Below are 144,179 nucleotides of genomic sequence, written 5' to 3'. Positions count from 1 at the left end.
ATGAAAAAAGGGTAGCACAGTAGCACAGTTGCTTTACAGCTCCAGAGTTCCAGGTTCGATTCCCGGCTTGGGTCACTGTCAGAGTGTGCGCTTTCTCCCCATGTCTGCGTGGGTTTCCTCCGGGTGCTCCGGTTTCATCCCACAGTCCAAAGATGTGCAGGTTAGGTGGATTAGCTATGCTAAATTGCCCTTCGTGTCCAAAAAGGTTTGGTGATGTTGCTGGGTTAGGTTGGAAATTTGGGCTTAAATGGGGTGTTCTTTGCAAGGGCCGGTGCAGGCTCAATGGGCCGAATGGCCTCCTGCCCTGAAATTCTACGATTCTATGAATAAACGTGCCGTGAACAAACAATAATTTGGTCATCGTAAATCTCCCGACCAGACGTAGGGAGTTAGCCCACAAATTTTCATTTATATCAGAGATTCAGAACCCCGATGTTAATTTGCAGCTGACAACAAACAGGCGGGGTGAGTGAAGAAGCAGCCAGCAACCACAGACAGAGTTGAATAAAACGTGTTTGAACAAAACAATGGACGATGAAATTTAACTGAATCTAGTGTAACGTTTGGGACGAAGGAGGAAGAGAAATATACATGGCACAGGTTTGTGTCCAAATAGCCTTGCATGGAAATAAAAGCCAATTTGAGATTTTTGTAGAATTGAGGCTCAATATGTTTGTTCACTGTACAACAATCAAATGACAAAACAAATATTACACTGAAATATGTCTCCAAAGCTGAATTGAATTGAATTCCATATGACCACGGTCTGATTTGAACTCATGTCCAAGACCTTCATGTTAGTACAGATAATGGATGGAAAATGTTCAAGTATGAGAAGTCGTTCAAGGAGCATGAGTTAAGGGGCGAAATTCTCCAGTATCGGCGGGATGTCCGCCGACCGGCACCAAAAACGGCGCTAATCAGTCGCATCTTGGGGGGCCGAGCCCTAACCTTGAGGGGCTAGGCCCGTGCTGGACTGATTTCCGCCCCGCCAGCTGGCGGAAAAGGCCTTTGGTGCCCCACCAGCTGGCGCGGAAATGACATCCCGGGCGGCGCATGCGCGGGAGCGTTAGCGGCCGCTCACGACATCCCTGCGCATGCGTTGTGGAGGGAGTCTCTTCCGCCTCCGCTATGGTGGAGACCGTGGCGAAGGCGGAAGGAAAAGAGTGCCCCCACGGCACAGGCCTGCCCGCGGATCGGTGGGCCCCGATCGCGGGCCAGGCCACCGTGGGGGCACCCCCCGGGGCCAGATTGCCCCAGGAGCCCGGAGCCCGCCTGTGCCGCCTTGTCCCGCCGGTAAGAGAGGTGGTTTAATCCACGCCGGCGGGACAGGCATTCTAGCAGCGGGACTTCAGCTCATCCGGGCCGGAGAATCGCGGGAGGGGGCCCGCCAACCGCCGCGGCGCGATTCCCACCCCCGCCGAATCTCCGGTGCCGGAGAATTCGGCAACCGGCGGGGGCGGGATTCACGCCAGCCCCCGGCGATTCTCCGACCCGGCGGGGGGGTCGGAGAATCTCACCCAAGGATTTTCAAAGAGAGTGGCTTAACACTTCGGATTGCCCAGCTTCTCCCTGAAACTCATTATAAATCAAAGAACAAAGAACAAAGGCAACATTCTGGTAAATCTCTTCTGCACCCTCTCTAAAGCCTCCGCATCCTTCTGGTAGAATTGAACGCTATACTCCAAGTGTGGCCAAACTAAGGTTCAATACAGCTGCAACATGACTTGCCAATTCTTATACTCAAACTTGCCAATTCTTATACTCAAAGAGTATCACTGCTGTGTATTTAAACTTTGGTTGATTCTTCTTTCTATTTATTGAGATGTTAGTTTGGAATAAAACACGTTTCTTATTTGACCACCCATTGTTCACACCAGTGGCTTCTTGAACTTGTGTTGTACGGGTCAGCTGCTGATCAATCGCTTGGCATCAGCCTTGAGCCTGTTGCAGCACTCTCATCTCTGATTCATATAGTTCAAGTTCCACTGAGATTTGCGCACATAATGTTGACACCTTACTGTCACCCTGAGGAAGTGCTGCACTTGGAGGGGCTGACTTTTAGATTGAGGCTTTATCTTCCCCCTCAGGCAAAAGACCCCATGCCACTATTCGCTGAAGATCATGGGATTTCCCCTGGTATCCTGGCCTATATTTATTCCTCAGCCAATATTAATCAAATAATGCATTTTGGAAGGTCTAATAGAGGTAGGGTATATACAGTGAATGGTAGAACCCTCAAGAATATTGACAGTCAGTGAGAACGAGGTGTACAGGTCCATAGGTCACTGAAAGGGGCAGCACATGTGAAGTAGGTTGTCAAGAAGGCATACGGCATGCTTGCCTTCATTGGCCGGGGCATTGAGTATAAAAATTGGCAAGTCATGTTGCAGCTGTATAGAACCTTAGTTAGGCCACACTTGGAGTATAGTGTTCAATTCTGGTCGCCACACTACCAGAAGGATGTGGAGGCCTTAGAGAGGGTGCAGAAGAGATTTACCAGGATGTTGCCTGGTATGGAGGGCATTAGCTATGATGAGAGGTTGAATAAACTCGATTTGTTCTCACCGGAACGACGGAGGTTGAGGGGTGACCTGATAGAGGTCTACAAAATTATGAGGGGCATAGACAGAGTGGGTAGTCAGAGACGTTTCCCCAGGGTAGAGAGGTCAATTACTAGGGGGCATTGATTTAAGGTGTGAGGGGCAAGGTTTAGAGGAGATGTATGAGGCAAGTTTTTTACACCGAGGGTAGTGGGTGCCTGGAACTCGCTACCGGAGGAGGTGGTGGAAGCAGGGACAATAGTGACATTTAAGGGGCATCTTGACAAATACATGAATAGGATGGGAATAGAGGGATACGGACCCAGGAAGTGTAGAAGCTTTTAGGACAGCATGGTCGGCACGGGCTTGGAGGGCCGAAGGGCCTGTTCCTCTGCTGTACTTTTCTTTGTTCTTTATTCTAAATGATCTGGCCAGTATCTTACTGCAACTTTGTTGGAAACGTGCTGTGTGTAAATTGTTACTACATTTCAGATTTACCCAAGCCTCTGCTTTGCCAAGCAATGTGCCTTCAGGCAAGTAAGTAGAAATGTTAGGATAATTATTATTTGTACTTCCTGCATTTCAGCTCTTTGAATAAAATTAATAATGTATCGTGGCAATTTAAGGTGAACCAGGTCAGTTTGTACTCGCTCACTTGAACTGTGTTGACTGCGGGGAAATTTATTGCAAGTGATGCTTGTTAGTCTCAGGGACTAGTCGTGAAGGCTGAGTTTGAACACAGGTTCGACATGGCATATGTTTTTGACTGGAAACAAAACCACTGAGCGAGTCAAACCTAGATCTTTACTAGGTACCACAAATTCTAACTTGCGAATTACTTCCAAAATGGTTGCTTAAAGCCTGGAGTAAAATGTGCGCTTGGAAACAGGGAGAAACACCGTTTGCAACATGGGAGGAGTGTGCAAGACACGTTTTGGATAGTTTCGCGTGAGTTTCCCTATAGGTGGTCTTCAACTGGTGGAGAGGTGGGAGCAGTGGGTAACTCTTGCAGGGAGGTAGCATGGGATTGATGGACCGAATGGCCTCCTTCCGTGCTGTGACCATTCTATTATTCATTCATCTCCCAATAGCTTGCTGCATACGACTCCACAGCTGATGGCTGCCCCTCTGATAGTTACAGCCATATCAATGAAAGCCCACAGCGATCTCTTCATAGAGACATCACAGCCAGAAACTGTCCTTTTGATGTTCACCAGTGTAATCTTCCAGCAGGGCTGCAGAGATGCTGATTCTCTCCTCCCTATCCCAGTGGCTCCAGGCCTATTGTCGCTGTGGGTGAGACAAGCCAACTCAATGCCTGACTGGAAATCAAACCTCCCTGGTGTCTATTTCCCAACCATTAAATTAAAACACTGTGTTAGGGGATCAGCAAATTTCTTCCCCCAGCTAAAATAATTTTGATTGCTTTGTGCCAAAATTATGGGATATGTTTTAAAACTGTCTGCGAAATCTAATTTTGTTTCATGGGAGGTGGCATCATTTTTGGATCCACCCAAACGTTCTGTTTCTCATTACGAATCTAGCCATAATGTCATTCCCCCCCCCCCCCCCCGCCCCACCACCATCCATGTGATTATTCATGTCAGGCTACGGCCTATAAAATATTTAAACGTTTAGGCCTCAGGCCTAATTTCTTACTGTCCTTCACAAACTCCAGCAGAGGAAATAATTAACCTTCTTCCAGGTTCAGCTGTCATTTTAATACCTGCTCAAAAAACCTGCAGGCAGCTCGCACTTCGAGAGTGAGAACCCCAATCGTTACTTATTTAATTTTTGTTTTCCTCGTGGTGACTGCTCGCAGAGCCAAGTGGCACTGAACTGTGAATGTTGAGCAAATCAACATGGCCTTCCAAGAATTTGTTCTGCAGATAAGGCAGCCTGGCATGTGACAGGCATAATGAAAATAAACCCACGATAAGCGTGTGTGTTGCCCAAATAGAAATTGATATTACAAAAGTTCAAGAAAGAATTTTAATCTGCTACTACAGCATTCACTGCTGTTAAATGAAACACTTCAGAAAGGTTTTGTAAACACCTTCACCTGAATGGTTCCAGAGCAACTGGATTTTTGCTGCAAAGTGAGATCGGAGACGATGGTGTTGTTTGGCTCGCAGATTGGGGGCAATTCGGTAGAGTTATACAAGATTATTGGCAGGATTCTCCGTTTCTGAGACCCTGGGCGGGATTCTCCGTTCCCCGACGGCGATTCCGTAATTGGCGATCAGACGGCGAATCCCTTTTGACGCCGACTTCAGGGGCGCCGCCTGTTTGATGCAGGTTTCATATGCTCCGCCCCCTCTGAAATGGCGTCATCGTGGCGCGTGGCGCACACCTTTGGGACGGCCTCGGCACGTCACCTGAAGGCCCTCCCCTGATGCTCGCCCCCGATGGGCTGGGTTCACGACCGCGCGGTTCACTCATGGTCTAGGCCGTGCGGAAACCCGGCGTGGAGGCTGCGGACTGTGTCCAGCGTCGCCACAGTTGGGTGGGAGCCATGCTGCTGGCCGGGGGTGCTTCCGCAAGGGCTGGGGGGACCGGTGGGGGGTGGCCAGGGGGTGGCTGGGGGGCACTATCTGGCAGGTCGGGTCCGCGCACCGTCGGCGCCATGGTTTACGGCACGGCTGCTGCAGGTCGACGCCATGCGCATGCACCCATGGACCTGGCCATTCTCCAGCCATGGCGCAGCTGCTAACCCCTGCTACATGGCACAGCTGCTAACCCCTGCTACATGGCACAGCTGCTAACCCCTGCTACATGGCACAGCTGCTAACCCCTGCTACATGGCACAGCTGCTAACCCCTGCTACATGGCACAGCTGCTAACCCCTGCTACATGACACAGCTGCTAACCCCTGCTACATGGCACAGCTGCTAACCCCTGCTACATGGCGCAGCTGCTAACCCCTGCTACATTGCACAGCTGCTAACCCCTGCTACATGGCGCAGCTGCTAACCCCTGCTACATGGCACAGCTGCTAACCCCTGCTACATGGCACAGCTGCTAACCCCTGCTACATGGCACAGCTGCTAACCCCTGCTACATGGCACAGCTGCTAACCCCTGCTACATGGCACAGCTGCTAACCCCTGCTACATGACACAGCTGCTAACCCCTGCTACATGGCACAGCTGCTAACCCCTGCTACATGGCGCAGCTGCTAACCCCTGCTACATTGCACAGCTGCTAACCCCTGCTACATGGCACAGCTGCTAACCCCTGCTACATGACACAGCTGCTAACCCCTGCTACATGGCACAGCTGCTAAACCCTGCTACATGGCGCAGCTGCTAACCCCTGCTACATGGCACAGCTGCTAACCCCTGCTACATGGCACAGCTGCTAACCCCTGCTACATGGCACAGCTGCTAACCCCTGCTACATGGCACAGCTGCTAACCCCTGCTACATGGCACAGCTGCTAACCCCTGCTACATGGCACAGCTGCTAACCCCTGCTACATGGCATAGCTGCTAACCCCTGCTACATGGCACAGCTGCTAACCCCTGCTACATGGCACGGCTGCTAACCCCTGCTACGTGACACAGCTGCTAACCCCTGCTACGTGGCACAGCTGCTAACCCCTGCTACATGGCGCAGCTGCTAACCCCTGCTACATGGCACAGCTGCTAACCCCTGCTACATGGCGCAGCTGCTAACCCCTGCTACATGGCCCGGCTGCTAACCCCTGCTACATGGCACAGCTGCTAACCCCTGCTACATGGCACAGCTGCTAACCCCTGCTACATGGCACAGCTGCTAACCCCTGCTACATGGCACAGCTGCTAACCCCTGCTACATGGCACAGCTGCTAACCCCTGCTACATGGCACAGCTGCTAACCCCTGCTACATGGCACAGCTGCTAACCCCTGCTACGTGGCACAGCTGCTAACCCCTGCTACATGGCACGGCTGCTAACCCCTGCTACGTGACACAGCTGCTAACCCCTGCTACGTGGCACAGCTGCTAACCCCTGCTACATGGCGCAGCTGCTAACCCCTGCTACATGGCACAGCTGCTAACCCCTGCTACATGGCACAGCTGCTAACCCCTGCTACATGGCACAGCTGCTAACCCCTGCTACATGGCACAGCTGCTAATCCCTGCTACATGGCGCAGCTGCTAACCCCTGCTACATTGCACAGCTGCTAATCCCTGCTACATGGCACAGCTGCTAACCCCTGCTACATGGCGCAGCTGCTAACCCCTGCTACATGGCACAGCTGCTAACCCCTGCTACATGGCACAGCTGCTAACCCCTGCTACATGGCACAGCTGCTAACCCCTGCTACATGGCACAGCTGCTAACCCCTGCTACATGGCGCAGCTGCTAACCCCTGCTACATGGCACAGCTGCTAACCCCTGCTACATGGCACAGCTGCTAATCCCTGCTACATGGCACAGCTGCTAACCCCTGCTAAATGGCACAGCTGCTAACCCCTGCTACATGGCGCAGCTGCTAACCCCTGCTACATGGCACAGCTGCTAACCCCAGCTACATGGCACAGCTGCTAACCCCTGCTACATGGCACAGCTGCTAACCCCAGCTACATGGCACAGCTGCTAACCCCTGCTACATGGCACAGCTGCTAACCCCTGCTACATGGCACAGCTGCTAACCCCTGCTACATGGCACAGCTGCTAATCCCTGCTACATGGCACAGCTGCTAACCCCTGCTACATGGCACAGCTGCTAACCCCTGCTACATGGCACAGCTGCTAACCCCTGCTACATGGCACAGCTGCTAATCCCTGCTACATGGCACAGCTGCTAACCCCAGCTACATGGCACAGCTGCTAACCCCTGCTACATGGCACAGCTGCTAACCCCAGCTACATGGCACAGCTGCTAACCCCTGCTACATGGCACAGCTGCTAACCCCTGCTACATGGCACAGCTGCTAACCCCTGCTACATGGCACAGCTGCTAATCCCTGCTACATGGCACAGCTGCTAACCCCTGCTACATGGCACAGCTGCTAACCCCTGCTACATGGCACAGCTGCTAACCCCTGCTACATGGCACAGCTGCTAATCCCTGCTACATGGCACAGCTGCTAACCCTTAACTGGTCGCAGCATTGGCGCCGCTGATTTTTTTTCACATAAAACGCCACAGATCCTCTGCACATAGTCTCAGAAACGGAGAATCCCTCCCTAAGTGGTGACGCCAACACAGAATTCGAGTGGCGCGATTCACCCAGCCACGCTCCGGGCCGGAGAATCGCTGCAACTGCGCACGCCGCCCCGACGCTGGTGCGCGATTCTCCAAGGTGCGGAGAATCGGCACCATTTGCGCCGGCGCGTTTGGTGCGCCGCCGGTCGCGGGCCGCTGTACGCGGCAGGGCCACCAATTCTCCGGCCAGGGTGGGCCGAGCGGCCACGCGAAAAAAGCAGAGTCCTGCCGGCGCCGTCCACACCTGGTCGCTGCCGGCGGGAACTCTGCCCGAAGGGTCGGGGGGCTCCGTCTCCGGGGGGCCTCCGATGGGATCTGGCCCGCAATCGGGGCCCACCGATCGGCGGGCTGGCCTCTCCGTCCCCCCCCCGGGCCTACTTTGTTGCGTGTCCGGCCCCAGAACCCCCGCGCCACGTTGCATCGGGGCAGGAGCGTTCAATAGGCCACCGCGCATGCGCGGGTTGGCGCGTCGCCACTGCCCATGAGCGGGTTGGTGCCGCCCCCAGTGCGTGGCAGGAAGTAAGGGTGGAGTGGTGTGAACCGATCCAGCACGTTCTGGCCCCCCCGTGGGGGACAGAATCGCTAGTGCCCGCGCCCGTTTCGCACCTTCGTGAAACGCGACGGCATTCATGACGCCGCGGACAGTCTGACCCGCGATTGTAGAATCGCGCCCGAGGTCTTTCGCGACAGCAAAACTAGCGCCGTACCTGGGCCGTTTCAGCGACTGTTAATAGGCTCGCACCGGCACCACGTGGAAGACAATCAATTCCAATGGAAAACGGTGCAGGATTCGCCGGGTCCATGATTGACACTTGGGAGGCTGACAAGCTGCAGCCGCATTTACACATTACAATCCACACACACACTCATCCCAGCCAACAAGATGGCACTGGTTGTGCAGTAGTGCGCGCATACAGCTGATGGGTTAGCTGGGGTCAGAGGGCACCCAGGGTGGTGGCCTGGGGAGACATCTCTATGATCCGTGGCTCTCAGTTCACAATGCGCTGTCAGCGGCGTGTGCAGCTGCATGGTCGCCTTGCCGGCTGCGGCAATGACCTTGCGTGCCCGTCCACCCTGACCCCACCTCCTCGCCACCCCCTACTTCCCCCAGCCCTGGCAGGAGCCACCGGCCAGTGGCACGACTGTCAGCAAACTATGGTAATGATGGACACTTTCCGTACCCCCTCTCTCTCCCTCAGCAGCCACCAATTTTGGTTTCACACTTTTTATAAGCACAAGTGGGCAACACGGTAGCACAGTGGTTAGCACTGTTGCTTCACAGCACCAGGGTCCCAGGTTCGATTCCCATCTTGGGTCACTGTCTGTGCAGAGTCTGCACGCTCTCCCTGTGTCTGCGTGGGTTTCCTCTGGGTGCTCCGGTTTCCTCCCCCAAGTCCCAAAAGACGTGCTATTTGGGAATTTGGACATTCTGAATTCTCCCTCATGTGTACCCGAACAAGCGCCGGAATGTGGCGACTAGGGGCTTTTCACAGGAACATCATTGCGGCGTTAATGTAAGTCTACTTGTGACAACAATTATTAAATAACTGCACCGTCAGGGTCTCGACCCATCGGAGGCGGAGCATTGCGGAAGCCCCAGAGAATATCGGGTCAGGCCCGTTAATGATACGCAAACGCAAATGGTGTCCACTGTACATGCATTCAGGTCCGAATTGACGTCACTGTCGAGGTGACGGAGAATCGCGATTTGGTGGCAAATCGGCGGCCACTGCGATTTTGACATCGGAACCTATTCTCCACCCAATCGCATTTCGCGATTTTGCCTTCAGCAAACGGGGAATCCCGCCCTATAGATTTTGAAAAGGAAGACAAGGAAAAGCTTTTCCCATGAGCTGATGGTACAAGAACCACGGAACTCAGATTTTGGACAAGAAATGTAGGGGAGACAAGGGGTGAGTGAGAATTTTTTGCACAGTGATTGGCAATGATCTGGAACTTGTCTGCAAGGCTGGTGGAAGCGGAGGTGATAAATGATTTTCAAGGAAAATTGGATGTGGACTCGAGGGAGGTACATTGACTGGGCCGTAAGGATAGATGACTGGATTTCTGAGACCCATTCAAGGGGCTGAATGGATTTCTTCAGTGCTATAATGATTCAAAGTGAATAATTTTTGTTCAGATTATTAATACCTTAATGTGTGGAGTGAAAACAAAGTTACATGCTCATTTTATGTCTATGCGTTAGAAGCATTGCTACAGTAACGGGTTTTTTTGGCTTGCCCCCAAAATGTAAGTTGCAATTAAGATAACTGCTGACAGAGTGGAAGCTATTGCACTCCCTTTGTCTTCTTTCCCCTGTCCACCTCAGGCACTCCTGTTCACTGGAACATTTCTTACTTTTCCAAATAAAGAATTTCCTTTCTGCCTTTCTTGAAAGTGCAGAGACCCTTCTCCGCAATCGGCGCGATGTCCGCCGACCGACGCCACAAACGGCGCGAATCGGTCCGGCATCGCGCCGCCCCAAAGGTGCGGAATCCTCTGCATCTTGAGGGGCCGGGGGTTAGGCCCGCGCCGGACTGATTTCCGCCCCGTCCGCTGGCGGGAAAGGCCTTTGGTGCCCCGCCAGTTGGCGCGAAACTGACTTTGCCGTGCGGCACATGCGCGGGAGCGTCAGCGGCCGCTCACGGCATCCCTGCGCATGCGCAGTGGAGACCATAGTGGAGAACGTGGCGAAGGCGGAAGGAAAAGAGTGCCCCCACGGCACAGGCCCGCCCGCGGATCGGTGGGCCCCGATCGCGGGCCAGGCCACCGTGGGGGCACCCCCCAGGGCCAGGTCACCCCGCGCCGCCCCCAGGACCACAGAGCCCGCCCGTGCCGCCTTGTCCCGCCGGTAAGAGAAGTGGTTTGATTCTCGCCGGCGGGACAGGCGTTCCAGCAGCGGCACTTCGGCCCATCGTTGGCTGGAGAATCGCCGGGGGGCCCCGCCAACTGGCGGGGCGCGATTCCCACCCCGGCGTATATCCGGTGCCGGAGAAATTGGCAACCGGCGGGGCGGGATTCACGCCAGCCCCCGGCGATTCTCCGCCCCCCCCGCATGCGCGGGGATGCCGTCAGCGGCTGCTGATGCTCCCGCGCATGCGCCGCACGGCAAAGTCAGTTTCGCGCCAGCTGGCGGGCGGAAATCAGTCTGGTGCGGGGCTAGCCCCTCAAGGTAAAGGCTCGACCCCTGCCGGGTAGGAGAATCGCCGGGGGGCGGCGTGAATCCTGCCCCGCCGGGTCGGAGAATCGCCGGGGGGCGGCGTGAATCCTGCCCCGCCGGGTCGGAGAATCACCAGGGGGCGGCGTGAATCCTGCCCCGCCAGGTCGGAGAATCACCAGGGGGCGGCGTGAATCCTGCCCCGCCAGGTCGGAGAATCGCCAGGGGGCGGCGTGAATCCTGACCCGCCAGGTCGGAGAATCGCCGGGGAGCGGCGGGAATCCTGCCCCGCCGGGTCGGAGAATCGCTGGGGTGCGGAGTGAATCCTGCCCCGCCGGGTCGGAGAATCGCCGGGGGGCGGCGTGAATCCTGCCCCGCCGGGTCGGAGAATCGCCGGGGGGCGGCGTGAATCCTGCCCCGCCGGGTCGGAGAATCGCCGGGGGGCAGCGTGAATCCTGCCCCGTCGGGTCGGAGAATCGCCGGGGGGGCGGCGTGAATCCTGCCCCGCCGGGTCGGAGAATCGCCGGGGGGGCGGCGTGAATCCTGCCCCGCCGGGTCGGAGAATCGCCGGGGGGCGGCGTGAATCCTGCCCCGCCGGGTCGGAGAATCACCAGGGGGCGGCGTGAATCCTGCCCCGCCGGGTCGGAGAATCGCGGGGGGGGGGGGGGGGGCGGCGTGAATCCTGCCCCGCCGGGTCGGAGAATCGCCGGGGGGCGGCGTGAAACCCGCCCCGCCAGGTCGGAGAATCGCCGGGGGGGCGGCGTGAATCCTGCCCCGCCAGGTCGGAGAATCGCCGGGGGGGCGGCGTGAATCCTGCCCCGCCGGGTCGGAGAATCGCCGGGGGGGGGCGGCGTGAATCCTGCCCCACCGGGTCGGAGAATCGCCGGGGAGCGGCGTGAATCCTGCCCCGCCGGGTCGGAGAATCGCCGGGGGGGGGGGGCGGAGTGAATCCTGCCCGCCGGGTCGGAGAATCGCCGGGGGTGGGGGGCGGAGTGAATCCTGCCCCGCCAGGTCGGAGAATCGCCGGGGAGCGGCGTGAATCCTGCCCGCCGGGTCGGAGAATCGCCGGGGGGGGGGGCGGCGTGAAACCCGCCCCGCCAGGTCGGAGAATCGCCGGGGGTGGGGCGGCGTGAATCCTGCCCCGCCAGGTCGGAGAATCACCGGGGGGGGCGGCGTGAATCCTGCCCCGCCGGGTCGGAGAATCACCGGGGGGGGCGGCGTGAAACCCGCCCCGCCGGGTCGGAGAATCGCCGGGGGGGGACGGCGTGAATCCTGCCCCGCCGGGTCGGAGAATCGCCGGGGGGGGACGGCGTGAATCCTGCCCCGCCGGGTCGGAGAATCACCGGGGGGGGCGGCGTGAATCCTGCCCCGCCGGGTCGGAGAATCACCGGGGGGCGGCGTGAATCCCGCCCCGCCGGGTCGGAGAATCACCGGGGGGCGGAATGAATCCTGCCCCAACGGGTCAGCAAATCGTCGGGGGGCGGCGTGAATCCCGCCCTGCCGGGTCGGAGAATCGCCGGGGGGCGGTGTGAATCCTGCCCCGCCGGGTCGGAGAATCGCCGGGGGGCGGTGTGAATCCTGCCCCGCCGGGTCGGAGAATCGCCGGGGGGCGGTGTGAATCCTGCCCCGCCGGGTCGGAGAATCGCCGGGGGGCGGTGTGAATCCTGCCCCGCCGGGTCGGAGAATCACCGGGGGGCGGAATGAATCCTGCCCCAACGGGTCAGCAAATCGTCGGGGGGCGGCGTGAATCCCGCCCTGCCGGGTAAGAGAATCGCCGGGGGGCGGCGTGAATCCTGCCCCAACGGGTCAGCAAATCGTCGGGGGGCAGCGTGAATCCTGCCCGCCGGGTCGGAGAATCGTCGGGGGGCAGCGTGAATCCTGCCCCGCCGGGTCGGAGAATCGCCGGGGGTGGGGCGGCGTGAATCCAGCAAAGGAGATCAAAATTTTGACCGATGCCAGCCAATCCGGCATTGGGGCAGTGCTCCTTCAACGTGATGAGGCCTCATCATGGGCCCCCGTTGCATATGCGTCACATGCCATGACCCCCACGGAGCAGCGCTACGCGCAGATAGCAAAGGGCCTTCTGACCGGCGTGGTTAAATTTCACGATTATGTCTACGGACTTCCTCAATTCACCGTCGAGACCGACCATCACCCGCTGGTCAATGTAATACAGAAAGACTTGAACGATATGACGCCTCGCCTCCAGCGTATTCTTCTCAAGCTCCGGCAATACGACTTCCAGCTGGTATACACCCCAGGCAAGGACCTCATCATTGCTGACGCTCTCTCCAGGGCAGTCAACACTCCATGTGACCCAGCGGGATATGTCTGCCAGGTTGATGCCCATGTGGCATTCGCGGCCTCCAATCTACTTGCCACGGATGAACGCCTCGCCCAAATTCACCGCGAGATGGCGGCTGACCCTTTGCTACACCGTGTCATGCGCCACCTAACAGACGGGTGGCTCAAGGGCCAATGCCCTCAGTTCTATAATGTCAGAGATGATCTGGCAGTAGTAGACGGGGTTCTTCTAAAACTGGACCGCATTGTCATCCCGCATAGCATGCACCAGCTTGTCCTGGAACAACTACATGAGGGCCACCTTGGCGTGGAAAAGTGCCGCCGCAAGGCCCGAGAGGCAGAGTACTGGCCCAGCATTAATGAGGACATAGCCAACACAGTGCTCAACTGCCCCACTTGCCAGCGCTTCCAGCCGGCCCAACCACGTGAGACCCTGCAGCCCCATGAGTTGGTCACGTCACCATGGACCAAGGTGGGCATCGACCTGTTCCACGCGCTGGGTAGAGACTATGTCCTGATCGTGGACTACTTTTCGAATTACCCGGAGGTGATACGGTTGCACAACATCACCTCGTCTGCAATCATTTGTGCATGTAAAGAAACCTTTGCTCGACACGGCATCCCACTCACGATTATGTCGGACAATGGCCCCTGCTTCGCCAGCCAAGAATGGTCCAACTTTGCCAGGTGGTACAATTTTGCCCAGTTGCTTATGGGTTGTACCCTGAGGATGACGGTGCCGTCCATTCATGTCCCAGACCTCGACCACGTTCCGGGCCTTCGCCGGATGCAGCTGTCTCGTGCACAGCACAAGGCGGCTCATGACTCCCGTGCAGCTGATCTCCCTGCTCTGGCTCCGGATGACAACGTCCGCGTCCGTCTTCCGGATGGGGGCTGGTCTGCAACCGCTGTTGTCCTTCGGCAGGTGGCCCCCGCTCGTTCCTGGTTCGTCTACTGGATGGCTCCATTCTGCACCGCAATCGATGTGCCCTTCGTCTCGTTTCACGCTCACCCCGTGATCCCCCACTGTCGCCTCGCCCTCCTGCTGACCCTGCCACGGACTATGCAGAGCTCCTGTCACTCTGCATCTCCCTGACTCTGACGCTGTCCAGCCCGCTCCTGAACTGGCGGCTCTCGACCCACCCTTGAGGCGGTCAACCAGAATTTGTCGCCCACCTCAGAGACTTAATTTATGAGCTTTGCGGACTTATAGACTCTCTGAATTGTTTTGTTGCTTTGTTTGATCGTTTCCCTGGTTTGTATATAGTGTTGATCTCGTTATTCTTGTTGCATACTGCTTCTCTGCACCAGGCACCTTCCCTGTAAATAGCTTAGTTCTCATGCACGTAGTCCTGTAAATATGTCTTCGCACCCCACACGTGGTTAGGAACATTCTCACCATACATTATTTATTGCCACACACATACATTCTTTTATAAAAGGGGGGATGTCATAATATACACCAGTATATCATGGTGCAGATACACACACACTGATGGACACACAGCAAGACCAATCAACACACACAACACCGCAGCCAATCACCAGTTAGAGCACACGCACTATAAAGACAGGGAGAATCCAGCTGCTGGCGACAGCGGCCGCCAAGGAACGCGTGGCTGAGGGACCGGAGAATCTAGCCCAAATTTCATTGGAGGTGGTTCAGAGAAGCTTCACTAGGATGATCCCAGGTATGGAGGGATTGTCTTATGAGCGAAGGTTAAACAGGCAGATTTATAAAAAAAAAAAAAAATCCTATCTGTTTCAATGAGATTCCAATGAGTAGAGACCCCACCTGTTTAACCTTCGCTCAGAGGTCCAAATACAACACATCTCTACTCATTGGAATTTCATTGAAACATATAGGATTCTTTTTCTTAATATAAATTTAGAGTACCCAATTCTTTTTTTCCAATTAAGGGGCAATTTAGCATGCCCAATCCACCTCCCCTGCACATCTTTTGGTTTGTGGGGGCGAAACCCACGCAAACACGGGGAGAATGTGCAAATTCCACACGGACAGTGACCCAGAGCCAGGATCGAACGTGGGACCTCGGCCCTGTGAGACTGCAGGGCTAACTCACTGCGCCACCTTGCTGCCCTCTAGGATTCTTTTTTTAAAAAAATATTTTTTATTCTCCTTTTTCGCATTTTCTCCCAAATGTACACCCACCAACAATAAACAATAATCAGTAACAAATATGTCAATCCCCATATCAATAACAATGATCCCATCCTCCCACCAAACCCCAAACATTAGCCCGCATGTTCACACAAACAAATGACAAAATGGAATTAGGGATCACCCATATTCGCCATTAACACACACATCCCCCCTCCCCCAACCCTCCCACCCACCCGCCCCAACTAATGTTCTATGTTATCCAGTTCTTGAAAGTGCATAATGAATAATGCCATGAATTGTAGAACCCCTCCATCCTTCCCCTCAGTTCAAACTTAACCTTCTCAAGAGTCACGAATTCCAACAGGTCCCCCCGCCACGCCAGGGCACAGGGTGGAGAGGTCGCTCTCCAACCCATCAGGATCCGCTTTCGGGCGATCAACGAGGCGAAGGCTTCAACATCTGCCTCCGCACCCGTTTCCAACCCTGGCTGGTCCGACACCCCGAATATGGCCTCCTGGGGGCGCGGGTCCAGTTTCACGTGCACCACTTTAGAAATTACCCTAAAAACCTCCTTCCAGTAATCCTGTAGCTTTGGACAGGACCAAAACATATGAACGTGATTAGCAGCCCCCCCCCCGCACTGTTCACACGCATCTTCTACTCTTTCAAATAATCGGCTCATCCTCGCCCTCGTGAGGTGTGCTCTGTATCCCACCTTCAGCTGTATCAGCCCCAACCTCGTGCACGAGGTGGAGGCATTCACTCTCCGGAGCACCTCACACCAGAACCCCTCCTCCATATCCTCTCCCAACTCTTCCTCCCACTTTGCTTTGATCCCTTCCAGTGGTGCCTTGTCCTCTTCCAAAATAGTTCCATAAACCGCTGACACTACCCCCTTCTCCAGTCTCCCTGTCGTCAGCACCTCCTCCAGCAATGTGAAGGCCGGCTCCACCGGGAAGCTCTGTATCTCCTTTCTGGCAATATCTTGAACCTGCATGTATCTAAACATTTCCCTCTGCTCCAGCCCATACTTCGCTTCCAGCTCCTTCAGACCTGCAAACCGACCCCACACAAACAAATCTTTTAGTGTCTTAATCCTCTTCTCCTCCCATTTCAGAAAATTTCCATCCCACTTCCTGGGCTCAAATCTGTGGTTCCCCAGAATCGGCGTTTCCCTTGACCCTGCCCCCAACCCGAAGTGTTGGCGAAACTGCCTCCAAATTCTCAATGAAGCTATTATTACTAGACTCCCTGAGTATTTCCCCGGGGCTATCGGGAGCGGTGCTGTTGCTAGTACGTTCAATCCCGACCCCCTGCACAAATTCTTCTCCATCCTGACCCACTGGGAATCAGCCCCTCTTACCCAGCTCCGCACCTTCTCCACATTCGCCGCCCAGTAGTAGTACATCAGGTTCGGAAGACCCAAACCCCTGCCTGCCTTCCCCTCTGTATCAGCACCTTTCTAACTCTGGCCACCTTCCCTCCCCATATGAACAAAGTAATCCTTCCCTCAATCTCTCTGAAAAAAGCCTTTGGCAGGAAAATCGGCAGGCATTGAAAAATAAACAGAAATTGCCGCAACACGTTCATTTTAACTGCCTGTACCTGACCCGCCAGTGACAAAGGGAGACCATCCCACCTTGGCAGATCAGCTTTCACTCTCCCCACCAAACTAGAAATGTTGTTCCTCTGTTTAAGAAGGGTAGCAAGGATAATCCCGGGAACTACAGGCCGGTGAGCCTTACTTCAGTGGTAGGGAAATTACTGGAGAGAATTCTTCGAGACAGGATCTACTCCCATTTGGAAGCAAATGGACGTATTAGTGAGAGGCAGCACGGTTTTGTGAAGGGAAGGTCGTGTCTCACTAACTTGATCGAGTTTTTCGAGGAGGTCACTAAGATGATTGATGCAGGTAGGGCAGTGGATGTTGTCTATATGGACTTCAGTAAGGCCTTTGACAAGGTCCCTCATGGTAGACTAGTGCAAAAGGTGAAGTCACACGGGATCAGGGGTGAGCTGGCAAGGTGGATACAGAACTGGCTAGGTCATAGAAGGCAGAGAGTAGCAATGGAAGGATGCTTTTCTAATTGGAGGGCTGTGACCAGTGGTGTTCCACAGGGATCAGTGCTGGGACCTTTGCTCTTTGTAGTATATATAAATGATTTGGAGGAAAATGTAACTGGTCTGATTAGTAAGTTTGCAGACGACACAAAGGTTGGTGGAATTGCAGATAGCGATGAGGACTGTCGGAGGATAAGCAGGATTTAGATTGTTTGGAGACTTGGGCGGAGAGATGGCAGATGGAGTTTAATCCGGACAAATGTGAGGTAATGCATTTTGGAAGGTCTAATGCAGATAGGGAATATACAGTGAATGGTAGAACCCTCAAGAGTATTGAAAGTCAAAGAGATCTAGGAGTACAGGTCCACAGGCCATTGAAAGGGGCAACACAGGTGGAGAAGGTAGTCAAGAAGGCATACGGCATGCTTGCCTTCATTGGCCGAGGCATTGAGTATAAGAATTGGCAAGTCATGTTGCAGCTGTATAGAATCTTAGTTAGGCCACACTTGGAGTATAGTGTTCAATTCTGGTCGCCACACTACCAGAAGGATGTGGAGGCTTTAGAGAGGGTGCAGAAGAGATTTACCAGAATGTTGCCTGGTATGGAGGGCATTAGCTATGAGGAGCGGTTGAATAAACTCGGTTTGTTCTCACTGGAACGAAGGAGGTTGAGGGGCGACCTGATAGAGGTATACAAAATTACGAGGGGCATAGACAGAGTGGATAGTCAGAGGCTTTTCCTCAGGGTAGAGGGGTCAATTACTAGGGGGCATAGGTTTAAGGTGAGAGGGGCAAGGTTTAGAGTAGATGTACGAAGCAAGTTTTTTACGCAGAGGGTAGTGGGTGCCTGGAACTCGCTACCGGAGGAGGTGGTGGAAGCAGGGACGATAGTGACATTTAAGGGGCATCTTGACAAATACATGAATAGGATGGGAATAGAGGGATACGGACCCAGGAAGTGTAGAAGATTGTAGTTTAGTCAGGCAGCATGGTCGGCAAGGGCTTGGAGGGCCAAAGGGCCTGTTCCTGCGCTGTACATTTCTTTGTTCTTTGTACCTGCGGAGCCCCCCCCCACTCCCGGGCAACCTGCACCCCCAGGTACCTAAAGTGAGTCTCTCCCCTACGGAATGGAAGCCCCCACCCCCCCCCCACCCCTGCCCCCACCCCCGGCCGAGCCACCACAAAATACTCACTCTTGTCTAGATTTAGTTTGTACCCCGAGAAAGACTCAAATATTCGAAGCAGCTCCAATATTCCCCCTATCGACACACTCGGTTCCGACACGTATAACAGCAAGTCAGTGACATATAAGGACACCCTATGCTCTATACCCCCCGCACTATTCCTTTCCATACCCCCGATTTTCTTAATGCGATGGCCAACGGCTCAATCGCGAGTGCAAACAGCAGGGGCGACAGAGGACATCCCAGCCTAGTCCCACGGTGGAGAGAAAAGTATCTCGAGCTGATGTTGTTTGTGCGGACACTCGCCCTCGGCTCCTTATATAGTAGCTTTACCCAGTTCACAAATCTTGGTCCAATCCCAAACCGCTCCAGAACTGCCATCAAGTACCCCCATTCTACCCGGCCAAACGCCTTCTCAGCGTCCAATGCCACAACCACCTCTGTTTCCTTTCTCTCTGTCGGTGCCACAACGATGTTCAATACCGTTCTAATGTTTGAAAAGAGCTGCCTCCCTCTCATTAACCCCGTCTGATCTTCACCTATCACCTTCGGGAGGCACTCCTCCAGCCTATCCGCCTGTGCCTTCGCCAACACTTTTACGTCCACATTCAGAAGCGATATGGGCCTATACGACCCACGCACCATCGGATCCTTATCTTTTTTTAGCAACAGGGAAATCGATGCCTGCCCCAAAGTTTGTGGCAACACCCCCTTCCCTATCGCCTCTTCAAACATCCCCACCATCAGAGGTGCCAGCCCATCCTTGAATTTTGTATAATATTCCACCGGAAACCCATCCGGCCCTGCCACCTACCCGACTGCATTGCAATGGTCCTTTTTTTAAATAAATTGAGAGTACCCAATTCATTTTTTTCAAATTAAGGGGCAACTTAGCGTGGCCGATCTACCTACCCTGCACATCTTTTTGGGTTGTGGGGGTGAGATCCATGCAGACACGGGGTGAATGTGCAAACTCCACATTGACAGTGACCCGGGGCCGGGATCGAACCCAGGACCTCAGCGCACGAGGCAGGGGTGCTAACCACTGCGCCACCATGCCGTAATGGTCCTTTCTTATCCTATTTCTTCATTTTCTTCAGATTCCTCTTGTCCTTAACTGTGCTGCCAAAATAAATGATATTGTTTATTCCATGTTTTTATATTTACATTCTTCAAATCACCTCTCAAAGTTCTCATTTCAAGGGACTGTATCCGACTTTTCCCTGTCTTCCCTGGTAACTCAGACTGTCACAATTGTCTCAGAAATACTGAGACATGTTCTGGAGACATGGCGTCATCCAAAGAGCATATAAAATTCTCTAATATGAGTGAATAGAGTAGATACACTTCAGTGGAAGCACATGAGGGGAAAATGAATAGAAGGTTATGCTGAAAGGGATGAGGAAGGATGTGGAGCATTAATACTGGCATGGCTCAGTTAGGCTGAATAGCCTGTTTTTGTTTCAATTTCGCTTCCAATTTCCACCCTTCCATCACTTTCACATGGTCCATATCTGGCGCTTTGTTCCCCTTCTTTGGACCTGTCTATCTCCATTTCTGGGGATAGACTGTCCACTAGTATCCATTACAAGCCCACCAACTCCCAGAGCTACCTCGACTACAGCCCTTCACACCCCACATCATATAAGGACTCCATCCCATTCTCCCAGTTCCTGTGCCTGTCCCAATAATGCCATTTTCCAAAACTGTGCTGCTGCTTCATGTGCACCTCCTTCAATGCGGCCTATTGCATGCGTGCTCCCAATGCGGTCTACTCTATATTGGGGAGACTAAATGCAGACTGGGTGACCGCTTTGCAGAACACATTTGGTCCGTCTGCAAGCAGGACCCAGACCTTCCTGTCGCTGCCATTTCAACTCACCTTCTTGTTTTCATGTCCACACGTCTGGTCCTTGGCCTGCTGCAATGTTCCAGTGAAGCCCAACGCAAACTGGAGGAACAGCACCTCATCTTCCGATTAGGCACCTTACAGCCTTCCGGACTTAACATTGAATTCAACAACTTCAGACTGTGAACTCCCTCCTCCACCTTCGGCCAATTTTTATTTCTATTTATTTTTGTTTTGTTCCATTGATTCTATTTTGCGTCCCCCTTTCCATCTTTCTTCCCTTCACCACTGTCTCCCCCACCATCACCACTGAATTCAAATTTCACCATCTGCAGTGGTGGGATTCGAACCCTATGATGCACGATCAATTGCACAAAGACTAAAGTTGGGTCCAACTGTGGCTTTATTACAGTCAGATGCGTGGCCTCCTGCTGCAGCTGGCGAAATGGCAGGGCACTGGAGGTCATGCATATTTATGCAGTTCCTAGTGGGCGGAGCCAGCCGGCAGGGGCTACCGGCGAACCTGTAGTGCAGGTCCTACCTTACACCCCCTAATACAGTGGTTCACCACCCTGGTCCCCAGAGATTTACCCTGGGCCTCTGGATCACTATTCCAGTGACAATACCACTACACCACTGTCTCTCCCTGTCCTGCTCTTACTGCTCCACCCACTCCCACTGCAGTATAAATCTCATCCTATTTCCAGTTCTCTCTAGCTCTGATGAAGAATCGTCCAGACTCTAACATTAGCGCCGTTCTCTCGCCACAGATGCTGTCAGGCCTGCTGAGATTTTCTAGCATTTTCTGTTTTTGTTTCAGATTTCAGCATCTGTCCTAATTTGCTTTTGGCTTGTTTTTGTGATTTAAATTCTGTGCAGTTGCCACGGCGAACTTCGGAGACCACGTGACTTCCTTGTCCGAGATTTCGGCAAATCCCGAAGGCCACATTACTCCCCGGCCAATGGAATTAGCGTGCGCGCAGATCTAGCTGGAGAGCGGGCCTTGAAAACCCGCGGTCAAAGACCGAACAATAGGAGGGTAGGAGTGGTTGTTTTTGCTACGTTATGTTTTTTACACTGGCCACTTGTAAATTGTTTTCTGCCTCTAAATAAATAGTTGTTTTTACGCACGGGTTACCCAGATTTTTCATTATTACAGCAATGCAGAGTGGTTGAGAGGTATGAATGGAGGGAGGAAAGGAAATCGTGGGGTTATAGGAATAAGAACATCAATTTTTGTAACAGCTTGCCCTGGAACATTATGGTAGAAATCCAGGCACAGATTCTTTGAAGTTCTTTCTTGCTGAGAAATGACAGACGAAGAATCTAGGAAGTGAGGGGATACTAATTAATAAATGGGGAGGAGAGCATGAAAAATACGTTGAACAAAATCATCTGACTCCTTTTACATTCAAGTAGATGGGAAGCTGTAGAACGACATTAACTGGACGATGTCATTCTACTGAATCACACCTTTTGATTAGTACATTTTAAGCCTAACCACAGGGGATCTTTCTACACAGGATTAATGCAGCTTCAAGGCGCTGTTTGTATGTTTATGGTACGGGTGACTATAGATGGTTAACCCAGATGGGTGGTCAATACTTACTGCCAGTCTCTGTAAAGATAATCATTAAATATGGGAATCCTCTCTCTATTCAGGCAGGCTAACAGCTGAGGTAAATATTGTAGCGCTTAATGCAGAATACCATGGTCACATGGTGATGTCCATTAACTTAAATATAACCTTTCTTGGACCTCCTCTCCAGCCAAAAAATATATATGAAATAGAGGGCTGTTCACAGAAAGGGCTAACTCGCACAGTAACTAACTCGTTACTCCATACATGTTCCAATTAACATACCCTAAGTTACATTAAAATTATTATTGCACTGTAGGAAGTGCCTTCCCTGTGTGCTCGACTCTGTGTCTGTGTCACAAACCTTCACTTCTTATCAGAAGTGTGACCTTTCTATCCTGAGTGGAAGACTGGTTGGAACCAGTTTTCTCTGCTTTGACCTTTATTTATGGTTATTAAAAGAAGGAAGTGCTGGAAGGGGTTCCTGGAAAACCTGTCTTTCATTTCGTTTTACAGGCAGTTGTGGACATATTTACCAGTACGGCTGCTGCTCTTATATATAATGATTGCAATAGAATTAAGTTTGCATTCTTGAAATGGGCCCCACACTATGAATGGCACCCACGATCTCTTGCATTATAGCTTGTATTTTCATACATTTCTGCAGTATTTTCCCTTCCAAAAACAAAATTGTTGATTCTGGGACAGATGGATAGATATTTGACATTTTTATGTGAGGGGTAGGTGGATTGGCCACGTTAAAAAGGAAAAAAACTATTGGGTACTTTAAATTTATTTTTTCAAAAAGACTCGTCATGTGGGTTAGGGGGCGATAGCAAGTACATAAGGGAGAAAGGAATAGAAGGATATGCTGATAGGGTGAGGCGTAGTGGACCTGTAGGAGTTGGCTGGTGTGGAGCAGAAACATTAACCTGTACCGTGGGCCAAATGGTCTGTTTCCGCTCTCTGAATTCTGTGTAAATCGGCAACTACTCCTCATTTTGGCGATGCTGACCTGGCCAGGTTTCTCATCGCTATGGATGCGAGACAGGATGTCCTCTTCCCCCGAGCGGGTCGGAGGACCAGCAGCAGGGTCAGCAATATTGTTTGGGAGGCAGTGGCAGCGGCTGTCAGTGCAGGCAGCATGACCAGGAGGAACACCCTGCAATGTAGAAAGACGACCAACAATCTCCACCGAGTTGCAAGGGTAAGTTACCACCTCTCTCGTGGCATTAGTTCCGCCTGCCATCCATCAAATTCCTAACCCCACCACCACACAAGTTACTGGCTGACACGTCGCACCCTCCCCACATGCGATCTTCGTGCTTGTTCCTCAGAACCCCCAGGCACCCGCCAGCACAACCCCCTCATGCCCAGCTGCCCTGATCCATCAAGCACATGGCTCACAAAGCCCTCTCTTTGTCCCCGCAGGAGAAGATAGCCCATAATAAGTGGGAAAGATCCCAGATGAGGGGCGGAGAACCAGAGATCCGTGTTCTCGTGCCCTATGAGGAACAGGCCCCAGAGATCGCGGGATTGACCGAGGAGAGAGCAGTCGCCGACAGCAAGGTTGGCCTGTGCCACAGAGGTGACGATGCACTGCCCCTTCACCCAGATGATCTGTCTGCAGCTCCAGTCCCTCCAGAGGACATCCGTCAAGGGCATCAAAGACCACAAGGCGCAGGGTCGGAGTTCATCACCTGTAGCTAGGTGGAATGGAAATGTCCAATGTTGATTATTAAAACATGTTACACCTGATACATGTGAAGCCTCTGTCACGTTAATCTTCATAGCGGGCCTGCCTCACCCCCATCCCTTGTTTCCCTCCGCTCCCTCCACTCCCTCGTTGCCACTCCCCGCGCACAGTAGTCTAAGATCAAATGCCCCAATGCAGACCCCGTTCAGAGGATGGATATTCATAGATTCATAGAATTTACAGTGCAGAAGGAGGCCATTCGGCCCATCGCGTCTGCACCGGCTCTTGGAAAGAGCAACCTACCCAAGGTCCACACCTCCACCCTATCCCCATATCCCAGCAACCACACCCAACACTATGGGCAATTCTGGACACTAAGGGCAATTTAGCATGGTCAATCCACCTAACCTGCACATCTTTGGACTGTGGGAGGAAACCGGAGCACCCGGAGGAAACCCACGCACACACGGGGAGGATGTGCAGACTCCGCACAGACAGTGACCCAAGCCGGAATCGAACCTGGGACCCTGGAGCTGTGAAGCAATTGTGCTATCCACAATGCTACCGTGCTGCCCTATGAGCCCGGTGTCAGCAGAAAGGCTTTGGTATAAACTGAGAGCACCAGAGCTAAGCACCAGAGCTAACCACACAGTGGGTGATCATCACTTCCTGCCTGTATATTGACCCGCTGACAGTACCGACACTGTCCCATCACCTTGAAGAGGTTAACAGCCTCTGGGAGGGTCGAACAGGGTGGTTGGGGGAGGAAAGGTGGGAGGGTCGGGGAAGGGGGGGGGGAGGAAGGAGGAGAATGGGGGTAAGGAGTGAAATGAGGGTTGGGAGGGGATGGGCTGGCAGACACAGTCTTGACCTATGAGAAGTAGGCTACCCTGGTCCTCCGGTAGGCAAGACCCTTGCTGCTACCTGTCCTCCACCCTCCAGCTGCACCTGCGGCTCTTGCCCGGGACCGCCCACAATCCCCTCCTGGTCCAGCTCCTCCCCCTCCTCAGACAAGGCCGCATATCTCTTCTCCTCCTCTTCTGCCTGTGAATGACACTTGCTTTCAGCCTTCTGGGCAGTCCAGTACGTTGCCTATATTACAGGCCTCAACCCAGTCACGATATTAACCAAGCGCACCCCCACCCAACTGTTGTTCGACGGCAAACTAAAGGATGGTTCAGTTAGCCAGATCCGAGCAGCTTGCTGGGCACTCTTATTACAAGGCAGGGATATTCCTGTGAAACGTCCCAAGACCCACACGTTCTTAGCAGACAATTTACAATACGCAGGGACCCCACACAAATGCCAGATAATTGCAGATAATTACATCCATACACCCCACAGGACCCTTTGTTCCCAAATCATTGCAACCACGTGTAAACGGTGAGACACAAAGTTCCCAAGACACAGGGGACACAGTAACGATCTATGTAGATGGCTCCTCCACTGTTGAGGATGGAGTAAGAATCACAGGATGCGGGATTTACATGGAGGACTCACAGGGAAGCCCACTAGAAGAGGGCCACTTACCTCTTACTTAAATACTTAAAATTACCCGGCCACTTGGGTTCGCAGGCCACCGAACTGGCAGCCATAGCTGATGTAATTGACCACCCAGACTCCTTTCCAACACCTGCGGACATACACTCCGACAGCTTGTATGTCTGCAACAGTCTAACAGAATTCCTTCCCCTATGGGAATCTCGAGGTTTTGTATCCGCCGACGGAAAGGCCCAACCACCCGCCCCTCTCCTGAAACATATTCTTAAGAAAGCCACCGACCGCAAATACGGCATCATTAAAGTAAAGAGCCATCACCACACCTCCCCCCCCCCCCCCCCCCCCCCCCCCGGGAATCGCAAGGCCGACCGACGCCTTAGCTAAAGCTGGATCACGCTCTGGTCACTTCTGGCAACCCCCCCCCCCCCGAGTGTGAACAGATACATCCAATCCAGGTCTCCCAAACCAATATTGAGGATTTATCTCAGGCACAGAAAGCAGACGACTCCCTTAAACAGATACTGAACGGCACAACCCCAGCCCCCTATGATAAATGGAAGGACACACTCACAATACAGGACGGAATAGTGTTAAAGGACAGAATTATGTGGTCCCCACCCAAGACAGAAACCAGTTAATCTACCAATTCCATGACGGACACAGACATCAGGGAATAGACACAACCATTGCCCATTTAAGACCCTTGTGCTGGTGGCCCGAATTAAAAATGATGTCACACATTATGTTGAGAATTACCTCATTTGCGCCCAGAACAATCCAGAACATTATGCAAAGAAGGGGCAATTAAGACACACCCGACCTGTAGAAGGCCTCTGGACAAATCTGTAAATTGATCACATTGGTGTCCCCCCCCCCTGCAGAAATGGTTTCAAGTACGTGCCAGTCGTCATAGACACATTTACAAAATGGGTCGAAGCATTCCCCACACGTTCAAACACGGCAAAGGCCACTGCAAAAATTTTGACCCAACAGATCTTTACGCGCTGGGGTCTTCCACGCAGCATTGGGTCAGATCAAGGTTCCCACTTCACCGGCACAGTAATGCAAAATGTTATGACCATTTTCGGTATCAAATAAAAATTCCACATAGCCTACCACCCCCAGTCCAGCGGCACAGTAGAGCGCACGAACCGCACTTTAAAAACGACCATTCGGAAGATGGTCCAGCAGAACAATTCCACTTGGGACATGGTACTACCCTTTCCTCTCATGATTATCAGGAACACAGTTTCCAGTTCCACAGGTTTCACCCCCCACACCCTTATGACAGGAAGACCCATGAAAGGCATTGAATATTTATTAGGGCTCGATTTGGCAAATCCCGCAGTAACCGCCTCGCCCACGAAAAAGCAGTCCAACAAGTCACAGAGAACATTAAAGCGGCGCAACTAGCTGCTGCTGTCTGACTAGGCGCTAGAAAAAAGCAGAGTTAAGCCAGCTTTGACAAAAAAGGTTCACCCCATAGAATATACAGTCGGCCAGCAAGTTATGATCTCGTTGTACAACCCCAGCTCCTTCCTCGCTCCTAAATTCGCAGGCCCCTACTCCATCTCTGACAAAGCCCCTCTGTGTATTGGTAAGACTGGTTGGTTTCACATCAACCAACTCAAACTCTACGGGATCACAACGTAGCCACGCCCACCACTTAGCCTTGGTAATGGGAGAGGATGACGCTCTGCCCACTGACGATTGAGCCCGATGCCCGCTCCAACTCTCCCCCCCTCAGGCCGACACTCTCCCCTCGACTCCGCCCATATTCACAGGTTTCAACCTCGAACTTGACTCTGATGAGAGCCTCCCGGATTTGACTACCATCCCTAGCGACCTCCCCACCATCGGCTACCCTCACCCCAGGAACAACGCCTTGGATTTTCTCAACCCCTTGTATGACCGTTTCCGCCCAACGACTCTTCCTACGCCCGCTCCCAACAACGTTGCTTCCACTCCCAGTACACCAGTTCCCGGCTACACACCACCACACGACAACCTCGATACTCCCTTTTGGCACCGTGACAATTCCTACAGGTTGGTAAGACATGATGAATCAGACCACCCACAGGTCTACGCGGCTACCGCCCGAAATCTGCAGACACAAGTCTGGCAACCAGGAGAAGGTGATGATTTAAGTGATGAACCTCTTCTGGGAAATGATTTAACGGAACTGATGCACGCAAATATTTGAGGTGTCCAGATGATGAGAAACGGACACTGTCTAAGAATGATGGTGTCCAAATTTCTGATGGAGCCTGCCCGCCTTCTTGTTTTAACCTCCTCTTCTCTCTAACACATGGTTTTAATCTATGTCGGCCCGACACTCAGTAATTACTCCTGTGATTCAACCATCAGACACGGTCTACTGACCAATGGCAGTTGAAGGCACTACAATATGACTACAAATTCTTCCTGTTCATCCTGGTCACCCAGGTAGGGAGTCATGGCACTAATCCCCACGGTACCTGAGGGCCCCAAAATTAACTGGTCAATCACGCTCGGGTAGTGGAGTAACGGCACTAATCCCCGCCCTACCCGGGGATCCCACCCATTCTTGTCCCGCAGTGGCCCACACGCACCCTACAAAGTGTTTACCACACCCTTTGCTGCTTTGGGCAGGTCTTGAACCTTCCTTTCCGCTCCAACTCTAAACCCTTGTTTCTTCCACTATTCTGTCCAACCCCTTCGGGTCACATCCAAATGCTATTAACACTTAAAACCCAATGGTTGATGATCACTGTTGCTACATCTGAGCCCCTGGGACGAAACTCTATAAAACTGGCCGCCCTGAAATTCGGATGGTTAAACAAAGCCTCAACCTCCTTGGTTGCTAGTAAAGATGGATAATGGTCGAAGAAAGCATCCGCCCACTCCTCGCATTGACCACACAAGCTGTGAGACACTTGAATACTTGAATTGAGACACTTGGATTAGTACCTCTCCAAATTATTTTTTTTTAAAACAAAATGGGGGAGTCACACGTGGTGACAATCATAAAGGGAAATTGGAACTAAGAGAGAGAAACTAACACACACAGATATTAACCAACGATACTGACATGATACTGTGCTTGATTCCCTAGGGTTACATGGAAACTAGACACTGCAGGACGAACCCAGCCCCCATGATTGCCGTCAGGATAGTTGCCGCACTTACCGGACTCCGAGCACAAGATACCCAAGACTTTCCACAGCCCGGCGGTCTGTAGTACCGTCCCCCAGATGTAGGGGAATGTGAGAGTGGTACCCTATGGGTGCGCAAGAACAGAAGCATCATATTTGGGTGCAATAACCAACGGACAATTTAAAGCCCAATGGGTCCACATCAGAATGTTACATTAGCACAACCGGAACAGAAGATTGGTGGGAACTTACTAATGAAGGGTGCCCCGAAATTGGATGTTTAAATAAAATTGCAGGGAACACAATAGAGACCGAAACCCTTACCTGGTGGGAAGGCATTGCAAAATGGAACCCACTCTCAAACATAACAGAGACCCTCCTCCTGCAGTAATCTAGAGTGTAGTCCTCACATTCAAACTCCGTAAATGGAAGGCAAAAGCCTCCTGGCCCCCCAAATACACAATTCGAGCCCCCCTATTTGGAATCCAATAGAACTCTACTAAGAATGTACAACTTACAAAACTGTGATAACCGCTGCTAAATGGGCCTTTTATACCTCTGTACAGATGAAATGTGATAAGACGAAAGAATGTGGTGCTGCTGTTTACGTTTTGTAGATTTTGTGTTATTGATAAGTTGAAAATGAATGAAAATCGCTTATTGTCACAAGTAGGCTTCAAATGAAGTTACTGTGAAAAGTACTTAGTCGCCACATTCCGGCGCCTGTTCAGGGAGGCTGGTACGGGAATTGAACGGTGTTGCTGGCCTGCCTTGGTCTGCTTCCAAAGCCAGCGATTTAGCCCTGTGCTAAACCAGTCTCTAGGCAAGTTCTTTAGGCAAAACCAGCAGCATGAGTGTAGTTTAGAAAGTTTAGTTAGAAACCAACTGTTTTATATGTTAATTTAAGTTAAAATGTTTTATATGGATCCGATTTTAGGAATGATATAGCTATCAGTAGTTAATTGTTTTAATGAATGTATGTAATATTAATGAATTAGGTAAAATTGTACAAGACATTCAGGACAGAGTAGAGTAGGGCCTGAACTGACTGATCAGTGCCGGCTTGATAAGGTGTATTACGGGATCAAGACTGTGATCCACCACGCTTCGCGTTCAGGATCAAGAGGACGGAATGTAGCCATGTAAAATGGCCACCTGCAAAGGACCATGGGAATTGTGGTCAATTTGGGACACAGACAGGTACACAGCCTCTGTGTATTGCGCAATGAAACCAGACTTTGCTGAAACTTGTATCCATTAAGAGTCGATCACCATTTCCCCCAGGACAATAGTGTTTGAATCAAGGAGTTACAACAGTAGCAGACTAACCGGCACCACCCCTCCTTATTTGGAAAGGCCTATGTGCCTGGGACAATAATAGCTGGGACCCGCCCAGCTATCAAGGTATCTGCCCCCTAATTGGCTGAGATCGATGAGGATGATTGAAAACCCTATCGATCCATTGGACCTGGAGTAAGGACAGCCCAAAAGGGCGCGAAAGAGACGAAGGATGAAAAGCCCGACGCACTAGAGATCTGTCTCCTTTGGGACCGGCCTGTGTGCGACCAACTGCAGCAGAACAACCAAGTTCAAGAACCCGCGAACATTCCTGAAGGACGAGCCCAGCTGAGACGAACCCAACAACCCCCAAACCGACAACATGGACCCGGACAAAGGCCTTATCTTGCACAGTGCCGGTCACTCGAAGTTCAGTAAAGGTCATCTTAGTTGTTAGGTGCAGTTTAGTACAGAGCCGAGTGTGTTATTGCATAGAGACACAAGTCTTATGTTATTAATAAACTGTGTTTTTGAGCTAACATATTGGTTGTGTGGTCATCTGGTCGATATAAGAAGCAGCTTGTGGTTCACCCCAAAATAAACAAGGCAACAATATAACCAAGAGCAGGGCTCTGTCCTGGAAGTGTTTGGTATGACAGTCAGGCAGCAGCTGTAGTTGCCCCTGTTATGGGTATCCACAGTTTTTAAAGATGGCTTGAAGGCCTCAGAGACAGAAAGTCTGCCCCCCACCCCTCACAGCCTAGGTGCGACCTCCGACCTGGATCGCTTCGGCCCCCTGACCAAGCCCAACCTCCATGAGGGGTTCACTCCACCCACCCCCCCCCCAATTACCAGCTTCAGCTTTTTTTTAAATATATTTTTATTGAGGCATTTATAAATAAACATCAAACACAACCACAACCAAGATCAAAAAGATAACAAACAGGAGATCACATCATAACTAATTAAGTAACCAACAACCGCAGCCCGCCCTCCTTACCATGTCCCCCCCCCCCCCCCCCACCACCACCATGTCCCCCCCACCACCATGTCCCCCCCCACCCTCTCTGCCTTCACCTTTTCTTATTACCCCCAGAGCACCCCCCCCCCCCGCCCGCCAGTCCTTGCTAACTTAGCTGTCCTGGACAAAATCACTAAAAGGTTTCCATCTCTGAGCGACTCTTCCACTGACCCTCTCGAGGCGGACTTAATTTTCTCCAGCCGAAGGAAATCCGCGAGGTCACTCACCCACCCCCCCGGTTTTGGTGGCTTCGAGTCCCTCCACCCCAACTGGATCCATCTCCGGGCTACCAGGGAGGCAAAAGCCAGAAGGCCGGCCTCTCTCACCCCCTGGACTCCCGGGTCCTCCGACACTCCAAACACGGCCAATTCTGGACTCGGAACCACCTTCACCCTCAGTACTTCCGACATCACGTCAGCGAGCCCCCGCCAAAATCCCTGCAACTTCTGGCAGGCCCAAAACATGTGGAAATGGTTTGCGGGCCCCCTCCCCCCACACACCGCCCAGGCCTATTCTCCACCCCCTCAAAGAACCTGCTCATTCTGGCCACCGTCATGTGCACCCTGTGGGCTACCTTAAATTCAATGAGATTCAGCCAGGTGCACAAAGAGGACGCATTCACCCTCCTCAAAGACTCCTCCCAAAACCCAGCCTCCAGCTCTCCCCCCAGCTCCCCCTCCTACTGTCGCTTAAAAACTCCGATCGGGGCACACCCCCCTAATCCATCAATTCTTCATATATATCTGACACCCTGCCCTCAGCAACCTTTGTTTTCGACAGCACCTTATCCTGCAACCACGAAGACGGCAGATCAGGAAAGGAAGGCACCTGCCTTCCCACATAATTCCGCACCTGTAAGTATCAGAACCTGTTTCCACTGGGCAACTCATACTCCTCTACCAGTCCCACCAAGCTCGGGAGCCTGTCCCCCACAAATAAATCCCCAAACCGCTCGATCCCCGCCCGCTGCCGACCCTGGAACCCTGCGTCCAACCCCCCACCCAGAACAAATTCACAGTATTCCAGGTGTGGTCTAATCAATGCCTTGCATAGTTTTAGCAACACTTCCCTATTTTTATACTCCATTCCCTTTGAAGTAAAGGCCATTTGCCTTCCTTTTTACCTGCTGAACGGGCATGCTAGCTTATTGTGGTTTATGCATGAGGATCCCAAATCCCTCTGTGCTGCAGTTTTCTGGCGTTGTTCTCCACTTAAATAACATTCAGCTCCCTTATACTTCTTATCAAAGTGCATAATTTCATGAGGGTTATGGGGACAAGGCATGAAAGTGGAGTTGAGGACTATCATATCAGATCGGTCATGATCACTTGAATGGTGGAGCAGACTCAGAGAATTTACAGTGCAGAAGGAGGCCATTCGGCCTATCGAGTCTGCCCTGGCTCTTGGAAAGAGCACCCTACCCAAGCCCACACCTCCAACCTATCCCACAACCCAGTATCTCCACCCAACACTAAGGGCAATTTTGGACACTTAGGGCAATTTAGCATGGCCAATCCACCTAACCTGCACATCTTTGGACTGCGGGAGGAAACCGGAGCACCCGGAGGAACCCCACGCACACACGGGGAGAACGTGCCGACTCCGCACAGACAGTGACCCAAGCCGGGAATCGAACCTGGGACCCTGGAGCTGTGAAGCAATTGTACTAACCACCATGCTACCGTGCTGCCCTTAGATAGACCGAATGGCCATACTTTCCTCCTATACCCCATAGACCTTTTGACTGCTATGCCTCCCCACCCTATTTCTTGCCCCAACTGTTGAAGGCAGTGTTTTCAAACGCCTTGGCCCTCCTCTGTGGCATTCCCTCCTTGAACCTCTTCCAACTTTCTACTTCCCTTTGTCGACCTTCAAAAGTATACTTCAACGGCACCTTTAAAAGGCAGCCTTTTACCAACCTCTGTTCGATGGCTAAACGTCCATTACTCCTGACATCTTGCACCTTAAAGACAAAAGAATAATTTTACAAACTGGTATCAGTGGTGAGGGACTTCAATCAAGAGGAGAAACTAGAGAAGCTAGTCTTGGAGCAGAGACAGGTTAAGAGGAGACTTAATGTAGCTATTCAGAATTATGAGGGTTTTGATAATGGTTAATGGGGGCGGATGAGGGTCAGGGTAAATTACAACAAAGCTAGAGGGGAAATGGGGAGAAATGGGCAGACACAGGCAAGATGGGTTGAATGGCCTCCATCTGTGTTGTATAATTTAATGAATAAATACAAGCAGCCATGGCTGTTTAGCTCACATCACAGGAGAACAGAATCTAACTGACGCCTTGCCAGCTGGTTTACACCGTTGAAACTGGTTTGTCTATCTTGACAGCAGAAACACAAATGCTCCAGTCAGTGCTGGAAAAGGTGAGTTAATCACAGGAAAATACATCAGACCCAAAGTGGATACACAGTAAATTCTGGAGCCTGCTTGACTCCAACCACCGTTCTGTTTGCACATCATGGTTACAGCTGCCAGTGTAAACTTGTTTATGTACAACATGCTGATACTCTTGTTATTGTGCACATGCATCCAGCCAAAGTAGTTACTCGATAGCAGAAGAAGGTCATAGCTCTATGATCACTATTACTTATTTTAAGGTTTTTTTTAAAAAAACAATCTTCTTTGCAAATTTTACCTGTTTCTAATTGTTTTCAGTCGGAGGCTGGAGCCGCTGTCTCCCCACAGGCAACTGGTGGAGTAAATTTATTAGACTCACAAAGGTCAGCTGCTCTGAAGGCCCGTTGTTACTGGATCTACCGACATCCAGCCTCAGCGAATCTGGCATGTTCACTCTGGGGTTGCAGCTTGCTGGGCAAGAAGTGGTACAAACACACGACTGTGCCTAAGGTGCGGGGGAGGATGTCAGGGGCTTGGAGAGAATGCAGAGAAGATTGACTAGAATGAGACCAGCTCCGAGTAATCCCAGCCAATATTTATCCCTCAGTTAACAACCAAAAAAATAGATTATCTTATTATCAAATTTCTGTTTCTCAGAGCTTGCTGTGCTCAAATTGGCTGCTGCATTTCATGCATTACAACAGTGACTACAATGCTAAGGTACTTCAGTAGCTATAAAGCGCCTTTGGACATCTGGTGATATCATGACCTGTACAGACTTGGAGGGCCTAACGGTCTGTTCCCGTGCTGTATTGTTATCTTTAAAGGCACTATATAAATGCAAGTCCTTCTTTGTTCTGGAGGAAGTGCAGGGGGTGGAACTAATTGAATAGCACTTAAAAAGAGCTTGGATAAGGAATGATGGGATGAATAGCTTCCTCTGTGCTGTCTGATTCTATTGCTTGTCTTTCTGCTCGCCTTGAATGTGTTGACATGGCATGGCAGAGCAAGGCCAACAGCACAGGTTCACTTCCCGTAACGGCTGAGGTTATTCATGAAAGCTCCGTCTTCTCAACTTTGCCCCTTGCCTGAGGTGTGGTGATCCTCAAGTTAAACCACCGCCAGTCAGCTCTCCCCCTCAAAAGGAAAAGCAGCCCATGGTCAGCTGGGACCATGGCGACTTTACCTTTCGTGGACGCATATTGAGGTCAACATTGTGCTTCTAATGTACCCCATCTGAGATTAGTTAAATCTGTATGAAAGAGACGGTCAAATCAGAGACTCTAATAATCTTTATGGCTTAGCTACTCACTGAATTAATATTCCCTAAGCTATTTAGGGTGTTTATACAATTAAATCTTTGAACCCATTCCTGATTGTCGAACAGTATTTTATGTTGAGAAATATGATTCTAGCCCTGCTGCCTCACGGCTCCGAGGTCCCAGGTTCGATCCCAGCTCTGGGTCACTGTCCATGTGGAGTTTGCACATTTTCCCTGTGTTTGCATGGGTTTCGCCCCCACAACCCAAAGATGTGCAGGTAGGTGGATTGGCCACGCTAAATTGCCCCTTAATTGGAAAAAATGAATTGGGTACTCCAAATTTATGTAAAAAAAAGAAATCTGATTATCGCAAATCTTACATTTAATGAAAACCAAATGAGGAAGAGTGCAAGCTTAATTTTATTTTCTCTTTCCCCACGATGTTAACAAACGTTTGCACTGACTACTCAGCTAGGCTTGCCAGCCCTCCAGGATTGGACTGGAGTCTCCGGGAATTGAACATCAATCCGGAGGACACTGCCATGTGCAACCCTGGGGAAAAATCAGAGGAACATTAAAAAAGATTGCTTTTTAAAATATTTTCTTTCAACATATTTCTTTACCACATTTAAAAATATTGAAAATGGGGGAAAAGTCAGGTATCATCCCATTGAGTAATCCCTCTTTTTGCTTTGCAATTGGCGAAGGGAGGCCGCGCATCACGAGGATGGATGTCTTGGCTGACTAATGGCTGAAGCTTGGGGGAAAGTCATGTGATGAAATCTCCAGGAATACATTTAAGCAAAGTTGGCTACCTGATACTCAGTAGGGATGACAAAATGGTCCAACACATCAATCAGGACCTTGCCATTCATCAACCCACATGATTACGTGACTGTAGGTGATTCTTCCCTCTTTCATTTTTCTCTTTCTCTTCAAAATTCTAGTGGTGTAATAACTTTCAACCTGGACCAACAATCTAAAAGTCATGTGTTCAAATCCTACTCCAATACATTGCTGAGCTAATTTTTGTTGATTTCAATAAAACTGCTAGTTTATATACTAACGTGAGAAAAAAGCTACCCAATTGATTTAAAAGCTCATGTCCTTCACCCTATGTGAATCTAGCCCGACATGATGATGTTGAAAATAGCCTGGACAACCTGCATTTTATATATCTTTAGACAAGCACCTCCAAGGTAGTTTCCAGAGGTATCAGGAATAAACAGCTGCTGACTCAAAGAAGGTGATATTAATAGGGATAACCATTATTTAAAAAAAGAGGCAGGTAAAGAACAGGAAGTTATAGACCAGTCAGTCTAACCTTTGTGGTGGGAAAGTGACTAGAAAGAATTTTGAGGGACAAACAGGCACTTGGATAGACACAGATTAATCAGGGATAGTCAGCATGGATTCTTTAAGGGAAGGTCGTGTTTCACAAACTTCATTACATTTTTTTCAGGAGGTAACCAGGAATGTTGGTGAGTGTAATGCAGTTGATGTGGTCTAGATAGACTTATGCAAGGCGTTTTATACGGTCCCTCATGACAGACTGGTCAAGAAAGCAAGGGCCCATGGAATCCAAGTCAAAATGGCACCTTGGATCCAGAATTGGATAAGAGGCAGGAAAAAGAGGATGATGATAGGGAGATATTTCTATGACACTGGAAACCTGTTTCTGGTGGGCTTTCACAGGATTCAGTGCTGGGGCCCTTGCTACCTGTGGTGTACATTAATGATTTGGACTTGAAAATATTGGGCCGAAATCGCGTTTGGCGCGGGGGGCAGAGAATCCAATTTGGCGCCGAAATCGGGTCCAGTGCCAGTGCGGCGATTTTCCGGGCCCCGATAATCGGCGTGTGCGCGGAGTACTCCGCGCGGCTGGGGGGCCATTGCCAGAAGCCCGCCCAGCAATCCTCCGCTCCCGACGGGTCGAGCTCCCGACGGCGTGGAACTAACATGCTATGGCCAGTCGGGATGCTCGCGAGTCCGTGGCCGCCCTGGTGGGGGGCGGGTGGATCAGACACCAGGGGGGGAGCCTTATGGGTGGCTGGGGGTCAGATCGGGCCAGTCCGATGCAAGGACGTGAGGCTGATCGGGGGGCCTACATCTTGCAGCTGCTTCCGCGGTCCGAGTCTGCCATGGCGCTCGGCGTGGCCCCTGGAGGCCGCTGCCGTGCGCATGCGTGGACCCAAAACCGGAAGTGCGGGGGCCCGTATCCGCAGCTAAAGCTGCGTGAATTACTCCTGCTAGCCCCCTGCAGGGCATTCAATCGGCTCAAACTTTCTTCAGCAATCTTCGGAGTGAAACATCAGCGTTTGTATGTCGGCGTGGGGACATAGTCCCATTTTGGGAGAATCCAGCCCCCGGGGTATGATCAAGAACTTTGCAGATGATATGAAAATTGGTAGGATGGTAAATAGTGAGAAGGATAGCTGTAGACCGCAGGAGGATATCAATGGACTGGTCAGCTGGGCAGAGCAGTGACAAATGGAATTCAACCTGGAAAAGTGTGAGGTAATTTCTTGGGGAGGGCTAACAAGTCAAAGGATTACACTGTGAATGGTAGGATCCTGGAACATATTGAAGATCCCTTATATCCAAATATCCCTAAAGGTAGCAGGTCAGGTAGATATGATGGTTAAGAAGACATATCGGATACTTGCCTTTATTAGCTGAGGCAAAGAATACAAAAGCAGGGAGGTCATGCTGGAACTGTATACAATTCTGGGTAGGCCACAACAGGAGTACTGCGCGCAATTCTGGGCACGACATTATTAGTAAAGTAAAGCCGCCATAGCCGCAGATGACCATAGGCTGCTTTCCTCTTTGAGAGGGTGAGAGCTGACTGCCAGTGATTTAACCTGAGGATCACCACACCTCAGGTGAGGGGCAAGGTTGAGAAGGTGAGGTCTTCATGAATAACCTCAGCCGGTATGGGAATTGAACCAATGCTGGCCTTGCTCTGTATCATGAACGAGCTACCCGGCCAACTGAGCTAAACTGGCCCCCAAGCCTTTAACTGGAGGCTCGAGCAAGAAGTAAGCTTGCGACCCTTGGTTTACAAGACCAGTGCCTGAACCACTGAGCTATGGAGCCAACATTACAGGAAGGATGGTATTGCACTGGAGAGAGTGCAGAGGAGATTTACCAGGATGCTGCCTGGGATGGAGAGTCTGAGCTATTAGGAAAAATTGGATAGGCTAGGACTGTTTTCCTTGGAGCAACAAAGGTTGAGAGCAGACTTGATAGAGGTGTATAAGACAATGAGGGGCCTGGATAGGGTGGATAGGAAGGCATATTTTCCATTAGTAGAGGGGTCAATAACCAGCGAGCATTGATTTAAGGTAAGAGGTAGAAGGCTAAGAGGGGAATTGAAGAGAAATGTTTTCACCCCGAAGGTGGTGGGAGCACTATATGAGGAGGAGAACCGACGCCCGGGCCTTTGCCTCCCTGATCGTCCACCGGAGAATCCTGCTCGGCTGGCGATCAGCAGCACCATCCAAAGCTGCAGACTGGCTGTCCAACCTGTCGGAATTCCGCCAACTGGAGAAGATAAAATTCGTCATCTGTGGGTCTCAAGAGGGCTTCCACAAAACATGGAAGCCATTCAACAACTTTTTCCAAGGCCTGTTTGTAGCCAGCAACCAGTAGAGAAAGGGGGTAGGGGGGAAGCCGGGGGTGGGGGGGGGGGGGGGGGGGGAGGCACAGACGAGCCACGGATCCCAAAGGAAAGGGAAAGATGGGGGGGGGGAACAAGAGGCGATTAAAAAGACGGCGTGACACAATCGATATAGCCGCGGGAGACAGACCCGAGGGAAAGCAGGGAGAGGCAAGCCAAGCTAGGGCCAACACAGGGCAGTCCAACTAATGCAGAGTAGCCAAAGGGGGCCCACAGCCACAGAGGAGGGGGAAACATGTAAATATGTGGAATGATCCTTGTTAGTTTGCATTGTTTTTGTTTTCTTCTTCTTGTTCTTCGCTGCCTTTTCTCTCACTTGTCATTTTTCATTTCTAATTTTTCTTTGTTTGCTTCGATCAACACTATGCGCAACGATGAAACTTATAAATTTAAAGTGCGACCTGGAATGTGTAACATAAAATGTAAAACCAATAAAAACATTTTTAAAGACTAAAAAAAACCAGTGGTGGGAGTCTGAAACTGAGTGCCTGAAAGGGTGGTTGGGTCAGAAACTGGTAACATTTAAGAAGTATTTAGGTATTCACTTGTGCAGCTTTAACCTGCAGGGCTACGGGCCCAGCACTAGAGAATGGGATTAGTGTAGTCAGATCTTTGTTGACTGACGTGGACACGATGGGCCGAATGGCCTTCTTCTGTTCTGTAAATGTCCTTGAATCTTTGAAAAAAACAAAAGCTTGGAGAAACAGATGGGTGTTAAGGAGGGACTTAAAATAGGGTGGGTCGTGGATTTTTGGAAGGGAATACGAGAGCTTTGCATTGAAGATAGGACAAAGCACACTAACGATAGGGAAGTAAAGGGAGAGGAGGAATATGCAAGACACCACAGATGTCAAAAACAAATGGGCTGATCAAAGGTAGGTGACTCCCTATAAGTGTAAACCTTTGCAGGGGGCATGATGCTGGAAGCTCATGATTGAAGAAAATGTCGAAGTTGTTGGAGTTTTGGTTTAGACTGTGACAATGGTTAAACAGCAGGACAAGAGTTAGTAGTGAGTCTATGGACTAGATTTTACCAGCCCTCTAGGAACGGGCTTAGAGGTGGGGCAGGGGTGCCTGTTAAAGGGCGAGGCAAGGCGGGGGTGGAATACCCATTGCCATCCCATCATCATGCCATTTTGCAGCCCTGGGAAGGTGGACAACAGCCCACTTGCCCAGACATCAGTTGAACCAGTTGAGCTCCTCAGTCATTTGTTAGACTTGCACTCATCCAAGCAAATGGAGAATATTCAAGCACACTATAGACTTGTGTCTTGCAGATAGAATCATGGAATAGAATCATAGAATCCCTACAATGCAGAAGGAGGCCATTTGGCCCATTGAATCTGCACCGACCCTCTGAAATCCCAACTAAGCCCACGCCTCAACCCTATCCCTGTAACCCAGTAACCTCACCTAACCTTTTGAATATTAAGGGAAAATTCAGCACAGCCAATCCATCTAACCTGCACATCTTTGGACTGTGGGAGGAAACGGGAGTACCCGGAGGAAACCCACGCAAGTAATAGAAAGAGCTAAGTAATTCCACAATAAATGAATCAGATCTAAACTCTGCAATCGTGTCATGTCCAGTCGTGAATAGTGGCGGACAATTAAACAACTCACTGGAGGAGGAGGCGACACAGATATCCCCATCCTCCAAGATGGATGAACCCAGCACCACTGTACAAAAGATAAGGCGGAAGCATTCGCATCAATCTTCAGCCAGAAGTACCGAATGGACTATTCATCTTCCCGGCCTCCAGAGGAGGTCCCCAGCATCACAGATGTCCGTCTTCAGCCAATTTGATTCACTCCACATGATATCAAGAAATAGCTGAAAGCACTGGATACTGCAAAGGATATAGGCACTGACAATAAGGGCAGCATGGTAGCACAGTGGTTAGCAATGTTGCTTCACAGTGCCAGGGGCCCACATTCGATTCCCGCTTGGGTCACTGTCTGTATGGAGTCTGCACGTTCCCTCCGTGGCTGCGTGGGTTTCCTCCGGGTGCTCCAGTTCCTTCCCACAATCCCGAAAGATGTGCTGTTAGGTAATTTGGACATTCTGAATTCTCCCTCTGTGTACCCAAACAGGCGCAGGAATGTGGTGACTAGGGGCTTTTCACAGTAACTTCATTGCAATGTTAATGTAAGCCTACCTGTGGCAATAAAGATTATTATCATTCCGGCAACAGTAATGAAGGCTTGTGCTCCAGAACTTGTCACATCCCTAGTCAAGCTTTTCCAGTACACTGGCATCGACCCAGCAATGTATAAAATTGTCCAGGTATGTCCTGTACGCAAGAAACAGAACAAATCCAATCTAGCCAATTACTGCCCCATCAATCTACTCTTGATCATCAGTAAAGTGATTGAAGGGGTCATTCACAGCACCATCGAGCAGCACTTGCTTAGCAATAACCGGCGCACCAATGCCCAGTTTGGGTTCTGCCAGGACCACTCAGGCTCAGACCTCATTACAGCTTTGGTCAGACATGAACAGTACAGCCGAGGTGAGGTGACATCAAGGTGGCATTTGACCGTGTGAGGGATCAAGGAGCCTTTGCAAAATTGATTTTAATAGGAATCCGAGGCAAAACTCACCACTGGTTGGAGTGATAGCACAAAGTAAGATAGTTGTGGTTGCTGGAAGTCAATCATCTCAGTCCTGGGACATTGCTGAAGAGGTTTCTTAGGTTAGTCCTAGGCCCAACCACCTTTCCAAGGGCTGGTGCAGATCCGATGGGCCGAATGGCCTCCTTCTGCACTGTAAATTCTGAGATTCTATGCTTCTATGATCCACAGCTGCTTCATCAATGTCCTTCCACCCATCATAACATTAGATATTAGGATGCTCACTGATGATTGCAAAATGCTCAGTGCCATTCGCAACACCTCAGGTAAACAGATTGTTCCCACATGCAGCAAGACTTGGACAAGATGCAAACTTGGGCTGATAATTTGCAAGTGATATTCACGTCACACATGTGCTGGGCAATGGCCATCTCCAACAAGAGAGAATCTAATCATCTCACCTTGACATTCAATGACATTACCATTGCTGAATCCCCCACCATGACCTTCCTGTGAGGAGGGGGGTTTGTTTATTGTCATGTGTACCGAGGTACAGTGAAAAGTATTTTTCTACGAGCAGCTCAACAGATCATTAAGTACATGAGAAGAAAAGGGAATAAAAGAAAATACATAATAGGGCAACACAACATATACAATGGGTTTCCATTGACTAAAAACTGGGCTGAAACAACCATATAAATACTATGGTTAGTGCAGGGCCGAGGCTTGGATTTCTGTGGTAACTCACTTCCTCACTCTCCCAAGGCCTGTCCACCAACTACAAGGCACAAGTCATGAGTGATGTGTTGGGTGTTCTGGATCACATACAGATCACTTGCAGGTAGGTCTAAGAAGTGCTCGTATGCAACCACCCCTGGTATCATGATGTGTTGGGTGTTCTGGATCACATACCGGTCACCAACACTTGAAGTAGTGCAACACTATTTTATTATAAGGTTAACTATTTAAACATACAAGAACTGTGGGTAAATACGATACCAGCTTTAACTAAAGACCTTTGCCTTGTCCTAACCAGTTGATGCACTCAGCACATGGTGAATGTCTGTGTTGCAGGCTGTGAGGTCTGTGCTCCTAGCCAACTGCTACTCGAATGAGCGGGAACTCTGATGTCCCCTGACTTTATAGTGCGTGTGCTGTCACTGGTGATTGGCTACAGTGTTGTGTATGTTGATTGGTCCCACTGAGTGTCCATCAGTGTGTGTCTGCACCATCATATACTGGTGTATATTATGACATCCCCCCTTTTATATAAGAAAATATGCCTGCGTGACAATAAATAGTGTGTGGTGAATGTTCCTGACTACGTGTGTGCAAAATATTTACAGGACTATGTACATAAAACTAAGCTATTTACATGGGAAGGTGCCTGGTGCAGAAAAAAACAGTGTGTCACACAAATAACGAGATGAACACTATATACAAACCACTTGGACGACTAAACGGAAGAACACAACAGACCAGAAAGTCCATTAGTGCAAAGTTCACAAATTAAGTCTCTGAGGTGGGCGACGAATTCTGATTGACCGCCTCAAGGGTGGGTCAGGAGCCACCAGCTAAGGAGCGGGCTGGACTGCGTCAGAGTGAGGAGAATGCAGAGTCACCGGAATCTCCGCATAGTCCAGGTCAGGGACAACAGGAGGGCGTGGCACTGGCGGAGGATCACGTAGCGAGTGCGGAATGAGACGAAGGGCACGCCGATTACGGCGCAGAATGGAACCATCCGGTAGACGAACCAGGAACGATCGGGGAGCCACCTGCCGAAGAACCACAGCAGTTGCAGACCAGCCACCATCCGGAAGATGGATGCGGATGTTGTCACCTGGAGCCAGAGCAGGGAGATCAGCTGCACGGGCGTCATGAGCCGCCTTGTGCTGTGCACGAGACAGTTGCATTAGTTGAAGGACCGGAACGTGGTCGAGGTCTGGGACGTGAATGGACAGCACCGTCGTCCTCAGGGTGCGACCCATGAGCAGCTGGGCTGGCGACAGGCCAGTGGACAGTGGGGCCGAGCGATAGGCCAGCAGGGCGAGGTAGAAGTCGGATCCCGCATCGGCAACCTTGCAGAGGAGCCGTTTGACTATGTGGACGCCCTTCTCTGCTTTGCCATTGGATTGGGGGTACAGGGAACTGGATGTCACATACACGGTAGCCTTGTGGATAGCACAATTGCTTCACAGCTCCAGGGTCCCAGGTTCGATTCCCGGCTTGGGTCACTGTCTGTGCGGAGTCTGCACATCCTCCCCGTGTGTGCGTGGGTTTCCTCCGGGTGCTCCGGTTTCCTCCCACAGTCCAAAGATGTGCAGGTTAGGTGGATTGGCCATGGTAAATTGCCCTTAGTGTCCAAAAATTGCCCTTAGTGTTGGGTGGGGTTACTGGGTTATGGGGATGGGGTGGCGGTGTTGACCTTGGGTAGGGTGCTCTTTCCAAGAGCCGGTGCAGACTCGATGGGCTGAATGGCCTCCTTCTGCGCTGTAAATTCTATGAAATTCTATGCACAAAGTTGTACCGCCTGGCAAAGTTGGACCATTCCTGGCTTGCGAAGCAGGGGCCATTGTCCGACATCACAGTGAGTGGGATGCCGTGATGAGCAAAAGTGTCCTTACAGGCACGGATGACTGCAGATGATGCGATGTTGTGCAAACGTACCACTTCCGGGTAGTTTGAAAAATAGTCTACAATCAGAACATAGTCCCTGCCCAGCACGTGGAACAGGTTGATGCCGACCTTGGACCAAGGGGACGTGACCAACTCATGGGGCTGTAGGGTCTCACGTGGTTGGGCCGGCTGGAACCGCTGACAGGTGAGGCAGTTCAGCACTGTGTTGGCAATGTCGTCATTGATGCCAGGCCAGTACACTGTCTCTCGGGCCCGTCGGCGGCACTGCTCCACGCCAAGATGGTCCTCGTGTAGCTGTTCCAAGACGAGCTGGCGCATGCTGTGCGGGATAACAATGCGGTCCAGCTTCAGGAGGATACCATCGACTCCCGCCAAATCGTCTCTGATGTTGTAGAACTGCGGGCATTGGCCCTTGAGCCACCCGTCTGTTAGGTGGCGCATGACACACTGTAGCAGGGTACCAGGCAGACGAATCCGGCTGGGTCACACGGAGTGTTGACTGCCCTGGACAGAGCGTCGGCTATGATCAGGTCCTTGCCCGGGGTGTATACGAGCTGAAAGTCGTGTCGCCGGAGTTTGAGCAGAATACGCTGGAGGCGTCATGTCGTTCAAGTCTTTTTGTATTACATTGACCAGCGGGCGATGGTCGGTCTCGACGGTGAATTGGGGAAGGCCGAACACATAATCATGAAATTTGACGACACCGGTCAACAGGCCCAGGCACTCCTTTTCTATCTGCGCGTAGCGCTGTTCCGTGGGGGTCATGGCGCGTGACGCATATGCAACGGGGGCCCATGATGAGGCCTCGTCGCGTTGCAGAAGCACTGCACCAATGCCAGATTGACTGGCATCGGTCGAAATTTTTGTCTCTTTCGCTGGATCAAAAAAGGCCAATACCGGGGCCGTGGTAAGTTTGGTTTTAAGTTCTGTCCATTCGCTCTCATGGGCAGGAAGCCATTGGAAGTCTGTCGTCTTCCTGACCAGGTTCCTGAGAGCTGTGGTATGGGAGGTGAGGCTAGGGATGAACTTCCCTAAGAAGTTGACCATGCCCAGAAATCTGAGTACCGCCTTCTTGTCCTCTGGCGTTTTCATGGCTGTGATGGCAGCCACCTTGTCCGCATCCGGCCGCACACCCAACTGGGAGATATGGTCCCCTAGGAACTTGAGTTCCGTATGGCCGAAGGAGCATTTGGCCCTGTTGAGGCGTAGGCCCTGCTCCCGTATGCGTTTGAACACGCGCTGGAGGCGACTGATACGCTCCTGCGGGGTGGTGGACCAAATGATTATGTCGTCAACATAGACGTGAACACCTTCAATGCCTGCCATCATTTGTTCCATGATCCTGTGGAATACTTCTGACGCCGATATGATCCCAAATGGCATCCTGTTGTAACAATATCTGCCAAAAGGGGTGTTAAAGGTACACAGTTTCCTGATGGATCAGTCTAGTTAAATTTGCCAGAATCCTTTCGAGGCGTCAAGTTTGGTGAAGAGCTTGGCCCGAGCCATTTCGCATGTGATCGCTTCGCGCTTGGGGATTGGGTAATGCTCCCTCATTATGTTGCGATTCAGATCCTTTGGATCAATGCAGATTCTGAGCTTGCCGGAAGGCTTCTTTACGCACACCATAGAACTGACTCAGTCGGTTGGTTCTGTAACTCTGGAGATCACTCCTTGGTCTTGGAGTTCCTGCAGCTGCTGCTTGAGGTGGTCCTTGAGGGATGCTGGGACTCTGTGAGGTGCATGCACCACAGGCGTGGCGTTCTGTTTGAGTATGATCTTGTAAGTATATGGGAGCGTGCCCATGCCTTCGAAGACGTCGCGGTGCTGGTCGATGATGGCGTTGAGTTGCACCCTGAAGTCAGCATCCTGGAAGGCAGACGTGTGAACGTGTGAGAGAGAGTGAACTCTTTGAATGAGGTTCAGCAATTTGCACGCCTGTGCGCCAAGCAGAGAGTCCTTCGAGGAGCCCACGATCTCGAAAGGAAGGATGGCTTAGAACATAGAACATAGAACATTACAGCGCAGTACAGGCCCTTCGGCCCTCGATGTTGCGCCGACCTGTGAAACCACTCTAAAGCCCACCTACACTATTCCCTTATCATCCATATGTCTATCCAATGACCATTTGAATGTCCTTAGTGTTGGCGAGTCCACTACTGTTGCAGGCAGGCATTCCATGCCCTTGCTACTCTCTGAGTAAAGAACCTACCTCTGACATCTTTTCAGTTGTTCTCATCTCATCAACTTCGAGTTGTCATGAGCCGGTAGCAGGAATGATGTTGCCATTGTAGTCCAATAGCTGGCAGGCCGATGGGAGAATGGTTGGTTTGTCACGAGGTCTTTGGAAAGCAGACCACACCATGAGATTGGCGGAGGCACCAGTGTCCAGGCGGAATTGTCTTTGGGACCGGTTGACCATCAGGGTGGCACACCACTCATCGTCTGGATCGATGCTGTATACCGACAGTGGCTGGTGTCTTTGCTTCGGGGACAGCCTGTTTTTCGTTACGACACCGACCCGAAAAGGCGCCTTCGGGTCCTCGGTGTCACTGCTGTGCAGGAGGTCGGAATCGGACTTGGTGACCGTGGGTTGAATTGCCCAAACATTCCTGCGAGGCTGGCTGAAGTGATATGAAGAGGAAGGCTGAGCTGCTCGACAGCAGGCAGCATAGTGGCCAAGTCTTCCACATTGTAGGCATTGTCGAGATTTTGTGGGGCATTGCCGCTTTAAATGGGCGGAGCCACAGTTGCCGCACGTCGTGACATCAGCACGTTCGCTGCACCACCGCGCATGCACGGTGTGGTCCTGCATGGTGCGCGCCTGCGCATTATGTTCCTCCATGTCGCCGTCCCCTCGTTTGGTGCGTACAAGCGCGGGAGTCCACGAAAAGCGCGCAAAATGGTCACCCTCATCCAGGCTGAGGCCCTGGAGGTGTTCAATCACTTGGACCCATTCCGCCTCGTGGGGACCTTGCCGCGCCGTTTCAGACGCTTGTATATGGGAGTAACCACTGGTGGCATTTTCATGTAGGACACAGGTCTCGATGGCGGTCGCTAGGTTGAGTTGCTTTACTTTGAGGAGCTGCTGACGTAGGGGGTCCGACTGAACACCGAAAACGATCTGGTCGCATATGGAGTCGGAGGTGGGCCCGTAGCTGCAAGATTGCACAAGGATGCAGAGGTGCATTAAAAAGGATTGGAAAGGTTCGTCCTTGCCCTGCAAACGCTGCTGGAACACGTAGCATTCAAAACTTACATTCACCTCTACGCTGCAGTGAGTGTCAAACTTGAGGAGAACCGTCTTGAACTTTGTCTTGTCTTCATCATCTACAAAGGTGAGAGAGTTGAAAATGTGGATGGCATGGTCCCCGGCCGTGGAGAGGAGAAGAACAATCTTTCTGGTGTCCGAGGCGCCTTCCCTGTCCGTGGCTTCGAGGTAGAGCTGGAAGCGCTATTTGAAAATCTTCCAGTTGGCCCCGAGGTTGCCGACGATGCGGAGCGACGGCGGGCTGATGTTGTCCATGTTGCAGAATGACGGAATGCTGGCGGAAGGCAGATCACTTGCAGGTAGGTCTAAGAAGTGCTCGTATGCAACCACTCCTGGTATCATGATGTGTTGGGTGTTCTGGATCACATACCGGTCACCAACACTTGAAGTAGTGCAACACTATTTTATTAATAGGTTAACTATTTAAACATACTTGAACTGTGGGTAAATACGATACCAGCTTTAACTAAAGACCTTTGCCTTGTCCTAACCAGTTGATGCACTCAGCACATGGTGAATGTCTGTGTTGCAGGCTGTGAGCTTTGTGCTCCCAGCTGGCTGGTACTCGAATGAGCGGGAACTCTGATGTCCCCTGTCTCTATAGTGCGTGTGCTCTCCCTGGTGATTAGCTGCGATGTTGTGTATGTTGATTGGTCCCACTGTGTGTCCATCAGTGTGTGTCTGCACCATGATATATACTGGTGTATATTATGACAATGAGTGTGATGGAATACTCTCCACTTTATACCTGGATAAGTGCAGCTCCAACAACACACAAGAGGCTGGATGCCAGACAGGTCAATCAGTCCACTTGATTGGCATCAACTACCTTAAACTCTCCCTCCCTCCACCACTGATGCACAGCGGCAGCAGGGTACACCATCTATGAGATGCACTGCAGCGACTTGACAAGTCTCCTTTACAGCACCTTCGAAACCCCCAACGTCTATCACTTGGAAGGAAAAGTGCTGCAGACTCAAGGGAGTTCGAAGGTCCCCTGCAAGCCACACGCCATCCTGACTTGGTGCTATATCGTCATTCCTTCAGTGTCGCTGTATCAAAATCCTGGAACTCTCCCTCACAGCACCTTGTGTGTACACCAGATTGGCTGCGGCAGTTCAAGAAGGAGGCTCACCACCATCTCCTTTAGGACAATTGCAAATGGGTAACAAATTCTGGCTTTGCCAACGATGCCCGCAGCCCAGGAAAGAACAAAAAATTGAAATTGGTTGGTGCAATGTTTCAGATGAGGTATCAAATGGCGCTGACTGCAGGTTGAGGTTTAATAATTGGAAAAGGAACAAGCTGTTCATGTGCCAGTCCTGGTCAACATTCCACCCCCAACCAACATCAGTGTCATGATATTCAAACACACACATCATGATGGACACACTAACAGGCAAATCAGAGTACACAACACCACAACCAATCACAGACAAGAACACCAACCACATAAAAAGCACGGGCACGACACCTGGAGGTCAGTAGGTCTGGGGAGAAGGAAGCATGAAAGAGCTGTTGAAACACCACAAGCAGGGAGCCCCCCACGTGCAGAGTGCAAAGACCAAGTTGTAAATAGTGAGTTTAAATAAACAAGTGTTGTACCATATGCAACTGTGTTGGCTCTTCTGTGTGTTAGAACACCCAACACCACATGGTACAGGAGTGGATCGATACCTGCCTACCAACCTGCCATTCTGGACATGGACCACACCGGCAAACCGCAGCCGATGCAAGTCACGGGGAACCTAGGCACCAACTGGAAGCTCTACAGGCAGCGATTTGACCTGTACATCCGTGCCACCGAAAAACAGAATGTCTCGGATGATTCGAAGATTGCAATGCTCCTCTTCTACGCAGGCCCCCACCCAAATGATGTCTTTAATTCACTGGTGTTCGAGGAAGGCGAAAACCAGGCCAAATATGACACGGTCATCCTCAAAATGGACCAGCACTTTCAAACTGAAGTAAACGAAACTTTCGAAAGATACATCTTTCAGCAACGCCTGCAAGGTAAGGAGGAGCTTTTTCAACCCTTTTTGACGCACCTCCGGATTCTAGCGCAGTCCTGCGGTTACGGCACCACCACAGAGTCCATGATCAGGGACCAGATTGTTTTTGGCGTTGCCTCCAGTGGCCTACGCCAGCAGCTTCTTAAAATAAAGAGCCTCACCTTAGCGTCTGCTGTGGAAGCCTGTGTCCTCCATGAAAATGCGACCTGCCGTTTTGCCCGATTTCAGGCGTCCGAGTTGGCACGGAGGGGGTCCCCAGCCGTCGAATCGGCAAGCCAGGCCGCCCACGACGTTGAACGCATCCAGGCCGTCGATTTCTTCCCGCCCCACGGCCCGGACGACAGCGGCCGCTTCCCGCGCTTTTCGCGGTCTCCCGCGCAGGTGCGCGCCAAGAATAACGGCCACAACGAGGGACGCACTGCGCAGGCGCGCCCACCGCAAGATCGCACTGCGCATGCGCAGTGGCGCAACGAACGCCGTGACGTCATGACGTGCAGCAAGTGTGGAGGTCTACACTTAAAAGGGCAATGTCCTGCAAAATACCAACAGTGCAACAGATGTGCCATGATAGGCCACTACGCAGCCCGCTGTCGTGCGGCTCAACCCATGGATCCGGCGCATCCTCGACAACCTCGCACACGAGTCAGGACCGTCCAGCCCACGCATCAAGACTTCCAGTTAAGTGATGCAGATGACCAGGATGACTTCAGAGTTGCCGTCATTGATGTCAACAAGGTCAATGCCATCAATCCAGACGATGAGTGGTGTGCCACCCTGACGGTCAACCGATCGCGCGTCGCCTTCCGTCTGGACACCGGCGCATCCGCCAACCTGATTGCTTACTCTGCAGTCCAGGCCATGAAGGTCAAACCACTCATCACACCATCCCGGCTTAAGATGGTTGACTATAACGGGAACGTTATCCCGTCCGTAGGATCTTGCCAGCTACAGGTGACTCACAAGGGGTACACGGCCACACTCCCCTTCGAAGTTGTGGGCTCATCAAAGGACTCGTTACTGGGCGCACAAGCGTGTAAGGTCCTTCACCTGGTACAGCGCATCATGTCTCTCTCTCCAGATGAGATATCCGACTTCCCGGATGCTGAGTTCCACGCGAATCTCCATTCCCTCCTCGCTCACAACCAGGAGGTTTTTGAAGGCATGGGGACATTGCCACACACGTACAAGATTCGACTCAGACCGGACGCCATCCCTGTCGTTCACGCACCTCGCAGGGTTCCTGCGCCTCTCAAAGACCGCCTCAAGGCACAACTGCAGATTCTTCAGGACCAAGGGGTCCTCTCCAAGGTCACGGAGCCCACGCCATGGGTCAGCTCCATGGTCTGTGTAAAGAAGCCCTCTGGCGAGCTCCGTATATGTATAGATCCAAAAGATCTGAACAACAACATCATGCGGGAACACTATCCCATCCCAAAACGAGAAGACCTCACCAGCGAGATGGCGCGAGCCAACATATTCACTAAATTGGATGCGTCCAAAGGATTCTGGCAGATCCAACTGGACCCGGCCAGCCGAAGACTATGCACATTCAACACCCCTTTTGGCAGATTCTGCTACAACCGGATGCCATTCGGCATCATTTCGGCATCTGAAGTATTCCACCGCATTATGGAGCAGATGATGGAAGGCATCGAAGGGGTACGTGTATATGTGGACGATATCATCATTTGGTCCACCACTCCGCAGGAACACATGCATCGTCTTCGACGTGTCTTCACCCGCATACGGCAAAATGGCCTGCGTCTCAACCGTGCGAAGTGTGCTTTCGGCCAGACGGAGCTGAAATTCCTCGGGGACCACATCTCAAGGTCCGGGGTCCGTCCCGATGCAGACAAGGTTAGCGCCATCACAGCCATGCCACGACCGGCTGACAAGAAGGCTGTCTTAAGATTCCTGGGCATGGTCAACTTCCTTGGGAAGTTCATTCCCAACCTGGCTTCTCATACAACAAACATGCGCCATCTCGTAAAAAAATCGACGGAATTCAACTGGCACCAGTCGCATCAGCAGGAATGGGAGGAGCTCAAGCACAAACTGGTCACGGCACCAGTGCTGGCCTTCTTTGACGCGACTCGCCCTACAAAGATCTCAACAGACGCCAGCCAATCTGGTATTGGAGCGGTACTCCTGCAAAAAGACAGCACGTCATCATGGGCCCCGGTTGCGTATGCCTCACGAGCCATGACCCCTACCGAACAGCGCTACGCGCAAATCGAAAAAGAATGCCTGGGCTTGTTAACTGGACTGGACAAGTTCCACGACTATGTGTATGGCCTGCCACGATTCACGGTCGAAACTGACCACCGCCCCCTGGTCAACATCATTAACAAAGACCTGAACGACATGACTCCTCGCCTCCAGCGCATCTTACTCAAACTCAGGAGGTACGATTTTGAACTGATCTACACTCCGGGGAAGGAACTCATAGTGGCGGACACTCTTTCCCGAGCAGTGAGCACACCACCAGATGCGGAGGGGTTCGTGCGTCAAATTGAGGCACACGTGACTCTGACAGCAGCAAATATGCCAGCTGATGATCCTTGTCTGGCCCACATACGCGCAGAGACGGCGACTGACCCTCTGCTGCAGCGAGTGATGCGCCACATGACGGAAGGGTGGCTAAAAGGGCAGTGCCCCCAGTTTTACAATGTGCGAGATGATCTCACCAATATAGACGGGGTCCTTATGAAATCGCATAGGATCGTCATTCCACACAGTGTGCGCCAGATGATTCTTCGTCAACTACACGAAGGCCACTTGGGTGTCGAAAAATGCAGACGAAGGGCCCGGGCGGCGGTATATTGGCCGGGTATTAATGAAGACATAGCCAACATGGTGCTCAACTGCACAACCTGTCAGAGGTTTCAGCCGGCGCAACCTCCGGAAACACTTCTACCACACGAGATGGTGACGTCCCCCTGGGCGAAGGTGGGTGTTGACCTCTTTCACGCGCTCGGCAGAGATTACATTGTTATTATAGACTACTTCTCAAACTACCCGGAAGTCATGCCTCTCCATGATCTGACGTCGTCCGCAGTCATTGGGGCCTGCAAGGAAACGTTTGCTCGCCATGGCATTCCAAGGACTGTCATGTCAGACAATGGACCTTGTTTTGCCAGCCGTGAATGGTCGTCCTTTGCCGCAGCATATGGTTTCACTCATGTGACATCCAGCCCTCTGCATCCACAATCGAACGGGAAGGCTGAAAAGGGTGTCCACATCGCAAAGCGGCTCCTGTGCAAGGCGGCTGATGCCGGATCGGACTTTAACCTTGCCTTGCTGGCCTATCGATCGGCCCCGTTATCCACGGGCCTCTCGCCAGCGCAGCTACTAATGGGTCGCTCCCTCAGGACGACGGTACCTTCCGTCCTGGCACCGACAACAGACCATGAGGCGGTTCTTCGGGACATGCAACTGCAGCGTGATCGCCAGAAAGGTCGGTACGACACACGAGCGACGGACCTGCCCCCCCTGTCCTCCGGAGACAAAGTACGCGTCCATCAACCGTATGGTGGCTGGTCAGCACCGGCCGAAGTCCTCCGACAAGTGGCTCCCCGCTCGTTCCTGGTTCGCATGCCGGATGGTTCCGTGCGTCGCCGCAATCGGCGCGCCCTTCGCCGACTTCCACGTTCACAGCCACACAACACGCCAGATCCTCAACAGGCTTCCGAGGATGACTTTGTGGAGCTGCCGCACATCACGCCCTTTCCATCGCCACCCATGGCCATGCCTGCACAGCAGCCGGTGGTTCTTGATCCACCCTTAAGGCGGTCAACCCGAATTCGTCGCAAACCCATTAGAATGGACTTATAATACAGTTCATATGTTTAATAAGTTGGACAATTTTACATGATAACCTGTTGTTGTTTATCGTTCCAGATGTCGTCTGACTGGACAACTGTTCAAAATTTTTTTTCTTCTTCTCTCGTTCGCATTTCTGTTATGTTATGGTACAACTGGATTCATGTGACGCACTCGACATCGCCCCATGTACATAGTTCCGTCATAGACACATGCTGCACACGACACACACACACTCTTAGATGCACTCACGTCACGATCATATTTATTACCACGTAGGCACATATCTTTGTAAAAAGGGGGGATGTCATGATATTCAAACACACACATCATGATGGACACACTAACAGGCAAATCAGAGTACACAACACCACAACCAATCACAGACAAGAACACCAACCACATAAAAAGCACGGGCACGACACCTGGAGGTCAGTAGGTCTGGGGAGAAGGGAACAGAAAGAGCTGTTGAAACACCACAAGCAGGGAGCCCCCCACGTGCAGAGTGCAAAGACCAAGTTGTAAATAGTGAGTTTAAATAAACAAGTGTTGTACCATATGCAACTGTGTTGGCTCTTCTGTGTGTTAGAACACCCAACACCACAATCAGATTAACTGGTGATTAAGCAGGGTTATGTTGTTCACACACTGGCTGCCACATTCACCTTGTTCTTTATCTTTCTTCAGCTTTACAAATTGCTGCACTTCACTCTCACTAAACACATCTTGTATTCAAAATCTTCCCAAATCCCAGACCCACTGTATGACTCTGATTTCCCTACATTTCCATCTATAAATGACACCATGTTTTGCAACTCACTGTGAGTAACATTTTGGAGGATCCACTGGCCGTACTGAAAAGCAGGCAGCTGCCCAAAATAATAGAGGTTTGCCAAGCACTTTTTGTTCAGTCTGACAGCAACCCTGTAAATCCACTTCAGGTTCAGCGTAAGGGTTAAGCTATGACAGCACCGTGTGGTCCAGAGCCTGTGTAATCCAAACAGTTCAGTTATAAAAACAGACAGATTACTGCCAGGACAGGATGTTGGACTATTAGAATTGTACAACTTTCTTTCAAAAAGCAAACAGACAGAATCAAAGTACCAGATGCTGTAATTATTTCTCCCTCATCAGTTTTCTTGCTGAACACTGATCTATTTACTAATCGTTTTCCACTCTAAATCCACCTGACCACAAAGGGAGCACTGGTTTAGTGATTTTGGATTTGCGAAATGGATGTGAAATTGACCATCAAATGGTTGGGGAGAAAAAGTGTCACTCTGGTTTGAAAGGACACTGCAATGCTGCATATATAATTCCATATATCTTTTCATCACCATCAGGATTGTATGGGAATAACCTGAAATATGACCGATAGCTATTAAATCTTAACTTTTTCGATGCATTCACACTCCATGAAATCTAAATCATTAAGTCCAGAAAGCCTTTCATTTGTTTTCTAGTCTGCATTGTTAGCTAATTTCAGTGAAGGTGGCAGTTAAAAGGTTGCAACAGGCTTAATCTTCAACAAGAGTGCTGCCCAGTGATTTCTAATGGAATGTGTGTATGCACATTTGTGTGTGCATTTGTGCGTGCATTAGTGTGCATGTGCACATGTGTTCATTTGTGTGTGGATGTGCATATGTATTTGTGTGTCATTTGTGCATGTGTGTATTTGTACCTGTGGTCTGTGCCTCTGAGTACATTTTTACGTATGTGTGTAAACGTGTGTCCATTTGTTTACCTGGTGAGTGCTTTCTTTTATCCGTTCATTGTGATGTAGGCGTCGCTGGATTGCCCATCCCTAATTGCCCTTCAGAAGGTGGTGGTGAGTTGCCATCTCTTGTGTCGCATGTGTGTTTGTGTGCAGACATCTGCATGTGCATTTGTGCACCTGTGCATTTGTATGTGTGTAGGCACGAACGTGTGTTTGTGCGCATGTATGTGTGTGCGTATGTGTGTGCGTGCGCACGTGTGTCTCTGTGCATGTGTGGGTGTCAGGTGATGTTAACATTGGGCTTCACTGTGATCGATTTCCTGTGGCATAGTTTTCTGATATTCACTTTGTCACATTCTTGCCAGTTCACACCAGGCGAACAGTCTGTGAGGCCGACTGGTACCTGACGAGCCAGTCCTCATACTTTCAGAAGTGCAATGGGGAAAACAGGAGCAAAATAAAATTTTAAATAAAGAAAGTGTAACTCCCCACTCTGATCATGGGTTTCCCATTGGTCTGATGCTAATGTCACAGCTCACCTGTCGTCACTTAGAGTTACCCAGCTTGCGAGTTGCTTAACAACAGAGATGACTACAGGCAGCATTAATGTCACGTTGTGTCATCTTAAAGGTGAGAAAATGCAGCATAATCAGCAATCAAAGTTGTTTCACATTCACTGTCCCTTCCTAGTGAGAAGTTTAATTGCTACCAAAAACAGTGGTGCAAGTGAATTCAACTACAAAATGTGTCCCAGTTACAAATTAAAACAGGTGTTAAATTGTTTCATTAAAGACATCTGATGACAGTTCAGGTAAATATATGGCACTGAGCCATATAGACCAGGGGGGTCCTAGGTTTGATCTTTGGACTATGCTAACTGGTTTTCCCAGGTTAGAAGGAATCTTTCACATCCATTAAAGAATTTAATTAAATAGAAATAAACTGTCACAGCACTAATTGTGCAGTACTGTTGAAGAACTTTGTGATCGCAGCTGATCGGTTTTGCATTCAATCTCCCCCATGTTTGCCTTCATCTCTGCTTCAAGCTAGGTGGCACTGCCTCACGGTACTGGTGCTTACAGCGCTAGTGTTCCAGTTTCACCTCCGGCCTTGAGTGACGGCCTGTGTGGAGTTTGCTCGTTCTCCCTGCATCTGCGTGGGCTTCCTCCGGGTGCCCCGGTTCTCCCCCACAGTCTAAAGATGTGCAGGTTAGGTGGATTGGCCATGCTATATTTGTCCCTTAGTGTCCAAAATGTTTTTAAAAATACATTTAGAGTACCCAATTCAATTTTTTCCAATTAAGGGGCAATTTAGCATGGCCAATCCACCCACCCTGCACATCTTTGGGTTGTGGGGGCGAAACCCACGTAAACACGTGGAGAATGTGCAAACTCAATATGGACAGTGACCCAGAGCCAGGAATGAACCTGGGATCTCAATGCCGTAAGGCAGTAGTGCTAACCACTCTGCCACCATGCTGCCCCCTTTGTGTCCAAAGATGTGCAGGTTAGGTGGATTGGCCATGCTAAATTGCCGTTTAGTATCCAAAGATGCGCAGGTTAGGTGGATTGGCCATGCTAAATTGCCGTTTAATTTCCAAAGATGTGCAGGTTAGGTGGATTGGCCATGATCAATGCGTATGGTTATGGGGATAGGGGAGTGAGCCTGGTTAGAGTGCTCTTTCGGGGAGGTGGTGCAGACCCGATGGGCCGACTGGCCTTCTTCTGCACTGTATAAATACTATTCTAGGATGATATTTGCAACAGCAGCAACTTGCGTTTGTACAATGCCTTCAACAAAATAAAATGGCACTTGGTGGTAGAGAACTTGAATAGTGCTGAAAAGAGAGACATGTTGCTAAAGCTTTTAATTTTGCACTCATCAGAGCAAATGAAAGAATGTCAAATTTTGAAGAATCCCAACAATTCATACTACAGGAGAAAAAGACGCTGACTTGTCAGCAAGTTGACTGATTGGCAATGTGTTTTGAAGGAACCATAACAAAATGTTGTGGATAGCACAATTGCTTCACAGCTCCAGGGTCCCAGGTTCGATTCCGGCTTGGGTCACTGTCTGTGTGGAGTCTGCACATCCTCCCCGTGTGTGCGTGGGTTTCCTCCGGGTGCTCCGGTTTCCTCCCACAGTCCAAAGATGTGCAGGTTAGGTGGATTGGCCATGATAAATTGCCCTTAGTGTCCAAAATTGCCCTTAGTGTTGGTTGGGGTTACTGGGTTATGGGGATAGGGTGGCGGTGTTGGCCTTGGGTAGGGTGCTCTTTCCAAGAGCCGGTGCAGACTCGATGGGCCGAATGGCCTCCTTCTGCACTGTAAATTCTATGATAATCTAAAACGGAGCGAAATCAGGGGAAAACTCTCTGTGGGCTGACATCATACCAAGCATAAAGGAAGATGGTTGTGGTCGTTGAAGGCTAACCACCTCAGCCCCAGGATATTGTTGCCGGACTTCCTCAGGATCATGTTCTCGGCCCAATAATCTCCAATCTTCTCTCCAACATGAGGTTGATGTGGGGATACTTACTGATAAGTACACATTGTTCATTTACATTTATAATGTCTCAGATGTTGAAGCAGTCCATGTCCACATGCAAGACCCAGAGCACATTCAGGTTTGGGCTGATAAGTAGCGATTAACATGCACACTACATAAGTACCAGGCAATAACCATCTCCAACAAAAGAAAATCACCCCTCGACATTCAGTCTTTGGTGTCTGACCCACCCCCTGACTTTTCACACTCTTTCCACCATCTACAAGGCACAAGTTATGAGTGGGATGGAATACCTTTCATTTGCCTGGTTGAATGAAGCTCCAACAACACTCAACAGCCATTCAGGGAAAAGCGGTATGCTCGATTGGCATCCGATCCACCACCTCAAGCATTCACTCCCTCCATCAGCGGCACGCCATGGCAGCAATGTGCACCATTTAAAATATACAATGCAGCATCTCAACCAGGCTCCTTCAATGGCAACTCCCAATAAAACCTTGACATATGCTGTGTAGATGGACAAGAGGTGCAGGTGCATGGGACCTAACTTGGAAATTCATCATTATTCCTTCATTGTGACTGGGTCAAAATCATGGGGCTCCTTTGTAAAGAGTGCTGTAGGAGTAGATACACCACATGGACTACATTGGTTCAAGAAGGCAGCACACTGACTTGTCTAAAGGGAAATTAGGGATGGGCATTAAATGATAGCCTATCTGCCAACGTCCACGAATGAATTAAAAAAAATGTCCTTCATTCAGGCAACTTCTAATTATTTTCCTCTTTATCTCCGTATGTGGTAATTTTTCCCTTAATTAGAGATTCCAACATTTTTCCTACCATCAATGTTGAAGTGGCTTGTAATTACCCAGATTAGGTCTGGCTCCCTTTTTAAAAATGGGTACCAAATTGGCTATTCTTCATTCCTATGGCAGACAACTACGGCCAATAATAAGGCCCTGAAATAATTATTGATAATTTCCTTCCTGATCTGCCACAGGATCCTAGGATGCATCCTGTCAGGCTATGGGACTTCCATTAGGCTAACTAACTCAACTAACAAATACTCCCATTGTAATATCACTAATCCACATTAGGATTCACCTCTTCTCTGATAGTCTTCCTTTTGCTAAATGGCAATGGAATGAGATGTGTGTCATATTTTGATCGTCGTCTAAAAATTGATAATCCTCTCTTCTCAGGGGCATTGAAAGGGTGTTTTTTACAATTCTCCTTAGACTGATATATTTGTGAAATGCTTTACTGTTCTTTTTCGTCTTCTAGTGTAATTTCTTTACACATATTCCTGTTCAACATTCCTTATCACATTGTTTCCTTACCTTCTCATATTCAGCTTGATCTCCTCATTATATTATCACTCTTATAGTCCTTATAAATCCCTCTTCGTTAGTTTTAAACATTTTTTACAGTACCCAATTTCTTTTTCCAATTAAGGGACAATTTAGCGTGGCCGATCTACCTACCCTGTACATCCTTAGATTGTGGGGGTGAGACCCACACAGACACGGGGAGAATGTCCACGTGGACAGTGACCCGGGTGAGGGATCGAACTTGGGCCCTCGGCACTGTGGGGCAGCAATGCTAACCACTGTGCCGCCATGTTCCCCCCTTTTTGTTAGTTTTAAATTGTTTCTGACCACTTTATTTATCTGTGGCATCATAAACATATTATTTCCTCTTTATAAATGGAATATAGGTGGTGCAGTGGTTAGCGCTGCTGCCTCACGGCACCGAGGACCGGGGTTCAATCCCGGCCCCGGGTCACTGTCCATGTGGAGTTTGCACATTCTCCCTGTGTCTGCGTGGGTTTCGCCCCCACAACCCAAAAAGATGTGCAGGTTAGATGATTTGGTCATGCTAAACTGCCCCTTAATTGGGGGGAAAAAATTGGGTATTCTAAATTTATTTTAAAAATAAATAAATGGAATATACTTTGTCTGTACCTTTGTAATTTCCTTTAACAAAATCATTCTCACTGTTGCTCTCCAATTCTACATGTCAGTTTTTTCTCATCTTGGCTAACTCACTCTTCTCCCGTCTAAAATCTGTTCTAGTTCACTCTGGTTTTACTTATACTGATTTTTTATCCTTTACTCTCACTGGATTTGTACCCTTTTTTAAAAATATAAATTTAGCCTACCCAATTTAATTTTTCAATTACGCAAACACGGGGAGAATGTGCAAACTCCACACGGATAGTAACCCAGAGCCAGGATCAAACCTGGGACCTCCACGCCGTGAGGCAGCAGTGCTATCCACTGTGCCACTGTGCTGTCCTGGATTTCTACCCTTCAGATCCATAGGTGGCCATGGCTCCCAAAGGGGCTCACCCGCATTCCAATGTCCAGTCAGATGGTGAATTAGTACTCTGCAGTCTATGGACTTCAACAATGTGTGTTCTCCTTCTCTGAACAGCTGAGAAATTGGGCCTTTTCCCCCAGAAAACTAGGGTCCTCTTCCAACAAGCTCCCACAGCACAGCACTATCGACTCTAATCATTCTGAGTTCTCCCTCAGTGTACCCCTAGTGTGGCGAAAAGGGGATTTTCACAATACCTTCATTGCTGTGTTAATGTAAGCCTGCTTGTGACACTAATAAAGATTATTATTATTATCAATGGCGAGATCTGGGAAAACATGGGCCATTCCGGGTATCTTGGGAGCCTCCACTTGACGAAGGCAGACATGCCTAAAAATAATTGTCGGCAATAGAAGTAGATGAACATTTAACTCACTTGTATTACATTCTTTTGTCAATATTTTGATGAAAGCATTTAAAACAAATGGATGAATGCTTGTGATAAAATGGCAGAGAACAGAATCAACCAATGTGCTAAAAGCAGTCTATCACTACTATCACCAACTGTGAGTTCTTGGCTAAGATATTGAAGCTTCAATGATTTGATTAGCATTGTATAATTACCTGTGTGCAGATCCCAATCTTAATGTTTGAATCTGGTTGTCACAATCAGGAACTCCACTTTGTTCTGGCTGCTGCTTTTCCACGTGACAGTGACATGAGGAAATATGCTAATAACAACATTTCTCTCCTCTTGTCTGTGAGCTCCTCTCGAACCCACAGACCTCAGTGACCTTGAGCCCGGTCAGTAGTGTAAATGTATCAGGATGAAAACAAATTCATTTTGGGAATTGCACATTTTACTAAGTAGAAGGCTGCATTGTACAATGGTGTTCTGAATGACTCTAAAATTAGTCTTCTCGCCTTCTTAGGCAGTCCCTTGGGATCAAGGATAGCTTGCTCCAGATTCGATGGGTTCTAAGATGGCTGATAAGTCCAATGTATGATCTGCGGACTCTGTCACATGGGGGGTGGGGGTGGGGGTGGGGTGGGGGGTGGGGGTGGTAGTGATGCTTGAAGAGTCGGGGAGGTGAGTTGTTTGGAGGTGTGATGTATGCACTCTCCCCAATACCTGGACTTCACCCCTGCTTTCACCCAATGAAGTCTCATGGCATGATTGGGTGCCTTCCCAAATAAACTTTCTCCATTTTGGTTGGTCACACGCCAGGATCTCCCATGAATCCGCCGGTGTGTTTGATCTCTTTAGGGATGCTTTGAGGATATCCGTAAACCATTTCCACATTCCTCCTTGAGATGTTCTGCCATGACTGAAGTCTAAGGGGAGCAGTTGCTTAAGAAGTCTGATAACAGGTGCACAGACTATAGAAGTAGCCCAACAGAGCTGATTTTGAATGATTAGCGCCTCAATGCTGGGCAAGTTGACTTGGGAGAGGACACTGCTATTAGGTCACCTTTCTTACCACGGCTGTGGTACTTCTCCAGTGCTTTGAAGTGCCTGCTGCAGGTTGTCCAAGTCTCCAAAGTAGATGAGAATGTGTGCATCACTGCTCCCCAGTGAACCATTACCTCAGTCTCGGGTTTGAGAATCTCTGGTCCTCAAATATTCTTTTCTAAAATTAGTTGGGTGAAACCTATTGGCAAATTGATGCAGGTGTATACCAAAGCCGCCTCTGCGGCAGTAACTTTGGCCTCAGTGCCATGAGACTAAGAGGAAAGAATGCAAAAAACATAGAGGGAAGGAAAGAAACATTGAACAAACTTGCATTTGTGTTGTGGCTTTAGTGACTTATGACATATCCCAAAATGATTTGCAATCAATTACATAATTTTGAAAGCAGCAAAATGCAGAATCAAGCACAGCAAGATCCCACAAATAACAATGAGCTCTCAGTGAGCAATTAATCTATTTTAATTTTTTGTTACCTATTTAGCATGGCCAATCCACCTACCCTGCACATCTTTAGGTTGTGGGGGTGAGACCCACACAGACACGGGGAGAATGTGCAAACTCCACACGTGACCCCGGCTAGGATTGAACCCGGGTCCTCAGTGCCGTGAGGCAGCATAGAGACATAGAATTTACAGTGCCGAAGTAGGCCATTCGGCCCATCGAGTCTGCACCGGCCCTTGGAAAGAGCACCTTACTCTAGCCAACGCCTCTACCCGATAACCGTAACCCAGTAACCCCGACTACACTTTTGGATACTAAGGGGCAATTTAGCATGGCCAATCTACCTAACCTGCACATCTTTGGACTGTGGGACGTAACCAGAGCACCTGAAGAAACCCACGCAGACATGGGACAAAGTGCAAACTCCACACAGTCACCTGAGGCCGGAATTGATCCCAGGGGCGAAATTCTCCATTATCAGCGCGATGTCCGCCGACCGGCGCCCAAAACGGCGCAAATCAGTCCGGCATCGCGCCGCCCCGAAGGTGCGGAATCCTCCACATCTTGGGGGGCCGAGCCCTAACCTTGAGGGGCTAGGCCCGCGCCGGACTGATTTCCGCCCCGCCAGCTGGCGGGAAAGGCCTTTGGTGCCCCGCCAGCTGGCGCGGAAATGACATTGCTGGGCGGCGAATGCGCGGGAGCGTTAGCGGCCGCTCACGGCATCCAGCGCATGTGCAGTGGAGGGGGTTTCTTCCGCCTCCGCCATGGTGGAGGCCGTGGCGAAGGCAGAAGGAAAAGAGTGTCCCCACGGCACAGTCCCACCCGCGGATCGGTGGGCCCCAATCGCGGGCCAGGCCACTGTGGGGGCACCCCCCCAGGCCAGACCGCCCCGCGCCCCCCCCCCCCAGGACCCCGGAGCCCGCCCGCCCCGCCTTGTCCCGCCGGTAAGAGAGGTGGTTTAATCCACGCCGGCGGGACAGGCATTCCAGCAGCGGGACTTCGGCCCATCCGGGCCGGAGAATCGCTGGGGGGGGGCCCGCCAACTGGCGCGGTGCGATTCCCGCCCCCGCCGAATCTCCGGTGCCGGAGAATTCGGCAACCGGCGGGGGCGGGATTCACGCCAGCACCCGGCGATTCTCCGACCCGGTGGGGGGTTGGAGAATCTCGCCACAGGGGCGGAATTCTCCGCAATCGAAGCGATGTCCGCCGACCGGCGCCAAAAACGGCGCGAATCAATCCGGCATCGCGCCGCCCCAAAGGTGCGGAATCCTCCGCATCTTGAGAGGCCGAGCCCTAACCTTGAGGGCCTAGGCCCGCGCCGGACTGATTTCCGCCCCTCCAGCTGGCGGGAAAGGCCTTCGGTGCCCCGCCAGCTGGCGCGAAACTGACTTTGCCGGGCGGCGCATGCGCAGGAGCATCAGCGGCCGCTCACGGCATCCCCGCGCATGCGCAGTGGAGGGGGTCTCTTCCGCCTCCGCCATGGTGGAGACCATGGCGAAGGCAGAAGGAAAAGAGTGCCCCCACGGCACAGGCCCGCCCGTGGTTCGGTGGGCCCCAATCGCGGGCCAGGCCACCGTGGGGGCACCCCCCGGGGCCAGATCGCCCCGCGCCCCCCCCAGGACCCCAGAGCCCGCCCGCGCCGCCTTGTCCCGCCGGTAAGATAGGTGGTTTAATCCACGCCGGCGGGACAGGCATTCCAGCAGCGGGACTTCGGCCCATCCGGGCCAGAGAATCGCTGGGGGGGGGCCCCGCCAACTTGCACGCCGCAATTCCCGCCCCCGCCGAATATCCGGTGCCGGAGAATTCGGTAACCGGCGGGGGTGGGATTCACGCCAGCCCCCGGCGATTCTCCGACCCGGCAGGGAGTCGGAGAATCCCGCCCCAGATCTCTGAAGCTGTGCTAACCACTGCTTCATTGTGCCGTCCCTGCAATTAATTTATTTTACATTGATTAAGGGATGAATGTTGGCCAGGACACTCTTGAGAACTCCGCTGTTCATCTTAGAATAGAGCAATGGAATTTATCATAGTCCCCTGAGAAAGTGTTGCATCTAAAAGATGGCAGCTCCAGCAGTGCAGCACCTGCTTCAGCCCAGTACTGAACGTGTGCTGTACTGCTGGAGATTCTGCCAGAATTCCTGATTCTGATTACTTAGCATTGAGGTCTGCTCAAACATATTGGGCGCGTCTCTCCGAAATGGAGACTAAATGTTCGCGCCGTCGTGAACGCCATCACGTCTCACAACGGCGCGAAACGGACGCAGGGACTACCAAATCTGGCCCCCACAGCGGGGCCAGCACGGCGCTGGAGCGGTTCACGCCGCTCCAGCCTCCCTTCCCGGCACCAAATGGGCGCCGCGCCAACCCGCACATGCGCGGGGGACTTCTTCAGCGCGCCGGCCCCGACGCAACATGGCATGGAGGTTCAGGGGTCGACCGCGCAACAAAGTAGGCTCGGGGGGTGGAGAGGCCAGCCTGCCGATCGGTGGGCCCCGATCGCGGGCCAGACCCCATTGGAGGCCCCCCCCCCCCCGGGGATGGAGCCCCCCCTCCCCCTCCCACAGGCCGCCCCACCAGACCCTTCGCGCAGAGTTCCCGCCGGCAGCGACCAGGGGTGAATGGCCCCAGCGGGACTCTGCTTTTTCCGCGCGGCCGCTCGGCCCATCCGGGCTGCAGAACCGGCGGCCCCGCCGCGTACAGCGGCCCGCGACCGGTGCCGCACCAAATCGCCGATTCTCCGCACCTCGGAGAATCGCGCGCCGGAGTCGGGGCAGCGTGGCGCGGTTGCGCCGATTCTCCGGCCCGGCACGGGGCTGGGAGAATTGCGCCCATTGTTTATGTGTATGTTGTATAAGGACAGGAATGATAGCACCTTCAGCCTCACCTCCCAGTAGCAAATCGATTTTTACCTGCTCACTATTCCGTGTGTTTTCTATTATTTTCCTTCCCTGTTCTTTGGAGCCACTGACAGCTGCATGGCCCAAGGTCGGGTGGGGGGAATGCGGCAAAGTTAACTTACCCCAGTGGGTGGGAAATCTATAGGGTCAGACGTGCACACCGTTTCTTTCTAACTCGCCCAAAATTGACCTTCAATATCTTCGTACAAAGTCTTACAACACCAGGTTAAAGTCGAACAGGTTTGTTTCGATGTCACTAGCTTTCGGAGCGCTGCTCCTTCCTCAGGTGAATGAAGAGGTCTGTTCCAGAAACACATATATAGACAAATTCAAAGATGCCAGACAATGCTAGGAATGCGAGCATTAGCAGGTGATTAAATCTTTACAGATCCAGAGATGGGGTAACCCCAGGTTAAAGAGGTGTGAATTGTCTCAAGCCAGGACAGTTGGTAGGATTTCGCAGGCCAGATGGTGGGGGATGAATGTAATGTGACATGAATCCCAGGTCCCGGTTGAAATGATGCCTCATACAAATAAAACATTTATGCACAAAATGAGTATTGGCTCAAAATTGGACTAAAATCTTGTGACTTCTGTTCAGAAATTGCTTTGAAGGGGGAGTTTTAGTCACTGTAGCAATGAGGAAGCGGTGTGATGTGAGGCCACTTTAACAAGATCAGATACTCAGCTGCGTCAGTTTTGACCTGATCTTACACAGAATCACTAGCTTGCACTGTCACCATTTCTTTCTTCCAATAACCAAACAAATTTCACATTATTTGTGTGTGGGAGGTTGTACACGGAATCTGTAATCTCTTTATGTTATAATCCCTCTCTGCTCCTTTCTGTTCTTTCATTCTCTTTCTAATGCTTTAGCTATTCTCTTTTTCTCTTCCACGTGCTGCCTTTCTTTGCCTCTTTCACTCTTGTTCCATCTCTCTCATTTTCTCCCTGTCTCAGTCATTAATTTTTCCCCCCGTATTTCCTTTCCTGTCTTTCTTTCTCTCTCGCTCTCTCTCTGTTTGTCCCATGCCGAGTCCCAGAAAGGAGATGAATCCACAATGAAGTTTCAAGTTACACTTGATGAATAAAGCACATGCCAAATTCAATTAAATTCAGTGCGAGCAGCTAACAAAATTGTCCCAAATGATTCAGTCACACAACAAACAAGAGTGTATTTGAAATTTCACGGCAACTGGAGCTCAAAAAGCTTAATAAGTGCTTTCCTGTAAACAGCGTGGGACGGCGAAGAGGTTAAGGCCCCAGCCGGCCTCAGGCAATCACACAGAGACGCTCTAACGGTCTCTTCAGCTTCTGATGGAGATGATAAGCTTTGTGACAAAAGACCATTGTGATCAAGCCTTAATAGAGGCATGGGGAGATGCCAGTGGCAAGACCACCTACCTGTGTTCCTGTCATCCTAACACCTGCTCTCCACTGCCCTGGATACAGGAAATGCTGAGCTTATGATTTGCGAGGGCCAGGCCTGATATGATAGTTACGGCCCTGGTAGGAAGTTAACAATTTGGGCCATGACATTTCCTCTTCAGGATGTTGGTTTAGCTCTTTAGCCCTATTAACACTACAGCTGTGAATCAATCGTTACCACATTTTCATCTTGTCTTTCAGAGTGAAATTGCTGGTGCAATAGCCCTTTTATGTCGCTTGGAATGTGCTCATGTCTAGGTTGAGGGAATGCACTGCATCTTCAGGTGTCATCCTTCAGAATAGACATTAATCCGAGACCCCCCCTGTCCTCTGAGAAAGAAGCAAAACATCCTATTTTGAGGAAGAAAGAGTTCCTCCCAGTGTTCAGGGTACTATTTAGTCCTCAACCAACATCAGTGAAAAACAGATCACCTGGTCACCATCAGATTGATATTTTTGGGAGCTTGCTGTGCACAAATTGACTGCCGCATTTCCTACATTACGCAGTGATGACAGTTTAAAAGTGCTTCATGGCTATAAAGTGCTTCAGGAGGTCTTGAGGCTGGGAGAAGTGTCATACACAAGTATTTCTCTTTTCCTTTCATTCACACATTGGGTAAGATTTCAGCGCACTGCAGTCGGTGCTGTTGAATGCTACAAATGTGAGTTTTAAGAAGATGGTTATGTTTTGAGACTGTGCTTTTAATTCAAGGCACAATGTAGAATGTCCTGTTCCGAATTCTGCTGACAATGAGCCTGGGTGTATTTATTGTTCAAGGTTTACGGATGCCCAGGTTGTTTGGCTGGGAAGAAGCTGCAAGATGTTCACACCTGTAAACAGTGAACAAGAGTAGCTGTGTGATGTTGGATAGTGTTATCATGTAATTTGCCACTCCGCCGTGTCTGCGTGGGTCTCACCCCCACAACACAAAGATATGCAGGGTAGGTGGATTGGCCACGCTAAATTGTCCCTTAATTGGATAAATCTAAAAAGAATTTGCTACTCCAGTTATCAACAGGCTAAATAGAGTGAGTGGACGCTATGGAGGGAAAGTCAAAAATTGGTTTCATGCCGTTATGAAACCAGTTAGTAATCGTCCGCTCTGTCCGTCATTGGCGGACCGCCTATCCCACCATCCCATGTCAGGAATGTAATTTTAATGCATTTGCATCTCATCAACTTGCCTGTCCGCTGGAGTCATTGCCCATGTAGAATTTACCTTCCACATGGTGGGACTTCAGAACAAAATGATTCACAACTGCTTTTAAGTGGTGTGCACCTGGCAAACTGAACTTTATGGGGAATTCGGAGGTGAGGGCACACAATCCCAGATCCCAGGTTCGATTCCTGCTTGAGTCACTGTCTGTGCGTCACCCACGTCGACGCTACCACCAAGAAAGCACAACAGCGCCTATACTTCCCCAGGAAACTAAGGAAATTCGGCATGTCCACATTAACCCTGACCAACTTTTACAGATGCACCATAGAAAGCTGCATCACAGCCTGGTATGGCAACTGCTCGGCCCAGGACCGCAAGAAACTTCAGAGTCGTGAACACCGCCCAGTCCATCACACAAACCTGCCTCCCATCCATTGACTCCATCTACACCTCCCGCTGCCTGGGGAAAGCGGGCAGCATAATCAAAGATCCCTCCCACCCGGCTTACTCACTCTTCCAATTTCTTCCATCGGGCAGGAGATACAGAAGTTTGAGAACACGCACGAACAGACTCAAAAACAGCTTCTTCCCCACTGTCATCAGACTCCTAAATGACCCTCTTATGGACTGACCTCATTAACACTACACCCTGTATGCTTCATCCGATGCCAGTGCTTATGTAGTTACATTGTATATGTTGTGTTGCCCTATTATGTATTTTCTTTTCTTCCCTTTTCTTCTCATGTACTTAATGACCTGTTGAGCTGCTCGCAGAAAAATACTTTTCACTGTACTTCGGTACACGTGACAATAAACAAATCCAATCCAATCCAATCCAATCCTTGTCTGCATGGTTTTCCCCCGGGTGCTCTGGTTTCCTCCCACAAGTGCATTCAGTTGGGGACACAGGCAAGCTGTTTTTCCCGGCTGGCTGACAGTGCGGTGTCAGTGCAAAGGTTGCATTGCGAGTGGAATGATTGGGGGGCAAGGCATCACCGTCTGACGATATTGCACAAGCACATGCAGAGGTGGGGAGCGAAGTGGCCACACATTCGGGAAAGCTTGTATAAAGTGAGACAAGGTTCCAAGGTTGAGGCAGTTCAGGCACAGCTCCACTGACATGCTTGGAGTCAGGTTTCCAGCGTAACTGCCCACTCAAGCAATGCAGAGGCATGAAAGTGCCACAAAACACTCCTCATCCTTTCACCCATGGGTGCAGACTGCAAATTAATGTGAACTTTAGGGAACTGTAGACTTTGTCATCGAAGACTGCATATGACCAGGGAAATTATTAGCACGTGCTGCAGGATTTGGTGCCATGGGACTTAGAGGACATCCACTGTTGATGCCATGAAAGTGACCGCATTGCTCAATTTTTACCCCAGTGGCTCCTTCCATTGCTCCACAGGTGAGTTCTGCGGATTTCACAAGCCTCCACACACAAAGATCCAGGAAGTCAAAGTCGCAGACGCCACCTTTGCGAATTCACACAAATTTGTAAATTCTGACTGTGATCAGGCAAGCCAGGTGCAAGAGTGCTGGGATTTGTGTAGATTTCTGGATATCCACAGATGCATAGTGCCAGTAACAGCACTCATGTGGTATTCAGATCACTGCGGCAACAAGCAGTGCAGTATGTGAACCACGAGGGCTTCCACCTGTTGAATGTTCAGGGGTCTGTAACCACAGCAAACCCTTGCTGCAGGTCTGCGCACCATTGTCAGGCACCATCCATACCTCCTACATTCTCAGCAGGTCTCAAGATCATTGACATCTTCCAGAGTCCACATAGGCTGCAGGGTTGGCTCCTTGGGGATAAGGGCTACCCACAGAGGATATGGGTGATGATGCCCATATGGAGGCCTCAGGGTTCAGCAGAGAGAAGATACATTGAGGTTCATGGTGCAACTCATACTTTTGTGGGGCAAACTATTACGATGTTGAAGATGAGGTTCTGGTACCTGGATAGAGCAGAGAGTTAGAGGTAGCAAGTCTCTATTGTTCACCGTGCAAAATATAGGTGGATGCTCACCCTCATATTGAAGAGACCAAGGCCATGAGGGTTTCAACAAAACTGAAAGATTCACCTAGCTTTGACTAGAGGGAAGGATCTCCACGGTAACCAACACCATTAGAGGTTATCTGGTTGGAACAGGAAAAAGGAGCGAAGAATCACTTTGGTCTAATTACTGGAGAATGAAGTGACCACTTAAGGGATAGAGGAAAGGGATATTTTTGGTAGTTTTAAATGTTAAATTCTGCACTTTAGACTATACATTTCCTAATCAAATGGTGTTTCATCAATATTGTTTTTAGTTTGTGTGTTACAGTAAATGTCTTGAAACTTGGAATCTTGTCATGTGATCCTTTCTGACATTCCATTGGAAGTTCAAATTTATTTTTAGAAGTTACTGGTCTCAGGCGGTACGGTGGCGCAGTGGTTAGAGCTGCTGCCTCATGGCGCCGAGACCCAGGTTCGGCCCCGGTCACTGTCCCTGTGGTGTTTGCACATTCTCTGCGTGGGTCTCACCCCACAACCCAAAGATGCGCTGGGTAGGTGGATTGGCCATGCTAAATTGCCCCTTAATTGGGGAAAAAAAAGAATTGGATACTCCAAACTTATGTTAAAATAAAGTTATTGGTCTCTACGGAGATCGTATGTGACTTGTGCTATCTGACTGTGGACATTCCCCAGTTTGTGACCTACTTAATTTATAGCTCAGTCTCTCCAATGTAAGATAAAATCCAGTGAGAGCAGTGGTATCTATTTTCTAACAGTGATGCTGCTGCAGGCATTGGATACTTGAAAATCTGACACTTCAGGTGGTTACTTCATTCTTCACTCCGAAGAAGAATCACATTGGGCTAAAAACGTAACTCTGCTTCACTCTCCAAAGATGCTGCCAGTCCTGCTGAGTTTTTCAACACTTTCCCCATCATATTTTGTTTTTTTTCTCTTGTTTTAAATGCAGCCTTAATTCAAAATGGGCATTTCTTTGAAAAGTAGTCAATACTCTGCCTAGATTTAAATGGACAGTATTTTAATGGCAAGCTTGTTTATCTTCATCAAGTTTTGGTCAAATGGTGCCCTGGTTATTTTTCAATTTTTACTCTCCGGTGGTAGCTACCACTTTGTCAATTAGATCAATACGGCATGGGAGTGCTCATCTGGTTCAATTCCAGCCTCGGGAGACTGGGTGGAGTTTGCACTTTCTCCCCATGTCTGCGTGGGTTTCCTCCGGGTGCTCCGGTTTCCTCCCACAGTCCAAAGATGTGCAAGTTAGGTGGATTGGCCATGCTAAATTGCCCTTTGTGCCCAAAAGGTTAGGTGGGGTTACTGGGTTACAGGAATAGGATGGCGGTGTGGCTTTAAATAGGGTCCTCTTTCCAAGGGCTGGTGCAGACTCAATGGGCCAAATGGCCTCCTTCTGCACTGTAAATTCTATGATTCTATGATAAACCAGGGCAGCAGGTTGGAGTCAGGGCTCAAGTTCTGAAGTTTACAACTATGTCACTGCGGTAACAAACACATGTAGCACCTTTAATGTGAAAAAAGATGTTGAGTGAGTGGGCAAATGAAAGGCAGAGGCAGTATAATTTAGATAAATGCGAGATTATCCACTTTGGTAGCAAACACAAGAAGGCAGACTATTATCTGAATGGCCATAAATTAGGAGAGGGGAATGTGCAACAGACCTGGGTGTCCTCGGACACGAGTTGCTGAAGGTACGTATGCAGATGCAGCAGGTGGTACAGAAGACAAATGGTATGTTCGCCTTCATAGTGAGAGGATTTGAGTAGAGGAGCAGGGATGACTTGCTACAATTATGCACAATTGTGAGACCACACCTGGAATATTGTGTGAAATTTTAGTTTTCTTATCTGAGGAAGGATGTTCTTGCTCTAGACGGAGTACAGCGAATGTTTACCAGACTGTTTCCTGGGATGGCAGGCGGATGTATGAGTCAGTTAGGATTGAGGATGGCATGGCGGCACAGTGGTTAGCACTGCTGCCTACGACGCTGAGGACCCAGTTTCGATCCCGGCCCCGGGCCACTGCCTGTGTGGAGTTTGCACATTCTCCCCGTGTCTGCGCGGGTTTCACCCCCACAACCCAAAGATGTTCGGGGTAGGTGGATTGGCCACGCTAAATTGCCCTAAATTGGAAACAAAATAATAATCAGCTACTCTAAATTTTTTTTTTTTTAAAAGGATTGCATTTGCTGGAGTTCAGAAGAATGAAGGGGAATCTCATAGAAACCTATAAAATTCTTGCAGGGCTAGACAGGGTGGATACAAGAAGAATGTTCCCGACGATGGGGATATCCAGAACCAGGGACCACAGTCTGAGGTTACGGAGTAGACCATTTAGGACAGAGATGGGGAGAGATTTCTTCACCCAGAGACTATGTTTCTATGTCCTCAAAGATTTCACAGAGATGTGAGGAAATATAGACGCAAAGACAAAGAAGAAATTGATTGAGGAGTTTGGTTACACAATGAGGTGTTATAGAAGATATTAAACAAGAAGACAGTAAGAAGTCTGACAACACCAGGTTAAAGTCCAACAGGTTTGTTTCGAATCACTAGCTTTCGGAGCACTGCTCCTTCCCCAAGTAAATGAAGAGGTAGGTTCCAGAAACATATATATAAACAAAATCAAATATGCAAGACAATGCTTTGAATGCGAGTCTTTGCAGGTAATTAAGTCTTTACAGGTCCAGACGGAGCAACTGGAGAGAGGGATAATCACAGGTTAAAGAAGTGTGAATTGTCTCAAGCCAGGACAGTTGGTAGGATTTTGCAAGCCCAGGTCAGATGGTGGGGGGGTGAATGTAATGCGACATGAATCCAAGGTCCTGGTTGAGGCCGTACTCATGTGTGCGGAACCTGGCTATAAGTTGCTGCTCGGCGATTCTGCGTTGTCATGCGTCCTGAAGGCTGCCTTGGAGAACGCTTACCCGAAGATCAGAGGCTGAATGCCCTTGACTGCTGAAGTGTTCCCCAACTGGAAGGGAACATTCCTGCCTGGCGATTGTCGCGCGATGTCCGTTCATCTGTTGTCGCAGCATCTGCATGGTCTCGCCAATGTACCAAGATTTGGGACATCCTTTCCTGCAGCATATGTGGTAGACAACGTTGGCCGAGTCGCACGAGTATGTACCACGTACCTGGTGAGTGGTGTTCTTACGTGTAATGGTACCCATGTTGATGATCTGGCACGTCTTGCAGAGATTGCCATGGCAGGGTTGTGTGGTGTCGTGGTCGCTGTTCTGAAGGCTGGGTAGTTTGCTGCAAACAATAGTTTGTTTGAGGTTGCGCGGTTATTTGAAGGCAAGTAGTGGGGGGGTGGGGATCACCTTGGCAAGATGTTTGTCTTCATCGATGACGTGTTGAAGGCTGCGAAGAAAATGTCATAGTTTCTCCGCTCCGGGGATGTACTGGACGACGAAGGGTACTCTGTCGGTTGTGTCCCGTGTTTGTCTTTTGAGGAGGTTGGTGCGTTTTGTTTGCTGTGGCGCATTGGAATTGTCGATCGAGGAGTCGAGCGCCATATCCCGTTTGTACGAGGGCATCTTTCAGCGTCTGTAGATGTCTGTTACGCTCCTCCTCGTTTGAGCAGATCCTGTGTATACGGAGGGCTTGTCCGTAGGGGATGGCTTCTTTAATGTGTTTAGGGTGGAAGCTGGCGAAGTGGAGCATTGTGAGGTTATCCGTGGGTTTGCGGTAAAGCAAAATGCTGAGGTGACCGTCCTTGATGGATATGAGTGTGTCCAAGAATGCAACCGATTCTAGAGAGTAGTCCATCGTGAAGTCATTTCAGTGATTCTTCACCGTGGGTCCAAAGGAAAAAAATGTCATAGAATTCCAGAATATGGAATTGAAGTTGCTGAATGCTTGGCACAAGTAGTGAGGTGCAAGGGATGGGGTTAGACGAGGAATAGAGTTCAAAGGTTGTTGTAGAGATGGAGAAGGTATGCAGCCTTTCACAGGAGGAACACAGTTCTGGGATATTGGTAGAGGCCATAGTGGAAATTAAACATGAATGCCAGAATTTAGAATTTGAAAACAGGAGACAATATGTAGACAAAGGATCTTATAGGGTCTGGTTTAGCAGAGTGGGCTAAACAGCTGGCTTGTAATGCAGAACAATGCCAGCTGCGCGGGTTCAATTCCTGTACCAGCCTCCCCGAGCAGGCGGTGGAATGTGGCAACTAGGGGCTTTTCACGGTAACTTCATTGAAGCCTACTTGTGACAATAAGCGATTATTATTATAGTCTGGAATTAATATTTTTCTACATCAAAGGTGCGCTGAATATTATGCACTACCGCGTCCTGCTCCCATCAACCACAATTCTCACTTTTTCAGGATCATCTGACTTCTTTTCTCCACCATCAATCATCTTCTTAAACCCCTCATTGCAACCTCGCACACAAAAACAAATGTGAGACATTCAGGGGAGCTCTTTGTCACCAAGATTGAGACCTTCTGATCAACTGCCTTTGCCGCTTCCCCCCTCCCCTCATTCACATCACCAAACTTCATGGTCTGACACTGACAGCTGGGAAACAGTTGCTGATTGCTGTGAGCTCTGAAGGATGTGAGAAAAGATGAGGAGAAATGGAGAGCTTAGCTGGCTGAGGAGATCAAGGCACCCAGAGAATCAGAAGCCAGCGAATCCTGCACCGTCTCTTCCTGCTGTCTTCCTCTGTGACCAATGATGTGAAAACTACTATGCCAGTTTAATGATTTTGAGATCAGCAGCAAAGTGACAGGGGTATTGACAAGGTGGATCTGGGGAGGGTGTTTCCTCTTGTGGGAGGACCTAGAACTGGGGGTCACTGTTTAAAAATAGGGGGCGTCATTCTCCGACCCCCCGCCGGGTCGGAGAATGGCCGTTGGCCGCCGTGAATCCCGCCCCCGCCCCCGCCGAAGTCTCCGCTCCCGGAGATTGGGCGGGGGCGGGAATCCGGCCGCGCCGGTTGGCGGGACCCCCCGCTGGATTCTCCGGCCCGGATGGGCCGAAGTCCCGCCCAGGAATTGCCTGTCCCGCCGGCGTAAATCAAACGTGGTATTTACCGGCGGGACCAGGCGGCGTGGGCGGGCTCCGGGGTCCTGGGGGGGGGCGCGGGGCGATCTGACCCCGGGGGGTGCCCCCACGGTGGCCTGGCCCGCGATCGGGGCCCACCTATCCGCGGGCGGGCCTGTGCCGTGGGGGCACTCTTTCCCTTCCGCCTCCGCCACGGCCTCCACCATGGCGGAGGCGGAAGAGACTCTCCCCACTGCGCATGCGCGGGAAACTGACAGTGGCCGCTGACGCTCCCGCGCATGCGCTGGGAAACTGACAGCGGCCGCTGATGCTCCCGCGCATGCGCCGCATTTCCGCGCCAGCTGGCGGGGCTACAAACGCCATTTCCGCCAGCTGGCGGGGCGGAAATCCCTCCGGCGTCGGCCTAGCCCCTCAATGTTGGGGCTAGGCCGCCAAAGATGCGGAGACCTCCGCACCTTTGGGCCGGCGCGATGCCCGTCTGATTGGCGCCGGCTTTGGCGCCAGTCGGCGGGCATCCCGCCGTTGGGGGAGAATTTCGCCCAGGGTGTGGGGCAGCACGGCGGCGCAGTGGTTAGCACTGCAGTTTCACGGCGCCGAGATACCAGGTTGTATCCCGGCTCTGGGTCACTGTCCGTGTGGAGTTTGCACATTCTCCCCGTGTTTGCATAGGTTTCCCCCCCCACAACCCAAAAATGTGCAGGGTAGGTGGATTGGCCACGCTAAATTGCCCCTTAATTGGAGAAAAATGAATTGGGTACTCTAACTTAAAAAAAAAAATCTTTGAAGTCAGAGATGAGGGGAAATATTTTCTCTCAGAGGGTCACGATTCTTTGGAATTCTCTTCTTTCAGAGTCTTTGAATAGTTTTAAGGTAGAGGATAGAATCTTGATTAACAAGGGGGAGGAAGGTTATCGGGGGATTGACGGGAATGTGGGGTTGGTGTTGCAATCAGATCAGCCATGATCTTATTGAATGACAGAGTGGGCTAGAAGGGCCGAATGGCCTTCTCCTGCTCCGTTTGTTTGTATGTAAGTAGTCAATCTCACTGGAGTATTCTCACAGGCATCAAACCAAGAATTAAAATGCATAGATATCCTTCACTTTTAATTAAATTTTAGAGTGAAATAAATGATTATATCAGAAATAAATATTTGACAAAATAATCATTTGATGATAGAGAACTTGAATGTTGTTAAAAAAGACATTTTGCTGAAGCTTTTCATTTTGCACCCATCAGAAACATCGCAAGAATACCAATATTAATGAAATAGGAACTGACTATAGAAAGTTGTGGAGCTGGATTCTACTTTCAGGAGACTAAGTGATGCTGGCTGTGGTGACTCATGGGAACTGTGTGTTGTCACCAGAAGCGCCGGCAAGGAGCGACTCATGTCATGCAAATTGACCAGTATGCAGCCCGCACGAGACTCGGCCCCTGAGGCGTCCGATTCACTAGGGTCGGGATTCATGTTCAGAGCCTGACAAGCTGGAGCAGCTTTTAAGCGCTCTACTCAGAACAGACTGTCATTCCAGCCAAGAAGATGGCTGCTCAAAGATCAGCACCAAGGTTCCTGGACTTGGAAATCAAACTCATGCTGGATGCCATTGAGGAGAGATGGGAGATCCTCTTCCCCACGATGGGGCGGTGTCTCAAATCCGCTATACTGGACGAGGCCTGAAATGAGATGACAGAGGCTGTGAGTGCTGCCAGCCTCACCAGGAGGAACGCAAGCCATGCCGTAAGAAGGTGAATGACCTCCTTCCAGCAGCTTGGGTGAGTAACCACCTCTGTGTTCCTGGATTCACTCCCGTCCCTCATTCCTCATATGTGCCTCCAATCCCCTCAAGGCCAACAACACGCCACTTGCTTCATCTGCCTTACAGCCCAACCTGCATAAAACTCCAACGTATGTATTGTCCTGTTTGGCCAGGAGTCTTGCACACACACCACCACCAACTATCAACCCCCCTTAAAACTCCCATCCCAGCGTCTCCCTACGTCCTTTATGTATCCCCAAGGATAAAACAGCCCATAACCGCTGGGATGCCAGAAGGTAGGAGGGGGCATCCCAGATATTTGGGACCACACCCACTTTGAGGAAAAGGCCCTACAACTCATGGGGGAGGCCAAGGAGAGGGCAGTGACTGCAATGGGGTTCTGCAGGCGCCAAACAAGTGAGAGTCCAATGCAATGCAGATGTCCCCATAGTAAGTCAGCCACCTCCCTCCCTCAGACCCGTCCTTCCCAAGATCTCACCCCGTGTCTTTTGTCTTGCAGGATCTCCACCAGACAAGTCTGGGCCGACTGGGATTGCAGCCCCCCCATCCAGACCCCCAGAACACCCCGGAGCACGACTCTGGGGAAGACACCGACATTTCAGCGCTGCTTTTACCTGCACCATCCATCATCACAGAGACGGGGTGAGTGATTAGGCTCCTGGATCACCCTATGCTGCAGCACATCAGGTGGAGGCAAGGACTCCTGAGGGAGCAGACTGTCGGAGGGCTGCCCGATCCCAGGGAATCGCTGTCACTCAGATAGATGTCGCACTTCTGGAAAAGATGAAGCCACCACTGGTCCGGATTCTTGGGGCGGCAAGGTAGCACAGGGGCGGCACGGTACCACAGTGGTTAGCACTGTTGCTTCGCAGCGCCATAGACCCGGGTTCGAAACCCACGCAGACACGAGTAGAGTGTGCAGACTCTGCACAGACAGTGACCCAAGTCAGTAATCGAACCTGGGACCCTAGAGCTGTGAAGCAACTGTGCGAACCACTGTACTACCATGCTGCCCACTGTTGACTTACCCTAGCCAATCATAGATGGATGTGTCACAGGCGCACAGAGGGTCATGATCAAGGCTAAGAGGGACATGGCTCACTCACTGAGGGACATTACCCAGTCTCGGTGCACCATGGCTGTGGGCATAGTTCAGACGAGGGCGGGCCCACTCCTCCATCCCAACGAGTAGCCTGGGGGCCAGTGAGCAGCCCGAGGAAGGATGAAGTGCTGGGGTCTGTCCCGGTGCCTCCCACAGGCGTGGTGCTGAAACCCCTCAGCCCTTCCAAATCCCCCCCCCCCCCCCCCCACCTGAGACTGGCACATCCGCTGGGCAGTGGGCAGAACAGGGAGACATGCAGTCACCTGTGACACCCGAAAGTCAGCCAGCCCATCCAGGCCCAGGCTTGCCAGAGAACGAACACCAAGGGCATCACAGGCCACAGGGCGAGATAAGCAGCAGGCTGCCTCCATTCCTGGCGCGCTGTCTGGGGAATCAGGTAAATGAAGCAGTAGGCCACGAAAGATTAGCAAGATAGATGACACATAGGTTGGCACGGGTGTAATAGAGAGAAGGTCGTAAGGGGGAATGGCACACATAAATAGTAACCATTAAACACTTTTGCACCACCAATTTGACCTGTCTTTCACATCTGCCTCATGGGTGTGAAGGATGGGCTGGGGCTGGGTGTCATTCGCCATTCCCTCAGCGGGTAAGCCTTGCCGACCTCCAGCCAAACCCTTCACCTGAGGGAGCGTCTCAAAGGTATTGGGGCGATGCTCCATTCTCCGCCCAATCGGAAACCCGAAAGAGGCGATGGAAAAATCAAGAATTAACCCCGTTGGTATCTTGCGATTGTCCTGTTGAGTGCAAGATGAAAAGCTTCGACAAATGTCTTTTTTTCTGCAATTAAAAAAAGAATTGCTTTAAAAATATGTGCAATCTTTATCTTGTTTTGAATGAGCAAAAGCAGGGAGGCAGTATTCATATACAGGGCAATTCACACAGAATACACACTCTAATCTCCCAATCTGCTGTTGTGAGAGGGGAAACTTAATGACGATTTTATTTGGTAGAATATATTCCCTGTAATCCTAGCAAATCTGTGGCCATAGTGCCCTTGATTTATGGAACAAGAAATGGCCAAGGTTCTGCTCCTGATCTTTGCTAAAATTAACCGTTTAGGGCACAATTGCATTAATAGCTATTTCCCCTCACCCTGTAGTTGAGTCCCAATATCAGGCATAAATGTGGTCACTTAGGGCAGCACGGTGGCACAGTGGTTAGCGCTGCTGCCTCACAGCGCCGAGGCCCCAGGTTCGATCCCAGCCCTGGGTCACAGTCCATGTGGAGTTTGCACATTCTCCCCGTGTTTGCGTGGGTTTCACCCCCACAATCCAAAGATGTGCAGATAGGTGGATTGGCTGCGCTAAATTACCCATTAATTGGAAAAAATGAATTGGGTACTCTAAATTTATTGTTTTTTAAAAAATAAATAAAATAAATGTGGTCACTTGGGAGGTTACTAGAGGGATACCACTGTTCCACTCTTCAAAGTTATCGACTCCTTACCCATTGCACATAATTCAACAGAATATATGCCTAGAGGAGTACAAGGTGCAAAATGAAATGGTTGTAAATCTTTAAGCCAAGATTTCCCTACATAGAAATTCCACCACAAAGAGGTTTTTCTTGTCAAAAATATTTACGTATAAAATGAATACACTATATTAACTTAAAAAGAGTTTCACTATTAGTTCCCATTCTAAATATCAAATGCATTTTCCTATTTTTCTTTTTTAAAAAACATTATCTCTTTAATCAAAAGTACTGATAACGTAAAGTGGAAAACTGGCATAGACAAGTCAACGAGTCTGAGAGCACAAGTGAACTCATTGAACACCCACAGACGGAACGGTGCAATCATCCTTCCACAATAATTGTTGATTCAGCTCCTCCATTCTTGTGCCATGTGGTCCCCATCTGTGCTCCCCCAAATCCAAGGGGTGCAGGCATGAGCACGTCTGGCATCCTACTGATTCAGCTGCCCATTGCCACACCTGACTCAGTTCTCTCTCCTGCCAAACATGCTGACAAAGCCAGGATCACGATGGAGAGCGGAGCTTCTTGTATCCATTATCCAATGTTCCCTTAAACCACTTCCCCCAGCTGCTGTTCCTCACATCTAACAACCATGACGGATGCTCTTGCTATTAAGATCGAGACCATCTATTCAACTGCCTCTGCAACTTCCCCCTTGTTCTGGCTCATCAAATTAAATGCCCCCCATGGCTCCCCTCTACCTCAGTCCTGAAACTGCATTTCTTTCTTTCCTTTTCTGTTTTCCCTCATTTGTTCCACGCTCATCTTATTGATGAGCTTCACTACTCCCTTCATCCCATTCCCAATGAACTGCAACCGCTCAATTTGCCCTGGATCCCATGTTTGCCGACATTGCAAATGGTTCTCCTTGAGCGCTAGCCCCTTCCTTTTTTGAAATTCCCCTTCTGTCATCATCCCTTCTCAAAATCAAATATTCTTGCCATCTCCAACCTGCCTTCCTAAGTCTTTGAACGTATGTCTTTTCCGACTACATGCCCACCATTTCGGCATCTCCATTTTGGAATCCCGCAAGCTAAGTGGCTCATGTCATAATATACACCAGTATATCATGGTGCAGATACACACACACTGATGGACACACAGCAAGACCAATCAACACACACAACACCGCAGCCAATCACCAGTTAGAGCACACGCACTATAAAGACAGGGGGCATCAGAGTTCCCGCTCATTCGGGATACAGCCTCCTACAAGGACGGAGCTTACAGCTTACAGCACAGATCTTCACCATGTGCTGAGTGCATAGACTGGTTAGGACAGGCATAGGTCTTTAGTTTAATCTAACATCGTGTTAACCCACAGTGAAAGTATGTTCAATAGTTTCTAACTTAATAAAATAGTGTTGCACTATTTAAAGTGTCGGTACCCTGTAAGTGTTCCACGGATCCAGAGCACCCAACACATCAGCACAGTCCTTGCATCTTTTCAGTTTTGCCTCTCCAACCACAACTAGAGCATTTCAGCACTACAACCTTGCACTGCTGCTTCAGCAGTCCTCGAATTATCTGGCCTTAATTATCTTCTCTTCCTTTTCTACGTGTTGCTCTTTGATAACTTTGATAACACTGCTGATAATCAGCTCTACCTCTTCAGCACTTCTCTGGACTCCTTCACTGCATCACGTTGTTTGCCTGATATCTAGTCCTGGCTGAGCTGCAATATTCTCTGGTTAAATATTGGGAAGACAAAAGATAATTCGGCTGGATTCCCCGTTCCTGAGACTAAGTGTTGACGCCGGAGCAGGATTCATGGAGTTTCTTGACAGCAAAACTGGTGCCACACCTGGACCGATTCAGCAACCATTGAGGGGCTAGCACCGGTGCCACGTGGAACACTATCTATTCCAATTAGAAACGATGCGGGATTCGTGATTGACACTCGGGAGGCTGACAAGCTGCAGCCGCAATCCCCACACATACCATCCCAGCCAACAAGATGGCACTGATTGCGCTGGAGCGTGCCCATCCCGCCGATGGGTCAGCTGGGGCCAGAGGGCAGCTAGGGAGGTGGCCTGGGGGCAGACCCATACGACCTGTGGCCCTAAGTTCACAGTAGGCTGTCAGCGGCCTGCACAGCTGCATGACTACCTTGCAGGCCGCGGCAATGGTGTTCTGTGCTTGTCCATCCCGACCCCACAGCCAACCTCCTGGCCACCCCCCGCTACACCCCCTGACCTGGCAGAAGCCCCTTCTGGCCAGCGGCACAACTGTCAGCAACGTAATGTGATGTTGGACACTTTCCGTACCCCCTCTCTCTCCCTCAGCAGCCACAGTGCCTGTTTCATGATTTTTAAAAGCACAAGTGAACCTCGCCATCGGGAATTTCCCCCCCAGTGGAGGCGGAGAATCATGGAGGCTCCAGAGAATACCAGGTCAGGCCTACTAATGATATGCCAATGGCATTTACGGTATGTGCGTTCAGGAACGCATTGACATCGATGTCGAGGCAACGGAGAATTGCGATTTGGCATGAAACCGCCGCTAGCCATGATTGCGCCGTCAAAACCAATTCTCCGCACAATCGCGCTTTCCAATTCTGGCATCAGCCGATGGAGAATCCCGCCGCATTGTGTCTCAGCCGCTGAAACATGCCATCCTGTCTGGCCCAAGGTGAGTTTCCAAACCTGTATTCTCTCCATCACAAAGACTACTTACTTCTACCCTTTCTGTTTCTGAGACTCTCCTTTGCCAACTCCAGACATAGCTAGTCCCAATGTTCACTTAGCTCGGCTCCCATTTTCCATCCTCTGCAGGCTTTAACTCTAAACTATCCTGCACCAATTCCCATGCATCCCATCACTTATGGTGCTCAATGGACTGCTAGTTTCTATATGCCCCAGATTTAACATTTTCAGTCCCATGTTTAAATCCCTTCATTATCTCTACCTCCCCACCTCTGTCATCATTTCCAGCCCGACATATCTTTGATAACTCTTCTTTCCTCTTCTTATGTATCTCAAATCTCTTTACCTCACCACTGATGGGTGAGCCTTCAGCTGACTCGGCCCATGTATACTTCCCTCCCTGGATTCCTTTGGCTCTTCACCTCCCTCTCTCTTCATTCACCTGAGGAAGGAGCAGTGCTCCGAAAGCTAGTGATTTGAAACAAACCTGTTGGACTTTAACCTGGTGTTGTAAGACTTCTTACTGTGCTCACCCCAGTCCAACGCCAGCATCTCCACATCATTTCTTCTTTAAACCACTCATTAAATTCAACTCTGTAATCCAACTTTTAATCTGAATTTTTCAGTTTTTTTGGTCAGTCTGGCAACCTCGTGAATGAGCTTTTATAACCCGACTGCATCCTCTCTGATCATCCAATTCTGGTTAACTTGTCACCACCAGTGGCCTCGATCTTCTCCCACTTTGGTGAACTGGTTTCTGTTAATTCCTCCCTACCCGATGGAAACTCACTCCCTAAACCACTTCACCATCATCAGCAGCCTGCCTCTGACCCTTCCCCATCATTTCCGTCTCCTGTTTGGCGTCCTCACCTTTGCAAATATCTCTGAGAGATCTTTGCCGGGGTGGCATTGTGTGTGCGTGTGTGGGAGGGAGTGGGGGGGGTTGGCGGTATCTATATAAATGCAAATTGTTCGTGCTGTTGAGTGTCACCAAGTGGTATTGTAGCACAGTGCGGCTGGCGCGGTAGCACAGAGGTTAGCACTGTTGCTTCGTAGCGCCGAGGACCTGGTTTCGATTCCTGGCTTGGGTCACTGTCTGTGCGGAGTCTGCACGTTCTCCCCGTGTCTGCCTGTGTTTCCTCCGGGTGCTCCGGTTTCCTCCCACAAGTTCCGAAAGACGTGCTTGTTACGTGAATTGGACATTCTGAATTCTCCCTCTGTGTACCCAAACAGGCGCCGGAATATGGCGACTGGGAGATTTTCACAGTGTAAACCTACATGTGACACTAATAAAAATTATTAGATTATTATTATTAAGTAGAAGCCTCATAGGCCTCAGAGCCCTACTGACATGCTCTCTGTGTAGTTAGTAGACAGCAAGCTGGATTGTATATTTAGCCTCCTTAGCCCAGATGTGTTAGAACCCCCAATTGCCAGTGTGGTTAAGATCATAGAGTTTAGATCCAACCAATGAATTAACTTGATGCCTTCAGTTATTTGTTGGATACATTGCTGTAATACTGGGGGAGTCCCAAAAGAGTAGAGTTGTTGTCACCATGTAAATTTTATAAGTGTACTCCTAAGATCAAGCGGCACATTCATACGCACCGTGGAACAAGTAAAAGGCAGGTTTCAATTTCAGAATTGTTTGGTTTAAATAAAGGAAAAACCTCACACAGCAAGCCATAAACTTCAATACATTTAATACATTCATTCACAACTGGTAGTTGGAGTCACATCTCTGTGACCATCAGGTTCCACAAGTCGATAGAGTACAATTAGAACTGGAAGAAATTACTCTACACAATGAAGACTGATGACAAATATATTTGAAATGCCCTGAAAATGAAGCCATGCGAATCACCATGAAAGAGCAAAAGAAAAGAATGGGATTTTTGTGACATCATTTTTTTAAGACGGACAGTCACATCCTATTCACAATGCTACATCTTCCACACAGAAAGGTCGTAAGTGTGTGGTGTGTAGCAGACAGACCAATCCCTTGTAAATCAAAATAAACCTAACAAAAGCAGTGGTGATAGATTGAAGCACCAGCTCATTTGAGAAAAGAAGTTGCATTTACATAGGAATGATTCCTGCGATTGAGAAATGGGAGAAGTCAAGATGAATGAAAACTTTAAACCATCTCAGAGCATCCTGTGAGAATAATAGTTCACCTTCTGCTGAAGAACTTGTTGATGAAGAGAAGGACGGCAGCAGACGAGAGCATCAAACTTATAGGAAGGAATGTCTGCTAAAGCTTTCCAGTCGATGATAGGCGATGCCCTTCTTCATACAACATCAGCAAAAGCTTCTCAATAAAGCTGAACAATCTGTTGCGAATGGCTACTTGATATAGTGAAAAAAGGCCTGGTGACAAAACATCCTTTGGGCGGGCATTTCTGGCCCTTCCCAGTGGAGGGTCTCCCAGTCCCACCAAAGCTGACCTCCCCCCTTGCCCCCCTCTCCTCCCCACCCTCATGGTGCGTTCCCCAGCCGCATGGGTGGGCGAGCTATGTAAAAGCCCATTGCTGGTGACCAATGACTCGTCGCATCCTCCGCGGGAAACCGCGATGTGGGGAGGCTGGAAAATCCCGACCAATCTGACTTCCCGATATTTAGGCCTTGGTCATTGGACTGGTAGAACTAATATTTACCAGGTTCTAAGAACTCAAAGGTACCATTTTGGAACGTTTGCCGGTGAGTGACAAAAGAAGGAGCAGTGACATGTGGAAACATTTCTTTACGCAGAGAGTGATTTGGATCTGGAATGCATTGCTTGAGAGTGTCGTGGAGGCGGATTCAATCATGGCTTTGAAAAGAGAATACGATCATTATCTGAAGAAAAATAAATTGTAGGGCTCCAGGGAAAAGTTGGGAGAGTGGAACTAAGTACGTTGCAGATATCAGACACAAACACTAATGGCCTCCTTATGTGCTGTATCCATTCTATGATTCTATATTTGCAATGCTCTGCCCAGAAATTAAGGAATATTGCTAATTCCTTAAAGTCTGTGTTCCCAAAGAACAGCCGCAATCACTATCCTGGTCCCATGCGTAATGGGAGAGCAGGAGATGACTTTAAAAGTGCTCCCTTCCCTCAGGACTGTGGAATGTGAGTTCTGTTCTCAGTGCACTCAATTAGCAACAGTGGAAAAATAATCAGCAGACTGAAGCTCTGAAAAAATGAGTCTGTCCTGGCACCCTTCCCATGATTCAGCAGTCTCAGAATAAAACCACCTTCATCACAAACGTCTGACTGCATCTTAGACTCCAGGTCCTCAGGTAACACTTATGCTATAACCAGCTCGGGTCCTACGAGGTAGGGATGATTAACTATCCCATGTATCTTGTAGAGTACAAGCTCCCTCGATAAGGCCGTAAGGGACAGTTAACAATACTTGGCTTTGTATAAATAGAGTCGGCCAGTAAGGCACCGACTAGAGAAGATCTAGTAGGGAACTACTGGAGCTGTATATAATAGTAATTGTAAAATAAAATATCTTTCTGTTTCAACCAAACTCGGTGTGGACTCTTCGTGCCCTTACAAAAACTTAGGAGCAACACTAACCTAGAAATGAGGAAAAAATGAGAAGTGATACTCTGGTGATTCTAAATTACTTTTTAAAAGTTTGTTTGATCATGGGATGCAAGCGTCGCTGGCTAGGCCAGCATTTATTGCTCATCACTGATTTCTCTTGAGAAGGTGGCTGTGAGCAGCTTTTCTAAGCCACTGCAGTTTGTGTGTTATAGGAACACCCACAGTGCTCTTAGGAAGGAAGTTCCATGTTTTTGATCCAGCGACAAAGAAGGAATGACAATATAGTGCCAAGCCAGGATGGTGTGTGGCTTGGAGGGTAACTTGGAAGGTGGCAGTGCTCCAATTCATCTGCTGTCCTTGTTCTTCTCATTGGTGGAGGTCATGCGTTTGGAAGGTTCTGTTGAAGGAGCCTTGGTGAGTTGTTGCAGTGCATCTTGTAGATGGTACACACTGCTACCACTGTTCATCGACAGTGGAGGAATTGAATGTTTGTGGATGGGGTGCCAATCATATGGTCTGCTTTTTCTGGATGGTGTCCAGTTTCTTGAGTTTTGTTGGAGCTGCACTCTTCCAGGCAAGTGGAGAGTATTCCATTACACTCCTGACTTGTGTCTTGTAGATTTGGACAGGTTTTGGGGAGTCAGGAGGTGAGTTACTCGCTGAAGGATTCCGAGCCTCTGACCTGCTCTTATAGTCATAGTATTTATATGGCTGATCCAGTTCAGTTTCTGATCAATGGTAACCCCCAGAATGTTGTAGTTGTGGATTCAGTGATGGTAATGCCATTGAATGTCAAGGGGCGATGGTTTGATTCTCTCTCATTGGAGATGGTCCTTGCCAGATATTTGTGTGGCACAAATGTTACTTGTTATCAGTCCAAGCCAGGATATTGTCCAGATCTTGTTCCATATGGCCACGGACTGCTCAGTCAATAAGTTCCAAAATCTAAATGATTGTTGCTGTTGTCAGCAATATGCTAAACGATCCTTATCATTTTTCCATTAAAAACGTGAAGTAACACGGAAACCGAAAAAGAAATTGTTGAATTTGTGACTCTTCTGGAAACGTAGCTTTTAATGATGAATGCAAAGAAAGAGTTTGCACTCATATAGCGCCTTTCAAGTCTTCGGGACGTCCCAAAGCAATGCACAGCTAATTAAATACTTTTCAAGTGTTGTCACTGGGATACTGTCGGAAAATGTGACAGCCAATTTGCATTTAGTCATGTCCCACAAAAAGCAATAAGACAACTACGAGACGGAACATTTCGGCCTTTCTTGGAGTGAGATCTTTTACGTTCACCACAGAGACTGGATGGAGCCTTGGCTTAACTTCTCATCCAAAAAGCAGCATTTCTAGCAATGCAGCACACCCTTGGTATCTCAGTCAAGCGTCAGCCTGCTTCATGCTTTAGAGTGGGGCGTGAACGCATAGGGGCAATCAGTAGAATAACATAGCAGGCCGTGCATTGACATGGGCAGCCAGTTCAATATCGCCAGTTTTGCACGACAGCCCAAGACTAATTTCTACTCCATAACTTTCTGTGAGGAGAGCGATGACTGCCAAGCAAGTATTCATAAGGTTTCTACATTTGAATTACACTGAACTTCCTGGTTATTACAGATGTTGTATAGCTATAATATGATCACATGTTATTGACATTATTGTAAGGTTCTGCTGAAACTGTCTTGCAGCTCCCTCCCAGGAGCTGTCTGTGACCCTGCTGTGGCCTTCTCATGTCTGACTTCTTCCATCTCAGGGGGGGTTTAGCTTTTGACTGTCTCCTCCTTGAGAATCTCAATTTTCATGCCTTCGTGAAGATCAGGATTGTGGCGGACACAGCAGGTCGCCGCAGTTCACAAGGGTAACAATGGGGTTGGTTACAGCAAAAAGAGCCTTCTTGCCTATCCAGGAGCCTGAATCTTCCTTTCAGCCTGCACACAGTCTGTTTAATCTTAATTTAGTTTCAGATGCAAATCTTATTCCAACACTCCTCCACTTTGTTTTTGGTCCTTCTCGATCGAGTTAACATCCACGGTAGTTTTATGGAGCCTTTCTCTCCAAAATGCCGGTCAATGCTCTTCTTCAATTCTGAAAACTGCAATGACAGTACACTGGAACAGGAGAGATGAATCATGATAGTTCCCTACGCATTGGGCATTGACCAGATCAGTATCTATAGTCGGATACTAATTGGACAACAAGAGAAAAAATTATTTTTCGTTTTTGCAATTTCGACATTTTGGGATTGTGTGGCTGCATCAATGTAAGGTGTAGCCCCAAGAATTCAAGGAAACTGGAGCTATGGAAATGAAAGGCACACTTATACTTCATTGTTTCACTCCTGTGCCAAATATAATGAATTTAGCTGCCATGGCAAACAGGGCACGAATGGCAGGATGGTCAGCACACTGACTGATCTGGGCATTGTTCCTCGGAATGGACCCATTACCAAAAGAATTAAGTTCTGTAATGACTTCTGAGTCACAGTAAGTTTAGTGTCAGTCCTTGAGGAATTTTGCAAATCTCCCTGTAGGACGGTGCAAAGTTTTTCCAGATCACCTGCGGTGCGCCACAACTCCAGTGTAATATTTAAAATTGATCTAGGGCCTGGGAAACTGGAGGGTAACTGGGACTCTTGTACTGCATTCGAAATCTGGCTTATTGGGTTGCCTGCTGCTCACTTTCCTCTTTGTCCTCTAAGAAATAAATAATAAAGACAGGAAACCCAGTGGGAAAAATTGTTTTGCAGCTACTCCTTCATTTCAGGGAAATTCCCCAGGCAAAAGGGAGACCTCCAAAGAATGTAGCAGTTTCAAAAATAAAGAACAAAATAAGAACTGACGAGAAACCGATGTAAAGTAATGAGTCTCTAATGAAGAGCATAATGAAAAAGAGCAACTCACCTTTAGGACCCAAGCACCATCCTTCAGTTATTGGCCTGAGCTACAACTATCAATGCCTTTGGATAGATTCCACTGATTAAATGTTGGAATGTTACAATGTCACCCTCAACTGAGCCCATCATTTGCATGGTTGCACCTTGGCCAGGGTGGACTTATCTTACACCTCCATCAGAATTCATTGTTGTTGGACTCAAAGATGGCATAAAACCATCATATTCTCTCAAACCTCAAATTGTAAACATAACCACCACTGCCTCCTTCCGCCTCTCCCCCCCCTCCCCCCATCTAACCTAGTTAGCCTGTTTTGCATGCTATCATCTAATTTAGTTCCCCAATGATCAAAACTAAACTTTTAGCTTGAACAGTCAGGAATTGTTGACAATCTCCAATTGTTCTGCTCTCAGTTCACCCTTTACAAACTTAGAAGAGAGGGGAGAGTGACTCATTTCCTAATGTTTGTTGCTGTTTGGTATCCTGGCACTGGGAGATGTGTAAGCGGATTGCAGATTGATTAGCTAGCGTAAATAAGTAGAAACTGTTTCCAGTGCTGGGTGGGTTGGGAAGAGACGAGCACACAGATTGAAGGTAACTGGCAAAAGAACCAGAGGGGAGATAAGCAAAGCTTTTTCTTTTTACCCGGCGAGTTGTTATAATTTGGAATGCATTTCCCAAAAAGGGTGGTGGAAGCAGATACAATGGGCGAGATTCTCCGACCACCCCGGCCGGGTCGGAGAATCGCCGGGGGCTGGCGTGAATCCTGCCCCCGCCGGTTTCCGAATTCTCCACCACCAGATATCCGGCGGGGGCGGGAATCGCGGCGCGCCGGTTGGCGGGCCCCCCCCTCGCGATTCTCCGGCCCGGATGGGCCGAAGTCCCGCCGCTAAAATGCCTGTCCCGCCGGCGTAGATGAAACCACCTACCTTACCGGTGGGACAAGGCAGCGCAGGCGGGCTCCGGGGTCCTGGGGGGTGCCCCCACGGTGGCCTGGCCCGCGATCGGGGCCCACCGATCCGCGGGCGGGCCTGTGCCATGGGGGCACTCTTTCCCTTCCGCCTTCGCCACGGTCTCCACCATGGCGGAGGCAGAAGAGACTCCCTCCACTGCACATGCGCGGGAATGCCGTCAGCGGCCGCTGACGCTCCTGCGCATGTGCCGCCTGGAGATGTCATTTCCGCGCCAGCTGGCGGGGCACCAAAGGCCTTTTCCGCCACCTGGCGGGGCGGAAATTCGTCCGGCGCGGGCCTAGCCCCTTAAGGTTGGGGCTCGGCCCCCAAAGATGCGGAGCATTCCGCACCTTTGGGGCGGGGCGATGCCCGACTGATTTGCACCGTTTTGGGCGCCAGTCGGCAGACATCGCGCCGTTTCCGGAGAATTTCGCCCAATAACTTTCAAAATGAAATTGGATATATACTTATGAGGGAAAAAGTTGCAAGTAGAAGGAGAAGGTCCTGTGGAACTGCGGTAATGTCTTACTCTGAACTAGAAGCTCCACGTTCAAATCTCACTTCAGGAGAGGATGGCCATGGAAGGTACATTCATAATGTAACCAACAGGTTGATTATCAGCCTGTAAATCCTTCCAATAACCCTTATGTCAAGCAGTAAGTGTGGGAGAGATTCCTAGTCAGCCACACTGCAGAAGGCAACGGTAATCACATTGCAGTACTTTGGCAAGCATAATCATGGACTCTTCCAATGGAAGTCCATGGTAGGACATGGTACCTGGAGGTGGAGAAGTGGAAGAGTGGGACTAATTGGATAGTATTTTGCAAGCGTCAACGCAGGCATGATGGCCGATTTACTCAATTTTCTGTTACGCTTTTATTTTGGTCCATTTTCATCACTGTCTTTATCTCCTGAAGATATTGAGCTTTGCTGGGGGATGTGGTTTCACTGGCACCATTTGCACAGTTATTCTTTGTTCAGTTCTTCACACCATTCTTCATGCACAACAGGTAGGTCATTTGCGCCTGATCCACATGTGAAATGAAATTAAAATCGCTTATTGTCACGAGTAGGCTTCAATGAAGTTACTGTGAAAAGCCCCTAGTCGCCACATTCCGGCGCCTGTTCGGGGAGGCTGGTATGGGAATGAATGTGCCATTGGGGAGTGGGCACCCTGGCTGATTTTAATCACTCCAGGAACACTGAGGTATTGCTACCCTAGCTTAGGTAAACTGATCAGATGATGCTTTGTACGGCTCAGTTGCTTTCTATGTTTACCAGGTGAGCCATTGAGAAAACTACATCTTGATTTGATTGTCTTCCAGTTGGTGAGGCCCTATTCCACCGAGCATGACAGCTGTGTCTCACTTGATAGCACTTTTGCCTGAGTCAGAGAGCCTTAAAGTCACTCCAGAGACTTAGGCACAAAATCTAGGCTGCAATGATGACCACAAAGGCAACAGGGGGATCCTCGATAGATCTTCCCATGGGGTTCCTGGAATATGAGTTCCCCTATTGAGCGGGCGGAGGCTCGCCCAATAGGAACTATCTGGTGGGTGTTTAAAACCTGATGCTCAGATCCGGACTGGCATTCCCAATGGTCCCTGGGCTAGGATGGAAGCATTATATACCTTGGCTGTGGCTACTTTTGTTGACCAAATAAACTAGAGTTTGTATAAAGCCTGGCCTTTGAGGAATTGTTACATTGGCGATGAGGAGTAAAATTGAGATTCCCGAGCAGCCTTCAGAGTGAAACAAACAGCTTTCCCGTGGATAATCAAAATGTCTTCTTTCGGTAAACTCGAAACGTAGGATGTTAACCGAGACGACTGGGCCCAATATGCAGAGTGCATGAGTTATTTCTTTCAGGCTAATAATATTGTGGCAGACGAGAAGCAGAAAGTAATCCTCCTGACAGCTTGCGGGGTCCCAATGTTCAGCATAATAAAAAGCCTAAACTACGCAGAAGCCTCTGACTCAAAAGCATTTGATGATCTCGTAGACCTAGTATGGAATCACTATGGCCTGAAGCCATTAATCATCCTCCAAGGATACCGTTTTAATACGGCAGGGACACACACATTGTACACCACGGCTACAGCTAATTTTGTTGTCCAAATAAACTAGAGTTTGTATGAAGTTTGGCCTTGGTGGAGTTATTACATAGGCTAATACTTAAATGCAGTTGTGAGGGAGTACTGCACAGTTGGAGGCACCATGCTGTCTTCTGACAATAAGTTAAACTGAGGTCCATTGCATCCCCTTGGGTAAATATAAAAAAATCCTGGCACGCTTTCGAAGAAGAGCAGGGGAGTTCTCCCTCGTGCCCAATGCAATATTTATAACATCACTAAAAGAATGTATCAACTGGTCATTATCATATTGCTCTTTATTTGCAAAATGGCCGCTACATTTCCTATATTAGCAGTGGCTAAAGTTCAAAAGCTCAGCTTTGAAGAAGAGTCATATGGACTCAAAGCTTTGGGCATTTTTACGCAGCCAATGGGCGCGGTGTTCAGGTTACCCCTGCCCCGCCCGAGGTCAACAGACCTTTAAATGGCCCGTCAAATTGGCCGTCCCGCCTGCGGCAATTCACGCAGAGCGTGGGACCAGAACATTCCCCCAGTAACTCCATTTCTCTCTCCACAGATGCTGCCAGACCTGCTGAGGTCTTTCCTTTTTTGAAATTCAAAAGTACTTCATTGGTTGTGAAACGTTTTGGAGTATCCTAAGGTGGGATTTTCCTAACTCGCCACAGAGGGACCCACCGCAGGGGATGCTGGAGCCCAGCAAAACGTCCATTGGCCAGTCCCAGGAAAAACGCTTCATAAATGCAAGCCTTACTTTCTGTGCTTGCTGCCTTCTCTATAAGCATCGCTATCCTTGGTTCATTTACTTCATATTGCCATTTGACACTGGGGAAGTTATGCCCTGGCTTCAGATCATCGAGCACTAACTACACCATAAAATTACAGCACTGGTTAATACTTCACTGGGATCACGCACAACAGAACTTTTAAACAGTCAGGGAAAATAGCAAAAGTTAAAACTAATCTGATAAAAGAGTGGTGTGTATGACACTAATGCATTTTCTCGGTTACTGTGAGAACTGGTAAACCACATCTCATCTTTCATATCAAAAGTCCCTTTCGAGAACTAGTCAATTTGAGTGGCCATTTTACCATTTCCTATAACGTCAGTTTTTCCGACCTCACGACAGACTTACTGCGGAACTCGAGATCTTTATCTTTGGTGGTACCAAAGCTATTTTAAACCCAGTGAACATCGTTGTTTTTTTCCATATGTTTCTTTGACTTTCGTATTTGTTCACCTTTCTCGAAATTAATATTCATACAAAACCACTAGCAGCTAAAAGATTCGAATTTCGAACATCTTTTAAAATTCTCGGGTGTTTGGTTGGACTGATGGTGTTAAAAATAATTTCTTGTGTGGTTTGGTCCTTTGGCTCAATTCTTGTAGGGTCTGTGCCGCTTCTTGTTGAATTAGTGAGAGATTGTGTCATTAACAGTGCCAGACGTGCCAACTATCAGTCACTGAATAGTTGTGGAATGAAAGGCCATGCCAGCAGATTAGAGTTATGCTACAACTGCAGGTTATTTGCACAGAGGACAATGTGGAAAGTGACTGGGTCCATGCCTGGATGTAACTTTGTTTTATGAGTTTGGTTTAGTATGAGGTGGCTCCTTTAAGCAATCTCAGGCACTTGAATATCAGATCAGGATTCAGTCCTGAGGCATACTGTCACCTTTGTGACAATTGTGGAAGATTGGGAAGTGAGACTTGAACCTGGAGGTTCTGGTCCAGAATAAGATATTAGCACTGCGTCACAGGATCCCCTCCTTTTCCATAACCTTGAAGTTATTTACTCATAAGTGTGTAGCCAATTCTGTTTTGAAAGTTATTGAATCTGCTCCCCCACCCTTTTAGACATTGCATTTCATACTCGCTGTATAAAAGAAAAGTTTCCTGGTCTCCCCTCCCGTTCTTTTACCAGTAACCTTAAATTTGTGTCTTATTACTAACCCACCCATCAGTGGAATCAAGCAAGGTGTTTTACAGGTGGACATTGGCGGGAAGATTCTGCTGGTGGGAATAGCTGGAAAATACCGCCCATTGAATAATTATAATAATCTTTATTAGTGTCACAAGTAGGCTTACATTAACACTGCAATGTTGTTACTGTGAAAATCCCCGAGTCGCCACATTTCGGCGCCTGTTCGGGTACACGGAGGGAAAATTCAGAATGTCCAATTCACCTAACAAGCAGGTCTTCCAGGACTTGTGGGAGAAAATCGGAGCACCTGGAGGAAACCCACGCAGACACGGGGAGAACATGCAGAGTCTGCGCAGACAGTGACTCAAGCGGGAATCGAACCCAGGTCCCTGGTGCTGTGAAACAACAGTGCTAACCACTGTGCTAACATGCCGCCCACTGAACGAGAGAGATTGAGTTGGTTGACTGAAACTTTGGTCAGGCATTAATTTTAAAGGAGGAGAAAGAGATGGAATGAAGAAGGGGGTTAGAGACGAAACCACAGTAGTGGACAACAGAGACCTGAAAGCTCAACCGTGAGGTAAAGGGACTACGCATTAGACAGAGAAGGTCTGACTCAGAGACTGGAGCCCCAATCCCAACTTTCTCCAGCAACTCCAATCTATTCTGGATTAGGCAAAACTGGGAGGCATAATTGTTTTTTCTCTATATGAGACACGATAACTAAGGGCTTAGAGTGCAGTTATATACAATTATTTTTGTTTTGCTGTGAAGTGGTTTAGATTGTTCATTGGTTAAATTGAAAGCCATGACATAAATGTAAATTGTTGGGATAAAGATCATTCATGTCAGTGAAATGGCCATTTGAATTTGGCCAAATTACCATTCAGATCACTGCTTTCCAATTGTCCCCCTACTTTCACATCATTGTTTGGCCAACATTGTTTCGAAGAGATAGATCAAGCAATGCTTCCTTCATTATTGGACTAGAAACATAACCACCATCTGGTTCCTAAACTGGAAGCAATTATGAGATAATAATGATTATTATTATTATAAATCAAAGATAAGTGATGCTGGACTGGAAAAAGAGAATTCAGCAAGATGAATGGGAAATGCCCAAAGTAACTGAGCAGATAAGTGAGCAAACAGGTTGACAGACCAGCAGTGGTAAGGTTGGGGTGTTATGAGGAGAGACACAGAGTAAAACATTGGTTAGGTCGCAGTGAGAAGACTGCGTGCAGGACGCTGCCAGATATGGGAAGCTATAGCCCGTAACTTCCACAGTTGATACCAGCTCATAAGCGAACAGATTTACTAAACTTAGCCTGACAAATGTAAAAGGGGGCAGCACGGTGGCACAGTGGTTAGCACTGCTGCCTATAGCGCTGAGGACCTGGGTTCGATCGTGCCCCTGGATCACTGTCCGTGTGGAGTTGGCACATTCTCCCCGTGTCTACGTGGGTTTCGCCCCCACACCAAAGATGTGCAGGGTAGGTGGATTGACCACGCTAAATCGCCCCTTAATTGTAAAAAAATAATTGAGTACTCTAAATTTTTTTTTAAAGTAAAATACTGTGGATGCTGGAAATATGAAAGAATTGTGAACTCTGAAGAGGGGTCAAAAGGACTTGAACCGTTAACTCAAAATGACCTGCTGAATTTTACCAGCATTTTCTATTTTTGTGTGAACACCTACATTTGCCTGAAGTGCTAACCACTATATCACTATGCCATGAATATAACAAAAGAAACACGTTTACTTTAAGTAAACTGTCCATGTGGAGTTTGCACATTCTCCCCGTGTCTGTGTGGGTTTCACCCCCACAACCCAAAGATGTGCAGGGATTGGCCACGCTAAATTGCCCCTTTAAAAAGCTAATAAGAATTTCGTGCAATTCTAAATTATTTTAAGATTGCACAAGAGTAGACTTTATTTTTTATACGCACCTTACCTCTCAGATATGCATTAAACACATTTTTCTTTCACTTAATTCTTTGAAGCAGTTCTGAACAGGAGTTCTACTTAAAATGTTAACTTATTTTGCCTGTCTGTGGTTGCCGACTGCCATAGTGTCTAGTTGCAGTATTTTCTGTTTTTCCTTTATTTCCCCAGTACTGTCTTGCATCATCAGCTTAGATAATGCACCGCCAAATGCCAAAATGATGTTCAGGATGACTAATATCTGACTCTGTCAGATCATTTGATTCATGCCCAGGATGTGGGCTCATTGACAAGGTCAGCATTTCTTACCCTTGAGAAGGTGGTGGTCCGGCGAAGTTTTCTCCTTCAGTGGAAGGATGCGAGGCCCCCAAGCGTGGAATCCTGGATCAACGATATGGCGGGGTTTATTAAGGTGGAGAGGGTGAAATTCGCCTTGAGTGGGTCAGTAAAAGGGTTCTTTAGGCAGTGGCAACCGTTCTTAGAATTCCTGGCAGAGCGGTAGACATTGGTCAATGGCAGCAGCAACTCGGGGGGTGGGGGGGGGGGTCACTTTACTTTTTTGTTTTTGTTATTTACACTGGAGGGTCTGAGGGGTTGTATATACTTGTTGTATTAAGTCGGGGTGTTAATGTTAATTTATTATTTATGTACAGGGGGGAGGGGGGTATGGAGGGTTGTTTTTCTGGACTGTGTTTTGCACTTAACCCTGTTGGGTTTCTTTTTCATTTTGTTATTGATATTTTCTGAAAACTCTTTAGTAAAAATTATTTTAAAAAAAAGAGAAGATGGTGGTGAGCCACCATGTTGAATCACTGCTTCCATCTGGTGTAGCGACACCCACAGTTCTGTTAGGAAGTGAGTTCCACATTTTTAACTCAATGACAAAGAAGGAATGCAACTGCATTTCCAACTCAAGGTAGGTGTGTGACTTGGAGCTGGAGTGATGGTATTTCCAAGCCTGCTTCCTCGTGGCCTTCCAGACAGTAGGGGACTTTTGAAGAAGACTTCATAGACTCATAGAATTTACAATGCAGAAGGAGGCCATTCGGCCCATCGAGTTTGCAACGGCCTTTGGAAAGAGCACCCTACCCAAGCCCATACCTCCACCCTATCCCCATACTTCCACCCTATCCCAGTAACCTCACCTAACCTTTTATGGACACTAAGGGCAATAAGGGCAATTTAGCATAGACAATCCACCTAACCTGCACATCTTTGGACTGGGAGAAAACCGGAACACCCGGATGAAACTCACGCAGACACGGGGAGACCGTGCAGACTATGCACAGACAGTGACCCAAGCTGGGAATCGAACCTGGGACCCTGGAGCTGGGAAGCAACTGTACTAACATCTGTGCTACTGTGCTGCAGTGCATCTTGTAGTTAATAAATATTGATGCCATGGGAGACTTGAGGTGGAGGGATGGATCTTTAAGATAGAACATGGGGTGCCAATCAAGCCTGTTGCTTTGGCCTGGATGGTATTAAGCTTCTTGTGTGTTCATGGAGCTTCACTCACCCTAATATATGGAGAGTATTCCATCACACTCCTAACTTGTGACTTGTAGATGGTGGCGGGGCTTTGGAGAGTTAAGAGGTGATTCGCTCGCTGCAGAATAACCCCTCCCTTCCACCGCAGGATGTTGACAGTGGGTGATTTCACTATGTTACTACCATTGAATGTTAAGGGAAGGGGTTTAGACTTTCTCGTGCTGGAGGTGGTCATTACCCGGTACTTGTGTGGCATGAATAATACTTGCCACTGAGGATCCCAAGTCAAGCTGCATGTGGGGACTGCTCACGATTCAGTCAAACTGAGAAGATTACTTTAATCTATTCAGGAATAGTTGTGATGATCCTTTCAATTGAAATCAAATATGTTTACTGAATATCTAGCCATAGATTTAGCAACATCCTTACATGGAGTTCAAGTACTTTCATATTCTTAATTGGAGCATATTCACTTTTGAATCTGGAGGCCACAGAATCAAAACCCCCTTTTCAGGTTTGAGATCATGATTTGTGCAGGGCTGTTTTGTCAGAGATGCAGTTTATCAGATAAGGTGTTTTAACCAAAGTCTGATTTTATGTCAAAAATCCCATTATACTCTTGGGAGATGAGCAGGGAGTGCTCCTGATGTACTCGCTGACATGAATATATTCCAGCGGCAGGATCTTTGGGACATCAGGGTTTTCCTCACTCAAAATTGGGGCAATGTGGGAGGTAACTTTTAAGTGGCCAATAATAATAATAATTGGCTACTTAAGGACCTCGATTAGGCTGAGGGCAGGGGGGAAGGTGATGGGAATGTCACTTTGGGAATTTTACTCCCCACCTCATCCGGAAACCCACTGGAGGGGAACGTCAAATTCTGCCCCATGATTAATTGGGGTTGAATGGCTCCCTTCTGTGCTGTAACATTATTTGAGTAGGGGACAATACGCGTAGCCTGCCTATGTTAGCTCGGTGAACAAGTTGACCAATTAGTCCTCTCCTTTGCTTTTTAAAAATTCAGATGTATCATAAAAAATAGAACTGGGCATTCTTTATTTCATTGGGATGAGAGTGTTGCTAGGTGGACCAGCATTTATTTCCCATCCTCAATTGCCCTTGAGAAGGAGGTGGTGAGCAGCCTTCTTGAACCACTGCAATCCATCTAGTGTAGGTAGACCCACAGTGCTGCAGGGAGGAAATTTTCAAGTGTGTCAGAACTACCAGAAAGACTGCAAAGAAGCTGTTAACAAGCTGATCAACCAGGGGCTCTATTCCTCCTTTGTTTATCTTTCCACATCCTCTTACTTTGGCTGGCTTGATGTTGCTCTGCGTCATTTGGCTAAGTTCTTCAAGGAGTAGTTACATGAGGAACAGGAACACGCTGAAAACCTGAAGAAATTCCAGGATAAACATGGAAGCCAAATCATCTTGGAGGCCATCAAGAAACAGGATGAGTGGACGATGCTCTGGATGCAGAGTAGAGAGCTCTGCAGATGGAGAGGGATGTGAAATAGAGTCTGCTGGACCTGCACAAACTGTCTGCTAAGATGACAGACCCTTAACTTTGTGGCTTCCTGGAGACTCACTACCGATAATGACCGTGTTGGACAGTGATATAGTCAGGATGGCGTGTGGCTTGGAGAGGAATTTGAAGGTGGTGGTATGTGTCAGCTGTCTTTGTTTTTCCAGATGGTAAAAGTTGTGGTTTGGAAGGTGCTGTCAGAGGGAGATTGGTGAGTTGTTGAAGTGCATTCTGAGGATTGCACAAACTGCTGCCACTGTGTAGCAGTGGTGGAGGGAATGACCATTTAAGGTGGTGGATTGGTTGCCAATCTAGTGGCTGCTTTGTCCAGGATGACATTGAGCTTCTTGTCAGTTCATGGAGCTGTGCTCATCCTGGCAAGTGGAGAGTTATTTCATCACACTCCTATTTTGAGTACTTTCATATTCTTTTTTTTTTTCCAATCAAGGGGCAATTTAGCGCGGCCAATCCACCTACCCTGCACACCTTTTCTTTGCGTTGTGGGGATGAGATCCACTCAGACACAGGGAGAATGTGTGAACTCCACACGGACAGTGAACCGGGGCCGGGATCGAACTCGGGTCCTTGGCGCAGTGAGACAGCAGTGCTAACCACTGCGCCACGGTGCCCTACTTCTGGAGGTCACAGATTCAAAACCCCCTTCCCCGGTTTGAGATCATAATTCATGCATGTTTTGTCAGAGATGCAATTTATCAGATAAGGGGCGCGATCCAATGGCCACGCTGCACCTGAAAAGCAGCTTGCCATGGTGCAGCATGGCTAATAACAGCTGGGAGATCCCGTTCCCGGGTTCTACCCGGTTTGCAATGCATTGCGAGGTCCAACGCAAAACGTTGCGATGTAAATCCTGCCGATTATGGGTGGGATCATTTTTTAGCAAGTCTGTATATTAGAGCAAGACATGTGGAGCTTCCTGAGATACCCTTGGCATGGAATCTATCTCCCTCTCCTTGGGGGGGAGTGCGTGAGGGGTGGGCGGAGGGGGGGGGGGTGTGGACAGGGATCCTTTTATAGTGTATTGGGGCTGGGGTGGGTCACGGGTCGCGCGGGGGCCTTGGAGATCGGCATGCCATTTTTAAATGGCGTCCCGATCCCTCGCTATTCTGAGGAGTTCTGGCGAGCGGCGCGCCTCGGTGTAGAAATCAGGGCTATGTGCGGTCTCGGCCGCACGGTCACCGTTGAGACTCCTTATTTAACATGAGTGCCGTTTTATTGCCATGTGTTTTTCGGCACTGTGAGCATCGGGAAACATGCGGCCAAACGGGCTAGCTATGGGACTTTGTTCCCATTTAGTTGAATAATGTGTTTTAAGTCTGATTTTATGTCAAACATTCCTGGTATGACTTAGACCAGGCCTTTGGGATTGATCAATTGGACTACGAGTTCCCTGATTAGTGAGTCAATCAGGGAATGTCTTCTTTGTATATAACAGGGAGTGTCAGATCCTCTGCACTCCCAGTGTAGATAGCAAGCTAAATGCACATGGCCGTACTGCTGTTGGTTTTGTTAATAAAAGGGACTCTGGTGAAGAGACTTCTGCCTCCATGGACTACTACAGTGGCGACGAGGATAAAGGAATGACCTGAAGGAACCTGCTCATTATCAGCTGCCACATATTCAGGGTAAGCCACTGAAAGGCAAAATGTGTTTATTTGGGAAGTTGGATTCTTTTGACCCTGCAGTGGAAGACTGGGCCCAATATGTGGAGTGGATGAAGTACTTTTTCAGAGCGAACAATATAGTTCCGGATGAAAAGCAGCAGACCATTCTGCTGACCGTGTGTGGGCCGGCAGTTTTTGCCATTATGCGGAGTCACACTTTTCTGAAGTCACCAGTCACAAAAACCTTCCAGGAATTGATGCACTTACTAAAAGAGCACTATGACCCTAAGCCAGCTCTGATCCTGTGAAGGTACCGGTTTTACTCAGCATTCTGAGACACGGGGAAGTCAATTACTAATTTTTTAACAAGATTAAGATGATTAGCAGAGGCTTCCGAGTTTGGCCTGACACTAAATGAGATGCTCCGAGACTGGTTGGTGTGTGGAATAAATAATTTAGCAATACAAAAATGTCTGTTAGCAGAAGCTGAGCTGGATTGCAAACAGGCATTGCAGCTGGCTTTGTCCTCAGAAAAAGCGGCAAGCGGAGCACATGAGTTACAGGTTACTCCGATGGAGGTAGACACCCACACCTGTGCAACTTAGTTAATAATAATAATAATAATAATCACTTATTGTCACGGTAGGCTTCAATGATGTTACTGAGAAAAGCCCCTAGAAGGACTACTACTGGGGGATAGGCAATTGTGTAGCCACCCTCAGGAATGACTCGGATACGAAAGAACCCAGGCCCACTTGCAAAACCGCTCTCAAGCAAGTGAATATTAGGACCAGACAGACGGCAGCCCCTGCAGACTTCTGCCCGACAAGATATTGTGGTTGCTGTCAGAGTTTGGAGCCAGAGAGGAAAAATAAAAGTCTAAAACCAACATTTCGGAGAAGGACACATAGGCCGGGGTACAGGAGAATGCACACCCTGGAAGCCCCACTTACCTCCGACGAGGAACAACTAAATTGTAAAATTATGGTTAAATCAAAGCCCATTAAATTAACCATGAGACTGAGTGGATGCCCAACAGTAACGGAGGTCGACACAGGAGCAGCCGTATCAGTGATAGGAGAAACGAAGAAGGAGATCCGTGAGTCACGAGGACCAAAGGGGGCTCCTCGGACTTGTGGGAGGAGGGCTGAATTGACTTAGACCAGGCCTTTGAGATTGGCCAATTGGAATACAAATTCTCTGATTAGTGGGCCAATCTGGGAACGTCTTCTTTTTATATAACAGGGAGAGTCAGATCCTCTGGACTCCCAGTGTAGACAGCAAACTGAATGCACATGGTCGTACTGCTGTTGGTTTTGTTAATAAAAGGGATTCTGGTGAAGGGACTTCTGCCCCCGTGGACTTATTACAATCCCATTATACACTTGGGGGATGAGCAGAGAGTACTCCTGATGAACCCGCTAACATGAATAGATTTCAACGCAGGATTTTTGGAACGGCAGGGTTTTCCTCACTCAAAATTGGGGCAAGGTGGGAAGAAGCTTTTAAGTGGCCAATAATTGGTTACCAAAAGACCGCAACAAGGCAGAGGGTAGGGGGGAAGGCGATGGGAATGCCACTTGGGAAATTTTACACACACCGTCATCTGCAAACCCACTGGAAGGGGATTGTCAAATTCTGCTCCATGATTAAATGAGGTTGAATCGTTTCCTTCTGTGCTGTAACATGCTTTGCCCTGGATGATGTTGAGCTTCTTGAGTATTACTGGAACTGCACTCATCCAGGCAAGTTGAGAGTATTCCCTCATTCTGATAGTGGGAAGGCTTTGAGGAAACAAGAGGCAAGTAACTTGCTGCAGTACTTCCAGCAATTCTCTCATCTGCTGCTTGTGTGGCAGGAATGTTACTTGTCACTATTCAAGGCAAATGTTGACCAGGTCTTGTTGCCTATGGACATGGATTACTTCAGCATCTGAGGACTTGCAATGTAACTGATCATTGTGCAATCAGCTAACATCCACACCTTTGACCTTATGAAGGAGGTAAGGTCATGGATAAAGCAGCTAAAGATGGTTGGGGCTCGGACATTATCCTGAGGAGCTCCTGCAGTAATGCCCGGAAGCCGAGATGATTGGCCTCCAACAACCACAACCATCTCCCTTTGTTCTAGGTGTGACTCCAACCGGTGGAGAGTTTTCCCCCAATTCCCATTTTCTTCCATTTTTCTTGGTGTCATTGATGCCACTCTCGGTCAAATGGTGCCTTGATGTCAAGGGCGTGTCACTGTCACCTCACGTCTGGTGTTCAGCACTTTTGTTGATATTTGGCTGTAATGAGGTGAGGAGTTGAGTGGCAGGGTGGAACTCAAACTGAGCATTAGTGAGCAGGTTATTTTTGTGTAAGTGCCACTTAACATCACTGTCGACAAAATTTTTCCATCATTTTGCTGATATTTGAGAGTAGACTGATGGATGACAATTGACCAATTTGGATTTGGCCTACCTTTTATAGACAATCCTGACTCGGGCAATTTTCCATATTGTCGGTGGATTCTGTTTCTCTCTCATGGATGCTGCCAGATCTGCTGAATTAATCCAGCATTTTCTGTTTTTATTGTAGTTTAGCCTATTCTTCCATTTGTGGGATTTTTTTCCACAGATATTACTTTGGTAGTAACTCTAAAAATAGTAGATATTTATTTAAAAACAGTTTTAACAGATAGTATACTATAATAGTTGTGGTAATTATCGTCACTCAATTATACAGTAAGTGGCTTCGCTAACTGTATCAATCTATTTATATTGCAACATCACTTTGAAAATTCTAAGTATATGAGGAAGGTTGTCTAATCTAATTCAGTCATTACTTTTCAGTGGCAGTAATTAACCAATAGAATGTGTGAATAGTCTGTTTCTTGCTGTAAATTCTATGAAATTCGATGTTTATTTGACTCTAAAGGTCAAACCACACTGCTCTTTAAAATGATGTGTAGATGCCGGTGTTGGACTGGTGTAGCCATCTGAGATGGCCACCTGCAAAGGACCATGGGAATTATGGCCAACTCAGGACTCAGACAGATACAGAGCCTATGTGTATCTGAAACGCAGGTAGCTAGACCTGATCAAAACCCCCGCTTGTTTGCATTTTAATGGACCGTTCCCCAGAACAATAGGACTCCAATCAAGAAACCGGTAATACGGTAAGGCTCCTGTACTAGAGGTATGGGGGTAGATCCCTGCCTGCTGGCTCCACCCAGTAGGCGGAGTATAAATGTGTGTGCTCACCGAGCTGCTGCAGGAGGCAACACATCTCTGCATAATAAAGCCTCGATTACTCTCTACTCTCGTCTCGTCGTAATTGATAGTGCATCAATTTATTAAGCAGAGATATTACAGCGATGGATCTACGCATCAAGCCAGATTGCCTACAGCTGCACCCTCAAGCAGGCAATGCCACGTCGTCTTCAACCATTGGCTAGCTTGCTTTGAAGCCTACATCGGATCAGCGACAGAACAACCCTCAGAAGTACAGAAATTCCAGATCCTGTACTCACGGGTGAGCTCCGATATTTTTCCCCTTATCTGGGTTGCGCCCAACTACACTGAGGCCATGGGAACTACATCCGGCCGATCAACAAACTCGACGCCAGGCACCTCCTGTCCACGCGGCAACAACTCCCCGGTGAGTCATTGGACAATTTCTGGCGTGCCCTGCACATCCTGGTGAGGAACTGCGATTGCCAGGCAGTTTTGGCCGTTGAACATACTGAACTCTTAATCAGGGATGCTTTCGTTATGGGCATGGGGTCGGCGTACATCCGCCAGTGCCTCTTAGAAGGGTGTACGCTCGACCTCGTGGCGACCAAGCAATTCACGACCTCACGAACGGTAGCCTCCCGTAATGTACAATCGTATGCCCCCGTCCGCACGGCGCCCCCCTCATGGACATCGCGGGCCTCACCAGCGGCCGCCCCCAGCCAACCCCAAGCCTGCACCGCACAGCAGCCAGCCCAAGTGCTATTTCTGCGGGCAGACAAAGCACCCCCGGCAGCGTTGCCCGGAGCGGAATGCAATCTGCAAGACCTGCGGCAAGAAGGGACATTTCGCTGCGGTGTACCAGGCCCGGTCGATCGCCGCTGTATCCAAGCCCATTGTTCCTGTACCCCCCACGTGCGACCCGTGGGAGCCGCCATTTTCATCCCCGCAGCCCACGTGCGGCCCGTGGGCACTGCCATCTTCCCCCCATCAGACCTCATGCTGCCCGTGGGCGCCGCCATCTTTAACGCCACCCGCCATCTTCGGTGCCATTTTGGACGGCGCCTCAGGACCCCTGCTCGTCGGGCACCTCATCTGGCTGCTCATGCCAACCAGCCCGGGGCCCGCCAACACCAGCTGCAGCACGCCTCCATCACGATTGACCAGTCCCGGCCGCACAACCTCGCAACCGAGACAATGACGGTGAAAGTCGATGGCCACAAGACACCTTGCCTTCTCGACTCCGGGAGCTCAGAGAGCTTTATCCACACCTCTATGGAAGTCCACCTCAGGGGTTTCGCTCCCAACGTGGCTGGCAGCTCCAGGACCCGTCCTCCTCTGCAAGCACGTGTGGCTTCACAAGGCGGATCCGTTGGTCGAAAGGGTACAGCTGCTGCATGCAAACCCACAGTACACCTACATGGCATACCCCGGTGGCCACCAAGGCACAGTCTCCCTCAGGGACCTGGCACCAGCTGGTTTCCCCCCTCTCCGATTGCCCCGGCGCCACCCATCCTCCCCCCAGCGCACTTCACTACAGGCTCCGCCCCAGGATGATCCGTCCTCCCATTGGTTCCACCCGGGGATGAAGATGAGGACTACGTGCTCCCGGAGTCACAGGCGACCAAGCCGGCGCCTGCATCACCACTGGGACTGCGGCGCACACAGCGGAGGATCAAGGCACCCGACCGGCTAAATTTGTAGACTTACACCAAACTGTACACTTTTAAAATTCTCACAGACCTGTAAATATTTTTTCCACCACCCCCGCTGGACTCCTTTTTTTAACAGGGGGTGAATGTGGTAATCACCACTGTTTGTATAATACATGTGTTAGAGGTAATACGGTAAGGCTCCTGTACTACAGGTACGGGAGTAGATCCCTGCCTGTTGGCTCCGCCCAGTAGGCGGAGCCATTTCGGTAGCAGCTGCAGGTGGCAACACATCTCTGCTTAAGGTAAACTCGTTAGATTGTGTCAAAACTATCAAGGGAATTGTGAACCGGGAAATAGCTTAGGCCATACCCGCAGTTCAAATCACCGCCTTATCCCCCTGTGTCATGTGGGAGTACCTTTAAAAAATGGGCGTTTAAGAAATGTACCTTTAAGAAATGGGTGTTTATCAGTGATGTCAGAGTGTGGGTGGAGCTGGGCTGTCTGTCAGCTTTTTACTTTCGTTTTTGAGCAGGCTGCAGGGTGTGTTTTAATTTCTCTTTCAGTGTTGGAGCTGAAGCCAGACAGAGCAGGTGTACTGTTGATCTCTCTGCCATGAAAAGACTGTCTCTTGATCATTTGGTGAATTCAGAATTATAAATGTTCTGAGTAGACTTTAACCTAACGTGCTTCTGTTAAAGGTTATGTATTTTGTAAGTCTTCTGGATGTCAAAAGGACAGCGTACGCATTACTTAGTGTTGTATTCTTTGGGGGTTGTCTTTGAATTGATCGTTGCTAAGATGTTCACTGTATGTTTTAAAAAGGTTAACTTGAGTTCATAGAATGAACATTGTTTTACTTTTAAAAATACTTTTCCATTTCTGCTGTACCACACCTGTAGAGTGGGCCGTGTCTCCCCACTCCACAATCTATTAAAAGTTTTGGCTCAGGTGAATTCCATGATACACTTTGGGGTTCTCTAGACCCTGGCCCATAACACCCTGTTCCAAATTAACGATAGGAAACAGAGATTAACCGTAGGAAATGAGAGATTAGAGGTTGGAAAAGAGAACAACAAAGAACAAAGAACAAAGAAATGTACAGCACAGGAACAGGCCCTTCGGCCCTCCAAGCCCGTGCCGACCATGCTGCCCGACTAAACTACAATCTTCTACACTTCCAGGGTCCGTATCCCTCTATTCCCATCCTATTCATGTATTTGTCAAGATGCCCCTTAAATGTCACTATCGTCCCTGCTTCCACCACCTCCTCCGGTAGCGAGTTCCAGGCACCCACTACCCTCTGCGTAAAAAACTTGCCTCGTACATCTACTCTAAACCTTGCCCCTCTCACCTTAAACCTATGCCCCCTAGTAATTGACCCCTCTACCCTGGGAAAAAGCCTCTGACTATCCACTCTGTCTATGCCCCTCATAATTTTGTAGACTTCTAACAGGTCTCCCCTCAACCTCCTTCATTCCAGTGAGAACAAACCGAGTTTATTCAACCGCTCCTCATAGCTAATGCCCTCCATACCAGGCAACATTCTGGTAAATCTCTTCTGCACCCTCTCTAAAGCCTCCACATCCTTCTGGTAGTGTGGCGACCAGAATTGAACACTATACTCCAAGTGTGGCCTAACTAAGGTTCTATACAGCTGCAACATGACTTGCCAATTCTTATACTCAATGCCCCGGCCAATGAAGGCAAGCATGCCGTATGCCTTCTTGACTACCTTCTCCACCTGTGTTGCCCCTTTCAATGACCTGTGGACCTGTACTCCTAGATCTCTTTGACTTTCAATACTCTTGAGGGTTCTACCATTCACTGTATATTCCCTACCTGCATTAGACCTTCCAAAATGCATTACCTCACATTTGTCCGGATTAAACTCCATCTGCCATCTCTCCGCCCAAGTCTCCAAACAATCTAAATCCTGCTGTATCCTCTGACAGTCCTCATCGCTATCCGCAATTCCACCAACCTTTGTGTTTTCTGCAAACTTACTAATCAGACCAGTTACATTTTCCTCCAAATCAATTATAGATACTACAAAGAGCCAAGGTCCCAGCACTGATCCCTGTGGAACACCACTGGTCACAGCCCTCCAATTAGAAAAGCATCCTTCCATTGCTACTCTCTGCCTTCTATGGCCTAGCCAGTTCTGTATCCACCTTGCCAGCTCACCCCTGATCCCGTGTGACTTCACCTTTTGTACTAGTCTACCATGAGGGACCTTGTCAAAGGCCTTACTGAAGTCCATATAGACAACATCCACTGCCCGACCTGCATCAATCATCTTAGTGACCTCCTCTAAAAACTCTATCAAGTTAGTGAGACATGACCTTCCCTTCACAAAACCGTGCTAGCTCTCACTAATACGTCCATTTGCTTCCAAATGGGAGTAGATCCTGTCTCGAAGAATTCTCTCCAATAATTTCCCTACCACTGAAGTAAGGCTCACCGGCCTGTAGTTCCCGGGATTATCCTTGCTACCCTTCTTAAACAGAGGAACAACATTGGCTATTCTCCAGTCCTCCGGGACATCCCCTGAAGACAGTGAGGATCCAAAGATTTCTGTCAAGGCCTCAGCAATTTCCTCTCCAGCCTCCTTCAGTATTCTGGGGTAGATCCCATCAGGCCCTGGGGACTCATCTACCTTAATATTTTTTAAGACACCCAACACCTCGTCTTTTTGGATCTCAATGTGACCCAGGCTATCTACACACCTTTCTCCAGACTCGACATCTACCAATTTCTTCTCTTTGGTGAATACTGATGCAAAGTATTCATTTGGTACCTCGCCCATTTCCTCTGTCTCCACACATAGATTCCCTTGCCTATCCTTCAGTGGGCCAACCCTTTCCCTGGCTACCCTCTTGCTTTTTATGTACGTGTAAAAAGCCTTGGGATTTTCCTTAACCCTATTTGCCAATGACTTTTCGTGACCCCTTCTAGCCCTCCTGACTCCTTGCTTAAGTTCCTTCCTACTTTCCTTATATTCCACGCAGGCTTCGTCTGTTCCCAGCCTTTTAGCCCTGACAAACGCCTCCTTTTTCTTTTTGACAAGGCCTACAATATCTCTCGTTATCCAAGGTTCCTGAAAATTGCCGTATTTATCCTTCTTCCTCACAGGAACATGCCGGTCCTGAATTCCTTTCAACTGACACTTGAAAGCCTCCCACATGTCAGATGTTGATTTGCCCTCAAACATCTGCCACCAATCTATGTTCTTCAGTTCCCGCCTAATATTGTTATAATTAGCCTTCCCCCAATTTAGCACATTCATCCTAGGACCACTCTTATCCTTGTCCACCAGTACTTTAAAACTTACTGAATTGTGGTCACTGTTACCGAAATGCTCCCCTACTGAAACATCTACCACCTGGCCGGGCTCATTCCCCAATACCAGGTCCAGTACCGCCCCTTCCCTAGTTGGACTGTTTACATATTGTTTTAAGAAGCCCTCCTGGATGCTCCTTACAAACTCCGCCCCGTTTAAGCCCCTGGCACTAAGTGAGTCCCAGTCAATATTGGGGACGTTGAACTCTCCCATCACCACAACCCTGTTGTTTTTACTCTTTTCCAAAATCTGTCTACCTATCTGCTCCTCTATCTCCCGCTGGCTGTTGGGAGGCTTGTAGTAAACCCCCAACATTGTGACTGCACCCTTCTTATTCCTGATCTCTACCCATATAGCCTCACTGCCCTCTGAGGTGTCCTCCCACAGTACAGCTGTGATATTCTCCCAAACCAGTAGCACAACTCCGCCTCCCCTTTTACATCCCCCTCTATCCCGCCTGAAACATCTAAATCCTGGAACGTTTAGCTGCCAATCCTGCCCTTCCCTCAACCAGGTCTCTGTAATGGCAACAACATCATAGTTCCAAGTACTAATCCAAGCTCTAAGTTCATCTGCCTTACCCGTAATACTTCTTGCATTAAAACATATGCACTTCAGGCCACCAGACCCGCTGTGTTCAGCAACTTCTCCCTGTCTGCTCTACCTCAGAGCCCCACTGTCCCTATTCCCTAGTTCTCCCTCAATGCTCTCACCTTCTGACCTATTGCTCCCGTGCCCACCCCCCTGCCATACTAGTTTAAACCCTCCCGTGTGACACTAGCAAACCTCGCGGCCAGGATATTTATGCCTCTCCGGTTTAGATGCAACCCGTCCTTCTTATATAGGTCACACCTGCCCCGGAAGAGCTCCAGTGGTCCAGATAATGGAAACCCTCCCTCCTACACCAGCTGTTTAGCCACGTGTTTAGCTGCTCTATCTTCCTATTTCTTGCCTCACTGGCACGTGGCACAGGGAGTAATCCCGAGATTACAACCCTCGAGGTCCTGTCTTTTAACTTTCTGCCTAGCTCCCTGAATTCCTGCTGCAGGACCTCATGCCCCTTCCTGCCTATGTCGTTAGTACCAATATGTACAACGACCTCTGCCTGTTTGCCCTCCCCCTTCAGGATGCCCTCTACCCGTTCGGAGACATCCTGGACCCTGGCACCAGGGAGGCAACATACCATCCTGGAGTCTCTTTCACGTCCACAGAAAGAAGCGCCTATCTGTGCCCCTGACTATAGAGTCCCCTATTACTATTGCTCTTCTGCACCATGGGTGTGACCACATTTACATAACTGCGATCTATGACGCTTTCCGCCACCTGCATGCTCCTAAGTGCATCCAATTGCTGCTCCAACCGAACCATGCGGTCTGTGAGGAGCTCCAGTTGGGTGCACTTTCTGCAGATGAAGCCATCCGGGACGCTGGAAGCCTCCCGGACCTGCCACATCTCACAGTCAGAGCACTGCATCCCTCTAACTGACATTGCGTCAATTAATTTAAAAAAAATGTTTTTAAATGTTTAAATATATTTTTACTTTTTTTTCAAAGTTACTGTCATCTATCTGTTTCCTAGCACTAGATTTCTAATAGAAATGCGAAAGCTAAATATAGTACTCTCCGATCTCTGGCTTAGATACCCCTCTAAATTATAATTAAGTAATTATGTTTAATTAGTTACCAATGCTTAATTTTTTAAAATTTAATGTAGATTCCCAACCAACCACTCAGGTCACAGCTTTTCTGTGATGTCACTTCAGTTTCCCCCCCGCCGACACACACAATTTGAAAAAGGTATAAAAGTAAAAATGAGTAAAAATCACTTACTTACCTTCTTACCTTCTGAGTGTCTTAGATGTTCTCAGGTTCTCTCCCTGACAGAGACTGCTCCTCCTCCTCCGAATGGCTCCCGAAACTAGGCCGCGATCTTTTAAAATCTCCGCTCCGACTCGCAGCTCCCGCGCTTTTTAAATCTCCCGCGCTGTTTTCATTGTCCCGGCTCACTCACCTCTCGCGCTGTTTTCAAAGTCCCCTTCGGGAAGAGATATTAGAAGCAATGGCCACAAAAGCGTTGGAACATTTAATGAACCCACAGGAACCCGAGGTCGCAGCGACCAACAGAGCAGAGCAATGCCCCATATGAGAGGAAGAGTTGAGGAAGTATTTGAAGGGGAAAGGATAGCCCCTTTGGTCCAATTTTTGTGCGAATGACGAGTCAGGTCCAGGAAGCATAGGTCAAACTTGGTGGGACAACCTAACTGAGGTCCATAAGAAAAATGCAGCGAAAGTCCGAAGGCCGATGGCAATAATGTCCTGTTTGGCACAGTTGCGAGGCACAGAGGAGATCGTGAAGACGCTTCGCAGGCAATTAGTTGAGAAAGACGAGAAGAATGAGGGAAACAAGGGTGAAAGCGAAAAGACTATTGAGCAACTCCGGGAACAGTTAGCAGCTAAAGATAAGGAGATGGCTGATGTGAAACGTGCACACCAATCTTGTTTAGTTCACCTTAGCAGCTTTCAGACCCAGTATGATAAAGCCTACCAAGATACACAGCGCGCAGTCCTGGTAAGAGAAGAGACAGAACAGCAGGTAGCACAGTTAACGAGTCAATGCACGGATTTAAAAGCAGCTTTGCGAGCGCTCCACAGCTCCACAACAGAACAGAGACAGAGCACAGTAGACCACGCGAAATGCAGACACCAGATAGACAAATTACAGTCACTGCTTTCAGTGCAGAATGGATTTAGGCATACCTTTGGACTAAATTTAGATGAGGAAAGTGCCCCCGATTGGCAAGAATTAAATGAAAGCGCCCAGAGATATGTTGAGGATACAGGAAATCAGAATCGAGCCCCCCATGCCCCAAAAAGGAAAGCACCCGCACCACCGACTGCACAGGCAGCACCCACCCCCATGAATCCGGTCATCGCACAGCGCAAGTCCTCGCATCGGGAGGAGCCCGATTGCGTTTACACCACCCCATTATTCATCACCAAATTGAGAGATGCTTGCACCAAAATTGGTCCATTCCAGCCCACCGCAGACCCGCACAGCTTCTTTGAGGAAGTGCGCCAACAAAAAGTTATGTACGGCCTAGACGAGAGAGAGGAAGTTAAACTCATTGTTATGTCCGTAAGATCAGCTTTGCCTGAACCCCAAAATGTAGCAGGAGGAACCCTAAAGGAGATGAAAACGGCCATTTTAGATGCAATCGGGTATAACAAAGGAGATCCAGTTGAGGGTTTAAATCACTGTAGGCAAAAGAAGGGAATGAATGAATGAATGAGAGCATCCGACCGCATTTGCAGGTCGCCTTTGGATCCATTTTAAGGCAATTTTTGTGGATTTGAACCGCGCACACTTAAATGGGGACGACACCTCTAAATGGTCCTGCAATTTAATCTCGCATGCCACAGAAGCAGGTCAAAAGGCAGACCATACACATAATGAAGTTTGGGTTTTAACGAGACTCTCCAGAGCATGAGAACAATCCCAACACAGACAGGCAGATCAGGAACAGATAGAAGCAAATATGCACCCAGTCAGGACTAGCCAGGTCCCAGCATGGATCAACGAGGGTAGACTTCAAGGACAGCACCTCAGAGCACAGGCACCACGAGGTTGTTACAATTGTGGACACATGGGACATTTTGCCCGTGAATGCTGACAGAACCCCCCGAACCAGCACCGTCACCAACAACCAAACCCCCCACCGAGGAACAATGTTAGGCCCATGCATACTGTTAGCGACCGTTCAGGCGATTTAGCGGTCAATTCCACAGATTGACGGTGTTCAGACTCCCCAACTTGGGTCTGTGACACATGCTGGGACAAATCAGGCAGACAGTAATTACAGGCACAGTCCGGGGACAACCAGTCGAATTTCTTTGGGAGACAGGAGGATCCAGCACCACTTTAAACTCCTCCACCATGTTTCAATGTGACAAATGGCCCACCACAGACACCATCACCCTTAGTGGATTTACCGGACACATACAACAGGGATACATCACAGCCCCCGTAGATATTCAGATAGGGAACATAAGCACCAGGCACCCCATTGTTTTAGTCGACTTGCCCCAAACAGCCGAGCACATTCTTGGAATCAATTTTATGAGCTCCCATAATCTTTCCTTTAATCCAATGAATAAATGTGTATGGAGAATGGCCAAAGCAGCTAGAGCCCCCGCTACGCTCACAGTAGGGGATTATGAGCATAGAATTTGCTCAGTAGGAGTCTATTGGTTTGATCTGCAAACAATTAGTACAGACCAAACAATTAGAGAGGTCTTCGTGAAACACAAAGCTTCGTTCACACAACACAAACACGATTGTGGGAAGATCCCAGGTACGGTCACAATTTCAGGTCCCGATCCAAAGCCACAAAAGCAATGCGGTTTCCCACAGCAAGTCGAAGGTGAGATTTCTAACGTTATCAATAGTTTATTAGACCAAGGAGTTACTCGGCCCACACCGTCAACAAATAGTGCCCCAATTTGGCCCGTAAGAAAACCCGATGGTTCATGGCGATTAACAATCGACTACCGAGAACTTAACAAGGTAACCCCTTTAGCAGCCTCCACCGTTGCCATGAGTCCCGAGACCATGCTCCAGCAGGGAGTGCAGGTAAAGTACTTCACAGTGCTGGACATCAGCAATGGCTTTTGGTCCATCCCGCTAGACAAGGCCTGTCAATATAAGTTCGCATTTATATTTCAAGGGCAGCAGTACACGTGGATATGCCTCCCGTAAGGATTCCACAACTCCCCCTCCATTTTCCACCGACAATTGGCCAACGGACTTTCCAAATTTTCCCAACCCGAGTGCCTTATTCAGTATGTGGACCACTTACTCCTACAGACGGACACAAAAGAAGAGCATGTAAAGCTCCTTTCGGAATTACTAGGCCGCCTGCAATCCATCGGATGCAAAGTCAGCCCCAAAAAGGCCCAGATTTTAAAGGAAAAGGTTATTTATTTAGGCACCATCATCACCCACGGGAAGAGAGAAATTGAACAGAAATGAATCGAATAGATAGTTAAATTGTCCCTGCCCCAAAACGTCACTGCACTCCGGTCATTCCTAGGTTTAGTAGGATATTGCCGCAGTCATACAGATGGTTTTGCCACAAAAGCAGCCCCACTCTCAGAACTCCTTAAAAAGAACGCCCCATGGGAATGGCTTCCGCAGCACACGGACGCATTCGAAGATTTAAAACGCGCCCTAGGCACAGCCCCCACTTTGCAAGTTCCAGACCCACACTCGCCCTATGCCATCGAAATAGCAACCACCGACCGAACCCTATCAGCAGTACTCCTGCAGGAAAGACATGATCGCTTAGGACCCGTAGCCTATGCCTCACGAGTTTTAGACCCCGTAGAGCAAGGATTCTCAGCCTGCGAACGGCACTTGCTTGCAGTCTTTTGGGGCAGTACAGTATTTTGCATACATTACAGGCCTTAACCCAGTAACGATTTTAACCGAGCACACCCCAACGCAATTCTTGTTAGATGGTAGATTAAAGGACGGTTCAGTCAGCCAAATCAGAGCAGCTCGCTGGACACTGCTGTTACAAGGAAGGGACATTACAGTCAAACGTACCAAGACCCACACGTTTCTGGCCGATAATCTTCAGTATGCAGGGGCCCCACATGAGTGCCAGATCATAGCAGCCCAACACCACACAGGACCCTTTATTCCAAGATCACTACACCCATGTGCAGGCAGTAAAACACAGGATTCCCAGACCACAGGCAACGTGGTAAAGATTTATGCAGATGGTTCCTCCACAATAGAAAATGGAAAGAGAATAACTAGTTGTGGAATTTATGTAGAGGACGCGCAGGGACGTGCATTAGAAGAGATCTCTTTGAAATTGCCCGGCCACCTAGGTTCACAAGCAGCAGAACCCGCAGCCATAGCATATGTAGTTCAGCACCCGATTCTTTCCCAACCCCCGCAGACATACACTCGGACAGTATGTATGTGTGCAACAGCTTAACAGAATTCCTACCCCTGTGGGAATTCGAGGTTTTGTATCAGCCGATGGAAAATCCCTACCCTCTGCCCTGCTGTTAAAACATATTCTCAGGACAGCCTCAGACCGCAGATATGGTATTATTAAAGTAAGGAGCCATCATCACTCATCCCCACCCGGTAATGTAAAGGCAGACACCCTAGCCAAAGCAGGATCACGCCACGGTCACTTTTGGCAGCCCCCAGAAAGCCAACCGATACACTCAGTCCAGGTTTCCCAGACCAATGTTGAGGATCTATCTCAGGCACAAAAAGCAGAAGATACCCTCAAACAGGTTTTAGACGGCAACTTCCCAGCCCCCTATGATAAATGGAAGGACGCACTGACGGTACAGGATGGCATAGTTTTAAAAGATGGAATGTATGTGGTCCCCACCCAGGTCAGAAACCAGATAATTTACCAGTTTCATGACGGACACGGACACCAGGGGATAGACAATACCATTGCCCATTTAACACCTTTGTTTTGGTGGCCTGATTTAAAAACCGATGTAACACATTATGTAGAGAATTGTCTTATCTGCGCACAAAACGATACACAAAGAAAAGACAATTACGTCACACCCGACTTGTTAATGGCTCCTGGACAAATTTGCAACTCAACTTCATTGGCCCCCTCCCCCCTTGCAGAAATGGTTTCAAATACGTCTTAGTTGTTATAGACACCTTTACTAAATGTGTAGAAGCATTTCCCTCACGTACACAGCAAAGGCCACAGCTAAGATTTTGACCCAACTGATATTTACACGCTGGGGTCTCCCCCGCAGCATTGAGTCAGACCAAGGTTCCCACTTCGCCGGCAGAGTCGTGCAAAATGTTTTAACGATTTTTGGAATCAGGCAAAACTTCCACAAAGCGTATCACCCCCAATCCAGCGGCATTGTTGAACAAATGAATCGCACTTTAAAAGCGACCGTTAGGAAGATGGTGCAACAGAATAATACCACGTGGGACACAGTCCTTCCATTCGTCCTCATGTTTATTTGGAACACCGTTTCCAATTCCACAGGTTTCACCCCCCACACTCTCATGACCGGACGGCCCATGAAGGGAATTGAATATTTATTAGGTCTCGATTTGGCAAGCCCCACAGTCACCGCCCTCACCCATGAAAAAGCAGTCCCAACAAGTCACAGAGAATATTAAAGCAGCACAGCTCGCCGCAGCTGTCCGTCTAGGCGCTAGAAGAAAGCAGAGTAAAGCCTGCTTTGACAAAACCGTCCACCCCGTGGAGTATACAGTCGGTCAGCAAGTAATGGCTTTCCTTTACAACCCCAGTCCTTTCCTCTCCCCCAAATTTGCAGGACCCTACTCGATCTCGGACAAAATGAGCCCCTCAGTGTACAAGATAACGTACCCCAATGGTAAAACTGGTTGTTTCCACATCAACCAACTCAAAGTCTATGGAACCCAATGTAGCCACTCCCACCACATCTCTCTGGCAATAGGAGACGATTCCACCCCACCCATCGACAACCTAGTCCAACCCTCCCCCAGCCATGCCAGCATGTCCACAGACCCGACCTTGTCTCCGCCCACAGGTGCGACCTTCCACCTTGAGCTTGACTTCGATGACAGCGACAGCCTCCCCGAATTGATCACTATCCCTGACCACTGGTGCAATCTGCCCCCAGTCACCCCAGGCCCCGGAACCACGGCTTATCTCATAGAATAGAATCTACAGTGCAGAAGGAGGTCATTTGGCCCATCGAGTCTGCACCGGCTCTTGGAAAGACCACCCCACCCAAGCCCACACACCCACCCTATCCCCATAACCCAGTAACCCCACCCAACATTAAGGGCAATTTTGGACACTAAGGACAATTTAGCACGACCAATCCACCTATCCTGCACAACTTTGGACTGTGGGAGGAAACCGGAGCACCCGGAGGAAACCCACGCACACACGGGGAGGATGTGCAGACTCCGCACAGACAGTGACCCAAGCCGGGAATCGAACCTGGGACCCTGGAGCTGTGAAGCAATTGTGCTAACCACTATGCTACCGTGCTGCCCTCAGACTTAGATATTTTTGGCCCCCTATAGGCCCGACAGCCACCGCCACAGCCACCACCCGACGACAGTAACTTGCCCTTCACTGCCACCGCCTCTACGCCTCACGACAAACAAACGCTCCTTTGGCACCACGACAACTCTTGTAGACTGGTAAGACAAGATGATTTGGATCCTACGGCGGCCCACGTGGCCACGGCACAAAAACGGCAGACACGAGTCTGGCAACCGGGAGATGGTGATGATTCAGAGTCTGACTCTCATTTTGATAATACAGAACCCTGAGGTGTCCAGATGATGAGAAAGAGACGCCGCAGAAGAATTACGGTGTCCTACTTTCTGATGGAGCCTGCCCAACTTTTTCCTTCTTTTCTTCCCAATACATGGTTTTAATTGATGTCGGCATGACACCCAATTTCTGAATAGAGTCATAGTTACTTTTCTCACAGAGACACAGACGCAATTTACTGACCAATGGCCGTTAAAGGCACAATTGTTGGATCTCACATGACTACAAATTCTTTCCGCTCATTAGATCACCCAGGTAGGGAGTCATGGCACTAATACCCGCTCTACCTGAGGACCCCAAATGCATCCGGTCAGTTAAGCTCGGGTAGTAGAGCAACGACACTGATCACCGCCCTACCCGGGGATTCCACCCATTCTTGCCCTGCGCGGCCCACACGCACCTCATGTTCCCGTCACTTTGAGTACTCTGGAATGGTTCTTTACACTTTTCACTGTCTTTGGCAGGTCTTAGTTTTCCCTTCTCTGCTCCTTTATTGTGGTTTAAAGAATGTCTTTTGCCACAGTCTGTGCACTCATCACTTTACCTTCCGTGACCCTCTGGTCATTTCCCACCTGCTATTTACACATTTGACACACTTGGTTGCCACATATGCTTATACACGCGAACTACCTCTGGACCCTGGGACGAAGTAACTTTATAAAACTGGCCGCCCTAAAATTCGGCTGGTTAAGATGAGCCTCAACCATCAATGGTTGCAGTAAAGAAAAGACTGGTGGGAGAAATTGTCCGTCCACTCCCCGCATCGATCACCAGTTGTGAGAATCTCTGCACTTAAAAAGAACTTACCTTTTGGTATGTCTTGCCTATCAAAATGTTATTTCAAAAAAAACTGAGGGAGTCACACATGGTGACGATCATAATGGGAAATTGGATTAAGGAGAGAAAGACAAGTAAAACGAGATATTAACCGAAGATAATAACAGATGTTATGCTTCTACCCCTAGGATCACACGGAACACGGAAGAAGACAAGATGAAGCAAGGACCGCTGACATACGTTTTGATCTTCGCTGGACTCCTACAACTGCGCGCGCAACAAACTATTTTAATGCACACTACACCAGCCCCGAATACCACCACACAACATGACACCCCTCGCCCGGACACTACACCAAACATAGAGATAGACACTGACACCCCCACTTGGTGCAAAACCATTGCCAATTGGTACCCCCTTTCATACACAGTAGAGGTCCTTCTAGTAATTGCAATAATCTGCAGTGCCATTCAGACACTTCGACTCCGTAAATGGTGAGCAAAAGCCTCCCGCTCCCCGATATATACAGTTCGAGCCCCCTTTTTCAGCATTCAACAAAATTGAATTACCTGCTGTAAGAATTATAACCATGTACCTCTGTAAACTTTGCTAGATTAAGTAGAAATGTAATGCTGCTGTTTTAAATTTTTTGTACTGTACATATGTTCTTTTTGATATTTACCAGCAGCATAAGAGTAGTTTAGATAGTGTTAGTTAGAGATTCAATTGTGCGGATAAGTTCAATGTTTAATAGTGAAATGTTTTGTGATGTGTTAATAGAATTAGGTAAGTGCCCCAAAATATAGGACAGAATAGTGTAGAACCTGTCCTTGACCAAGGGTGACCGGCACACCAAGGATGATAAGGGCTCAACAGTGTGAACCACCATGCTTCACGTTCAGGATCAAGAGGACGGGATGTAGCCATCTGAGATGGCCACCTGCAAAGGACCATTGGTATTATGGCCAACCCAGGACTCAGACAGATACAGAGCCTATGTGTATCTGAAAAGCAGGTAGCTAGACCTGATCTAAACCCCGCTCATTTGCATTTTAATGGCCTGTTCCCCAGAACAATAGACTCCAATCAAGAAATCGGTACAGCCACAGACTGATCGGTGCCACTCCCTTTACTAGAGAGCCCAACCGCCAAGGTCAATGACTGCTAAGGACCCGCCCAACCACCAAGACACCCGCCCCTTTATTGGCCGAAATCGACGGCAGTGATCGAAGCCTGTTGAATTATTGGGTCCAAGATTAAGGGCCACCCCAAAGAGCGTGAAACCCTAAAGGGATAAAAAGAGCCACAGCCATGTGTTCAGCCTCTTTTGGATCCGGCCTGCGCCAGCCTCCTTTGAATCCAGCCCATGCCAGCCAACTGTAGCAGGAACTGCCAGCCAAGTTCAAGACCAACGATCACTACCTGATGGATGAGCCCAGCAGAGACAGAGCCATTTCTTCAAACCAGCCACGTGAGATCAGGATAAAGGCCTTATCCACTTGCACAGTGCTCGTTGCCCAGAAGTTAAATATAGGTTATTGTAGCTGATAGGTGTAGCTCAACTCATAGTAGATATTGTGTTTGCATGTCGAAGTAACCCTTGTGTATGTAAATAAACCATCTTTTGAACTAACTAACTGGTTGTGTGGTCATTTGACCGATATGAGGGAAGGCTTGTGGTTCACTAAGATAAATAGGAATACCCACAGTATTGGGACGTTGTTGGGACATAACATCATATTGGCGACTTTAAAGGGCAACAGTGGGCACAATAAGAAGTCTTACAACACCAGGTTAAAGTCCAACAGGTTTGTTTTGAATCATTAGCTTTCGGAGTGCAGCTTACTCTTCTTACTCTTTAAAATAGACCCTGCTGTTTGCTATCTGCAAACTCAATTCAATTTCAATGAACATAATATGCAAACACTGAGACCACCAAGGCATGGCAGTGTTATTCGCAATCAAATTAAACATATTCTTGTTTTTAAAATTGCCATCTGTTGGGGAGCTAATAATAAGCAAACAAGCAGACATTAATGTCCCTTTGTCCGGGTAAAAGGATGTGAGTTCACACATAGACAAATGTAGTTTATACTGTGAAATTCTGCATTTTTCTACACTGGATATTTCATGCCTGACGTTATTGGCATCTTTGTCAAGTAATACCAGTTCACTCAATGGCATGAATATCAAATTGTTCATTAATCCTAAGCGGAAAACAAGCATATCACAAAGTTCAAGAGTTCCACAGCACGATGTGGCAAATGATTAAAAGAAAGTAAATGATTTTCCTGTGGTGTTTGAAGATCTATGGACCTGGGGTGGGATTCTCCGACCCTCCGCACCGGAATCGTGACCAGTGCGGAGGCAGAAAGTAGCCGTTCACGCCGGATCCCAGTGTAATGGCGCTTCCGCGATTCTCCGGGGACCCGCCAGTCCTGCGCGCACGGTCGACAGGCCGTCAGTTGGGGGCCGTTGGAACAGGCCCTTGCGGCGATTCCCCGCGGTGGACCGGCCTAACACCTGCCACGTGGTTTACATCTGGTACCATCCGCCGGGAGCTCGGACCTGCGGCCGCGGTGGCGGTCCTGGTGGGGGGGCGGGGGGAATCTGACTCCAGGGAGCCCTCAGCGGGATCCAGGCCCCCAATCGGGGTCCACCGATCGGCGGGCCATCGCGATTTGGAACGGACCTACCTTACTCCGCGCGGGCCCGCTGTGTGGCTCGCGCCGAGGTGGGCTGCCGCGCGTACGCGCGGACCTGCTTGCGGCTGCCGTGCGCATGCGCGGCGGCGCGTCTGGACAGCAGGGCCCCGCCAGCAGTCAGAGCCGGGGGATGCACGGTGGGGCCCTGCTAGCCCTCTGGAAAATGGAGAATCACCCTGGACCTTCGAGGAAAAAGTACACAGGGATTCTCGCCTGTTTCCCGGCGGCCATGGGGACTTAGTCCCCAAAAGGGAGAGAATCCCGCCCCTAGTGCCTTATTGTTTCAGCCTGAGATGGTGCTGAAGAATATTGGTCAAAGTTATTCACTCCTGGACGTGGGGGTGAGGGGGGAGGGGGGGCGGCGGTGGGGGATGAGGTGTCCTGTTTTCAATATAATTTAACTAGGTGTGAACTGCAAATTTAGCTAAAACCACCATGGAAGCTTTAAGCGGAGGAAACGACATTCAGACAGGTGGGGCAAGGAGGAATATCAACAAATCAGGAAGAGGTTGATGTAAGAAGCAGTTGGAGGGATCCACCCTAAATAATGGCTCTGAGCCAGCTTTTTGGTGGCCAATTTTCTTCTGATCTATTCCCTACTGTTGGCAAAAAAAAACAAGGAGATGCAGGTGGAAAAAAGGCAGGCATTTTGTTCCGGACTATCACTGCACTCTGATTTCTGCAACTGACTGTGTTGAATGGGGATGCAGCAAAGTGATTTCCATGTAAATGACTCAGAAACTGATGCACATCAACTTCCTTTAATGGGTGTTGTTGAGGTGCTATCGGTTTCTGAGCTGCTGTTTCGGTACATTTGCAGGGAATTTATTTGATGGTTCTGCTGATCAGCGGCTATAACTTTGTCAGAAACCCTCTGCCCGGGTGACACGGCGGAGCAGTGGTTAGTACTGCCGCCTACGCCGCTGAGGACCCGGGTTCGAACCCAGCCCCAGGTCACTGTCCATGTGGATAGCACTGCTGCCTACGGCGCTGAGGACCCGAGTTTGATCCCGGCCCCTGGTCAACTTCTGTGTGGAATTTGCACATTTTCCCCGTGTCTGCTTGGGTTTCACCCCCACACCCCATAGATGTGCAGGTGGATTGGCCACGCTAAAAATTGCTCCTCAATTGGAAAAACTTGGACCCTCAAAGTTTATTTTTTAAAAAATAAACTCCCTGCCGTTTCCTTACCCCGAGGAAATTCCTCGGCCAGACTGGAAAAGCCGGGGGAACATATCCCTGCCGACTCCATCAGCCCTGCTGCCATTTTACGTTCTGACGAGCGTTGATTGGTAGTAGGTGGAACTTCTGTCCCTCACTCGGGAAGAAGGCCTGCCTTGAGATTGGCTGGGCTATCTGATTGGCCGTCAGCTATCTAGTCCCTCCAGGAACAGCGCTGCAGTGGCAAGGAGATGCACTACTAGAAGTTTCTTGAACCTACGTCCAGGAGACTGGAGAGAAAGGAAAGTGCTGGGATCCGGGGGGATGGAGGGGAGCTGGGGAGAGGGTAGGGAAGGCCAGGGAGGTGATTGGGGTCTGGGGGATAGGCCGAGTGGGGAGGAGGGAGCTCCACAGCTCAATGGGCCCCCAGTCAGAAGAGGGCCTCTATTTTTATATAATAATTTTATTAGTGTCACAAGTAGGCTTACATTAACACTGCAAAGAAGTTACTGTGAAAATCCCCCAGTCGCTACCTTCCGGCGCCTGTTTGGGTACACAGAGAGAGAATTCAGAACGTCCAATTCACCTAACAGCACGTCTTTCGGGACTTGTGGGAGGAAACCGGAGCACCCGGAGGAAATCCACGCAGACACGGGGAGAACATGCAGACTCCGCACAGACAGTGACCCAAGTCGGGAATTAGACCCGAGTCCCGAGGCTGTGAAGCAACAATGCTCAACAATGCTACTGCGCCGCTCCAGAAGAGGGCTTCTGATGGAAGCCATGTGCCCACCCATCGGGGGGTTGGTGGTGGTTGTGGGGGGGCATAAAAATCTTGCCGTTGTTTATTAGTCTAATAAAACAGGCTGTATCGCTGAGCAAGCTCTTTATTTTTGGATTATTCTATTTTAAAATTGTGGTTGATTTGATTTATTGTCGCATAGATTTCATAGAATTTACAGTGCAGAAGGAGGCCATTCAGCCCATCGAGTCTGCACCGGCTCTTGGAAAGAGCACCCTACCGAAGCCCACACCTCCACCCTGTCCCCATAAACCAGTAACCTCACCCAACACTAAGGCCAATTTTGGACACTAAGGACAATTTAACATGGCCAATCTACCTAACCTGCACATCTTTGGGCTGTTGGAGGAAACCGGAGCACCCGGAGGAAACCCACGCACACACGGGGAGGACGTGTAGACTCCGCACAGACAGTGACCCATGCCGGGAATCGAACCTGGGACCCTGGAGCTGTGAAGCAATTGTGCTATCCACTGTGCTACTGTGCTGCCATGTACCGAAGTACAGTGAAAAGTATTTTTCTGTGGTGAAGAGACGTACACAGTACGTACATAGTAGACAAAAAAAGAATAATCGACAGAGTACATTGACAAATGGTGCATCGACAAACAGTCATTGCAGTGCGGAACAAATGGCCAAACAAAACAAATTTATGAGCAAGAGCAGCATAGGATGGCGTGAATAATGTTCTTACAGGGAACAGATCAGTCCGAGGGGGAGTCGTTGAGGAGTCTAGTAGCTGTGGGGAAGAAGCTGTTCCTTTGTCTGGATGTGTGGCTCTTCAGACTTCTGTATCTTCTGCCTGATGGAAGCAGTTTCACCAATACCTTTGACTAACTTGAGGCTCTTCTGACTAATCCCCCATCCTTTTCCAGAAAACAAATAATACAACTTGCAAAATTACTGGTTCTGGTCTGCACTCGCCTTAAAATGGAGCTCTAGTTTGGTCCAGTACCTGTCACTGCCAGGTTTCACTGGATTTTCATTCACACTTTATGTCATCCTAAACCCTGGTCTCCCACCCTGGGCTGAGTCATGTTCACCCCTCACCCGTGTCTTCACTGATCTGTACTGACCTCTGACACCACAAATTTTAAGTTCTCCTCCCTTGTGTTGAAATACCTGAATGGTTGTTCCCCTCCCTACCTCCGCATTCTTTACCAGCCTTACAACACCCTTGAACTCTTTGTTCCTCTTTCCCTGGCCTCTTGAACACTTCCGCCCTTTCTTTGTTCCAGCATTGGTGACCTTACCTACATCCCACACTCTGGAATTCCCTCCTTCAATTCCTCCCACCTCCTTCTCTTCCTTTTAGATCCTCCTTAAAACCCACCTCTGACCATCCCCTCCTACTATCGCCTCCTTTGTCTTGACGTTGGCTTTTTTTGAATCGTACCTCCCTGAGGTTTGGCTGCATTCAATCTGCCGCATAAAAGCAAACTGTTGTTGCCATTGTCGCTCTGCACTGAAGTACAGAAAGGGTGTTCGTCCTTTGCAATTAGTGATGGATGCTGTATTCAGGACGATGCCACCTGGTGTTTTGTGATATTATTTATTTGGAGACAGACATGGGAAATAACCACAAGCACCTTTGTCAGCTGCTCAAATAATTCACTCAGCCATTTCCTGAGTAGCAACACCTGTTTCCCGATCAGAGCAGAAACCCCCCACCTCCTGACGGAACAACTGATTTGTGCCAGCTCGTGTAAAAAGAGCAGCTTCCCAGTCCGGCCGCCTCCTCCTGGGGCTTCAAGTATTGTTCTTCATACCTGGACACGATTTGCCAGTTTTGAGAGCCGGCACGGGGCACTGCCATCATACCTTCACTTCGGGACAGTGGAAGGTGGCATCCAAATTACTCCTTGAGGAATGTACCAGCCTAGCCATCGATCAATGACAGGAATCCATTCAAAGGGAATGAATTATTGATCACTGACAGATGGCTATTTACTCCATCGTACCTATGACAGCTCTTTGAAAGAGCTAGCCAATTAGTCCCGTCTTCTTCAGGCACAGCCTTGCAATTGTTTTCCCTTTTAAAGAAAATATCCAATTTCCTTTTGCGCGTTACTAATAAATCTGCTTCCATCACCCTTCAGGCAGTTCATGGTAATGGAACCTAAAAAATAAATATAAAGACTTTTTTTAAATTCCTTTTTACGGGACGTGGGCTTCACTGACTAAGGCCAGCTATTGTCGCTCACCCTTAATTGCCTTTGAGATGTTGGTGGTGAGTTCTTGAACAGTTGCAGTCCATATAGTGTAGATGCACCCACTGTGCTATGGAGGGAGGGAGTTCCAGGGTTCTGACCCAACAACAGTGAATGAACAGCGGTCTGCATGGTGGCACAGTGGTTAGCACTGCTGCCTCACAGTGCCAGGGTCCTGGGTTCAATTCCAGACTTGCGTGACTGTGTGGAGTTTGCACGTTCGCCCCGTGTGTGCGTGGGTTTCCTCCGGGTGCTCTGGTTTCCTCCCACAGTCCAAAGATGTGCAGGTTAGGTGGATTGGCCATGATAAATTGCCCCTTAGTGTCCAAAGATGTGCAGGATAGGTGGGGTTACAGGGATAGGGTGGGGGAATAGATCTAAGTGGGGTGTCAATGTCATTTGGAGGGTCAGTGCAGGCTCGATGGGCCAAATGGTCTCTTTCAGCACTGTAGGCATTCTATGAGGAACGGCAAAATATATCCAAGTCAGGATGGTGAGTGACTTGGAGGGGTACCTCCAGATGGTGGTCTTTCCATGTATTGCTGCTCTTGTCCTTCTAGATGGTAGTGGTCGTGGATTTGGAAGATGCTGCCTCAGGAATCTTGGTGAGTTCCTGCAGTGCATCTTGGAGCTGGTACACAGGTCAGCTACTGTGCATCAATGGTGGAGGGAGTGAACGTTTGTGAAAGGGGTGCCAGTCAAGCGGGTTGCTTTGTCCTGGATGTTGTCGAGCTTCTTGAACGTTGTTGGAGCTCCGCTCATCCAGGCAAGTGGGGAGTATTCCATCACACTCCTGACTTGCAGGCAGCACGGTGGTGGAGTAGTTAGCACTCCTGCCTCATGTCTGTATGAAGTTTGCACATTCTCCCCGTGTTTGCATGGGTTTCGCCCCCACAACCCAAAGATGTGCAGGGTAGGTGGATTGGCCACGCTAAATTGCCCCTTAATTGGGAAAAATGAATTGGGTACTCTAAATTTATAAAAGAAAACCTCCTGACTTGTGCCTTGTAGATGCTAGACAGGCTTTGGGGAACCAGGAGGGGAGTTGCTTGCCGCAGGATTCCTAGCCTTTGACCTGCTCTTGCAGCCACAGTATTAATCTGGCCAGTCTAGTTCAGTTTCTGATCAGTGGTAACCGCCAGGATGTCGATTGTGGGGGATTCAGTGCTGTTAATGTCATTGAATGTCAAGGGGCGAAGGTTTAATCCTATCTTATTGGAGAGTATTTGTGTGGCGAGAAAGTTGCTTTCCACTTGTCAGCCCAATCCTGAATATCGCCCAGTTCTTGCTGCATCTGCACGTGGATTGCTTCAGCGTCTGAGGATTCCTGAATGATGCTGAACATTGTGCAATCATCAGCGAACATTCCCACATCTGTTACGTTGGAAGGAAGGAAGGTCATTGATGAAGCAGTTGAAGGTGGTAGGGCCTAGGACACTTTCCTGAGGAACTCCTACAGTGATGTCCTGGGACTGAGGTGACTGACCTCCAACAACAACAACCATCTTCCTTTGTGCTTGGTTTAACTCCAACCAGTGGAGCTTTTCCCCCCTGATTCCCATTGACTCCAGTTTTGCTCGGGCTCCTTGATACCAAACTCAGTCAAATGCTGCATTGATGTCAAAGGCAGTCACTCTCACCTCACCTCTGGGGTTCATCTCTTTTGTCCATGTTTTAAGGAGGTTAAATGCTGAGTGACTCTGGCGGAACCCAAACTGAACATCAGTGAGCAGTTTATTGTAAAGCAAGCGCTGCGTTGATGACCCCTTCCATCACTTTACTGATGAATGAAAGTTGACTGACAGGGAGGTAATTGACCGGGTTGGATTTGTCCTGCTTTTTATGTACAGGACATACTTGGGCAGTTTTCTACATTTCCGGGTAGATTCCAGTGTTGTAGTTGTACTGGAACAGCTTGGCTAGGGGTGCGGCAAGTTCTGGAACACAAGTCTTCAGTGCGGGAGTATTATCAGGGTCCATAGCCATTGCAGTATCCCGAGCCTTCAGCTATTTCTTGACACCATATGGAGTGAATTGAATTGGCTGAAGACGAGCATCTGTGATGCTGGGGACCTCCGGACGGGGAGATGGATCATCTACGCGGCACTTCTGGCTGAAGATTGTTGCGAATACCTCAGCCTTGTCTTTAGCACAGATATGCTGGGCTCCTCCATCACTGAGGATGTGGATTTTTGTGGAGCCTCCTCCTCCAATGAGTTGTTTAATTGTCCACCACCATTCACGACTGGATGTGCAAGACTGCAGAGCTCAGATCTGATCTGTTTGTTGTGGGATCGTTTATCTCTATTTATCACTTGCTGCTTATGCTTTTTGGCACACAAGTAGTCCTGTGTTGTAGCTTCACCAGGTTGACACCTCATTTTTGGTATGCCTGGTGTTGCTCCTGGCATGCTATCCTGCACTCTTCATTGAACCAGGGTTGATCCCCTGGCTTGATGGTAATGGCAGAGTTGGAGATATGCCATCCATGAGGATACAGATTGTGGTTGAGTACAATTCTGTTGCTGCTGCTGACCCACAGTGCCTCGTGGATGCCCAGTCTTGAGTTGCTAGATCTGTTCTGAATCTATCCCATTTAGCACAGTGGTAGTGTAACTCAACGCAATGGAGGGTGTCCTCAATGTGAAGACAGGACTTTGGCTCCACAAGGACTGTGCTGTGGACACTCCTATCAATACTGTCATGGACAGATGCATCTGCGGCTGGCAAGTTGGCAAAAATGAGGTCTAGTATGTCTTACCCTCTTTTTGGTTTCCTCACCACCTGTCGCAGACCCAGTCTAGCAGCTATATCCTTTAGGACTGCCAGCTCGGTCAGTAGTGATGCTGCGGAGCCACTCCTGGTGATGAACATTGAAGTCCCCACCATTCTGTGCCCTTGCCGCCCTCAGTGTTTCCTCCAAGCAGTGTTAAACATGGAAGAGTAATGATTCATCAGCTGAGGGGGGAACGGTACGTGGTAATCAGCAGGATTTTCATTACCCATGTTTGACCTGAAGCCATGAGACTTCATGGGGTCCAGAGGCGATATTGAGAACTGCCCGGGGAACTCCCTCCCGACCGTAAGCCACTGCACCACCACCTCTGCTGGGACTGTCCTGCTGGTGAGGCAGGCCATACCCAGAGATGGTGATAGTTGTCTGCCTGGTTTGATTCCGCGAGTATGACTATGTTGCTTGGCTAGTGTGTGAGACAGCTCTCCCAATTTTGGCACAAGCCCCAGATGTGGAGGACTTTGGAGGGTTGACAGGGCACATTTACCGTTGTTTCCAATGCCTAATTTGATGCTGGGTGGCATCCTGTTTATTGACCTTGTAGCAGTTTTGAAAGAACTGAGTGGCTCGCTAGACCAGTTTAGAGGGCAGTTAAGAGTCAACCACATTGCTGTGCATCTGGAGTCACATGTCGGCCAGACCGGATAAACATGGCAGATTTCCTTCCCTAAAGGACATTAGTGAACCAGCTGGGTATTCTACGACAATTGTCAATGGTTTCATGGTCATTATTAGACTTTTAATTCCAGATATTTATTGTATTCAATTTCCACCACCTGTTGTGGCAGGACTCAAACCTGGGTCCCCAGAATACCCTGGGTTTCTGGATCACCAGTCCAGTGACAATACCGCTACATCACCGCCTCCCCCAAGACTGCTCACGTTTAAACAATGGCTTCAACCAGGCCCACATTGATTTAAAATCTACTCATGCTTCATCAGAAAGGGTGCAAAGAACAAACACTTTCTCCTGCCTCACCCATGTCACTTTAACTCTCTCTGCCCTTTTTCATGGTGTTGATACCCTGAAAGCACAGGTTCTAACCGGTCTTATTCCCCTGTTATAATTCCCACATCTAAAAGTCCATCCTCAAGTGCGACACATGGAAGTTTCTCTCTTTAAATGAGACCCAAGACTATGTTTGTGTGTTCAGCTCCTGGTCCTGACTCATCCCAAATGCTATTCACAGCAATTGCTCTTTGCAAGCACGAGGTATAAGGCCAGGAGAGAAAGATGGTTCTTCTCTGAATTATTCAGGCACAAAAGATGTCAGCTGCTGTTTCCCTGACCTGCTTCAAAGGGTATCCAAAAGAACTTGGTGTAATGCAGAGGACAAAAGTAGACACTATTCCTTCACTCTCGTCTGATTCCTAAAAGGCACTGCACGCGAACATCTTCGATACAACAGTTCCAATCTTAACTAAAATAGGCGCAGCATTTGAATGAATGCTGGGACCTTAGCACCCATGTTAACTCTACCACTACAGGCAATTCAGGAGAAGGTTCTCATGAGAACCTTGACCTACTATTCAGGCGCTATGAGTCTTAAGGAAGAAGCTGGTGTTTGCTTCGCCTTTATTTTTGATTTTCTTAACCAAAAACATTCCTGCGTCGACACCTGTTGCAAAATGCTATTAAGTCTCTTACATTTAACTTATGGAGGTAAATTACTCTTCCTCCCTCCTTTTGCAATAAAGATGTTCTGATGCAGTTTGGGGGATACCTTCAAAACTTCCTTGGAAGTCTCAGCAATGTAATGTTTCCTCGGGCACAGTAATGTGGTGTGCCCACATTCCTCTGGCTCAGGGAGAAATATTGCCCCAATGATCATAACTTCAACAGTTGCTTTTTTAGCATTTCTTCACACCCACACTGTTTCTTACCCTTCAGAAAGGAAGTGGTGGAAGGATCCCTGAGGTGATTAGCAGCCACATTATGAACACTCTTTCTGTGGCCAACAAGTCCTGGCGTTGGACTTGAACCCGGTGGTAGCATCCTGGATCCCAGAGAATCCAGGATGCTACCACTGTGTGACAAGACCTCCTCTGCAATAGTTTGTGCCAGAGATCTTATCTCACCTGACATAGGGAGACCAACGTCAACCAAGCTTCGCAGTGATTACCACCCAGTAAAGATTGCCTGCTGAGAAAAAAATGCATTTGTTAGTGATAACTTTCACAGTTGAATAGCCTCCCGGCATCTATTTTCAATCTCAGACATGAAGACCGACCATCTGAATGCGATACTAGAGCACAAGGTGTTGGAGGCTGGCTGGAAAATTAAACTGAGACGAGGATTTACTTCCACCAGGAAAGGAAGAAAAGAGAAATTGGGAAAAAGATGTGGAGAAAGAAATGTGTTGATCTCTCCTTGTGTGAAGAAAATGGCAAACGAAAGAATCATAGCACCTTTCAACATTACAGTGTGTCTCAAAGCAAGTTACAACCAGTGAAGTACTTTTAAAGTTTAGTGACTGTTGTAATGTTGGAAACGACATGATGTTTTGATGCCAGTCCTGCAATTGGCCTCCTGCTAACTTTCTCCAAACCCTTAAAAATCTTATATACTTCGGTAAGTTCATCTCATGGCCGACCTATGACCTAAAGACGTACTGTTAGGTGATTTAGACATTCTGAATTCTCCCTCAGTGTACCCGAACAGGCGCTGGAGTGTGGCGACTAAGGGCTTTTTGCAGTAACATCGTTGCAGTGTTAATGTAAGCCTACTTGTGACAATAATAAAGATTATTATTATAATAACTCCATGTTCCATAATATCTTTGGACAACAAAAATCCATCAATCTCAGTTTTAAAATTAACAACTAATTTAGCATCAATTGCCATTAATGGCACGGTGGCACAGTGATTAGCACAGCTGTCTCGTGGCGCTGAGGACCCGAGTTCGATCCCGGCTCCGGGTCACTGTCCGTGCATTGTTTAAACATTATCCTTGTGTCTGCATGGGTTTCACCCCTACAACCCAAAGATGTGCAGGCTTGGTGGATTGGCCATGCTAAATTTCCCCTTAATTGGAAAAAAAGGATTGGGTACTCTAAATTTCAAAAGAATTGCCATTAATGGAAGCAAGTTCCGAACTACTACCACTCTTTGCATGAAGAAGCATTTCATAATTTCATTCCAATGTTCCTGAGTCTATGACTCCCCAGCAGCGGAAATATTTTATCTTTATTCTGTGTTATGGGCCAGGATTTAGAAACTCCAAAGTATATTATGAAGTCCACCTGACCTTCAACCTTTATGCTGAATTTGGCTAGGATGGGAACAAGAGCCTTCCCTCCAGCTGTGATTCAACAGTCTTCCTAGACACTTTAATCAAAATATTCTTTATTCTAAGAACTTAGTTAACATTTATATAAACACACAGCAAGAATTTTTATCAATTACGAACATAAAGACACTCCACAGCTACAGTTATCTATGTATAACACTTAATGAATTCCCCCTTAACTGTTCCAATTCAAAAACAAAATCCCATAAACCAAAAACCTCTTTCAAGGGCATGGCCCAGCACTCTGCATTCTCACTTGAATAAGACTGGCTTTCCCTGAGATTCTGACCCTGTCTCGCCAGCAGATTTAACTCCTTCCGGAAAGCAAACTATATCTTTTAAGATGCCAAAGCAGGTAGCTATAATCAATGAATATTTTTCAGGAACAACTCTTTAAAACGTAAATAGAGAGAGACAGGCCAAAAGACTATATTTTCTGTCTGTAGTCCACAGCAGTAAAACCAAAATGAAAGCGAAAGCAAAAACCTCACACAGCTACAGCCCAGCTTCACCCACACAATGACGTCACTGAAACCATGTGATAAGACAAAAACCTTTCTTAAAGGGGCACTCACATGACATCTGTTACGACACCCTGGCGGGTGTGCGGTCAATTCCAGCCCCACCAACCCTACAGTCCTAACATAAGTGAATGAATCAATAATTTGTGTATTTTCCTGAGTTTTCTTGACCCCTGACTGCTCCAATGAGTTAGAGGCAACAGATTTGTAAGTAAGATATGAACAAAACTGTTTATTTATAACAAGAATAAAAGATGAGCATATAATGGTAAGAATGGAACAATGATCTAATAATCTAATTATTCCCAAAACCCCATCCCACCCTTCACCCAGTCACACACAAGACTGACACACAAAGGCAGCACGGTGGCACAGTGGCTAGCACTGCTGCCTCACGGCGCCGAGGTCCCAGGTTCGATTCCGACTCTGGGTCACTGTCTGTGTGGAGTTTGCACATTCTCCCTGAGTTTGCATGGGTTTCACCCCCACAACCCAAAAAGATGTGCAGGATAGGTGGATTGGCCACCCTAAATTGCCCCTTAATTGGAAAAAATGAATTGGGTACTCTAAATTTGTAAAATAAAAAGACAGATACATGATAGGGGTAGGAAAGATTCCAAAAATAAATGGTATGAGAGATTTGAGGATCTTCGCTGCTGAGGTTGAGGTCTTTGTAGGCAGTGCTCTCTTCAGAATGCGAGGTGTTGAAAACCATCAATTGGTTTGGATCTTCAAGCTGGGCCATTCAGACTGGATTCTCAGGCTATGAGATCCCCTCTGGGGACTGCTTCAACTTGAGTCGAGTTGAGCCTTACCCACGGAAGGTGCACTTCATGTCCGCTCAGTTTTTGATATATGGTCAGTTGCAGCAGACTAACCAACAGCTGGTCTCAATCAAACAGAATTTCAGAGCAGCAGTTTTCGTGAGGCCTTCGAGTGATCCGGTAACTTTACTGGAAGCGAAATCCGGAAAGTTCCCCCACCTCAGCTCTATATTCAGGCTTTGAACGCTCACTAACTGATCTGTTTAACTGAAGAGAGTTCCAGCTAAGATTTGAGAGAAAATTCCACCCCTTCTGGGAAAGAGATTCAAAAGGATTCTGTTCAGCTCTGCAGCTCCAATCAAAACTGAAATCAAACACACTGAGAGTCACCCACCAGGGCATTCCAGAATAAAAAACGCCAATCCGCATCGAGGATCAGCTTTGTCCTCACAATCCACCTTTTTTGTTTGCAGTGTACATGAAAACAGGAGGCATGATCAGTAAGTTTGAAAATAACATGAAAATTGATGGTGCGGTAAATAGCGAAGGGGAAAACCTTCGATTACAGGATGATATATATGGGCTGTTCATATGGACAGAACAGTGGAAAATGTAATGTAACCCTGACAGTGTAAGGTGATGCATTTAGGAGATCTAACAAGGCAAGGCAATTTACAATGAATGGTAGGATGTTAGAAAGTTAGGAGGGCCAGAGGGATCTTGGAGTGCATGTCCATAGATCCCTGAAGAGTACAGAGCAGGTAGATAAGGTGGGCAAGAAGGCAAATGGGATACTTGCCTTTATTAGCCAAGGCATAGAATATAAGAGCAGGGGGCGGCACAGTGGCACAGTGGTAAGCACTTCTGCCTCATGGCATTGAGGACCCAGCTTCGATCCCAACCCCGGGTCACTGTCCAAATGGAGTTTTCACATTCTTCCCATGTCTGCGTGTTTCTCACCCTCACAGCCCAAAGATATGCAGGGTGGATTTGCCATGCTAAATGGCCCCTTAATTGGAAAAATTATTTCCAAAAAAATGTAAATAATTAGGTAACCAGAGCTTTGTAGATCTGAAGCATGGGGCGAGATTCTCCGACCCCCCCGCCGGGTCGGAGAATCGCCAGGGGCTAGCGTGAATCCCGCCCCCGCCGGTTGCCGAATTCTCCACCACCGGATATTCGGCGGGGGCGGGAATCACGGCGCGCCGGTTGGCGGGCCCCCCTCCCGCGATTCTCCGACCCGGATGGGCCGAAGTCCCGCCGCTAAAATGCCTGTCCCGCCGGCGTAGATTAAACCACCTACCTTACCGGCGGGACAAGGCGGCGTGGGCGGGCTCCGGGGTTCTGGGGGGGGGCCCGGGGCGATCTGGCCCCGGGGGGTGATGCACGGTGGCCTGGCCCACAATCGGGGCCCACCGATCCGCGGGCGGGCCTGTGTCGTGGGGGCACTCTTTTCCTTCCGCCTTCGCCACGGTCTCCACCATGGCGGACGCGGAAGAGACTCCCTCCACTGCGCATGCGCAGGAACGCCGTCAGCGGCCGCTGACGCTCCCGCGCATGCGCCGCCCGGAGATGTCATTTCCGCGCCAGCTGGCGGGGCACCAAAGGCCTTTTCCGCCAGCTGGCGGGGCGGAAATTCGTCCGGCGCTGGCCTAGCCCCTTAAGGTTGGGGCTCGGCCCCCAAAGATGCGGAGCATTCCGCACCTTTGGGGCGGCACGATGCCCGACTAATTTGCGCCGTTTTGGGTGCCAGTCGGCGGATATCGCGCCGTTTCCGGATAATTTCGCCCATGATTTCTATCGCCTTGTATTTTAATCCGCTAGATATACAGGCCAGTGTTCCATTAACATTTTTGATTTTCACTATACCTGTTCATGACATTTTAATGAACTGTATACCTGGACTCCAAGTCTCTCTTTGGGCCTCAGCTAGTTTTTCATCATTTAGAAAGCACTTTGCTCTATCCATTTTACATCCAAAGTGCATGACTTCACATGCAACTTTATTGAAATCCATTTGCTACAGTTTTTCCCATTCACTTAATCAATATCTCTTTTTAATTTTACACTTCCACCTTCGCTAAAATCTTTGTATCATCGGCAAATTTGGATATACAGCTTTCTAACCCATCACCTAAATTGCTTATGAATACACTGAATAGTTGCGGTTGTGATACACACTTGAGAGACACCAGTCGTCACATGCTGCCTGTTAGAGGACCGTCCCCTCATCCCTGGGGATCTTAGCCAATTTCAAAACCAGGGCAATAACTTGCCCTCAATTCCAGGAGCTTCCGCTTTTGCTGGCAGTCGCTTATGAAGGAATTGATCAGCCACTTCTGGAAATCCATGTAAACAACATTCCGATGTCCCCCACGTCAGTCACCCCAAACAGGTGGGGTGGGGGGGAGGTGGGGGGGGGAGGAGGATTTGGAAAGCCGCCGGCTGGGGTCATGGAAAGCTGCCACAGAGATAGGCTTTCGAAAAGGGGTATGAAGGAGCTACTCTAACAGTAGGAATATGTTCTGTAATGCAAATAATAATAATCTTTATTAGAGTCACAAGTAGGCTTACATTGACACTGCAATGAAGTTACTGTGAAAAGCCCCTCGCTGCTACACTATGGACCTGTTCGGGTACACTGAGGGAGAATTCGGAATGCCCAATTCACCTAACAAGCACTTCATTTGGGACTTGTGGGAGAAAACCCACACAGACATGGGGAGAATGTGCAGACTCCGCACAGACAGTGACCCAAGCCGGGAATCGAACCCAGCGCTATGAGACAACAGTGCTGACCACTGTGCAACCATGCCGCCCGTTGAAGTATCAATGTTGTCTGCCTGCCTAAGGAGTTGAGAGCTGTATGTTCATTTTACCTACTGTTCAATGGGAAATCTTGTGTTGGGTTAAAAGATACATGGAAGCGGTACTTGTTAGGTTTGAAGTTTAAAAGTTTAAATCGTGTTTTTCTTTTGTTTTAATAAAGTTTCGTTTGCAAAAATAACCAAGCCTTATTTCTTATGCAATCACTCATGGGGCAAATTGATCTTTCCGCAGTCTTAAAAATGTTTTAAACTTTGCAGTTCTGGTCCAGTATCTTAGCCAATGTTGGGGTCTGACCACGTGGCTGTAACACTGACTTTTCACGATTGCCTTGTGTTTCTCTAAGTGTCCAACGGTAACGTCCTTAATGATCGACTCTAACACCTTCCCCACGACAAGCTAACTGACCTATAATCTCTTACAGGGACACTTTAAATCTAACGCATTCGCCCTCCCTTCAGTTCTGACAATGAGGACTTGCAATGTTTCTCTCTTTACAGATGCTGCCAGACCTGAGTTTTTTAAAAAATCCTCTTTTCTTTTTTCAGATTCCAGCATCCGCAGTATTTTAATTATAACAAAGAACAAAGAACAAAGAAATGTACAACACAGGAACAGGCCCTTCGGCCCTCCAAGCCCGTGCCGACCATACTGCCCGACTAAACTACAATCTTCTACACTTCCTGGGTCCGTATCCTTCTATTCCCATCCTATTCATATATTTGTCAAGATGCCCCTTGAATGTCCCTATCGTCCCTGCTTCCACTACCTCCTCCGGTAGTGAGTTCCAGGCACCCACTACCCTCTGTGTAAAAAACTTGCCTCGTACATCTACTCTAAACCTTGCCCCTCTCACCTTAAACCTATGCCCCCTAGTAATTGACCCCTCTACCCTGGGGAAAAGCCTCTGACTATCCACTCTGTCTATGCCCCTCATAATTTTGTATACCTGTATCAGGTCGCCCCTCAACCTCCTTCGTTCCAGTGAGAACAAACCGAGTTTATTCAATCGCTCCTCATAGCTTATGCCCTCCATACCAGGCAACATTCTGGTAAATCTCTTCTGCACCCTCTCTAAAGCCTCCACATCCTTCTGGTAGTGTGGCGACCAGAATTGAACACTATACTCCAAGTGTGGCCTAACTAAGGTTCTATACAGCTGCAACATGACTTGCCAATTCTTATACTCAATGCCCCGGCCAATGAAGGCAAGCATGCCGTATGCCTTCTTGACTACCTTCTCCACCTGTGTTGCCCCTTTCAATGACCTGTGGACCTGTACTCCTAGATCTCTTTGACTTTCAATACTCCTGAGGGTTCTACCATTCACTGTATATTCCCTACCTGCATTAGCCCTTCCAAAATGCATTACCTCACATTTGTCCGGATTAAACTCCATCTGCCATCTCTCCGCCCAAGTCTCCAGACAATCTAAATCCTGCTGTATCCTCAGACAGTCCTCATCGCTATCCGCAATTCCACCAACCTTTGTGTCGTCTGCAAACTTACTAATCAGACCAGTTACATTTTCCTCCAAATCATTTATATATACTACAAAGAGCAAAGGTCCCAGCACTGATCCCTGTGGAACACCACTGGTCACAGCCCTCCAATTAGAAAAGCATCCCTCCATTGCTACCCTCTGCCTTCTATGGCCTAGCCAGTTCTGTATCCACCTTGCCAGTTCACCCCTGATCCCGTGTGACTTCACCTTTTGTACTAGTCTACCATGAGGGACCTTGTCAAAGGCCTTACTGAAGTCCATATAGACAACATCTACTGCCCTACCTGCATCAATCATTTTAGTGACCTCCTCGAAAAACTCTATCAAGTTAGTGAGACACGACCTCCCCTTCACAAAACCGTGCTGCCTCTCACTAATACATCCATTTGCTTCCAAATGGGAATAGATCCTGTCTCGAAGAATTCTCTCCAGTAATTTCCCTACCACTGAAGTAAGGCTCACCGGCCTGTAGTTCCCGGGATTATCCTTGCTACCCTTCTTAAACAGAGGAACAACATTGGCTATTCTCCAGTCCTCCGGGACATCCCCTGAAGACAGCGAGGATCCAAAGATTTCTGTCAAGGCCTCAGCAATTTCCTCTCCAGCCTCCTTCAGTATTCTGGGGTAGATCCCATCAGGCCCTGGGGACTTATTTACCTTAATATTTTTTAAGACACCCAACACCTCGTCTTTTTGGATCACAATGTGACCCAGGCAATCTACACCCCCTTCTCCAGACTCGACATCTACCAATTCCTTCTCTTTGGTGAATACTGATGCAAAGTATTCATTTAGTACCTCGCCCATTTCCTCTGGCTCCACACATAGATTCCCTTGCCTATCCTTCAGTGGGCCAACCCTTTCCCTGGCTACCCTCTTGCTTTTTATGTACGTGTAAAAAGCCTTGGGATTTTCCTTAACCCTATTTGCCAATGACTTTTCATGACCCCTTCTAGCCCTCCTGACTCCTTGCTTAAGTTCCTTCCTACTTTCCTTATATGCCACACAGGCTTCGTCTGTTCCCAACCTTTTAGCCCTGACAAATGCCTCCTTTTTCTTTTTGACGAGGCCTACAATATCACTCGTCATCCAAGGTTCCCGAAAATTGCCGTATTTATCTTTCTTCCTCACAGGAACATGCCTGTCCTGTATTCCTTTCAACTGACACTTGAAAGCCTCCCACATGTCAGATGTTGATTTGCCCTCAAACATCCGCCCCCAATCTATGTTCTTCAGTTCCCGCCTAATATTGTTATAATTAGCCTTCCCCCAATTTAGCACATTCATCCTCGGACCACTCTTATCCTTGTCCACCAGTACTTTAAAACTTACTGAATTGTGGTCACTGTTACCGAAATGCTCCCCTACTGAAACATCTACCACCTGGCCGGGCTCATTCCCCAATACCAGGTCCAGTACCGCCCCTTCCCTAGTTGGACTGTTTACATATTGTTTTAAGAAGCCCTCCTGGATGCTCCTTACAAACTCCGCCCCGTCTAAGCCCCTGGCACTAAGTGAGTCCCAGTCAATATTGGGGAAGTTGAAGTCTCCCATCACCACAACCCTGTTGTTTTTACTCTTTTCCAAAATCTGTCTACCTATCTGCTCCTCTATCTCCCGCTGGCTGTTGGGAGGCCTGTAGTATACCCCCAACATTGTGACTGCACCCTTCTTATTCCTGATCTCTACCCATATAGCCTCACTGCCCTCTGAGGTGTCCTCTCGCAGTATAGCTGTGATATTCTCCCGAACAAGTAGCGCAACTCCGCCTCCCCTTTTACATCCCCCTCTATCCCGCCTCAAACATCTAAATCCTGGAACGTTTACCTGCCAATCCTGCCCTTCCCTCAACCAGGTCTCTGTAATGGCAACAACATCATAGTTCCAAGTAGTAATCCAAGCTCTAAGTTCATCTGCCTTACCCGTAATGCTCCTTGCATTAAAACATATGCACTTCAGGCCACCAGACCCGCTGTGTTCAGCAACTTCTCCCCGTCTGCTCTGCCTCAGAGCCACACTGTCCCTATTCCCTAGTTCTCCCTCAATGCTCTCACCTTCTGACCTATTGCTCCGGTGCCCACCCCCCTGCCATACTAGTTTAAACCCTCCCGTGTGACACTAGCAAACCTCGCGGCCAGGATATTTATGCCTCTCCGGTTTAGATGCAACCCGTCCATCTTATACAGGTCACACCTGCCCCGGAAGAGCTCCCAGTGGTCCAGATAACGGAAACCCTCCCTCCTACACCAGCTGTTTAGCCACGTGTTTGTCTGCTCTATCTTCCTATTTCTAGCCTCACTGGCACGTGGCACAGGGAGTAATCCCGAGATTACAACCCGAGATTATCTTGGCCTATAGTTTTCTTGTTTTCTGCCTTCCTCACTTCTTGAATACATGGGTCATATTTCCTACTTTCCAGTCTGTTGGAACCTTTCCAAAATCGAGTGCATTTTGGAGAATTAACACCAATGCATCTCTGATCTTATTAACTACCTCTTTTGAGACACCAAGGTGAACTCCATCAGGGTCAAGACTTATCAGCCCATAGCTCCATTAGTTTTTTTCAGTTTCTCTGTTGTAATTTCATCAAGTTCCTCTCTCCCTTCCACTTCTTGATTTACACCCATTACTGGATTTTTTGTATTCTCTATAGTGAAGGCAGAAGCTAAATATTTCTTATTTTCACCTGACATTTCCTTATTATCTACTATTGTCACTCTCTGGAGGATCAGCACACAGTTTACTTACTTTACTGTTTAAATACCCGAAGAAACTCTTACTATCTGTTTTTCCATATCTAGCTAGCTTTCTCTCATGCTCTAATTTCTTTCTCCTGATTAACCTTTTTGTTATTCTCTGCTGTCCTTTATATTCTGACCAATCATCTGACCTGACACTCATATTTGCATAGTGGAATGCTTTTTCTCAAGTTAATGTTTTCCTTAATTATTTAGTTAACCACGGATGATGGGTCCTCCCCTAATCAAGACTGATATTCCAGTGCAGTTCGCGGGGAGTGCTGCACCGCTTCTGGCAGAGGTTCAACTGGTGCTCTGCCGAGATTTAAAGTGCCCCATAGAACAATTTTGAAGATGAGCAGGGGCATTCTCCCATCTGTCCCGGTCATTTTTTATCCCTCAGATGAAGTTACTAAAACACATTATCTGGTCATTATCACATTGCTGTTTGTGGGAGCTTGCTGTGCACAAATTGGTTGCCAAATTTCAAACGTTACCATAGTGACTACACTTCAAAAGTATATAATTGGATGTAAGGTGTTTTGGGGTATCCAGCGATTATGAATTCTGCTATTTAGATTCTTCCCTACTAGCCCGTGGCAAATAGGAGGTTAATTCTGACTGACGGTTATGATTCAAGTAACTAAACGTATTTTCTCTGGAGAAAAGAATGCTGAAAGGAGGCATGATATAAGACTTCACAATAATGAAAGGAATGTACTGGGTGGAAGTAAACAAGTTGTTTAGGACAATGAGCACAGGAAGACAGGATACAGATATCACAAGCCTTGAGGGGTTAGATCAAACCTCTTCTCTCACAGCACGGTGCAGATGTCGAAGTCAAAGGAGAGGAATGCCAGACCCACCAGAAGCAGGTGTGAGTCTTTGGTGTGGCTAATTCTCCTGCTCCTGCTCCCTCATACTGGAATAAATCCTGAAACAAATCTGGGTTCAGGACTCATCATCTTGTCATTAGTGAACTGCTGGTGCCAAAGTGGTGTTTGCAAGCTCCAGGTACATGTATTGGGCAGACGTATGAGAGGGAGGGAGGGAGGAAGAAGGGAAGGAATGAAAGACTGGCATTCATATGACACCTTCCCTGACTTCAGGCCATCTCAAAGTACTATGCAGCGAATCTGTTCATTTATCACATTGTCCATGCTGGACTCCATTTAAGAAAGCACAACAGCGCCTATACTTCCTCAGGAAACTAAGGCAATTCGGCATGTCCACATTAACTCTTATCAACTTTTACAGATGCACCATAGAAAGCATTCTACCTGGCTGCATCACAGCCTGGTATGGCAATTGCTCGGCCCAAGACCGCAAGAAACTTCAGAGAGTCGTGAACACCGCCCAGTCCATCACACGAACCTGCCTCCCTCCATTGACTCCATTTACACCTCCCGCTGCCTGGGGAAAGCGGGCAGCATAATCAAAGAGGCCTCCCACCCGGCTTACTCATTCTTCCAACTTTTTCCATCGGGCAGGAGAAACAGAAGTCTGAGAATACGCACGAACAGACTCAAAAACAGCTTTTTCCCCGCTGTTACCAGACTCCTAAACGACCCTCTTATGGACTGACCTCATTAACGTTACACCCTGTATGCTTCATCCGATGCCGGTGTTTATGTAGTTACATTGTGTACCTTGTATTGCCCTATTATGTATTTTCTTTTATTTCCTTTTCTTTTCATGTATTAATAATCTGTTGAGCTGCTCGCCGAAAAATACTTTTCCCTGTACCTCGGTACAGGTGACAATAAACAAAATCCGATCCAATCTAAGAAGTATGCCATACGGCCCCTCGATCCTGCTCCGCCATTAAATAAGATCATGGCTGTTCTGTTTGTGTTTTGAATTCCATGTTCCCATGTACACCGATAACCTTTGATTCCCTTGCCTAACAAGAATCTGCCTACCTCCACTTAAAAATATTCAGTGCTCCCCGCCTCCACTGCTTTCTGAGGCAAGGAGTTCCAAAATCGCACAACCCTCTGAGAGAAAACATTTCTCATTTCTGTCCTATAAGGTGACCCCTAATTTTAAAACAATGCTTCCTCGTTCTGGACTCACCCACAAGGAGAAACATCCTTTCAATGTCCATCTGGTCAATGGCGTTCAGGATCTTATCTATCAAGTCACCCCTCACCTTTGCCTCTATCCCTCGATCATTGACATCCCTGCTCCCTTGCTCTGTAACATTTTTTATTCTTTTGCAGTGTGTGCGCATGGTTGGCGAGGCCAGAGTTTATTATCCATCTCTGATTCCGTAAGAACGTAAGAATGAGGAGCAGGAGTAGGAAATTCAGCCCCTCGAGCTTCATCCACCGTTCAATAAGATCATGGCTGATCTCCTCTCATCCTCAACTCCACTTTCCTGCCCGTTCTCCATAACCCTTCACCCCATTACTAATTTAAAATCTGTCCATCTCCTTCTTATATTTACTCAATGACCCGGCATCCAGCGCACTCTGAGGTAGTGAATTCCATAGATTCATGACTCTTTGAGAAAATTCATTTCTCCACATCTCTGTTTTAAATCTGCTGCCCCTTATCCTAAAACTGTGATCTCTCCTTCGAGATTGCTCCACAATAGAAAGCATCTGCTCTTCGTCTACATTGTCAATACCTTTTATCATTTTATATACTTCAATTCGATCTCCGCTCATTCTTCTAAACTCAAGAGAGTATAGGCTTAAACTGCTCAAATCTCTCTTCATAAGACACACCTCCTCATTTCTGGAATCAGTCTGTGAACCTCCTCTGAACTGCCTTTGCTACAACTGCATCCCTCCTCAAATAAGGAGACCAAAACTATACATAGAAGACGAGGTGAGGTCTGTCCAAAGACTTGTACAGTTGCAGCAACACTTCCGTACTTTTATACTCTATCCCTTTAGCTATAAAGGCCAAAATTCAATTTGCCTTCCTTATTACCTGCTATTCCTGCACACCAGTTTTCTGAGATTCATGCATGAGGATACCCAGATCCCTCTGCATTGAAGCACTCTAAAGTTTCTCTGCATTTAGATCATAAGTTGCTTCCATTTTTCTGACCAAAATGGATAGCCTCACACTTATCCATGATAAACGCCACCTGCCAAATTTTGGCCCACTCACTAAACCAATCTTTTTCCATTTGTAATTTTCTTATTTCCTCATTGCAACGTTACTATCCCACTTATTTTAACATCATCTGCAAATTTGCCTCTATGACCTTCTATCCCTACATCCAAGTCATTTTTTAAAGTAGAGTACCCAATTCTTTTTTTCCAATTAAGGGGTAATTTAGCAAGGCCAATCCACCTACCTTGTACATCTTTTAGGCTTGTGGGGATGAGACCCATGCAGATATGGGGAAAATGTGCAAACTCCGCAAGGACAATGAACCGTGGCTGGGATCAAACCCGGATCCTCAGCACCGTGAGGCAGCAGTGCTAACTACATCCAAGTCATTAATATATATTGTAAATTGTTGGGGCTCAAGGACCGAACCCTGTGGCACCATACTAGTTATATCTTTCCAACCAAAAAGAGATCTATTTATCCCGACTCTCTAACAATTTCCCAACAGCTGATTAACTTTTCTCTAGTTTCCTACTGTCAGTGTCCCCCCTTCTTGAATAAGGGTGTGACATTCGCATTTTTAAAATCCACTGGAACCTTTCCCATGTCCAGGGAATTTTGGAATCTTATAACTAATGGATCCACTATCTCCCCTGCCAATTCCTTTACGATGCTAGGATGTACGCCTAGGGACCTGTCTGCCTTCAGTCGCAATAGTTTGTTGAGTACTTATTCCCTATCGATGATGATTTTTCTAAGTTCCTCCCTTTCTATTACCTCTGCATTAGCTGTTACTATTGGGATGGTACTAGTGTCCTCCACTGTGAAGACTGAGGCAATACGTTGATTTAGCATCTCTGACATTTCTGTGTGCCCCACTATTAACTCCCCGGTCTCATCTGTCAAAGGGGCCAACATTTAGTTTAGCTACTCTCATCCCATTTATATACTTATAGAAGCTATTCCTATCAATTTTTATATTTTGCTCTAGTTTTCTTTCATAATTTACCTGTGCTCTTTTTAAAATTAAATTTAGAGTACCCAATTATTTTTTTCCAATTAAGGGGCAATTTAGCGTGGCCAATCCACCTATCCTGCACATCTTTGGGTTGTGGGGCTGAGACCCACGCAGACCTGGGGAGAATGTGCAAACTCCATAAAAGTGCCTAGGAAGTCTGATGAATCTCACCTGAAGCGAAGGCTATTTTGCTCATCCTAGCCAAATTCAACATAAAAGTTATAAGTCAGGTGAGCTTCATAATATACTTTGGCGCTTCTACGCCCTGGCCCATAACAGTATGGTGTGGCTCGGAGTGAATTTGCAGGTAGTATGCCTCACCGGCTGATGCCCTTGTCCTTCTAGATGGTAGAAGCTGTGAGTTTGGAAGGTGCTGCCGAAGGAGCATTGGTGAGTTGCTGCAGTACACCTTGTGGATGGTACACACGGTTGCCACTGTGCATTGTTGTGGATATAGTGAATGCTGAAGGTGATGGTTCATGCAGGCTGTTTTGTCCTGGATGGTGTCAACCTTCTTGAGTGTTTATATGTTTATTTATATGGGATGTGGGTGTCACTGGCTAGGCCAGTATTTATCTCCCATCCCTTATTGCCCCTGAGAAGGTACTGGTGAGTTGCCTTCTTGAACTGCTGCTGTCCGTGTGGTGTAGGTCCGCCCATAGTGATATTAGGGAGGAATTTCCAGGATTTTAGCCCAGCAACAGTGAAAGAATGGCAAGATATTTCCAAGTTAGGCTGGTGAGTGGCTTGGACGGTAACTTCCAGGTGGTGATGTTCCCAAGTGCCTGCTGCTCTTGTCCTTCTAGATGGTAGTAGTTTGGAAGGTACTGCACTTATCCAGGCAAATGTGTTCCATCACACTCTGACTTGTGTCTTGTAGATGGTGGACAAGCCTTGAGGAGTCAGGGAATGAGTTACTCACTCCAAAAACCCTACTCTCTGACCTGCTCTTGTAACCAGAGTATTTACGTGGCTGGTCCAGTTCAGTTTCTGGGTCAATGGTGACCCGACGATGTTAAAAGTGGGGGAAATCAGCTGTTGCAATGCCATTGAATGTCAAGGGGTGATGGTTAGATTCTCTCTTGTTGGAGATGGTCATTGCCTGACACTTTTGTGGCATAAATGTTACTTGTCATTTATTAGCCAAAGCAAGAATGTTGTCCATGCCTTGCTACATATGGACACGGATTGCTTCAACATCTGAGAAGTCGCGAATGGTGCTGCACATTCTGTGATCATCAGTGAACATCCACACTTCTGATCTCTGGTGGAGGGAAGGTCATTGATGAAGTAGCTGAAGATAATTGGGTCTTGGACATTACCTTGAGGAACTGCTGCAATGATGACCTCCAATAACCACAACCATTGTCCTTTGTGGCAGGTCTGACTCCAACCAGTGGATAGCTTTTTTCCTGATTCCCATTTTCTTCAGTTTTGCAACAGGGGTCCTGATGTCACATTCGGTCAAATTCTGCCTTGATGTCAAGGGCAATGGCCACTTTGACCGAGTGCGATGAATGACTTAATGGGTGCTCTCTTCCAGCACCAATCACTCCTTACATTCTCTGCACAGTCTTCAGCCAGCTTATCTTGGCCCCACATCCTGAAGCTCTATTTTGCTGCATCACTCCCCACTTTCAAAAATCATCCCCACTTTGGAAAGTTCCTTTGGCCATAGTCCTTAAATTGTCTGCTACCTCTCATTGGATCTGACCCCTTTGCTGAAGAGCTTTGAGATATTTAGCTGCTTCCAGCATGTTAAACCAACAAACGCCATTGTTATTTTATGGTATCACATGTCCTTGGGGCTGCCTACCTTCAAATTAAATGCAGTTGTCTCTGAATTACCATACTAACTGTGCCAAGGCATAAACAATAACGCCAAAACTGGCAGGCTAGCAGCAGCCTCAACTCAGTGTAGTTTAAATAATAAATACTAAGCTGCTTAAAAATGTAAAGAACAACAGCATCTGGCAGAGGTTTAACTGAGTAATTGAATCAAAGGGGTTCTGATGATGAATGTCTTGATCTTTCCTCCAGAATTTATGACACAAATCTCTTGATTCAATTATTGTTGTCGTATTTGTTGTAAGCCTGTAGATTTCCCCTGTAATTTTGTATATAATTGCAACAGGCAGTATCATGCAGGTACTTTGAGGAGATGTATTCTTTAATTTGGTCGAACTAAAGCTTTATTTATTCCCTTGACAAGGCTGTCCCCCTCCCCCTCCTCACCTCTTCTGAAGGCAATAACTCCTCTTACTGTGGTGTTTTTGTTCACGTGAGCTACTCCCACGTTGCCCAGGTGATCACTATTCATGTGTGAACCTTGGCAGTGAATGTTGCCAAGGTATCAGGCTATAAAGGACAAAAAACATCCTGTCCTCACACACGCACATTCCAGCAAGAATCACTAGATAGCAACTAGGAGCACGAACCCTGGCTAATTTTACTCTCCGTAAATCCTTAGGTCGCTGGTTCATTTCCGGCTCGAAGGAAGCCGCCCTTCCCCGGGCAGCACGGTAGCATTGTGGATAGCACAATTGCTTCACAGCTCCAGGGCCCCAGGTTTGATTCCGGCTTGGGTCACTGTCTGTGCGGAGTCTGCACATCCTCCCCCTGTGTGCGTGGGTTTCCTCCGGGTGCTCCGGTTTCCTCCCACAGTCCTAAGATGTGCAGGTTAGGTGGATTGGCCATGATAGGTGTGCAGGTTAGGTGGATTGCCCTTAGTGTCCAAAATTGCCCTTAGTGTTGGGTGGGGTTACTGGGTTATGCGGATGGGGTGGAGGTGTTGACCTTGGGTAGGGTGCACTTTCCAAGAGCCGGTGCAGACTTGATGGTCTGAATGGCCTCCTTCTGCACTGTAAATTCTATGATAAAATCAGTCATACTGAAGCATATGTGGTGGGCCCCATGCTCTGCTTGGGGTCTGCCATCGTAGCACAGAGTGGGGGTCAATCTGGATCCTTTGCGCTCTGTTTGACTCAACCACTTGCCCAAATGAGCCAATTGTGGAGCGTGCTAATCCTAATTAAAGGATTCTAATTAAATTAAAACCTTCTGAGTGTTAGACAGAGTCTCACCTAACAGAGTAGGTCTTGAGTTTGTTTGTTAGTACTAAAAAGGATTCTAGCGAGCCAGCAGCGTGTTCTACATCTCTCCTTGTTTTGCCAATAGCATGAAAAATTAGCTGTCAACTCTCT

This window comes from Scyliorhinus torazame, chromosome 7, assembly GCF_047496885.1.
Source record: "Scyliorhinus torazame isolate Kashiwa2021f chromosome 7, sScyTor2.1, whole genome shotgun sequence".
In the NCBI taxonomy this organism is placed as follows: domain Eukaryota; kingdom Metazoa; phylum Chordata; class Chondrichthyes; order Carcharhiniformes; family Scyliorhinidae; genus Scyliorhinus; species Scyliorhinus torazame.
This window is presented reverse-complemented; position numbering follows the sequence as displayed.